This window comes from Salvia splendens, chromosome 6 (genome assembly GCF_004379255.2).
Source record: "Salvia splendens isolate huo1 chromosome 6, SspV2, whole genome shotgun sequence".
Classification (NCBI taxonomy): Eukaryota; Viridiplantae; Streptophyta; class Magnoliopsida; order Lamiales; family Lamiaceae; genus Salvia; species Salvia splendens.
The window spans coordinates 11,877,043-11,986,239 of NC_056037.1; the positions used below are offsets into that span (position 1 = coordinate 11,877,043).

The 109,197-nt window shown below is 39.8% G+C and overlaps 16 protein-coding genes, 3 long non-coding RNA genes, 1 other non-coding gene and 2 pseudogenes across 27 annotated transcripts; 7 read left to right on the forward strand and 15 right to left on the reverse strand.

Annotated features, from left to right (window-relative positions):
* The first annotated feature begins 2,038 nt into the window (after positions 1-2,038).
* Positions 2,039-5,540, forward strand: LOC121808489 (probable WRKY transcription factor 4). Its single transcript, XM_042209017.1, has 4 exons — positions 2,039-2,536; positions 3,427-4,103; positions 4,197-4,355; positions 4,901-5,540. The coding sequence occupies exons 1-4, from the start codon at positions 2,207-2,209 to the stop codon at positions 5,157-5,159; spliced, it is 1,425 nt and encodes a 474-aa protein (XP_042064951.1). The 5' UTR covers positions 2,039-2,206; the 3' UTR covers positions 5,160-5,540.
* Positions 5,541-5,768: 228 nt separating this feature from the next.
* Positions 5,769-8,917, forward strand: LOC121809823 (protein IMPAIRED IN BABA-INDUCED STERILITY 1-like). Its single transcript, XM_042210629.1, has 8 exons — positions 5,769-6,419; positions 6,746-7,348; positions 7,454-7,681; positions 7,767-7,864; positions 7,945-8,017; positions 8,101-8,322; positions 8,403-8,505; positions 8,572-8,917. The coding sequence occupies exons 1-7, from the start codon at positions 6,009-6,011 to the stop codon at positions 8,493-8,495; spliced, it is 1,728 nt and encodes a 575-aa protein (XP_042066563.1). The 5' UTR covers positions 5,769-6,008; the 3' UTR covers positions 8,496-8,505; positions 8,572-8,917.
* LOC121809825 lies at positions 7,847-9,603 on the reverse strand. Its single transcript, XR_006052310.1, has 2 exons — positions 9,457-9,603; positions 7,847-8,311 (listed from the first exon to the last, which is right to left on the reverse strand). It is a non-coding gene; the product is annotated as an uncharacterized LOC121809825 (long non-coding RNA).
* On the reverse strand, positions 9,079-9,159 carry LOC121810134. Its single transcript, XR_006052392.1, has one exon. It is a non-coding gene; the product is annotated as a small nucleolar RNA SNORD24 (small nucleolar RNA).
* A 2,230-nt stretch (positions 9,604-11,833) lies between the features above and the next one.
* On the reverse strand, positions 11,834-15,523 carry LOC121809824. The gene is made up of 11 exons (XM_042210631.1): positions 15,372-15,523; positions 14,694-14,816; positions 14,339-14,621; positions 14,150-14,230; positions 13,686-14,081; positions 13,469-13,607; positions 13,235-13,397; positions 13,022-13,150; positions 12,599-12,793; positions 12,353-12,475; positions 11,834-12,123 (listed from the first exon to the last, which is right to left on the reverse strand). Exons 3-11 carry the CDS (start codon positions 14,595-14,597, stop codon positions 12,004-12,006), a joined length of 1,605 nt encoding a protein of 534 aa, XP_042066565.1. The 5' UTR covers positions 14,598-14,621; positions 14,694-14,816; positions 15,372-15,523; the 3' UTR covers positions 11,834-12,003.
* A 679-nt stretch (positions 15,524-16,202) lies between these two features.
* LOC121809505 (transmembrane protein 230-like) lies at positions 16,203-18,588 on the reverse strand. Its single transcript, XM_042210161.1, has 3 exons — positions 18,077-18,588; positions 16,815-17,107; positions 16,203-16,520 (listed from the first exon to the last, which is right to left on the reverse strand). Exons 2-3 carry the CDS (start codon positions 17,089-17,091, stop codon positions 16,441-16,443), a joined length of 357 nt encoding a protein of 118 aa, XP_042066095.1. The 5' UTR covers positions 17,092-17,107; positions 18,077-18,588; the 3' UTR covers positions 16,203-16,440.
* An 8,828-nt stretch (positions 18,589-27,416) lies between these two features.
* LOC121808437 (SNF1-related protein kinase catalytic subunit alpha KIN10-like) lies at positions 27,417-35,420 on the forward strand. Of its 6 annotated transcripts, none has more exons than XM_042208929.1 (12): positions 27,417-27,572; positions 28,320-28,540; positions 30,139-30,323; positions 30,423-30,605; positions 30,705-30,836; positions 31,384-31,569; positions 31,858-31,947; positions 32,016-32,099; positions 32,271-32,408; positions 32,628-32,870; positions 33,549-33,708; positions 34,242-35,420. In XM_042208929.1, exons 2-11 carry the CDS (start codon positions 28,348-28,350, stop codon positions 33,660-33,662), a joined length of 1,548 nt encoding a protein of 515 aa, XP_042064863.1. In that variant the 5' UTR covers positions 27,417-27,572; positions 28,320-28,347; the 3' UTR covers positions 33,663-33,708; positions 34,242-35,420. The 6 variants fall into 6 exon arrangements, with proteins under 6 accessions (XP_042064863.1, XP_042064862.1, XP_042064864.1 ...); XM_042208928.1 differs by having other exon boundaries at positions 34,262-35,420; XM_042208930.1 differs by having other exon boundaries at positions 34,267-35,420.
* Positions 34,258-35,274, reverse strand: LOC121808794 (ethylene-responsive transcription factor ERN1-like). The gene has a single exon (XM_042209370.1). It carries the CDS (start codon positions 35,272-35,274, stop codon positions 34,258-34,260), a length of 1,017 nt encoding a protein of 338 aa, XP_042065304.1.
* A 4,140-nt stretch (positions 35,421-39,560) lies between the features above and the next one.
* LOC121809363 (phosphate transporter PHO1 homolog 9-like) lies at positions 39,561-43,730 on the forward strand. Of its 2 annotated transcripts, XM_042209944.1 has the most exons (12): positions 39,563-40,629; positions 40,776-40,824; positions 40,902-40,973; positions 41,058-41,187; positions 41,292-41,412; positions 41,494-41,752; positions 41,840-41,944; positions 42,032-42,076; positions 42,663-42,812; positions 42,891-43,184; positions 43,275-43,411; positions 43,481-43,730. In XM_042209944.1, exons 1-12 carry the CDS (start codon positions 39,872-39,874, stop codon positions 43,575-43,577), a joined length of 2,217 nt encoding a protein of 738 aa, XP_042065878.1. In that variant the 5' UTR covers positions 39,563-39,871; the 3' UTR covers positions 43,578-43,730. The 2 variants fall into 2 exon arrangements, with proteins under 2 accessions (XP_042065877.1, XP_042065878.1); XM_042209943.1 differs by having other exon boundaries at positions 39,561-40,629; positions 41,292-41,752.
* Positions 40,635-41,423, reverse strand: LOC121809366. 2 transcript variants are annotated; one of them, XR_006052255.1, is made up of 3 exons: positions 41,282-41,423; positions 41,072-41,180; positions 40,635-40,931 (listed from the first exon to the last, which is right to left on the reverse strand). It is a non-coding gene; the product is annotated as an uncharacterized LOC121809366 (long non-coding RNA). The 2 variants fall into 2 exon arrangements; XR_006052254.1 differs by having other exon boundaries at positions 41,072-41,183; positions 41,282-41,422.
* Positions 41,808-46,632, reverse strand: LOC121809365. The gene is made up of 5 exons (XR_006052253.1): positions 46,219-46,632; positions 43,249-43,437; positions 42,759-43,106; positions 42,037-42,461; positions 41,808-41,946 (listed from the first exon to the last, which is right to left on the reverse strand). It is a non-coding gene; the product is annotated as an uncharacterized LOC121809365 (long non-coding RNA).
* Positions 43,763-46,212, reverse strand: LOC121809364 (annotated as a pseudogene).
* Positions 46,633-53,043: 6,411 nt separating the features above from the next.
* Positions 53,044-54,623, reverse strand: LOC121808795 (NAC domain-containing protein 100-like; the record flags this gene model as incomplete). The annotated part of the gene is made up of 3 exons (XM_042209371.1): positions 53,044-53,434; positions 54,124-54,379; positions 54,470-54,623. Coding segments are annotated over 3 exons (801 nt in total), but the record flags the coding sequence as incomplete, so codon positions are not given.
* A 4,687-nt stretch (positions 54,624-59,310) lies between these two features.
* On the forward strand, positions 59,311-60,180 carry LOC121808796 (uncharacterized mitochondrial protein AtMg00810-like). Its single transcript, XM_042209373.1, has 2 exons — positions 59,311-59,530; positions 59,729-60,180. The coding sequence occupies exons 1-2, from the start codon at positions 59,311-59,313 to the stop codon at positions 60,178-60,180; spliced, it is 672 nt and encodes a 223-aa protein (XP_042065307.1).
* Positions 60,181-61,452: 1,272 nt separating this feature from the next.
* Positions 61,453-63,152, reverse strand: LOC121807293 (legumin B-like). Its single transcript, XM_042207509.1, has 4 exons — positions 62,788-63,152; positions 62,441-62,709; positions 61,941-62,360; positions 61,453-61,879 (listed from the first exon to the last, which is right to left on the reverse strand). Exons 1-4 carry the CDS (start codon positions 63,119-63,121, stop codon positions 61,502-61,504), a joined length of 1,401 nt encoding a protein of 466 aa, XP_042063443.1. The 5' UTR covers positions 63,122-63,152; the 3' UTR covers positions 61,453-61,501.
* Positions 63,153-66,813: 3,661 nt separating this feature from the next.
* On the reverse strand, positions 66,814-68,608 carry LOC121807317 (cocosin 1-like). Its single transcript, XM_042207540.1, has 3 exons — positions 68,008-68,608; positions 67,486-67,923; positions 66,814-67,404 (listed from the first exon to the last, which is right to left on the reverse strand). Exons 1-3 carry the CDS (start codon positions 68,599-68,601, stop codon positions 66,958-66,960), a joined length of 1,479 nt encoding a protein of 492 aa, XP_042063474.1. The 5' UTR covers positions 68,602-68,608; the 3' UTR covers positions 66,814-66,957.
* A 999-nt stretch (positions 68,609-69,607) lies between these two features.
* On the reverse strand, positions 69,608-70,752 carry LOC121808797 (annotated as a pseudogene).
* A 3,196-nt stretch (positions 70,753-73,948) lies between these two features.
* On the reverse strand, positions 73,949-74,838 carry LOC121807503 (glutathione transferase GST 23-like). The gene is made up of 2 exons (XM_042207743.1): positions 74,518-74,838; positions 73,949-74,404 (listed from the first exon to the last, which is right to left on the reverse strand). The coding sequence occupies exons 1-2, from the start codon at positions 74,836-74,838 to the stop codon at positions 74,051-74,053; spliced, it is 675 nt and encodes a 224-aa protein (XP_042063677.1). The 3' UTR covers positions 73,949-74,050.
* A 4,048-nt stretch (positions 74,839-78,886) lies between these two features.
* Positions 78,887-86,766, forward strand: LOC121808798 (probable glutathione S-transferase). Its single transcript, XM_042209374.1, has 3 exons — positions 78,887-79,022; positions 86,080-86,294; positions 86,356-86,766. The coding sequence occupies exons 1-3, from the start codon at positions 78,887-78,889 to the stop codon at positions 86,764-86,766; spliced, it is 762 nt and encodes a 253-aa protein (XP_042065308.1).
* A 4,136-nt stretch (positions 86,767-90,902) lies between these two features.
* On the forward strand, positions 90,903-95,585 carry LOC121808572 (malate dehydrogenase-like). The gene is made up of 7 exons (XM_042209126.1): positions 90,903-91,059; positions 93,706-93,864; positions 93,978-94,153; positions 94,414-94,691; positions 94,783-94,918; positions 95,002-95,113; positions 95,285-95,585. Exons 1-7 carry the CDS (start codon positions 91,017-91,019, stop codon positions 95,377-95,379), a joined length of 999 nt encoding a protein of 332 aa, XP_042065060.1. The 5' UTR covers positions 90,903-91,016; the 3' UTR covers positions 95,380-95,585.
* Positions 95,586-97,104: 1,519 nt separating this feature from the next.
* On the reverse strand, positions 97,105-100,195 carry LOC121807474 (transcription factor MYB14-like). The gene is made up of 3 exons (XM_042207710.1): positions 99,800-100,195; positions 99,595-99,724; positions 97,105-97,923 (listed from the first exon to the last, which is right to left on the reverse strand). Exons 1-3 carry the CDS (start codon positions 99,930-99,932, stop codon positions 97,440-97,442), a joined length of 747 nt encoding a protein of 248 aa, XP_042063644.1. The 5' UTR covers positions 99,933-100,195; the 3' UTR covers positions 97,105-97,439.
* A 1,422-nt stretch (positions 100,196-101,617) lies between these two features.
* Positions 101,618-105,364, reverse strand: LOC121809911 (chromatin modification-related protein eaf6-like). Its single transcript, XM_042210760.1, has 7 exons — positions 105,158-105,364; positions 104,953-105,047; positions 104,479-104,579; positions 103,136-103,205; positions 102,438-102,465; positions 102,206-102,266; positions 101,618-102,026 (listed from the first exon to the last, which is right to left on the reverse strand). Exons 1-7 carry the CDS (start codon positions 105,168-105,170, stop codon positions 101,924-101,926), a joined length of 471 nt encoding a protein of 156 aa, XP_042066694.1. The 5' UTR covers positions 105,171-105,364; the 3' UTR covers positions 101,618-101,923.
* Between the last annotated feature and the right edge of the window lie 3,833 nt (positions 105,365-109,197).

Here is a 109,197-nt window from a genome sequence, read left to right on the forward strand (position 1 = left end):
TCTGCACTACTGCTAAGGCCATCCACAACGTTGTTCCTATACCGTTCCTATACCGTTCCTTAAACCACTATTTGAGGGCCCCACTGTACTTTTTTACTCCATTCCTTAACCAAGGAATGGAACCTGCAACCCTTCGTTCCTTAACCGTTCCTTAACCGTTCCTTAAATTACTATTCATTCAATTTCATTTTTTTTTATTTCCAACCCAATTCAATTTAAATAAACACACTTTAATAAAAAAACAAACACACTTTATTAAAAAACACACAACATTAAAAAAATTCAACTTAAACTTAAAAAAAATAAAAAAAGCACACAATTAAAATCCTAAAAACATAAAAAACACAAAATAAAAAACACACAATTAAACGTGGGAAAATAAAAAAACTACTCCGCCGACGAATCATCCTCCGGAGGCGGTCGAGGTTGAGGGGGAGTCGGAAGGTCAAGTTGTGCTGCCATATACACAATTCCGTTCCACCAGGCCGTGAATTGGGCGTACGAGAAGCGGGAAGTGTCCGCCATTGTGGCGGTCATGTACGCCACCATAAGTGTGTCCGAGCCTCCCCGCGAGCCCGATCCCGAGGCCGACTGGCTTGATTCGCCTCGGCCCTTCCTCGCTCTAGCCGTCTTCGCCGCCTTCGTCCCTTGCGGCCGACGGCGCCCACGGCTGATCCCCCGTATTCGTCGGGCGTTGGATCCCCCGTACCCCCAAACACCTGCGGTGTACCCTCGCTGGCCTCATCGGTGTCACCAGACGAGTAGTGGCCGCTCGCCGTGTGCTTCGTGCGCTTTGAGGTTGAGCCCGAGCTCGAGCGGACACCGCCGGCCCACCTTTCCTCGTCCTTGACGAGCTGCCAAATATCAACATATTTGAACTGTAGACCGGTGTCCAGGTAGAAGACGCGCAAAGCCGCCCTCAGAATGTCGGCGCCCGAAGCTCCGCTTTGGTAGTTCGCCGCTTCGGCCGAGTAGATGCCGCAAAATTTTTTGACCTGTGCGTCGACTCGGCCAAAGTGAGCACGGAGCATTGTATATTTGCGCTTCCGGGCCCCTTTCGGCTTAGTCTGGTGGTAGACATCACGGACCTTTTCCCAGAAGCACTTGGCGGCTTGTTGGTTCCCGACGATGGGATCGTACGAGACGGTGAGCCAGGCGGTGTACACCGCCTTAGTTTCTTCGTTGTTGTACGGATGCCGGCCCAGATCCTCCAGTTCCTCCTCCTCCTCCTCCTCGGGTGCCTCAGACGCAGCCCTAGAGCTTCCACCGCCTCGGCTTCCTCCCTGGGTGGGTTCTACGGGGATATCCTCCCGAATCTGGGACAAACCCTGAGAAAGCCGCGAGCCGGGTGGTCGAGCGTAGGCATCCACATTGAAAGTGGGTGGTTGGTACCCACCCGGCGTCGCCGACCCCTGGGTGCCCGGCGTCGACGACCCGGAACCACCTAGTGTGTTGTACATGGTCTCCCAATCGCCGAACGCGTTGAGATCCCACCCATCGGAGCCGCCACCGCCGTAATTCCCGTCGCCGGACATTTTGTGAAGGAGATTGAAATAGAAAATTGGAGAGGAATTGATGTTGGTTTAGGAAGAGTAGATGTGTAGTTGTGTGTGAAATGTAATAATTAGGTGTATTTATAGAATAAGAAAATAAAAATAAAAATAATTAAAAAAAAGTTAAAAAAACGGTAATATGACCGTTTAAAAAAAAATTTATAAAAATATATTTTTAAAAAAAAATTTAATTATTGTGTCATCGCTGACGTGTCCCACTCGCGGGCCGGCGAGTGGGAAGCACGCACGAAGCGGGGAGCGCCACGTCGCCCGAGCGCGTGGCGGCACAAGTCGTGCCGCGTTCCGTGCCGTCGGCACGCGGAACGGTGCGCCGCAACGCGTTCCGCGGCAAAACCGTTCCGGCGGAACGGCACGCGGAACGCCGGCGGCACGCGTTGCGGGTGCCCTAATGCCCTAAAGTTAGAAAGAATGAAATACGTGGAGACGTAAGTCGATTGATGAGTCATAAATTCTCTTGTAATAAAACTTGCATCATCCCAACTAATTACAGTAATCAAATCAAGTAGCGAAAACTCCACTATCTTTCAGCGCAATAATCCTCGCCTTGTTCTTCATCTTCAATTAAATTTTGTAATCTTATCTTGTTGTAAATTAAATTGTGCCCAGTAGCAAAATTCCATATCAATCAAGCAATGGGTCAAACTGTGGGAGACGCGCCGCCGAGTTCGCGAGCCAAGCCAACGATACAGGTGCCGCCGCGTGGCTCGGCGGGGTTCCTGTACGCGAACGGGTCGGGCCCTGGGTTCAGCCCGGGCCCGATGACTTTGGTGTCTAGCTTCTTCCCGGAGCAGAGCCCTTTCTCCTTCTCTCAGCTCTTGGCCATGGCGTCGCCGCTGGCTGATTCCCACGCCAGGGTTTCTGATTCTGGGAATAATACTGAAGGGAGAAAGAGTATGAGTATCACTCCCGTGTTCATGGTGCCGCCGGGGCTTAGTCCGTCCGGATTGATGTCGCCGCTTCAGGTACGCTCTTAATTTCATCGAATTAGCTCTTGCAATGCATATCTATATGTTACTGGATTTTGTATTTGCGTTATCGAATGAAATTACATGTGGGATTTGAACTAATTTGGTATTCGTCGTCTAGGAATTGAAGCCCTAGAATGAAATGAATTGCAATTTTTATGAAAAAGATCAAGATAAAAGCCTAATACACCTAAAACCCTATAGATCACAAGATGAAAACTTTCTTCTTCTTTTTTACCGAAAATCGAACATGGAAGTCACCGGAAAAGGAAAAAGTAGTACTCGTCTAAGTGCAATATGGGTGAGAAAAGCAACTATTATATCCTGATGATGGGCTTTATTCCACCTTATATCGTGTACTGAATGTGTAAGCTACAAACATTCCTTCACAAAAAATGTACGATAAGTCGATAACCTAAACGCCATACGCTGAAGGAGGTGTGAAGCAACTTTGAGTCTCCACACCCTGCTATTGCTTGCTACTCACCATTTTATTCTAATTCCAGTAATGTAGTGATCAAAATGTTTGTCTGGGAATTTTGACTTCATGTTTCTTGCCTTGCTTGTGCTATTAGTATTCCAATTGCAAATATTGTTTTTAGCCAACTTGACCGTTTGATTGTGCGTGAACATATCCATAGTTTGTTGTCATTTTGGTGGAATTTGTTCTTGTATGGATATTAATGTTAGTGGTTTTAGTCTGTCATATAAAAGCATGTTTGATGTCATTCAAGCTATGTTCGCTTGTAGTAAGTTTGATGGGAGTAGAAGAATAGATTTTAAATCTCTATGATTGTAGCAAGTTTGATGGGAAATATTTTTCTAGCTGAGTAAGTTGGTAGTCAATCTGGTATGCTCTGAGTAATGGCTTATTTGATTTCACACAGAGCCCCTTTGGAATGTCCCACCAGCAAGCCCTAGCGCACGTTACTGCTCAGGCGGCATTGTCTCACTCTATCATGCACATACAAGAAGATTTTCAGCATTCTTCATCCGCAGAAGCCATAGCTAACCATTCTTCCTCTGCAAAGACGGAAGCTCTCATGCAGCCGACAAAACCTTCGCCTCCTGATCCTGAGAACATGAACAAAGAGTCAGCCGAAGCTTCCCAATCTGGTAAAACTGCTGCTACTGATAAACCGGCAAACGATGGTTACAACTGGAGAAAATACGGGCAGAAGAATGTCAAGGCAAGTGAATGCCCTAGAAGCTACTACAAATGTACACATCCGAATTGTCCTGTCAGGAAGAAGGTCGAGCGAACTTTAGATGGCCATATATCTGAGATTACGTATAAAGGGCAGCACAACCATGATCCTCCTAAACCCACTAAAGGGGGAAAAGATAGTTTGGCTTTGGATACATCAACAAATGCCCAGGTGAATTCTGTTCTCGCTTCTCAGAAACAGACCGAAACTGCAAGGTTAAGTGAGTCCCAAAATCCCCCCACAACTTCTCAGCAGTCATTTGATCCTTACACAGTCGCTACTCATAAAGACGGCACAAAAGACACTGCAATAGTGGTAGATGAAGGTGATGTTGATGTACCAACTGCCAAAAGAAGGTCAAAATAATATCTTCCTTCCCCTATTCTTGTTTTCTCCTATTATATCTATCATATATCATCTCAAACAAGCAAACTTACTTGGAATTGCAGAAGCCTGGATAATAGTCAATCTGTACCAGCTTCGTCGCATCAAGCAGCTCCAGACTCGAAGATTGTGTTGCAGACGAGAAGTGAAGTTGATCTTTTGGATGATGGTTACAAATGGAGAAAATATGGGCAGAAAGTGGTCAAGGGAAATCCTCATCCAAGGTAAACTGCTAATAAATTTGTACCTAGTATCTGCTTGCACTCATCTGAATTCTAGTCACCTTGATTATATGAATAAATTAAAGAACTGGGAGACGAACACACACCGAGTATTGACAAATTTTGAATGACAATTTTAATCCATGTTTCACCTTTCACCTTTAATAACATATCACCTGTGTAACCGGACAATTATCTTGGACCATGTTGGCATTGGGTGGTAGGTTTGATTGACAATACATATGATTCGACTTTCAAGTATATTGAAAACATTACAATATCAGACAAGCTCAAAATTGTTCAGTCCATCAAATTATATACCTATAGTTTGGATAATCAATTCCGCATAGAGTACGGAGTAGGATATACGATTCTTTGCAGATATGAGTTTGATGCATTTTCTGAATTTGCCCTTGTTAACTTACATAATATAAGCTTACTTGCTTGATTATAACGATTAAAAGAGGTATGGTTGGAGAAATCCTAGCAATGAAGATCAAAATACCGAATCTTCAAGAAGTAAACCGTAGTTTTGTGTGCATGTGCAGGAGTTACTACAGATGTACATATGCAGGGTGTAATGTACGTAAACATGTAGAGAGGGCTTCAGCAGATCCGAAATCAGTCATTACCACGTACGAGGGCAAGCATAACCATGACATCCCGATAGGGAAGCATGGAGCAGCGAGTCAGCATGTGAAAACACAAAAGGTTACAGCATCAAATGACCTTTCAGAAATTGGCTATGGAAACAAAGACCAAATACCAACAACTTTACAGCTCAAAGAAGAACATATTGCAACGTGATGTGCCCTCACAAAAAAAACACGGCCTTCTGTAGCTTTTGCATCTTCAACCTGTTTACTCAGACGAGGGAAGAAGAGTCGCAATGCAGCACGGCAGAATCTCCCCCTATACTGTAAGATTAAATAAAGATCTATAGTTGTACTTGGCTTTTATTTTTGTACCTGCGATTGATATTAAACAAGAATGTGATAAATGTTAATAATATTGAATTCTGGGGGTGTTGTTATAGGGGAGCATATACTCGGTGTGTATAATGTATTTAGATGCAGTCAACTTAGTGTGTTTAATTATAACATTTGCTTAGATATAGGATTATATTTATTTATGGACCTTTGTTACATCAAAGATTGAGATTGATATTGATCTTCTTTATGATAAAAATGTATTGTCTCGTCTCGTTATAAATTAGTATCAAATAGTATATAGAATAGGAGAGCAAAACAAAATATGCAACAAGCTTAATAATCATTGGAGAAACGAAAATAGTGAATGAATATCGGCCTTTAGCTCTCCGCACGCACCGCGAAACACAGCACACCCGTGATAGAAACAACAAAAATGGGCAGCAAATTGACATTCATCGATTCTCCTCTTCTCCACACTCTCTCTTTCTCTCTCTCTTTCTCTCTCCTTTCCTTTCCTCCGCCACTTCTCAAGAGGAAGAAAACAAACTCCACTGCAACAAGTTCTTCTCTATCAAGGGAACACGAGCGAGATGTTGTGTAAGGGGTGGTGAATGTGAATCTCATTTTGCATCGCACCCCTTCCAACACCTGACCCGTTCGCCCATCTGGGCGGGTCCGAACACATCGCGGTATTGGACCCCGGTGTATGGGCATATAGCGGGTCATGGGTTGCATTAACTCGAAGAATACGCAGACCGAGTCTCCTGAATACCGCCGTCGCCACTCCTCAACGTCGTCGCGGAGGAGGAACATTAATGGTCGGCGGCGACCGTCCGCAGCCTCGTCGCTGCTGCACAGCACGACATCATATGGGCCGCTGGAGGGGATAAAGGAGGAGCCGGAGAAGGAGGAAGGGCTGGTGGAGGATGAGGAAGAGGTGTACATCAAGGAGAAGGATAGCTCGCGGCATTCTTCCGTGAATAGGAAGGCTGCTCTTTTTAGCTTTAAGTTTGGGAGGATGACGGAAGGAGAGCACGTGGCGGCAGGATGGCCGTCATGGCTATCTGCCGCCGCGGGGGAAGTCATTGAAGGCATGCTGCCTTTAAGAGCGGACTCTTTCAAAAGATTAGAAAAGGTATACATACCTACTTATCCTTTTACTTTATCCATCCCTAATTCCCTATTGCTATTAGTATTTTCTATGCATGGCTCATTTGTACTTCCTTTGTCCCTTTGTCCCAAGTTAGTTGGTGCATATCTTTTGAAAACGTGATTTTAAAAATTGTTGTTTAAATATTAAAGTATGAGAGAGAATAAAGTAAGGGATAAAATACATATTTTGCAAATAAATATGAGCCAACTACATTGGAATGGCTCAAAAGTTGAATACGAGTCGATTACTTTGGAAGAGAATTGATTGATTTAATTATTTCGAACTTTTGTTAATGGATTTCCGAATAGATTGGACAAGGTACATATAGTGAGGTGTATCGGGCACGACATATAGAAAGCGGAAAAACCTTTGCAGTGAAGAAGGTGCGGTTCGACAGTTTCCAACCAAAGAGCGTTAAATTCATGGCTCGTGAGATTCGGATTTTGCGGAGACTGGACCATCCTAACGTGATGAAGCTCGAGGGCATCATCACTTCTAAATTGTCTTCTCATATATACCTCGTTTTCGAATATATGGAGCATGATCTTTCTGGCCTCGTGTCCTGTCCCGACATCAAGTTCACCGACTCTCAGATAAAATGCTACATGAAGCAGTTGTTGAGTGGAATGGAGCATTGCCACTCGCGAGGAATATTGCATCGAGACATCAAGTCGTCCAACATCCTAGTAAACAATCAAGGGGTCTTGAAAATAGCTGATTTTGGGCTTGCAAACTTTGCCAAACCTAAGAAGCAGCAGAACTTGACTGGCCGGGTAGTAACATTGTGGTATCGCCCTCCCGAGCTTCTCTTGGGCGACACCAACTATGGCGAGGCCATCGATCTCTGGAGCGTTGGTTGTATTTTTGCTGAAATGTTCATTGGAAGACCTCTCCTTAAGGGTAGAACTGAGGTTTGGACTTCTTTTTCTAATCCTTTTTTGATGTTTTCTTCATTCTAGTTGGAATTTGTTGGCATATGAAACAAAAATAACTACAACAATATCTCACATGTGCAGGTGGAACAATTGCACAAAATCTTCAAACTTTGTGGTACTCCAGCAGAGGACTACTGGAAAAGCTCAAAACTTCCTCTAGCTCAGATGTTTAAACCACAACAATCCTACGAAAGCACACTTCACGAACGGTGTAGAGAGTTTCCAAAAGGCGCCACTAGCCTTATAGAGACGTTTCTTTCGTTTGAACCTCACAAGCGTGGAAGTGCTTCGTCCGCTCTTTCCTCAAAGGTGATAATCACCATCAACCTAATCTTTCATTTTATTGCTAGTAATAATTTAAGTTTTATGAAAATAACATATATGCACATTTCAGTACTTCCGTACGAAGCCATATGCATGTGATCCATCAAACTTGCCCAAGTACCCGCCCAACAAAGAGATAGACGCCAAATATCGCGAAGATGCAAAAAGGTTACTCGTTTTCTTTCATATGAACATCTTCATTTATGGGATCAGAATAGATAGATGACAATAGTTTCATTTTTGTTCAGAAGGAAAGCTGGTGCTACAAGTAGACTTCCAAGAAAAATCCGTAAATCATCCATAGACGGAGGATCAAGCGAGGTTGTTCATCTCTCTCTCATTCTCTCTAGCTCTGGGTGATGTAATGTATGTTGTTGAGCTTGATGGAGGTTGTGTTTTTATAGGAGAGTGGAAATGGATTTATGAGAAGAAGTGGGAGGACATCATCATTTCAACAAGCAGATTACGATACAATGTCACAGGCATCAAGAATGACAGAGGAATCGCAAACATCAACCACCAAGTCTGTGCCCATCCAACATTCCGCTTTCCCTATGCACGACATCTCCAGGCGCCACCACTTATATGCCAATCATCTCGAATCTGAGCCTCAGCCTTTTTCCACGGTAATGAGACAAAAAAAACGTTATAACTCAATATCATAATCCCAAAATGTTTACTAGAGAATGTGTTTGGATTGAAATAGGATAGTAGCAATATAAGGAGGAAGAGCAAGGTGACTTTTTCAGGGCCGATCGTGTATATGTCAGAACAACGCAAAGATCTTGGAAGATCGTAACGTTTCTCTACAGCTACGCCGATTGTTTAAGAATAATGGAATTAAATTGTTTGAAATGAAGAAACTATAATGTGTGCAGATGTGTGATGAAGAGATCCAAAGTCAGGAAATGAACATCTCAAAGCTTTGTGGCTTGGTTTTGATTGACCCTCCAAATATTTAATTCTCTAACTCTAGACTTTTTGGCATAGCACCAAAGCAACCATCTTTAGTGTCCCAAGTTTGAAACTTGGGTCATTTGAAAGAGTAGCAATAGCCAAAGCCGAATACAATCAATTCCCCCAACCCCTTTTTGCCTTGTGGAGAGACCTATTCTGTTCTCTTCTTAATTCCTTTTGTTTTTCTCTTTTCCTCAAGAGTGTATATTGTATAATACTGAGTAATTTAATTTTCATGTTCATGGGTTGGTATTTTACTTTCTATATATTGCACAACATCATGTTCCCTCCATTAGAATATCAGTTTATGAAACATCATCCTATCAATAACAAAACACAGTATCATTTTTAATTCAATACAAGAACACCCCAATTAAAATTAAAAAATGCTAAAGCCAAATGAAAAAGTTGATCAGTGTAGAAAATGCCTCAGAGATCTTGGTGGATAAATAATCATCAGATGGTAATACCATCAAGAGTAGCAAATATGATCTGCATCATTGGCAGACGATTTTAAAGGAATTTAAAACTAACACAAATATAATTAGTGATTGATCGAATAGTAATCACAAATCAAAATCTTATCGACAATCCATCTAATTTTTTCATCAATCAATGTATCAACATGAATCAACGTAGATTGGTTAAATAGCCGATTAGAAATGATTGCATTGCACTTTCAGACTTCAAATAACAATACTCCTTATGCAATTGTGAGATACCGTTTAATCAAACCAATTTTTTGGAAACAGAGAAAAGAAATCATAAATTGAAATAAAGGTGAGAGAGATGTAGGGCAATACCGCCGCTGTTTGCTGCAGAAACAAAAGCAGCAAAGCGACGGAAGAGCCCATTGTTGTGCGCCGATCACACTAACGTGCGCCACGTAAAACCTCTCTCGTGGAATACCACGCCACCCCTTCTCTCCCGGGGGAAGCGCTCGGCCTACGGCGCTGCTTTCGTTTCAATTGCATTTCTCCTTCCCCTTATTTATACTATCACACACCCCAATTTAGGGCTAAGCTCTCACTCAAATTCCTCCTTTACCCCTCTATCAACATTTTTAAATTCTTTTTATGTTTATTTCATCTTTGAAAATTTGTGTTTCAATTTGTTAAATAAGTAATCGATTTACGTTTGTCTTTTGAAAATTGAAATCATTTTTTTGATTGGGTAATCGATTAGTGGACACTATTTACACGTCACACGTGTGGTCTGCTTTGTTCACTATCGGCGGACAATCCCAATAGTCCCACCCTTTTTTGTCCACAACTCCAATTTATTTGTCTGCGCTCACAAAAAAAGTTGTATGTAGCTATAAAGTGGACACTTCCAATAGCCCCAAAATTTCACTTAATCTCATCCTTCCAATTTTTTTCTTATAATTAAAGATTGATATCTAATTATACATTAAAATTAACTTATTTATTAATCACATAAAAATACAAATAATTATCAATGATGGAGTACATCTCCTTCACGTCACCACAAATCAAATCCACATGCATACTCTCCTCTCAACCAAAATCAACAAAAAAAAAACCATGGCCTCCTCCGCCACCACCGTCGCCGGCGGCGAAGATCACCACCTCACAATCCAAAACATCAAGGTCCAGCAGCTCCCGCACCTCCTCCACACCCTCCCTTCCCTCCGCAGCCACCCAAACCCCCTCTGACTCCAACCCCTTCTTCCACCTCTCCTCCGAATTCTATGGGGCGGCTGGCACGCCTATAGGCGCGGCGATCGGTGCCCGGCGCGTCCTTGCATAAAACTCGCCGGAGGGCCTTCCGCCCCAAAAATGGCGTCCGCCTCGGGGCGGACGCTTCCTCCACTATAGCTCAGCGGGGCGGCAGCGGAATGGGGGCGGCCGGCGCGCCACCTCTATAGTGGACACCCTTATGCTTCGGTTTGTGTCACTCAGTAATTATTTTTTAAATTTAATATTGAAACTTTTCATCGTATGTATGGATGTCAGTACATATTGCAATCTATAGGCTGACCGAATATTCTACTAAATTTTAGAGGGTTAAGATTCGGAATTTTTAGTTCAATAAAATTATAACTTGATTAGCTCATAGTGCTAGTAGGCTAACCTGAAACCCGATGAACTGGCCCGGTGGATTAGACCTAAGTGCAATTAATTTTTACTATTAGTCTATTTGACACTTAACTCGATACTTCATTGATGTGTTTTTTAATATAAATAACTAAAAAAACCAACTTCAATTTTATACTAGTATTAAATATACATTATATTTTAATATAATAATAAATAAATAAACAAATATGTAATCATATTTTATTATAAGCATATATCTCAAAATTATTATAATTAAATATTTTACATTCTATAAATATGATTAATTTTTATTATTATATATTGAATTCATCACATGTTATTTATAGGTGGCAACCCTATTAGCATACTGGGCTAACCTTAAACCCGAATACTTAGGGTTATGATTGAATATTTTACAATTCGATAAAAATTGCGATTTGATTAGCTCGTACCCGGTTAATCCACAACCTAAATAGGATTGGCTCGAAATCCGCTGAAGTGACTCGATTGATATCCCTAGTTCTATGTTCATTTGCTTATATATATTTTTTCTTATTACAGTAATGATTTCAGCAATACTTAATTTATACTACGTACTTTTTTTTATTATTGTTTATATTTTGAGTTTATTTTTATACTACTAGCTCGTCATCTTTTTGAGTTGGTGTTTTGTGACATAAAAACAATTTTGTATCCAACTTACTTTTTTTTGTATCAAAGTACTCCGGCATGTTGTGTCCCAATTCAACAATTTAATTTGGAGTGAAATTAAAATGATAAAATTGATTAAACTTGAAATTATCGTGATAGAATTGGTAACTGGAAAAATAACAGAATAGCTACAATTATTAAAAGTTTGATAAAATGAAATAATAAAATGACTAAATATTTGGATAGATCCTTATCCTTGAAAGAAATGAAAAAGGATACTCACATTGCGGTGAAGATTCAAGTTCATGGTGATTTAATGTAATTTAAACCAGACCATGGGCAATAGTTATGTGATAACTAAATACACTTATTATTGTGATTATTTTACTTACATAGTGGAAATCCAGTGCATTAGTCCATACCGGCACGTAGCCATTTCAAAATTAGAGAAGTTAACAAAATTCTACTTATGACATAATTTTGGGAAGTTAGTGAACATTCAAACACTGGAAAGTTATGCATTCAGTCTCTATTGAAACATAATTTTGGGTAATGCAATTAGTACATAATTTAAATCATCAAACTTGGTCATGGGATTTCCAACACTTATACCACATCACAAATCAAACCATTTTTTTTTTATCTTGCATCATCGTCTAGCCTCACGATTGTTGGTATTTGCCCATTGTTGACGAAGCTAATCTTGTTCAACCTCACACAGCCTAGGACCTGCTCCGGAAGCTCTTCTGGCTTCTGAGCCTGTTTGCAACGGCACAATTTCAGAGTCAGTTTGTGTACCTAGCTTTAATACCAATTTTGAATACTTGTATGTACGATTGTTGTTAGCCGATAGACCATCATACACGTCCATGCATGTGTAGCACTTCTCGCGTGCCTAACACCAATGATATTTACCTCGTCTCAACTGAGACTGGTAGTAATTTCGAATACATGAATGTACGTAGAGATTCTCAGAATTCTAACTAACCTGAATTGTCAATCCAAGATCCAATATTCCATTGCCTAACCGCTCACGGAATGCATCAAGTCCCTTCCTTGCTATGAAGCTGAAGTGATGGATGTCAAGATCAACCTCAAAGTAGTTGGGACCCTGTGTAAAAGATCAAGATCAATATGCAGCTAGGAAACGAAAAAAGAGCACTAGAAATAGTCAGAACAATTAAAGAAAGAAGAAAAGAACCAATTCAATCCATAAGCAGAAGAAATCCCTCACCTCATAGAAGCTGTGCTGAGGGCGAGAAAGAACAGGCTTTTCGTTGTACACGTTAAGAAGCTTTCTCTCCGTATTATTTGAGACGAGATCATCAGGATTAACCACCCCAACCATGATTTTCAGTCTTTCTCTGAAAGGAATAGTTGATTCTTTTCTGTAGCCTTTAACAACCTCCTTTTCGTCCTCGATAAATTTCTGCAGCCAAAAAGGATTCAAAATGAAAAAAAAAATGAGAAAGGCACTAATCGAAATTACACTTGGAGATTGCAGTTATTACAGAATCCTAACATGTAAGAAGAAATCACTTTAACTAATTTGAACAGTAGAGCAATAACTAGTGTTGCAATCAATTGTTTTTATTTGATTTGATAGAGAAAATGCATGATAGATTTCTGCAGGAGCTAAAAAAATGTATGATAGTACCTTGATCATTTCTTGGAAATGGGGAGATATGTCGGTCTCAAAAGTCTCCGAGAGCTTAAAATATAGCACGAGGCTCAAGCCCTCCCCGTCCCCTTCGCAAAGAAACATAGAAGGTGCATATGTGGGCAGCTGCAACAACACAAAAAACACATCAAGCCAGTGTTTGAGAGTCACATTACAATGATCTATTCTTGAATAGGACAACACAATCACCTGAATGTTAACAATTAGCAGTGGGGGCACTCCCCCTTCAGATGTTATAGAAGGCAGTTCCAAGTGCTGAGCAATGTGGTTAATCTTTTTATGGCATGCAAAAAGATCCACGCCGATTGGAACGAAAGGAGTGACATCTGGTGCAGGATCCTTCTTCTTGTCTCTGCAAAACTACATCATTCAGACATGTGTAGAATCATATGTCTTAACATTTTTAACAGGGACAATGCGTACTTGAAAAAGCTAGGTCCACGGAGCTTAAATGTGGATGGCAAAATCTCGGACCAACTTCCAGGAGATGGCTTTCCGTCAGTTGTACAAGGAATCAACAAGCCGGCCCTAGGGCGATAAAGATACTTTGTTGCTGATGCACCTGTATCGAGTTATGTTAAAATCAGAGCTGGATGTGATTGTTCAGTTGGGCACATAATAAGCTTAATAGGTTACTTACAAAGTTCATTTGTTTCTTCCTCAATAGACTTTTTTGTGATGGAGAGCCTGATAATAGTTGCTGACTTTCTTTGAGATTGGGTTTCTGCGTTGTGCATCTTGTTGTTGACACTTAAGGTGGGAACCAATGCCGGCAAGACAGACTTCACTATGGTCTCGGACGTCTTATCATCATGCTCACTAGTATCAACTTTGATACCGTTAAAACTCAAGTAGGCCCGGTCTAGTTTTAGTGTCTTCACAGAACCAGAATCTTCACTGTTCACTAAGCCAGAACGCTCTTTTCTTTGGGTATCTATTAGCATTACTCCATTTTTGCTTGAGAACAAGTCTTTAAGATTACTCTTGCTATCTACTTCACAGTGAAGAACTTGCCCATTTGCATATGGGACATAATCTACACAACAATAAAGTAGAATGATGGTGATCCCAATAAACTAATGCTGGTAGTATGTGATTGTATACCTCCATGTACACTACTAAAGTCATCATCAGAGTCGGACTCCAGTAAGCTGACCGTGTCAAACCATTCTTCCTGGTACATTGCTGTCGAAATAAGTATATCTCGTCATTCTTTAACATAGCCATGCTCATAAAGTTTGGCAAGAACATAGGAGACTAGAATTCTGAGTTTAGAGGAGAAGATATGCATACCATTGACATCAATTTGACTGTGGTGAAATTGCAGCTGAGTGAGATGGAAAGTAGAATTAGAGACTGATGATCTTCTGCATTTGGTAGTTGTGTGGACAAACTCACTAACAGCGAAATCTGTGGACACGTGACCTCCCTTCCTGTTTACCTCTGAAGCTGATTTCACGAGTCTCTTTTTGGAGCGACCATAGTACCTCCTTACTCTACTACTTTTTGATGGTTTAATTGCTATATATGGAGATGATACACAAGCACCCATTATAGAAATTCAGTCACTAAATCTCTGCAAAATATAAGGTGCGCCTCACTATCGCATACATTTTCATCAAAAATACTGCTTGCTAGACTCACATACCTTAGCATGACATTTATGAACAACGAAGCACCTTACAGCTGCAACAAGTGCAGTCCTCCCCTTTCAATGGTCAAAGATGAGAAAAAAGATTCATGAAATGCATTCTCCACTTCCCCTGATGAACTAAAAACACATCAAGAGTGCTAAGTGTGAGCCTAATTCAGAAAATTATGGAAATTTAACCAAGATACCAATCATATCCAACACTAATGACCATTTCCAACTAGTAATGGCATACCACTTGAAATAAAAGATAGCAAACATCAACAGATGAAACAATGTAACACACCATTTTTTGTTGATACTTTACCTAAGTGCTCACAAGGAGATAAACATCAAATATTTGCTACTATGATACTATCATTGATCAAATTCATTGTTACTCCTTCAAGCATTATTATAAATGGGATTCAAGCAACAAAACATTAACTAATAAAACTGTCATTTTTAAGTAGATGAAAAGTGGGATACATTGAAACGTACAACAATAAAATACAATAGCTAAAGATAAATCTCAATAATGCCATTTCAAGAAAATGAAATCTCAAAATTCAAAAACCTCATTCATTTATATGATTAGAAGAAGAAATTTACATGGGAAACTCAACCAAAAATACATGAAAGACAAAAAACATACACACACATAGTGTGTGAAAATGAGAGAGGGAAAGGTGGGACCTGTGTAACAAAGGCTTTCCGGGGGAAAGGAGAAGTGGGTCCGGCAATGTGGGGATCCAAACAGAAACTTTCTCCTGTCTATTTTCCACCCTTTTTCTTTCCCTTTCTGTATCTATTGTTGTTGACGATACAGAGAAGAAAAAGGGAAGATGGGAGATAGAAACGTTGTTTGGACAGTATTTGGGGTATTCCCTCCTTTCTCGTTGTTATTACAAGTGTTTAAACCACCTTATTTTCCGTCTTATAACCGCTATGTCATCCTAAAATATTGTTTTTTTTTCCTATCAAATGTGTATCATTCTACCATTAATATTTAATAATGTTGGGGAATTAAAAATACTATTTAATACTTTTAAGTTTTAACTGTGTGCATTGTTTAGCAGGAGCACGATGGAGTTTGGTTTTTCACTTTCTAAAAATCATGCAAAAGTGTTGCGATATGATTTTATTTTTAACATTAAAGGATCGATTTTGATTCTTATTTATGGTGTTTACTCAAAAATGTCACATTATTATGGTAGATAGGAGTATTTGATACTGATCATTTCACTTTTGAGAATATTATCTTTTACAAATTTTTAGGCACAATTACTCATCGATTACTCAATCAACGTACTAATTATTGCCTTGTCAGAGACAGAGATGTATGTGAACGACAGAGATGTCAAAGAACTGTGGAATTTTGCTTGCTGTCTTCTTCCAATATCGTGTGCATTCTTTAACTCATTTGCAATTGCAAGTACTTATTTATGAAAGAAAACTTTAGGTAGCTCGTGAATAGATGTGACATTTTGCATTGTGAATCAGTTTACGAACACATAAATGTCAGTCTTTAGGGAAATATATAGTTAGCAGCTCATGGATTCAACTAAAGAAGCTCTCCGATACAAAACTTGTCTGGACATTTGTAAGCAATTGTGACCAGTGTGTGGCAGCTAAACAGAATTTACACACTACGCGCACTTGGTTCTACATATTATACACATTAGTATGTATGGCCACGAGTTCTTACAGAGGAAGCTAAATGTGTAAAAAAAACAAATATGATGCGTTCAAACAAAGCAAACCCTCAATAGTCGGGAATATTGGCAAAGCGGTATCCTTGGGCACCTCTCCACGAGTAGTAGGCAATCCGAGTTTCATAGAATCCTACAATCATTTCATAATAGTAAGTACAGAAACTGGGCCATTGGGCATGCAATTACAGAAACAAATTGCATCTGAGATATGGATGAATTCGGGTCATAAAGTATTTATTGATTTAAAGCATGTTGCACCAAAACCATACAAATCAAAAAAAGGTTTACTAACGGGTGGAGCATATGAGTTATGGATTACCCCAGAGGAAGACCGACTAGAGCACTATGTAGAACTCCTACTTACTACCATTCTCTAGACCAAACACAGGCAATAATTAATTGTACAAAGAGGCTATCGAGTTACCTGGCAGGAAGGTAAGTAAACCTAGTCCTAAGAGGCCATAAGCTTGGGAGAACTCCCCTCCCATGTGACCAGTGAAGATGAAAACTGCAAGCAAGAGAAGCAAGCACCCAAGTAGGAGCAAAAAGATTGCAAGAATTATTGATTTCCAAGGAACTTTGTCGTAGCTTGTGGGAGCATAATCAAATCTGGGGTCATGTCGATTTTGACCACCACCATTATAATTGCTATCGTCATCATCAGCAAGACGACTATACTGGGCGTTCCGTCTAGATGCCATTCGGGTAGAAATATACCTGGAAAACCTCATACAAAACAATAACACGGATTCAATGCATAACGCAAGAGGATATATTTGAAAAGACCAACAAAGGTTTATAGAGTAAATTGTAAAGCCAAATGACACCTCCAATGCTAGAATAGAGAAGTTTTTCTTTATAACAAACTCATGGCCAGAGGCACCATAAGCTTTAGAAAGGTAGCAACAGTAGGTTATAATTAATCCATTTATTTCAATTCTTCAGAAATTTACATTTTTAAAAACATCCGTCTATTTGCAAAAACTATAAGCTTAAGAAACTGCAATAAACCAACACATTATATGAAAAATTATATGCACTAAATGCTTATGCCTTCATTCTGTCAAATGTGATAGTGCTCTTAAAACAAGAGTGAGATACAGCAATATAAGTAGCCCTTTACTTCTATACTTAGCCGACTGTTCCAAAATAATCCACATAGAAATAAAGCTCATCATAGCAAAATGGCTATTGTGAACAATATCAAAATCTCATATAGATGTGAAGTACAAATCTTAACAGTTCGCTAGTTAAGTGCACATATGAAAATGGTGCTCAGAACCAAACAGTTATTTCAAACTCAAAAAGATATCTGGACTGCACCAGCTGATTTTGAATAAGGAGTCCAGGATGAAGAAATCCCTACATCTGTTGATATCCCTAAGAATGAAAGCTCTCCTTGTGGATCAAACAGAATTCATAAACATCTTTTATCTAAAATTCAATTGAATCAAAACAATCATCAACCCAACCTGAAATTCCCCAAATAGTACCACATAATCAGCAGTAGAGTTTAAAAATCCAAAATCAACAAAATGCTCTTTCCACTAAAGATGCTTACCAGTAATCATATACTAGCACATATCATTATTCCAATTGTTAGATACATAACTCCAAAACAGAAAAATGAGAAAACTTGCAGATCTCATTACAAAGAGTGAACAGAGATGGAAAGAAGAAGTTGACCTGATGAACAATAAAATTAAGGCCTCTTGATGTTGTTGAGAAGAGAACGCCGAGCACAATTCCACGGGGAGCTGACGTCCGAGAAAAGGGGCTGAGGCGGCGGAAGTGGTGGTAGATTGGTGAGTTTCGCCGGCAATTTGAGAGAAGAAGAAAGAATTATATAGAGAGAAGAGTGATTGCTAAAAAAAGTAAGCAATAAGTTTTATAAGATCCCTAAAATCCTCGATGATGATCAGTCCAGCATATTAGCAAAGAAATTAAGAAAAATAAATTATAAGTCTGTTGAGAATCAGTCGTTAAATGTATGAGAATTTAGCAAGGAAAAGTCACAGATGAGAAAAGTAAAACCGCGGCTCAGTTTTGAGTTTTCTGAAACGGGAGATAGTGGAAGAGAGCGGCGATGAGTAAGTCGCCGGAGTTGAGTGAGCGTAGGATTCTGATCATAAATTCATGTAATTCAACAAATCGTACACATATTTTGGATCACGTATAGTCGGTTTGGAATTTGGAAAAATCTGTTTTATACCTACAAAAATTATTGGACCGTTATACCTGACTGTATATATATCGAGAAAAATCTGTTTTATCACTACAAAAATTGTTAAAATATAAAATAGTCTAATTTTGTCATTTTAAAATATCTAATCTCATTTTAAAAATAAAAACTTTTACTCACATTTTATCCATTTTTTCTCTCATCTCTCATATTTTACTCACTTTTTCTCTTCGTCTCTCTTACTTCGGTTCATAAATAAGACTATTTTTTGTGAACTAAGAGAGTAGAAAATAAAGAAAATTCAGTAACTTAGAATAAAAAAATTTCATACATCACCATATATCTAGAGGTCCCCAAACCGAGCCGAACCGGCCCGGAACCGTCACTGGCGGTTCGGAATCGGAACCGTAACCGTCGGCGGCGGTTCAAACCGTGACCGAAACCGCCGGTTCCACGTGGCCGGTTCAAGTTCCATTTTTGAACGAACCGTAACCGGCGGTTCAAAACTGTCGGTTTCGCCGGAACCGCCGGCCGAACCGGCAGTTCGGCGGCTCCCGACAACTTTGCAGGCCTAAAACCGACCTACCCCTAGCCTTTTCAGAAACCGGTCAAAAATCGTTGGTTTTCGTCAGAAAACCGTTGACGAAACCGGTGGTTTCCACCGAAAAACCGGCGGTTTACACAGAAAACCGGCGGTTCCGCCGGATTTTCAAATTTTTGAAATTTGAATTTTTTTTATTTTTTATTTAATCACAATTTTCCCCTATAAATACCCCCATCCTCTTCATTTATACTCACCCCATTCTTGTGTTAATAAGAATTTCTCTTCTCAATCTCAATTTCTCTATTCTCCATCCTCATTCTCTCAAGTTGTTTACGTTATTTGCGCTCATAATTTACTCAAGTTGTTCGCGTTATCATATTCACACAATCACACTACTCTCTATTCTCCACTTTCAATTTTCATAAATATCATGTAGTACAGCCCGAAATTAGAGACCAGGAACCGGATTGGGACAATCAAGTAGTACAAACCGACCAAGACTGCTTCCCCGACAAAGAAGAGTAGGCCGCCAATTCTTCCGATCAAGCCAAATAGGTAAGCAAGGTAAGAGAACACGTGGACTTTGATTCCAAAATGCAATTGAGCATTGATGATACGTATGCATCTCAACTTAAATTTTAGATTTAAGTTGAGCTCAAGTCCTTTTCCTTTATTTTTTTTCTTCCATTTGTTTCGAAAATGTAATTTGTAAATTGTAATCAAGACTTTAAGTCTTTTGTAATTTATAATTTTTAAGTTGTAATTTGTAAATTTTAAGTTGTAATTTGTAATTTTAAAGTTGTAATTTGTAATTTTAAAGTTGTAATTTGTATCAATAAAATTGCATTTGTACATCACATTATTCTAATTTTATTTATGCAAGTATATTTACATTTTTTACTTGAATTAAAATGTTAATAAAAAAAATTCCATGAACCGGCAGAACCAGCCCGGAACCGGATAGGAACCAGCGGTTCCGGCGGTTGAGATGAACCGCCGGTTCACGGTTCAAAAACCGGAACCGCCGAACCTTGGACGGGCCGGTTTTTTTTTTTTTTTTTTTTAAATTAACTTCATATATTTATATCATATATATGAAGGAGGAAATTACAAATCAACTCCTATAACAAGGAGGAAAGACAAATTACGCCACCTAGGGTTCGAACTCGAGACCTCCAGGATGGACGCGGTATCCAGCACCCTTTACCGCTAGGCCAAGGGGCTTGGATGGACGCGGTATCAAGGCACCCTTTACCTTGGACGGGCCGGTTCAGGTTCAAGCTTTTCTTGAACCGGAACCGGCGGTTCCAAACCGTGAACCGCCGGTTCCCGAACCGTGGTGACGTCTACATATATCTTCTCACTTAGCAAATTTATTTAGAAATAAAATGCACCACCATCATCATTTTTATAAATAACAGTAAAATTTGTTTTAAAATTCTTCCGAAAATCAAAACTTACTAAAACAAAATACTATAGATTAGAATTTCCCTGGTCGACGATATCTTGCAATGTCCATAATTTGCAAGGGCCAAAAATATAACATCAATTCCCAGTTCTATAAGTTTCTTTGGAATTATTAATTTAATTCTATGTTATTTAATTTTCTTTATTCTCTATTTTTTCTAAAAGGAAACATTTGTGCAATAAAGAAGAAAGTGTAAATAGTTTATAGTCAACCTAAATAGAAAATATTACTCCGTATATGATATTTTAATTTTTATGTGGAATAAAATAATTACTTAAATTGAACAAAACTATTACGGTATAAATTATAAAGTTAATATCCATATTGAAAAAAATTAAATTTCGGTAATCAATTTGATATAAGAGCATCCACAATGGCTTTCGCCTAGCAATAGCTCAGACATAGCCCAGCCACAAACTCCTCCTGCTACATCATTAGCACTAAAAATCTTTTTGCCACATCATCAGGAGAAGCAAATAGCTCAGCAATAGCCTAGCCACATCACTCAAAATTATATAAGCTGAATAATTGACAATCACACAAAATACGGAATTAAATTGACGACACAGATACGGGAAAATCTAATAATTTTATTTAAATTTAAAAAAAAGTACATTTAAAAAAATTACATAATTAAAAAAAACAAACGTCGTGCAGTCCTCCGCACCCACAACTCTTCAATTAAATCCCCTTGGAGTCGAATATGAGCATTCGTTTGGCGCATGTCGGCATGTGCTTGGAGGAGACCGGCTTCATCGTGCGGGACCCCAGTTCGTACGTTGGGGGCGGCCATGCCGTGGCTTGGACAGACTTCATTATCGTCGTTGGCCCAACTAGTCAGTTGTACACCTTCATCTTCGACAATCATGTTGTGCATGATAATACAGGCGTACATTATATCAACAATGCAGTCGATATGCCACAAACGCGTTGGACCCCTAATTACGAGTTGAAAATGACGTGCAAAGCGCGTATATATAGTGTTTCGAAAATTAAAAAAAAAATGAAAAAATCGCTCGCCGGTCCGGAGCCTACAATGGCGGCGAGCGGACCGGCGAGCGCATCGCCCAACTCTCACGGATCGGCGTGCGCTCGCCGTTTTTTCGCCGAAATGGCGCTCGCCGGTTACAATGGTTCGGCGAGCGAACCGGCGAGCGCCGGAGACCGACTAGCCGGTCCGCTCGCCGCCATTGTGGATGCTCTAAACGCCATGCAAAGTGTATATGGGAAGGATTGACGGTGTAAATGTATATATAACGAAGTAATAAAAGAAAAGGATTCCACGGCCATTTTCAAATGCCACCCATATTTAATTTATCACTTTAGATTGCTCAAAGTCAATCTCACAACTTCCCTATTTAAAATTTATCTTGACTTTCCAAAAAAACAAACATAATCCAAACTTATTAACAAGCACAAGTGGCACTAAATATCAATCTTTTATGTCCTATAAATTTAATTGTTTTTGTAATATGTACCCTGAATTTCAATATGATCATGCCTTGCTATTTAAATAAGATTATATAGTGTGTCACGGTGTCACCTAAAGATTTAGGGTTGAGCGATTATTATTGATATAAAATGTATAGTTTAGGATTTAAATATTTATTTCTTAAAATTCATAACATTTTTTTACTCTACAAAACTCGCTTCTATAATTCTATTCATATCACATACATAATAATACATTACACAAGCTCGTCAGCATGTGGACTTATTGAACCCTCACATATAGAAATTAATATGCTTGTGCTCTACAATTGCAAATTTGCAATGCGCAAAAAGTTGAATAGTTTTGAACCATTTGAACCTTGTGTAATTGTAATGAACCTTTATTTATTTATAGTGAGGGTTCAACTAGTACTCCTACATTACTCCATATTACATTCATTTTACATTGTAAAATTCCTTATCAATTATATATACATGAACCCCACACCACCAACAAACCAACTCCAGTCTTCTCTCTCTCTCTCTCTCTCTCTCTCTCTCTCTCTCTCTCTCTCTCTCTCAATGCCGCAAAACGCAAGAAACACCATTTTCACGACCATTTCCGGCCATCTCAATGCCGGATTCCGCACCCTAGGCCGCAATCTCTCCCGTTCCGCCCGGGTGCAGCTTGTCGACCAGCTCAACAGAATCTTCGGCTCCGCAATTCTCATTCTCCAATCATTCATACAGCTCAAATATCAGGGCATCAACGATCACGCTCAATCCCTCTTCGCAGCCCATCCGACCGCAATGCTCGTCGCCCTCGCCAGCTCCGCCCTCTACTTTCTAGCCTATGGCGCCGCGCTCCGATTCCCCTGCCACCGCTTTGCCTCTCTCGTTCATCACCTGCTCGTCTCCGCTGGCTGCACCGCGGTGGCTTCTCTGGCGTCTGTGACGCTCTTCGATACAGCGACGCCTCTCGTTTACGCTGTTTTTGGATCGCTCGCCGCCGCCGGATTGCTGTATTTCTCATACCTGAAACTGGTTGAAGAAGAAGAAGAAGAAACAGGGCTTTTGCCGTTTCTCCAAAGGAATTTTTCGCCAACACTCCCAATTTGAATTAAAACAAATGGTTTTTTCATCGTTGGAATCCTGTTTCGAGAAAATATGCAATTACTCATTTTACTATTATTATCACATTCATAGTTGAATTTAATAATTATAGTAAAAGAATTACCACTTAGACAATCATTGCTGCGTGATCACTCAGTGCAAAAGCTCAATCCCAAGTATTTCTGCCATTTTAAAGGAGATGATAAGTTCGACTCCGTGATTTATAACTTGTCCCTTCCAATATTTACCAAATGTATTTCATGACTCAATTGAAAAAGCATGTTGAGGGTTGTGGATATGTAAGGTCTTTACTCACTTTAATTTGTTTATAAGGAGAATTAATTTTATTACATGGTTTTGCTTATTTAGTTATGTCTTGTACAAATTAAGTAAATGATTCTAGGGCTTATGCATTGTAATAGGGTCATGGAGCATATTATCATGTCTGCTGATACAATCGGGTCCTTGCAGAAGGAAAATATTGTATTTCACAATTTAGTAATACTAGAAGATTTTCACAAAAGATAGGTCTTGACTAACTATACGTATAAGATTTGCACTAGTCTATTAGTTTCCTTCCGTAGGAAGCTAATAACATTGGTATGGTATAATTAATTCTGATATTTTGGGCAATTGTGATTAATACATGAGTGGCGTTACGACTGTTATCCCGCTAATCCTCTGACGAAAAATTGTTTTAATTGGACCACTCTTAGCCTCCATACTTGTGAAATTTGAATATCATTCCTCCCCACTCTTAGATGAATTACATAATTTCTCATTCAACATTAAAGGCTTATTTCTCTCATTTAAGTTCTATTGGTATGATCTAATTTTCTCAAAGATTATACTTGGAGTTATGGTACTAAAGATCAGAAGATCTACAATCTTCAACGGTTGAGTTACGAAGAACATGAGTTGGAAAAGACAGCAAACAATCACCGATTTTTTTAAAGCATATAAAGCATATGAACACTTGGAATTCATGTTTATATTTAATTAATATGCATGCAATCAATGAATTATATGCAAATTGTTTAATCCAAATTATCACTTGAATAGATCCGTGTACTTAGATTTAATTGTTTTGCAAATCTTTCAACGCAACCATTAATTGGGACTTGAGATCGGTGTCAATTCTTTAGCTCTGAATATTTGGATAAATATTTAAATCATGCATGTGTATATGTGAATTGCACGAAAATATGATTTTATTCGTACTTTATTATGTGTTTTATATGAATTATTGGATGAACGAATGTACCAACTCGAAGAATGCAACGAACTTGCGATTATATGAACGTCGTCAATGCTAGGTGGAATCGGCGACTGACGACCATTAAACCCATGAAACAGACAGTGGTTGTGGGTGCATGCCGACTAATCCACAAGACTTCTAGTGGGCCTGCTAGCGACTAAAGCAACGACGATGAGTGACTAGCGCAACGGCGGACGACAGTGGCAGCCAGGACGACAGAGTTTATGGCAGCACGCAACAGTGTAGACGGCAGCTGGCAGCACGCAACAGTGTAGACGGCAGCAGTCGACAACACGAGTAGCAGCGGAGGATTGCATCACACGACGATGACAACAACGATTGGGTCTAGGGTTTTGAAAGCCCTAGGCTCGTTTAGGGTTTTAAAAGCCCTAAGCCCTATGCGCCAGTAAGGGTTTAGTTGAAACGATGACGACGACCCCTATCTTGTCCAAACGAATCTCCCAAAATTAAAAATTGGGGTTTCCAAACCCTAAATTAGAGTTGGTGTTTATCTACCAAATCTAATCATATTAATTTAATAAAAATATAGATTGGTTATTAAAGAATAATAATAATAATCCAAGAAATAAAATGTTATTGATTTCCATATTTTGAGAAGATCGTAGTCCTAATACTGCCGAAATTCATAATATAAACAAAGTATTTGGACAAAAGTTAGGGGTTAAAATTCAAATAACTATAATAAATTGAAAAAAGTAAGAGCATCCAAAATGGCACCCGTCCCGGCGAACGTCCGATCGGCGTGCCGGACGTCCGCCATTGTGCAAAGGTGACGCGGATACGGACGTCCGCTGCGGACACCGGAGTTCCGCGGCGTTCCCGGGACGTCCGTGGCGACGTCCTTGCGGACGTCCGCCATTGCGTTGACCCCACTGACGTCCGCGCGGACGTTCTGATTATTTTATTATTTTTTTTAAAAAAATTCTATATATACGGCTCGTTGAATTTCATTTCATTCGCCCCACTTGTATTAACGAGTATCTCTCTCTCTCTAAATACTTTTATTTCGAAGATAAATGGAGCACCACGATAGTGATTCCCCCTCCATGAGCGAGTCACAGGGACCGATCTTTACCGTTGGCGGAAGTACCCCAATGTCCGGAATGGCAGGGATGGTGCCCCAACCCCAAATGACGGCGGGGATGATGCCCAGGTACTACAACATGTACCCGCCTTGGTATAAGATGATGCCCCAAATGCCCCAAATGCCAGGGGTGAGTGCTGGAATGACCCTAATGCCGGGGATGATGCACGTAATGCCGGGGATGATGCCGCCCCACATGCCCGGGATGATGATGCCGAGGATGATGCAGAGCTCGCCTGTCGCTGCGGGGAGGAGTATGCAGGGGGTCCCCCAATCACCGGTGGACAATGTCTATCACCCCTATATGGATTTACTGTCGACGGAAAACCCCCCGAGTACTCCTCTCGAGACTCAGTTCACTAGCATCAAGACGTTCTCGATGGAGGAGTTGGGGCTATCTCCGATCCAGGATTCTCCCACAGACGCACCAACGGCGACAAGGAGGAGGGGGAGGACATGGAGAGGGAAGGGCAGGGGACGGGGCACTACCTCGCCTGCGGTGGGGTACGATGGCGAGGCGGTGGCCGCTGAGGTGGGGGAGTGATTTAGCGGGAAAAAGAGGACCGTCTGGAGCACAGAGGAGTGCATCGCACTTGCGAAGGCGTGGATCAGTATAGTGGAGGATCCATATATCGGGGTTAACCAGCATATCGACAGGATGTGGTGGCGTATTAGCCAAAGCTACCTCCAATTCAAACCACCAGGGGAAGCCTCACAACGGAGAGCAATGCCGGAAACAGTGGGAGCGGCTGAAGAGGCAGCTCAGCCGATTCGCCGACATTTACACAAACAACCTCCGCTCGTCAACCAGCGGCATGTCTGCCGAGGATATGAAGCTTCTGTCTCACCATCAGTTCATAGACGTTGCGGCGGGCTTCGGGGAATTCAAATATTGGGAGGTGTATCTTGTGGTGCAGTTTTCGGTCAAGTTTACTGCGGGTGTTGAATCTGGCTGGCCGAAGCGGACGAAGATCAGCGCCTCCGGGGAGTACAGTAGCAGTGCTGGTTCCCACGAACTCCCCCCCGCCGAGGCAGAGTTCCTGACACCTTCATCGTCTGCCTGCCGCCGTCGGCCGGTGGGGCAAAAGTCCGCGGCGCGGATGGCGAGTGGAAGCGCCAGCGGGTCCGCCGAGGCCCAATCGGCAGCTCCTACCCAAAACAATCCCGAGCTCCCCTCACTCGCTCGCGCCGCGCAACATGAAACCATGTTACGTGCAATGGTTGAATGACGGACATCGACCGATCCCCATTACAGGTCGTCGTTGAAGGATATCATCAACAGTATGCAGCACGATTTGGGGTTGTGAGACATGGCAGAGAGTGGTGACGAGGGGACTATCGGCGGGGATGACGAGGGTACTGGCGGCGGGGAATCCGAGGAGTAAGACGACGGTTTTTTTAACTATGTAAATTTTTTTTAATAATTATGTATGTTTTTTTGTACTATGTATGTTTTTTTAAATAAAGTGGTTGCAATTTCTTCGTATTTGTGTCGAAATTTTAATTCCGTAAATTATTTAATTTGGTGAATTTGTAAATTTTTATTATTGTGGGAAGTCCGTAGGGATGTCCGCCACTGTGCAGTGGGATGTCCTTATGACATGCAGTGTAGTGTGAAGTCTTTATGACGTGGCAGGAGGTGTTTTTGGGATGTTCGCAGGTATGTCCGCTGGGACATCCGGACCACTGAGGAGGCTTTAAAACACTGAAAAAGCTTTGCAAAAACATACTCCCTCCGTCCCGGACTACTCGCACATTTCCTTTTCGGCACGGAGATTAAGGAATGAGTGTATAGCAAAGTCAACAATTGCGGTTGTAGGTGATAATTTTTACTAAAAATGGAAAGAGTGCAAATAAGTTGGGACTCCCAGAAAGGAAATAAGTGCAAGTAGTCCGGGACGGAGGGAGTACCCGCTCCGCAGCATCGCCTGGTGCTCATCATCCAGTAAAGAGAGGGCGATTCGCCCTCTTTCCCGTCACTCACACCTAATCACTCTCTCCCAACTCATTAATTTTGTTTCCTCAGTCCTTCTACCACCACCTCACGGTTTTTAGCATTCTTCTGCGTGCTTTGTTTATGTGTAAGTTCACTCTTATTGATTTTGCTTGGACTTTGAGCTGTCAATTTTTCTCTCTCTAATTTCTCAATACTCCTGAACTAAAGACCAGATTTTTGGTATCCCTCTTTTCTTTCTTTCTTTATTTCTCTAAAAAGAAAAATTTGTTGTTAATATGGATTTTCAGATCTGAAGCGTGTTTGTGCGGGTTGCTGTTTTGTGGAGCTGTGCAATTTTTAATTTGGTGAATTGTTTTTTTCAGTGCACAAATTGGAGCTTTAGGGTATTCTGAAATGCTGGCTGCTTTAATTACGATATTCTGTTTTGGAAGAATGACCTCTTTTGTTCCTTCAATTTGTGATTTGGTTGTTTGTTTCCGAGTTCAAATTAGCTGTTGTTGTTTAGTTTGTATTTTCAGTGCTGCTTTCTACATGTGCCATGAATTGTTGAGTAGGAAACCTGCTTAGCAAGATAAGAAAGAAAATAAGCAATTTTACCCCAAATTCGCTTATTTATCAAATTGGAATCGTCTGCTTCTAAATGTTATGAACATAGAATGGTTTAGTGCTTTGATATCATGATTGCTTCTCTCAAGATATTGCATCCTAAATTCATCTGATTTTACCTGAATATTTCACTTTATGATCATTGCTCTTAAAACTGACTTTAAAAAATGAAAATTGGAACTGCTCACTGATCTCAAAGATGTTACATAACAGTCTTGTTTCTGTCTGTGATTAGTTCTTTGATGCGTCATGCTTGTTTATTTAGAAATCAGTGCTTCAATTCCTTCATATAAATGGATGGAAATGGAACATTCCAAGATGGTAGAACTGTTGATTCATTCTTGCGGAACTACAAGCTTGGGAAGACTCTTGGGATTGGCTCATTTGGTAAAGTTAAAATTGCTGAACATGCATTGACTGGCCACAAAGTTGCTGTCAAGATCCTTAACCGCAAGAAAATTAAGAATATGGATATGGAAGAAAAAGGTGAGTCAGTCAGATAAGCATGTGATGCTATTTACTAGTTCTAATTACTTTGTGAAGATCACCGGGCTTTGTTAATCTGATCATTCGTCTATTTTTTACGCTTTTCAAGGCAAAGTAGACCTCAACCATTGATAAATACCTTAAACTGGAAATTTGCTATTTACCTTAGTTTAATACTAGTATTTTATTGGGCACTATCCGTTTCTCTTTGGATTCCTGTAACTTCGGTCATCATCTCCAGCACCAGACATGGCCTATGGGATGATTCACATATGTGTTCTTACGTTTCATCTACCTGGATTTTACTGTTATGGAGAACTGCCCAATTATTTTGATGAGACACCTTTAGTACCCTTTTCACTGTAGTTTTATTTAAATGCCTCTACAAATACTGGGCTACGGTTTTGGCATCAATAGTCAATTATTATTTCATTAAAATTTCAAAAAAATTAACCTTTAAAAATAATGAGGATGCCAACCCCTCTACACTAGCCAGTAGTTGGAGATTTTGTAAATAAAAATCTTGACTAGGGTAAAAAAAAAGCCTTTTTGGGGGACCCAAGGACGCCACCCCCTACTACACCTAATTCTTGTCTCGAGAACTACTGAGATAGGTGACTTTCTGCGACGACCGTCCACTTTGTTCGGAATTAAGTAGAGCTGATAAAACATTTGGTTGGGGCCACTAAGTGTTAGTGAATTATAACTAGTCTAAGAAAATTGTATGTTTTAGTGGTATAATGAAAGTTAGGAAAAGGTCAAAGGTTGGGTCTAATTAATCTTTAGTATCCACTCTTACTCTTATCCACAGTTTGAGACACATGAGAATAGGAGTGATTATTGTGGCAAATGGGCAGCAGGGCTTTGTTTCCCTCATTTTGGGGGGCATGGTTGATTCCCCATCTATTCCTCTAATGCATGCATTTTCTTTCCGCAACTCCCAAAAACCCTAATTCGAAATCATGGCCTCCTGTCACGGTATGATTATTTCTAGGATATCATGTAGTAACATAATCAACCTTGAGATGTTCACAAAGACATTTTTTTTTCTTCTGTTAAACCTAAGTTGGACTTATTTAAGATAAAAAATTTGTTGTTCATCAAAATTGTAAAGGGTGACAATGAATTCACTGCCAATTACTATTAAGTATTAAATACAAAACCACAAAAACAATTAGAATACCCGAATGTTAAAATTTATTTGGTAGTGTAGTGGACATTAAAACTTTATATGGATAAAAAATTGGTATTCGAAAGTGTATTAGGGTAAGATGACTGTTGGATCAAGTGATTGGGGTATCCTTGAGCTATGTCTTTTTATGATGTAGGAAAAAATAACTATTTCTTTTTATTCCCCTCGAGTAACAGTAAAAGAAATCTATTGGAGGTAAATCCGGATATAAAGAATAGTATTAGGGTAAAATTCACCTAGACAAAACCTTTAGGGAAAAAATGTTCCTACGTCGAAATTTAATTGCCACCTAAATCAATATAACTAGCTAGCTTGATTTATTTTCTCGTTTGTTTTGTTAGTTATCCTGGCTTTACATTTATTTGACCATGCTGAATTCATCTAAGAGTGGGTTTTTTTCCTGCAGTTCGAAGAGAAATCAAAATTTTGAGATTGTTTATGCATCCACATATCATTCGTCTCTATGAGGTCGTGGAGACACAATCTGATATTTATGTCGTGATGGAGTATGTTAAGTCTGGTGAATTGTTTGATTATATTGTGGAGAAAGGCCGGTTACATGAGGATGAAGCCCGCAATTTCTTTCAGCAGGTTGAATCCTTTCTTGTTTAGACAAATAGTGATGCTTCCAATTCTAGTCAGTTTATAAATGCATTTTCTAAGTCCTAGTCATTCTGCTGGTGGTTGCAGATAATCTCGGGAGTGGAGTATTGCCATAGGAATATGGTGGTTCACCGGGATCTGAAGCCTGAGAACTTGCTTTTGGATTCTAAATTGAATGTGAAGATTGCTGATTTTGGCTTGAGTAACATCATGCGCGATGGTCATTTCTTGAAGACAAGTTGTGGAAGCCCCAACTATGCTGCTCCAGAGGTGCTTAAAGTTTTACCAGAAATATTAATGGAAAAAAAAGAAGAAAAAAAAGAGTGGGAGAATATGGAAGGCTCTGATATTGCATTGTTTTTACCATAGGTTATATCTGGTAAATTATATGCGGGGCCTGAAGTGGACGTCTGGAGCTGTGGTGTTATTCTCTATGCACTTCTTTGTGGTACCCTTCCCTTCGACGATGAAAACATTCCTAATCTTTTCAAGAAAATTAAGGTATATCGGGCCTACTTTTGGGACCCATTACTGTGTTGGAGCTCAGCAACAGTAGTAGTTGATAAGTTGAATTGGTATCTCTTCATCATTCTTCAGTTATTTGTTGCAGCAGCACTTTAGCTTACAACTGAGGATTCCGAAATGTGAAACTGCACTTGATTGAGTACTTATTAGTTATTACTGAATTTCTTAATTTGCTTCTCTATGCTCATGTCAAGACTAATGAGTTCGATATAAGTATGTCTGACTCGCTTATTTCGTTTTCTAAATGATTTCTCTGTTATTAGCTTTCTTTACCTAATTTGAGCAAGCTGTGAACTTGCCTAGAGTTGAATCAGTATAACCCCACTAGCATTCAAGCTTCTGAGTATTGTAAGTCTGAGGCCCCCAATACCAGACCCATATGCATTCTGAAATTCTCCTTTTAGTGCTCTGTTGTGTTCTCCCACCATAATTTTCTTGCACTTACTGCCTAATTCTGGTGTTAAGTTATATCTAGGTAACTGGACTTATATTCATATAATTTATTTTGTTAATTTATTTGCAGGGCGGAATTTATACGCTCCCCAGCCATTTATCGGTTGATGCTAGAGATTTGATTCCTAGGATGCTTATTGTTGATCCAACTAAGCGAATGACTATTCCCGAGATTCGTGCTCACCCTTGGTTCCAAGCTCATCTGCCTCGCTACTTAGCTGTTCCACCGCCAGATACAACACAGCAAGCTAAAAAGGTCACTATAACTCAAATTGTTCAATTTATATGTTTATAACTTATGCATGATATTTATTGGTACACATGCTAATCTAGGAACCTAACGACAGGGACTGAATATTTCTGAGTTTTTGTTTTATGTCTTTTAGTGATTTTACCAATATTAGCTCTTTTCTGTAAGTTGAAAGTTATAATTTTCATCCCATAAATGTACCAGACATCATGTTTATTATCTGATTCTATTGCTTTGTGGCTGTATGCTATCATATCATAATAGAAATTTGATTTTTATGTCTATTACGTGCAGATTGACGAAGAGATTCTTCAGGAAGTGGTTAATATGGGATTCGATAGGAATGGGCTTCTCGATTCTATTCAAAACAGAGTTCAAAATGAGGTCAGCATATGGCTGTAACCTAGTCATCCTTTATGTTCAAGCTTTCTTATGTCTTGACTGTCTTTCAGGGTACTGTTACGTACTATCTGCTGCTAGACAACAGGTTCCGTGTTTCTGGTGGCTACCTTGGATCTGAATTCCAAGAAACTGTGGTGCGCTCTCTCTTTGCTTTGGCTTACATCTCTTAGCTTTGGCTTACATTCATATCCAGTTTCCAGTTTCATAGGGTTGTAATTTGTGTTTATCTGATCTTCACATTTAGATTTTCTGATGTGTATATTTTTTTTTCATGTTTATGTTCTGAGTAATTCTTATTTGTGTAGGAACACGGATATAATTCAACTAATCCAAGTGAAAGTGTAGCCTCTCCTGTTGGGCAACGATCTCCTGGAGCTATCGATTATCAACAATTTGGGGGAAGGCAATTTCCATCCGAGAGGAAATGGGCACTTGGACTGCAGGTTAGTTGGCATGCTTCTCTTTGTATTTCATTCTTGAAGAGAAATAGGCCCGTGAAACAGAGATTTTCTATAACCTGGGTTAAAATCCTTAAATGTTCTTAGAAGGACAATTTTGACAAATTTAATATTTTTCAATTTTGGGCACAAAAAAAAAGGAATTCAATTTGTCTTTGTAACTTTGTTTGATATGATACTTCTATCATTTTGGCTTATCTGTAGTCTCGAGCCCATCCACGTGAGATAATGACAGAAGTTCTCAAAGCTCTGCAAGAACTTAATGTATACTGGAAAAAGATTGGGCACTACAACATGAAATGCAGATGGGTTCCTGGTGCTTCTGGTCATGGTGAAGGAGCAGTTAATAACTCTATGCATGACAATAACTATTTCGAGGATGAATCTTCTATCGTTGAGCATGATGTCAATATTAAGCCACAGAATGTGGTAAAATTTGAAGTGCAGGTAACCTTTTTTTTTCATGACTTTCGTTATCTGCGTCTTGGCATCATAATATGAGTAACTCTATTTGGATTAATTCCGTTTTGTGTCCCCAACATTTAAGCTATTTCCAAAAAATGTTTTCTTTTTAAAAATACCCCCTTTGTGAAAAGTTCGATTTATTCCCTGCATGACCATGACATAATCTGGCGACTAAATGATAGTTAACTCGGCAGTTTGTTAGGTGAAGTTTTGTTTAATTGGCGTGGATTGTTTTGGGTTTATCATATTTTGTGCCTCCAACTATCCCGTTGTCTTTAAAACCCCTCAACTTTGGTAAATTTTTACTGTCCCATTTGTTGGGGATATTTTGTGGTGGACGTTGAAATGATTAACCCAATAATATCTCCTTAATTAAACTCTAGTCAATCTAAAACCTCAGTGAGCTTACTCATCGTTCCGTTGCATGATTATGTTAAGCGAGACACAAATCAAAGTTTTTGCACAGTTTTGGGTTTTTGAAGAGAAAATGTAAGTTGATGACTTTTTTTGGAAAACCCTGGATAGGCGGATTCAAAACATGATTAGCTAACAACTCGTCCATCGATTAGGATAATGCTATTTGTTTGCTAGTTATCATTTTGAGCTGTTACCGTCCATTTTCATTGGTTCCATGCTAAAAAATCGTCTAATCCTTTTCAGCTTTTCAAGACACGCGAAGACAAATATTTGCTTGATCTGCAAAGAGTTCAGGGTCCGCAGTTCCTCTTCCTTGATCTATGCGCTGCATTCCTAGCTCAGCTACGTGTTCTCTGAAGCTGTGCAGTGAAACTTCTTCTCGTCCGGGGTGGAGAACAACAAGGTAATGTTTGTGTATATAATTGTTACCAGCTAAGTGCTGAATCTCCTCCTTAGAGATGAACGTCATGCCAAGCCAATAAATTTTTGCTCCGACTCACTAGGAGTTGGCTCCTGAAACGACCAGTTCTCATTTCATCTACTGTAACTTTATATTATGCAACCCTAAAGAGATCAAAGCATCTCTTCAACACCTAAAAAAATTCTGGTAGTCAACCTATGACAGGTGTAACTTTGCATATGTAATCATGTAATAGAAGTTCAACTAAAAAGATGATCTTTTGCAGCTTAATGTTTACTCACCACTTATCTAGCTGTAGCGCTTATGTTTATTTTCTCAGCAGATCCCCCAGTTTTATACAATAATAATAAGGGCTGAATGTTTTGTTGTAGTACTTGATGATGTATCATGCTCGTATAAATAATCTGACATTTCATCATATGTTATTGCCTGAAAATCAGCACACTACCTACTTTTTGTTTCATGCTCGTTAAGAATTGCCTTTTGTTTTCTTTACTTTTATTTCTCAATTTCAGCATTCTGAATCTTGTACTAGTGAAGGGTGTCCCAAATCGATGTGTATGCGTCAAATTGGTGTTGATAATAGTTGATGAAACACAAAGGAGGGAGATTGATTGAAGCCCAGTCTCCATCATCAAGATCGGACATGCATTTGCTGTTGCTCACCATATCTTCTGCCTTGGATTTACAAGTATTCCGGAGCCTTGAGGGCTGCTCGGAGTCGTCGAGAGATGGCTTCAATTTGAGGCACTCCGTAATCCCAGTGAAGGCATATAGAGATGCTGAAAACTTCCTCTCGTAGTTCATCCTTTTCATGTCCTCACTCATCTCCTCCGCCTCCACCTCCACCTCCACCTCCGTCCTCTTTGCCATCTCTTCGGCAATCTCGAAAGCTGAATACCCACTCGACCACCCGGTTTCATCCACGAACTCAAAGTCCAAGGTTCCAGTGTTTTCACTGGATTCCTGGATCAAATTCATGGTGCTAGTTTGCACTTTGTGGCTCTCACTTGTTTCTAGAACCGGGCACTCGTCACCACTAATCGCTCTGGAAAACTTTTCCAGGGCGAACTCCTCGTAACTAAAATAAGGAAAATCAGCAGCTGCCATGTCCAGCAGCTGATTTTTCTGATTTTGATCGGTACAGGGAGATGAATAAGGTTCAAAATTGTTATTTGTTGCTAAGGAACTGTTTCTTGCCTGAAGCCTGCTGTGTAGAAGGTTGGTGATCCTTGAAGGGAGAGCCGCAGAAGAAGACGAAGAATTTGGACAAGTGGGCCAAAAATTAGTCCGAGTGTTGGCCCCGCGGAGGAGGCGGGCTGCCTCATCGTAGGCCTTGGCAGCCTCCTCCGCAGTATCGAACGTGCCTAGCCATACTCGTATCTTTTGTATGGTATCCTTGATCTCCGCCACCCACCGCCCTGACGGTCGCTGTCGGACCCCTATGAACCGCTTGCCGGCTCTCTGGACGCCCCTGAGCGCCGCCGTGACATCTCCGCCATCAGTGCTGGCAGTTTCATACTCGATTGCCTTTCTTTTGCTTGCCATTCTCGTTCTTGTTGTGGTTGTTAAATGGTTAGTATTGTTATTTTCTTGGACTAGTTGTTTTTGAGTTTTATATGGATGTAACTGAAAGCCAACGTCAGACAAGCTGAAATAGTCTTCATTTATCTGGTCATACTCTTTAATTTTTATTATCACAAATTTTAGTTTACTTGACATTTGGACAATCTATATCCTATGAATGTATTACTTTTTCTCTTTTAATTGCTAGAACAAGGGTAACTATTGAAGGACTAGTTACCTATTACTCGTGCTTATTTGTAGATACCTTAAAAGGTGGAACAAATGATCTAAGGATTTAAGATTGTTATATATCTGAAGATAGAGATTGAATCCCTGATTATTCAGCTAAGAATGAATGGGTCTCATGACACACGCTCACACTCACTAAGTTCAATATGTGTGTATTTAATTTGATGTAACAGATATATATATGTTGAAAAATAATAATAAATTTTGTTAAACTCATATTGAAACCACTGGTAGTATATAGAAGAACCCAAATTTGCGTGTCTTAATTTTAAATATGAAATCTAGAGATGCTTTTGCATTTACTTCGAATATTTCCTTGTTCACATTTAATCATCTTTTTAAATAGTGAGGAACAAAAAAGGCATTTTTTGTCTTTGGTGATTAAGGTCAAGGAAATAGTATATTCTTTCAAGGACGATGGACTTGGTCACACACTATTATTCTATAAATGTTCATAATAGTCTTTTGAAGTAGTTTATCATACTATAAAATACTCACAAATCAGATTATATCATAATGGTGATATGAAAAATATTAGTGAAAACAACAACATTATTGTCCACGTGGGTGTTAATCTGTGTAAAACTAATTGGAAAAACGTTTTCTCAAACCCGTTTCATGTGTATATAGTCATCTTACATATGAGTTTCATGGATAACTTAAAGTCTTCTGAGAAGAGTTCAACTCGTGAAAAATTAGCTACAGTTTAATTTCGGTCAATTTTAATATTAGGGACAATTATTTATAAAAGTTGCAGAATAAATAAGAATTTGACCAAACTTCATGGTTTTTTAGCCATTTACCCAATAACAAAATAGATCTACCGCTAACAAATGTACTATGGGGGTTGTTCGGTTTGCAAGATTGTATATCATGATGGTATATCAAGTTTCATTTTTGTGTTGTGCATTTAATTTATAATTTTTTTAGCAAATATGTAAGCTACACGACTCTATGTTATAAACTCATAATCTAAGTTATAATCTTATTTTTCTTAAGAACAGTGCTGAAAAGAAATTAAGCTAGAGTCACACATATATCCAATTACTAAAAAGAAAAGGCAAAAATGTCTTCTTCTTTCAATGCTCACCAGTCACCACCTTTTATAATTTGAATCTTTTATCCAATAATAAAACAGGAGGGAAATGAAAATAACAACTCACAAATTATAAACTATGTCGTCAAGGAAAAAGATATATTGGAAAGCAAAAATGATATTGGCTGTCAAAACATACAAGGGCTCAGATAATATAGTAATGTTATCAATTAAAATATAGGAGTATATAATAATTTCGATAGCTGCATGTCAATTTTGGTTTTCAATCATAATCACTCTTTTGAAAAAATACTAGTATATTTTTGGAAATTGCCAGAGTAGTCCAACTAGGCCAAGTCAATTTTCATATATAAATCTTGCCAGTCTTAATTGGTGTTCACTGTTCAGCCATTCAGTGTAAAGATTCATTACCAGCGACTAATCACATATATTTGAAATTTTCTAGAAACACGTATAATCAAATGTAGGGAATTTGCAGAATAAATAAGTAACGGCAAACTGCTAAAACCTGGTCAAAATTCTGAGTTATCGAGCAACTTTAAAAAATATCAATTATATCATCATTACGATATTTTTTCTTAGTTGATCCATAAAAAAAAATTATGCTACATTTATTTATCAACATAGTTCGTACATAGATTAAAGACATAATTGATTAAATGTATTAAATGATATCGTTTAAACAGCTAAATGTTTTGTTCGCATTATATTTTTCTTTTGCCAAAAACATACGTAATTTCCTCCAAATCATATACTATGAGACATGAGAAAAATGACAAAGTTATGATATAATAGGTATTTATAAAAGTTGCAGAATAAATAAGAATTTGACCAAACTTCATGGCTTTTTTAGCCATTTACCCAATAACAAAATAGATCTACCGCTAACAAATGTACTATAAGGTTGTTCAGTTTGCAAGATTGTATATCATGATTGAATATGTATTATGTTTGGTTTATAATATTGAATCTCATAACTTAATTTTTATATGAATTGTCTTATAATATTAATTATAACCACACTCTCAAATTAAAATAATCTCATAATTTAATTTTAAATAAATAATTATATAATGATAAGCTATGGCACATAAATCTATTATTAAAGTCACATTTTTGGACATATCAAATATGACTCGAATTTGGAACATGCGTCAAAAGTCAAAACATATTCATAGAAAGATTACAAGAGTATTAAATTCGTGGCATCTTGATACACTAAATAAAGCTTTGTTATGGAAAATAAATTACTCACGGCTCCTAGAAAACAGTTTCATGGAAAGTAAATAGACTTTAAGGTGTTTTTGCATTTTTTTTCAACTTTTTTTTAAATGCTCCTAATAATTCATGAATGACATTTTATACACATTTCTATATTCCAAACAAATCACATATCAAGTACCCAAATATATTACACCCTTTATACCAAAGACATTGAATTTTAAATGGCATACACATTGGGGATGTTCAATTTGATAGATAAATATGGGAGTAGTAAGTTATGGAGTATGAGATAAGTTGTAATAGGCTTTGTCTAAGACTAAGTTGTTTGGATGTTAAATATTATGTCTAAGATAATTTTAGTAATGTGTTTGGTGATGAGATGAAAAATAAAAATAGTGCAATTCAAACTCATTTCATATAAAAATTATAATTATTTTTAATTAATTAATTGATTGATTGCTTCGAATTAGTGATTAGTAAGTACTAAATAATTAAACCATGTTTATTGATACTTGACTAATTAATTAATCAAACCAAATATTAATACAAGTTTTTTTAATTATTGTAATCAAAATTTATATAATTAAATAAATAATTGATTAGTTATTGTGAATCAGTTTAAAGAGAGAAAATGGAGAGATCGGGGAAGAATGTATATGTAGACGTGAGTATGAATAGTGGCCGAATTTCATATCTATCTTGGCTTTATCCATATTGAGTGAGTGTTTCAAATTTCAAAAGATGAGATGGAGCTCAGAAGTGGTTTATGATCTACTTATCAACTTTGGAAGAGATAATGCTAAAAGTCTAACACTTATAAATCAAATTTATTACTTCAAGATCGATGAGATGATGTTTAAAAGTATGATTCTAACGTCAAATGATGGTAATTGGAGCTCCATATGAACAAGTCCAAATGAAATAATGCTTCTACGACAAAAGTGAGCTTATTGTAGTGATTTAAATGACAAATTTTATCTAAATTTTGATCGTATGAGATAGTTCCAAAAAGTACAACAATTATATATTAAATCGCTACTCGAAATTCTTAAACAACAACGTATAACTTAATAAAAAGATTGATTTATCACGCATCCACTTATAATACGTTTCAATCCAATCATATTTTTATACTCTATCAATAATACCAACAAAACTTAAAATATTTACCTTTTTATTTCTTTTATTTGTGTGTTATCTAAAATAGATTTAATTATATTTAGAATGCCTGATAAAAAAACATAATATATATTTCAAATTCTTAATTATAAAAAAATTACTACTAAACACTTAAAATAACAGAAATATATGATTTTGTATCAAATTAAATGATATCATAACAATACGAGAATCTATTAATAAAACCAAAAAAAGACAAATATTGACATAGTTATTCATTTTTTTTTCAAATAAAATTATTTACAATACACAATACTTAAATTCTATGTAAATGAAACGCTCAAATTTTGTCATTGGCACAAGCGGCATGGGTTTACAACAATCATTGGTTGGTGTAGAGACTGAAGGATAACTTTGTGAAAAAAATACTGAATTACTCTCCCTCCATAAAATTGAGTTTATGATAAAATGATTGGTAATATTATATATTGACCAAACCAAAATTCGTAAAAAATGAGGAATAAAAGGTTATAAGATGATAAGTCTAGTTAAACCTACACTAGTGTAAATGAAGGTGACAAAATTTTTTGTAGACAGAGAGAATAAAAGATTACTACTACATGTATTGAATGTTGTGGGTGAAGACAACGTCAACGTAGAGTAAGCTAGGCATGCACTGTATCCATACTCTGTGTCTCAACTCTTTCACCAAAGTAAAACATAAGTGGTCCATAATCCTTTCTGGAAATAAAGAGTAGACCCCCCAAAAATATCAACTGATAGAAGCATGCACTTAATAATTAGCAGCCACATTTGAAGCCATTATCCCAGTTGAAAAACAACTCGTTTTTGCCATAGTTGAACCATTTAAAGCACCAAAATTGTTGGAAGAATTGTACATGTAAGAGAAGAGTCTTTCCATTTTGAAAAATGAAGTTTGAAAAAGAGTTCTCCTCACAGATGGTGCAAGAATGGCAGGGAGCATACATGGATTACTCCTATCTCAAGAAACACATAAAAGCCCTCCTAAAATCCCACCAGCAGAGCAGCAACCCCGGCTTCACGAGACAGAGGCAGGCCATGTACAGGGCCTTCAGTGGCCTCACCGGCCGGAGCTCACCCAAGGCGAGAGAAGAAGAGGCTGTCATGATCCCACAAAGTGCATACCAGACCTTGCTCATGAAGCTGTCAGCAGAAGGCGCTGAGCAAGAGCTCGAGTTCTTCAAGAAGCTCGACCTTGAATTCGATAAGGTGAGGACGTTCCACGAGGGGAAGGTTCAGGGTATACGGGAGAATGCCGAGGAGCTTAGCAAGCAGATGGATGCTTTGATTGCTTTGAGGATCAGAGTCAAGAGGCCGGATCAAGTGCTAGAAACGGCAGCTGCTAGCGTGGTTTTGAGTCCAGTGGCTAGAAGCCCTGAAGGAGTGCATATGGATGTGATTCAAGAAGTTGAGGACGAGGAGAAAACTAAGGATCTTGAGGGTTTGAGGCCTGCACGTTTGCAAGTTTTGGAACATGTCAAGATCAATGTTGATCCTGATACCCCTGTCTCGACTCTGAAAAACGTCATCATGAGCTCAAAGCTGGAGCTGTCGTTCAGCAAGGACGAGCTGAAGAGGGCGGAGAAGAAGATGCGCAAGGCCTTCATCGAGTTCCACCAGCAGCTTCGCCTTCTCAAGAGCTACAGGTGAGAGCTTCCATTGGCACTTTCTATATTGGGTTAATATCACTTTCTATCCCAACATTTGACAGTTTCCAATTCTATCACGACTTTCAGAAAAGTTTGGGATAGAATGTGATATTGTAACATGACTAACAGAACTGATGTTGCAGTTTCTTGAATATACTTGCCTTCTCCAAGATCATGAAGAAATATGACAAGGTATTTGTTACATTGCACTTCACCTTCAATCAACTAGCTTTCTTGAATTTTCACTAAACTTCTTGAATTATTTGCAGATAACTTCACGGAATGCTTCAAAAACATACCTGCAAATAGTCGACACATCATCTCTTGGAAGCTCCGAGGAGGTTTGCAATGCAGCAACATATACACATTCAGTTTAAGGATTTCAGCAAAGTATTACGCAAAGTTCCCATCTTCTGTTTTGCTAGATTTACAAACTCACCGAAAAACTAGAGGCCTCGTATATCAAGCACTTTGCAAATGGAAATCGGAGAGAAGGAATGAAGGTGTTGAGACCGGGAGTGAAAAGAGAGAGGCACCGGATAACGTTCCTTCTAGGTAATATATTGTTAGCAACAAGCAATTGTTCTTCACAAAACTTTTACTCTTTGCAAGTATAGTATTCATAAAGATTCAGGTGAGAACTACTGACTTGTGTGCAGGTTTATTCAGTGGTTGCTGTATAGCTCTGATTGCTGCCATCATCGTCTCTGTTTATGCTCGCAATCTTCTTCAGCACGAAGGAGGAAGACAGTATATGACGAACATATTCCCACTATACAGGTATGTTTTCTCAAATTTTTTCGCTGTTTCCACACCCAAAACTGAACTGGGTGCTGAACTGATAAACTTTGGTCTTCATAGCTTGTTTGGATACATCGTCCTGCACATGGTCATGTACGGAGCGGATACCTATTTGTGGAGGCGATTAAGGGTGAACTACCCCTTTATATTTGGCTCCAAACCAGAGACGTCGCTTGGCTTCAGAGAAGTCTTGGTCGTTGCCTCTGGACTCTCAGTACTCACCCTGGCTGCTATTCTCGCTCATCTCGACTTGGAGATGGATCCGGAGACAGAGAAATTCCGATTAATAACTGAACTGCTTCCGTTGTTCCTAGTAACTGTGAGTCTAATATAAAGCTCTTCTTTAATAAAAAGGGGCCACAACACTGAAATGCTGATGAAAAACTAATGAATATTTCTATTTCAGGTTGTGCTTGTTATAACACTATGTCCCTTCAACATAATATACCGTTCCAGTCGTTTCTTTCTCATTCGTTCTACATTCCACTGCATCTGTGCCCCTCTCTACAAGGTCTGCACATCATGAAAAACAGGAAAACATACAAATGAAAACTGTCACACCACTTTGCCATCTGAATTCAGGCTGCCCTTTTTGCAGGTTACCTTCATTGATTTTTTCATGGCAGATCAGATGACGAGCCAGGTACCACATTATCTACATCATCTAAATGCAATATGTTAAGCTAAATAAACAACACTAGTGAATAGGATCATGATTTTTACCTAACTGCAGTGACGGACGGTGCTGAACATTTCATGCTAGGAAGCAACTCTTTGCAAAGTATAGCACTGAATTCATTTCATACATGCATGAAATTTTCAATCAACATACTCTATATTTAGGCTTTACTTCAGCCATTCGAACACAAATTAAATAATCATTTTTAAAAAAATTTATTAAAGCTTCTTTATATCAATCTTGGAGTAAATCAATGTTAAAAGCAACGAAGAAATTCTGGATAACTTATCGAAGTTGGAGGGTGGCTAGCAGTTTCTCTGGTCTGGGATGTTTCCGCGCGAGCCAGACCCTAGGAGAAAGCCATGCCAGTTAGATAGCAGAGAGAGACGAGCTGAGCGAAACTTTAATTTCAGATTCTATATTAATATTAGTACTATTTTTTAATAAATTTGAAATGATGAAATATCCCTCCGTTTTCTAAAAGTTTGTTGGGGGAAATGAGCCTCAGCCGCAGCCTAACTGCCACATCCCGATTCATTTTGTACATCAGATTCAGGCTATCAGAAGTCTACAATATTATATATGTTACTACGTGTGGGGTGACTTCAGAAAAAGATCGAACGAATGCACAAACAGCAGTACTTACAAGTTTCTATACATAGCTGTAGCCGTTATTCCATTCTGGCTGCGCCTCCTTCAGGTAACTTAAACTCCATTGATCATATTAATCTTAAATTCAGTCTTCTCAGCTAAAACTTTGCTGCTTGGATGAACTCAGTGCCTCCGTCGTGTCTTTGAGGAGAAAAGCGCTATGCAGGGCCTCAATGGCCTAAAGTATTTCTCAACAGTCGTTGCTCTTGTGATGAGGTCATTGTATGATATCACTGTACAAAATGGCAATGCATCGTCGTTTTGGAGAATCATGGCTGCAGCAACATCTGGCATCACGACCATCTACAACACGTATTGGGATATTGTAGTGGATTGGGGTCTCCTGCAAAAGAAAGCCAAGAACAGATGGCTGAGAGATAAGCTTCTGATATCAAACAAAGCTGTATATGTAGTAGCTATTGTGAGTAGTCTTTCTCTTTCCCTCTAGGAAAACACGTTGCCACAAACATAAGAACTAAACTTACAGAGAGTGTCTGGCATGAAACTGCAGGTAGCCAACATACTTCTGAGGCTTGTATGGATGCAGCTGGTCCTTGATTTCAATCTGCCATTTCTCCACAGAAATGCCATGACCGCTGTTATTGCCTGCTTGGAGATACTTCGTCGTGGCATTTGGAACTTCTTCAGGTATGTTCCTTGCGATCCTTCAATGCCTAGAAATCGTGTTTCTACCATTAATGGACATCAATCATGCAGGTTGGAGCATGAGCACTTCAACAACGTGGAAAATTATAGGGCATTCAAGTCCATACCTATGCCATTCTACTATGAAAAAGACCACCACATCATGTGACAAACATGACTTATGAAATTTCGTCCAGTGTTAGGGAGATGTCGTTTTAATATTTGTGATAAGAGTGTAAAGGAAAGCATTTGCAGCATGTGTAGATAATTTTTCTGGTGTTATTTACCTAAATCCTGAATCAATCATCAGAATCCTCTCAAAGTTATACACAAAAAATACAAGAACATTGGAAGTTCAGGAAGTCATGTGTCCAGAACTCATATCCTACTATAATCCAAACATTTTGACAACTTACATGTGAAAAATGCAATCTAATTTCTGTCATCACTTGGCAGCTTCTTAAGCAAGTTACATTGTTATTATTGTCAACTGCCACGAGAGCAAATATTACACAGCACACTCTAGATGAAAAGAGAGAAACATCACACAGCAAACTCTGGAGGAAAAGAGAGCGCATACAATAAAGAATAAAGGTTTTACATGGGGAATAAACTTCTTCGGTTGCGTCCTCTTCTTTAGGCAGGGTAACAAAAGAATCACGAGACAGAGTTTCCTGCTGTCAATGCACCTGTGACATCTTTATCTTGGTTTCCAATGATATACGAGAGTGCAAGAGGGTTATAGGTGCCTTCTAGGGTATCGTTTAGCTTTAATGGCAGCAAGAGTGGTCGCCTCTTCACCAGGTGGCAATTTTGCTTCCATAGATGCATTTAATAGATCAGCATTCTGCTTTTGTTCAACAAAGGTTGACTCGACAACCTCATCTTCTTGTGGAAAGAGGAGCTCCAGATTTGCTTCACACTTACGAGCTAAACTCGTGATTAGTTAGGCAAAAAAAGAGCTGGTGGACAGAAAGCTGAGTAAAAGGTAGACTCAATAGTTCCCCAGTTGGTATACCATATTTCTTCAAAATCTTGATAAAGCCTAATAAGGAATACACAAGATAAGTAAGACAAATGAAACTGATGTAGACAGCTGACAGTGAGAAAGGCCTTGATAACCACGCTGCAGAGAACGAATCAGCTGTTTTACCTGCCAAGTTAAGAGAGTATTAGTCTTTTGAAAGGACCATCTCTCCATGGATTTAGACATAGTCCTTCCTTATCTCCATCTTCATCGCTAAATTCAGTCTCAGTTCTAAACAGCAAATTCATACTTCCCCATGCCTTCAATCTCTCTAGTGACGCATCTCACTGGTAATGTTTATTGGTATACAACTAACTGCACAAATACTATATGCCCTGTTCTATCATTTTAATTGCAGCTGGCCTCAAAAAAAGAACAATGCCTATAAACCCCACCAATCCAAATGACAAGAATTTAGATTTCGCATCTGAATGCAGTTGTTATTTATTTGCAGTAACCAGCAGGCAGCAGCTGATTTTGGGATACTTCAAGTAGAACAAAATAGCCTATCCTTACATTCCTATTTTTTTTTATTGAAACATAAAACATTCAAATGGGAATAAAAAAACCTCAGGAAAATTATTCACGTCAATGTATGTGCACATATTATATCTCACTATACTTATATGAATCTATATCCTTGAGCCTTCTCTATATGTAGCTAGCTCCTTCCTTTGGTGAGGAGTGGGGGGAGTTGATGATGATGAGTTTTTCCTTAGCAATATATAGCATATGCCAAAACCTCCAATGAGTTCAATATTCATGATAGCAACGTAATAAGCTTTGGTCTTCTCTCATCTCGTTCTATCTGAGTGCAATTTCTGTTTCTTATTCCATAATCTAAGTGACCAAGCATGTGGAAAGACAAAATCCATAACTATTTCCTCTGTCTCTCTATGTATTTCACATGAAAAGTTCAAAACTAACTACAACCACAGAAATTTAACAGCATCGCATTCACGTTGACGATATTCTACTCTTTCCTTTACGCATCGATATTCGGTTCTAGAAAAGCATTAAGTATCTATCAATTAATAACTTCATTGACACAACTGGTGTGTTCCATTTAGAAAATTCCAGTAAGGTAAAATAAATAAATATCAGGAAGAAATGGAATATGCCATGGGAGATTCTTTTGAACCCTCCAAGTAACAAAGATTTAATTCCACTATCATAATACTAGTATATATAGTTCATGTCATTTCCACACCACTTGTCACTCATAGTCACAGAGCTATCTCTATCACAATTTTCCAGTCTCACATTGCCTCAATAAGCACCATTTCTTTTCAGGTTTCATACACCAACAGCAGAGTTACACTTGCATTACTAAACAGCCATGCCTACATTTCGCACCAATTTATATTGCAGTGCAACTTCTTGGTTTCGAAAAGTTCGACGGTTTCTACGTTGAGAATGAGGGGTTCATGATCTCTGATTCTCATGCGAAGTAAGTTCTTGAACCTTATCGCCTCACCCACCCATCATCCCAAAGTTCAATTCAAACACATAATATTCAACAATCCATTAACGGAATGTAACAAAGTTAATCCCTGCTTTCAATAGATGACTATGAATTAACTTATCTCTTTGTTAATTTTATCTTTAGGTTTATTTCTCCTCTCTCCTACTTTTGACTTACTTACTGTCTTCAAACACACCGTTATGAATCTGAACAAGCAAACATTCAATTCCATGTAATTGTAATCTCAATCCATCACGAATAAAATTATGTAACTGAAACTAATCAACAAACTACTAAGACACCAAAAAGGGGAAAAACCTGGAAGCGGATGATGAAGTCTTCCTCCTTATCGACGTAGAAATCGTTGAACTTTTCGAGTTCCTCGTTGAGAATTCCGACGAGCCACTCGTGAAGCTCTAGCAAGGGACGTTATCAGCTGCTGCGGATGCGGGATTGTACTGCAAATACTTGTCCCTCCACTCCAATAGGGTTTATTCCGAATGAATCCAACATTCTTCATAATTAATTCTTGGCAGGTGACCTTCGATATATAATTTCCTGATTCAGTAATTCTCATCTGACTCTGATAATTTCATCTGAGGGATATGCTGGGAACTGCTGTTTGAGAGGAAAAGAATGGAGTATCTGCTTTGGAATAAATTTTTCAGTATGTATAAATGGACGCATTATTTTTATGAGATCGGCCCGATTCGACTCAACGACAAGCAATTATATATGAGAACCCAACAACGACTCGATAGTCGACCTTATTCTCATGTTAGATGTCACCCATTTTTTTTAGTTTGTCTCGTAAAAAGATATCACATCATTAATATAAATATATAATACTATTTTTTCTCATTCATTTAATATACAAAACAACATATCCTATAATATTGGCATCATCCAAGCGTGCCGACTATCATGGATAGGAGCGAGTACAATTGCAGACTTCAAATATTGAAAAGAAATGACATAGAAACCGAAAACAATAAAATCAAGAGTCTTTTGGCAAGAAAACATAGTACTGATAGGTTTTAATATACTGGGTTGAGCCCAACTTAATTAAGTTTAATAAATTTACTTTATTATAGAATCAATATTGATCCACCCGCTTTAGTCCATATTAGAGTTATAACTCAATTAATTAAATAATCTAAATATGCTATCAATTTTAATTAATTTATGCATTTCTAAGAGTGAAACAGCTCATACATTTATTAATATATACACTTTTGTATGCATCTTTAAAATATAGATATTAAATATCGAAATCTAATTTTATTGTTAAATGGACTAGCTGGAGAAGGACCAAAATTTTGATAGAGGCGGTTCCATTATTAAAAAAAGGTAACAAAAAGTAAGGTGGGGACCTACTACTAATTTTTACATGCCCAGCTGTAGAGCATCGCAGCGGTCGGACACGGCGTTCGTCCGTCTGTGCCAGCAGCGGAGCGGAATGCTGCTCGCCGCTGCACTCTTGCCGTTGCTGCTCTTAGCTAAGAGCATGTTGACGTGGCGGCTCATGATTGGATTGTTGTTGGCAAATTCAAATTTTCTTTTAAAAAAATCGGATTTTAATTAAAAAATCCAATTAAAAAAAAAAGAATTTCCACTTCCCAAAAAATTATATCCGTTTTCTCTCCACTTTTAATTTATTTTTTAATTTTTTTCCCCAAAAATACACATTTTCATCTATAAATACCTCCCACTTCCACACACAAAATTTCACACCACACTACACAATTCTCATCTAAATTCTCTCATTTCCATTCTTTTAATTCTCAATCTTTCTTTCACTCTTACAACAAAAAAATGTCCGGCTCCAGCGATCACCCCTCCGGCTCCCACGGTTGGAATCCCGAATGGTTCGGTTCACAACAATTTCCTAGTCCGGAAACAGAATTTTCAGCCCCTGCTCAAACCCAAAGTTCGCAAGCTCCGGGTGGCTACCGGCCTTACTCGGTCGATGACCAAGATGCCCCCGATGGGCAATACGGGTGGGCACCCGAACCACCCGTACCTAGAGCGGGAGGGAGCGGCGGCTCTCAAACTTCTGCTCTTCCTACTCGTGGTGTCCGCACCCCGTACACTCCGGGGCAGATGGAGCTATTATTCAAAGCTTTTTTGTCTATCTCCGAAGATCCGGTGATTGGCACGAACCAATCTGGGGACCATTTTTGGTGGTGCATCTGTCGCCGGTACAATGAAAACTGACCGGCTGGAACAATCGAGCGCAACGAGAGTATGGTGCGCAATGCCATATACAGAGCCAACGAAGAAATCCAAAAGTTCCAGGGGTATTACCTCCAGGAAGAGCGGTCGGCGGGGAGCGGCAGAAGCGAGGTCGACATCATCAGTGCCGCGTTGGCGACCTACCAATCCCAAGTCCCAACACTACAAACCGTTCAAGTACCTCAATGTTTGGCAGGAGGTGCGTGTGCATCCGAAGTATAGGGGAGGCGTATCATCCTCCTCTAGCTCCTCCGAAAAATGGTCGAGGTCGGTATCCCTATCCGATGCCAGCTCCGATGAGGTGTCCACCCAGCTCGCCGGAGCTAACTTGGGTAGCTCTGACGCCGGCCCGAGTAGTTCCCAACGCCGACCGCAAGGAAGGAAGAAGCCGTGACTCCATCCGTCCCCGATCCCGTTCCCGCTCCCTTTATGCCACCTCAACCCCCCACCAACTCGTTGTAGGGGGTTTTAGCCCAACTCAATTTGGCCGATAGGTTAACTTTGACCCCCGAGCAACTTCGATCGCATGTGGCAATGATACGGGGTCTCCAAAGAACATTGGGGGTAGAGTCGGATGAATAGTGTTCCACGGGGGTATTTTTAGCCTTTAATTATGTAATTTTTATTTTTTAGGAGTTTAATTATGTAATTTTTAATTTTTAGAATTTTAATTATGTAATTTTAAATTATTTTGTAATTCGTAATATTATTCCGGGTATTTTTAATGCATTTTAATTTTGTGAAAATGTTTTTATTTAAATTGAATAATAGAATGGTGAGACCTTTGAGCTTGTCTTTGCGGAAGAGCACAGATGTGGGTGTTGTGCTCTTGCCTAAGAGCATGTAGTAAAATAGTAATAAAAGTGGGTCCGGGCCCACATCCGTGCTCGTTGTCAAGAGCATGGATGTGGATGCTATTACCACCCCAGGTTGGGCCGACGGGAGTGGATCCCCTGCTGTTGTGGGAACACAGCAGGGGCTGTTGTGCCTTCAAAACGACGGCGTTTCCATTTAATTACTTCAGCCTTTACCTTCTCAACTTTTACACACCTTAGGCCACCCGCAATGGGGCGCTCGATGGCACGCCCGATGGCGTCCATCATCCTCGGGCGCGGACGATGCCCACATTGTGGGTGGCCGCCATCGTCCGTGCCCTACGTCCGCGGCTGATGCATAGGGCGCGCCCTACGTCGCGGACGATACCATTGTGGGATCGACGGACGATAGGCCATCGTCTGCGCCATCGGGCGCCCCATTGCGGGATCGGCGGACGATGGTCGCGAACGATGGCACGCGTTTTCGATAGCTATTTAAACCTCGTTTCTCATTCACTTGTTCGAACGTCTGATTGCAGACTATTTTGCTGATCAACCACGGTGGGGACAGACTGTTTTCCGCTGTCAGTTTAGAATGCTGTGTTACCTTTTTCTGCATTGTCTAGACGTTGTCATCACGTGATGAATACTTCACGTATCGGGAAGACGGCGTCGGCAGACCCGGTCTTACACCGTTGCAAAAGTGCACGGCTGCTCTCCGTCAGTTGGCCTACGGCACCACGACGGACATTTTCGACGAGTACCTCCACGTCGGGGAGACAACAGGCCGGGAGTGTCTGAAGAGATTTTGTAGGGGAGTTGTGGAGGCCTACGGCGACACATATTTGCGCAAGCCGACTGCCGCTGATTTCCAGAGCCTGATGAAGATGCACGAGCCGGCGCACGGCTTTTCTGGAATGCTAGGGAGCATCGACTATATGCACTGGCAGTTGAAGAATTGTCCGACGGCGTGGAGAGGTCAATTCACAAGTGGATACAAGGGCAGCCACCCGACGATGATCCTCGAAGCCGTCGCTGACCATCGACTCTGGATCTGGCATGCTTACTTCGGCGTAGCCGGGTCGAACAACGACATTAACGTCCTCAACTCATCCACCCTCTTCACCGAGCAATGCAATGGCAACGGCCCGGCCATCGAGTTCACTGCCAACAGCCGCCAATACCACATGGGGTACTACTTAGCCGATGACATATACCCACGGTGGCCTGTTTTTGTGAAGACGATCAGCTGCCTAATTGATGAGAAGAGGGCTTTATTTGCGCAAAAGCAGGAGTCGGCGCGGAAAGATGTCGAGCGGGCATTTGGTGTGCTCCAAGCACGGTGGGCAATTGTGAAGGGGCCGGCTCGTCTCTGGTTCAAGGAAGTCATCGCCGATGTCATGTATGCGTGCATAATCATGCACAACATGATAGTCGAGCATGAGGGTGGGAGCATCACCGACTGGAACGATGATGACGGTGCATCTAGCTCGTCCAACACGGCGACCGAGCCCCCCGCTAGAGGATTACCGTCGTGCTTCAATGAGGTTCTAGCTAGACAAGCCTCAATGCGCAACCAACAAGACCATGTTCAACTCATGAACAACATGATTGAAGAAATGTGGGCCCGTAACCGCCGTCGTTGAGTTTGCGTATTTTTTTAATTCGTATTGTAATGTATTAATTTCTATAAATGAAATGAAGTTGTTTCCCAATTTTTGTTGTTATTTAAATATTTAAATAAAATAAATATTCATAGGGCGCACCTTAGGGCGCGCCTTAGGGCGCCACATTGTAGGTGGGGGTAGGAGGATAAAACTGATGACGTGTGGCGCCTTAGGGCGCCCCATTGCTAATGGCCTTAATCATTTCCATCCATTCAAATTGCTTTCAGCTGTTGCCTGCCGGCTGCTCTCACCAATCCATAAAATATTTTAGTGATCTATGTTGAATAATGATTTAAATTTAATACTCCGTAATGATTAATTAATTGAACAACTCATTAAAATTTTTGGATTAGTTATTTTACTAACTAAAATTTCACATTTTATATTTAGTTGCATGGTCGTTTAAATTTAATTTAACGACTACAATTATAATAAATTAATGTTAGATCAATTTTATATTTAATTGCATGGCCAAAATTCAACGAAAAATTATAATTTAGCACTCCTTCCGTCCCTGAAACGTATGAACCTTTTCCTTTTTAGTCGGTTCCTATAAAATATGAACATTCTATTTTAAAAATTATTTTCTCTCTACTAAGGTGAGACTCATTCTTCATTAACAATACTTTAAAAACTTTTTCTATCTATTTCTCTCTTATTTTACCAATTATGCATTAAAACGCGTGACAAACAAATGTTCATTCTTTTCAGGGACAGAGAGAATAACAATTATACCTGAATTTGAATATTAGATGAGTTTTCAAATTTGATAAATTTATAGTGTAAAACTAGTCTCTTTGTCCTCATTGTGTGCTCCAATTTTTCATTTGGTTCGTCCCTTATTAATTGTTAGTTTCACTTTTACTATTTTTGATAATGGGCCATATATTCCACTACTGCATTTCTCTCTCGATGGAAGATGACCCTTTCCTTGAGCGACACGATACATTATGCAAATTAATTTTGTGTGTTGAGTGGAGAGAATAAAGTAAACGAGAGCAAATAAAATAGAAAAAAATGTATTTCTATTTTTAGGAATAAGTCATTTTGTTGGGATTAAAAAAAGTGAGTTATCTTCAGTGAGACGGATGAAGTATATAAAAGTACAATCCACATACCATTGACACTAACTTTTTTAATCCAGTTTCCTTTACATTTAATAAAATACGTGTCAGAGTCAAAGTGAGATACATATTGAAACGAAGGGAGTTTGAAATAAAAACTCCCTATTGCAATTAATAAGCTCTAATTATAATTTAAATTTTTAAATATTAGATAATCTACTAGGAGTATTACATTTACTTATAACTATACTAGTTAAAATAATTTTAAACTATAGGAGTAGTACAATTTTTATTACTACTAAAAATCACTAATTAGCAGATTATTAAATGATTATAATTACATCGTCACACGATGTGGACAGTAGAATAGTTCTTATACTAAAATCATTGATAACATATAATTATAGATTCTACCGCTTCAAGTGTAGCTTGATTCAAAAGGTAAAGAATACAATAATTAAATGAAAACGCCGTCGTTGGAAGGCACAGCAGCCCCTGCTGTGTTTCCACCCACGAAAAAAAACCGGGCCGACAGTATTTTTGTTCTCATTTAGCCTGTAGTTGCTACTCTAATATCTACGCATTAATAAAATCTAGATGATGAAAATTTATACCTGTACATATAAATGAATGTGTTTTTTTGTAGAGAAATTATTATTTAATTCTTTTAATATATTCATTTTTTAAAGTTGCATGTGCTAAATATTTATTTTGTATGAATTGACTTCAGATACAAAAGAGATTATGTTACCGTTTACGGAATTATGAATTTATTTACGATCCTTGATCTATTGCATTTCGATTTTATGCTTTTGTTAGTTATCCATTAAGCTAATTCAAAATTAAGATTAAAATACAAGTCCATATGGAGTTGGCGGCCTAAAAATTATGAGGGTTCAGAAATTGGTTCACAGAGAGAGCTCCACCTGCGCATCAAAAATATACTACTACTAGTACTAGTAAATCTAAAAAAGTAGATATCTCAAAATTAATCTAGCATCATAATACAAGAAAAAGTCCCCCAAAAGAAGAAATGACTTATTAAGGCAGAATCCAAGGCACAGGATTTGATCATCTTTTTATACATGAAGAAGCAACAATCTTAATCTTAATAAGTACTACTATCTACTAAAGAGGAAAGTTCACATTTCTCTAAACTCCCAAGTCTTTTGCCACTCCTTTTATTCTAAATCTACGTTATCCAAAACTCAGTAGTTCCACAAGAAATCTAATTATATTTGCCGTGTTGAAATGATGGAAATATCTTGATCATCATCGTACGGACCAACTCCAACTTCATACATAGAGATGGCCGTAGCTGTTTCATATTATTTTGTGAAAAATCAGCTGCAGCATTTTGTTTCATGTAGTATGAGCTATTTGTTCCACACCACTTATCGGTTCTTGCTTCAAATCAGAATCTGGGAAATGAAAATTTTCGGTGCATGGAGTGGGTTGAGACGAAAAAGTTGTAGCCGGATAAACGAGATTTGTGTTTGAAGAAGAGGTGTATTCTTCAACAGATATATCTTGATTATCCTGTATTAGATTGGAGAAGCAGGTCACATGAACAGCAGCATTCGTATGTCTCGTATTTTCACCAGATGAAAAATCCACCAATGGAGGTAAATCAAGACTAGATTCAACACAGCTCAACATTTCTGATATGTGGACTTTCTTTTGTCCTAGAGTCTTGTTGAATACTTTGCAAACTACCCATTCATTCTGCAAGACTGAAAAAACAAATTGATTGCTTGAACATAGGAAACAGAGCAAAACAGGGGAAAACAGAGGAAATTTGTGAATCTTAGGCCATCCACAATAGGAATAGCCCAGCCATAGCCTAGCCACAAACTCCTCCTGCCACATCATCAACACTAAAAATCCTTCTGCCACATTATAAATAGCCCACCCATAGCCTAGCCACATCATAAATAGCCCAGCCACATCAATAGCCACATCACTCAAAATTATATAAAACAAATAATTAACAATCACACAGAATACGCAATTTAATTTACGATACATATACGAGAAAATTCAATAATATTATTAAAATTTAAAAGTACATTAATTAAAAAAAATTATATAATTAACAAAAAAAACTACTGCCGTGCAGTCCTCCGCGCCCATAACTCTTCAATTAAATTCTTTTGGAGTCGAATATGAGCCTCCGTTTGGCGCATGTCGGGCAAGTCTCGTATATATAGTGTTTCGGAAACAAAAAAAAAATTAAAAATTCGCGCTAGGCGATCCGGACGCTGCAATAGCGCCTAGCGGATCACCTAGCGCACCGCCTAGCGCCACGGAACCGCCTAGCGCTAGGCGGTTTTTTTTCGCGAAAATTGCTGGGAGGCTGCAATAGACCGCCTAGCGCACCGCCTAGCGCCAGCGCTCGGCTAGGCGGTGCGCTAGGCGCTATTGTAGATGCTCTTAGAAAACATATTGTAGCTCTTTCCTTGCAATCTGTATTCATGCATAACCCAATTACTTTTTACTCCTCTAGGGGCTCTCCCTACATAGAAAACCAAAGTCTTTTTCATCCCGACCAAGATTTTTGCTCGGTAAATCTCCTTATCCCTCCCGGTGGCCGTCCAGTACCCAGTACTCGTAGCTCGATTAAACCTCAACCCAGTCGGGTACTTCCTGTCTTTCAAACAAAAAAAATGCCACTCTTTCTCCCCAGTCTTCGCCTTCCCTGCCAAATCCGAAACATATTTTGAGATTAGAATATGGATTAAACACTCAAAGAATCAAGAAAATCTTATTACATACTAGTATAACTTACATGGCAAATCCCAAGGCTCAACCTTGTTTAAGTCAACCTCGCCCATAGCTTTCGTGGTGAAATTGGGGTCGAGTACCTTCGGAGATAAGTAATGAGACACGAGCTCTTCACCGGTCGGATGGAATCGGAAACCTGGGGGCAATGGCGGATCAAAAAATTAAATATCATGAGGTCGAACGACATTATAAATATTTAAATAATATTTATATAATTATTTTTATAACAATATATTTTAATATCAATAATTTATGTGAGTATGGATATTCTTAAAACATCATACTCCATTTGTCGCACCTTTTGAGTACCGAATTTTAAAAAATGATGTTTAGAAAATTAAGTGAACGAAAAAATAAAATAGAAGATGAGATAAATAACAGAAGCAAAATGATAAAGTAAACGAATAATTATGTTATATTTTGCCAAAGAAAAAATGACTTACATTAGCTGGGACGTCAAAAAAAATACGAGTCGCTTATAGTGGGATGAAATGAGTATACTTTTTCTGTAACATTCAAATTTTTAAAAATTTAAAATAATTTGAATATGAATAATAAGGTTGAAATTTTAAATTATAAAACTAAAATTAGAAGAAAATAAGAAATATTTACTTAACATAAGTAGGTGTTTATTTTAGATAAGTTTATTTAGTGATATAGAAAAAAGTATATGTAATAGTATTAATTAAAATTATTACAAATAAAGAAAGAAAATTTCAAAGGCCATTTTACAATTAGAGTACATAATTCAAGATCTCTAATTTTTAAAATTAGTAAATTATGGGTGCATCTTTATTGATGCAATTTAAGTCTTGGTCCCTAGGTAAATATTGGGAAGAAAAAACAATAATGAGAACTCCCTTCTCACTCCTCACCCATAGCCAAACCCATTTTCTTTTCTCTCTCTTAGGCGAAAAAAATTAAAAGCCTCTTCTCGACATCGGCCGCCTCCGCCATGATGCCGCCGCCAGATTCCGGACTTCGTCCCGCCTCACTTCCTTTCTTTCTCTCTGCTCGGTCTTATCTCACACTGCGTGAGGTTGGGGCGAAGACGTGAACGCCGTAGGGTCAGAGGTCGAAGAAAGGTTCTTTCCGGCGGCACTCGACCCCACCTGGATCCGCCGCTGCCTGGGGCAGTTTTAGTGGTTGATCACACAAATCATAATTATATAATCCTTCCATTCTTGAAACTACAATAACTGTTTAAGATAAATGTAACTTATCTTCTTCCGTAAGTGTTTATGATCGAAAAAGGGATGCTTGTATAAGATGACAACTCTTTCAATAATTGTTTTATAGATGCAAATATAAGCTCGGATTTTAATGAAGCTTTGACTAGACAGTGTTAGAGTGTGGATGGTCTATTGTAAGAAATTTATAAAATGAATGAAAATGTGAAGAAGCATTGTTCCTGTTGGATCCTCGTTGGAGTGAGATGTGGATCAATATCGATCGGTGTCAAAAGCAACCGGTCGATTGCGGTGAGAAAGGCGTGAACCAGTTCAGGGTTTACACCAACACAAAGAGGCTGCTCAGATTTCTCGCGGGGCTCAACGACGAACATGAGGGAGTCCGGCGGGACATCCTCAAAGAGGTATCACCACCTCCGCTGGAAACCGCCTATGGGTGGGTTAAAAAGGAGGCGGCCCGACGAAGGATGGGGCCACCAGAATCCCCAAACCAGATCACCCATAACCACGGAGGAGGAGAAGCGCAGGGAATCGGACATGGACTGGCTGCTCAAGGACAGCGACCAGGTGGTCACTGGAACGGAAACCCAAGGCAACCCGCCACCGCTCACCGCCCGGGGAACAAACCGGTGGACAAATCAAAGCTGTGGTGTTCCCACTGCGGAATGCAAAAGCACACTCGCGAAACGTGCTTCCAATTGCACGGATACCCCGAATGGTGGGAAGAGAGGCAAACGGCGAAAGCCAAAATGGTGGTCGGGATGTCAGCCGGAGAGGAGACGGCGGCTAAATCGACTGGAAATCGCGATTCAGTCGGACGGGGGAAACAGAGGGACGAACCAGAGGCTCCCAGCAGAGGCGGGAGCGGTGGAGGGGTAATTGGAGCCGGCAATTTCGCCGGCAAAGCACGGAGCAGACAGGGGGACGGCGGAGCATCTCTCGGAGGTAACGGGTTAGGGTTTATCGGCCCTAACCCTAATTGCACTAATATTCCTCAATGTTACCCCAAATTATGTAACCCTCCCCCAAACTTTAGTAAATTACACCCAGTACCCCGTTTTTTGCATAGAGACCCCCCGACATTTATTAAATTTCGAAAAGAACCCCACCAATATGATATGTTACAGCATGACCCCCAGATTATAGATTTTTGCGAAAACCCCCCTGATTATTTTGAAACAGTGCATACTAGTCCTATCCCATTAAAAAATCAGTTTGAGCCTTTGGACCATATTTCCGCTGCATTTACAGTAAAACGGGATACATGGGGTGAGGAAAAGGGTTGGATATTCGATTGTGGGGCAACCGACACCATGACACCAAATAAGAGTGATTTTGTTAATTTTAGTGATATCACTAAAACCTACATACAGACTGCTAGTGGTGAATTAATTACAGTGGCTGGGGCGGGAACCATTGAAATATCCCCGACCTTGAGATTATCAAATTGTCTCTATGTTCCTACTCTATCTCAAAGATTGATGTCTATAAGCCAGGTCACTAAAGAATTGAACTGCACGTTACTGATGCATCCCGACTTCTGTATTTTGCAGGATATTCGGACGAGGAAGATACTTGGGCGTGGCACTGAGAGCCAAGGACTCTACTACGTGGATGAGATAGCTCAACAAGGCAGTGCGATGCTGGCTCACGGGTCCACGAAAAGGGAGATTTGGCTTTGGCACCAACGACTGGGACACCCTTCCCCTGGTTATTTTAGTTTACTTTTCCCTAAACTTTCTATTCCAAAAGACTTTTCGTGTGAAACTTGTGTTTTGGCCAAGAGCCACAGACAATCATTTAAACCATCGAATACTCGTATGAATTCTATTTTTTCCCTTATTCATGCTGATGTGTGGGGTCCTGCACCTGTTATTGGGGGAAATGGGTGGCGATATTTTGTGATTTTCGTAGATGATTGCACTAGGATGACGTGGATATATTTTCTAAAACACAAATCTGAGGTAGTCGATAAATTTATCCTGTTTTTTAACCTTATCCAAACACAGTTCCAAACCATCATAAAAACTCTTCGATCTGATAATGGGAGGGAATTTCTGAACCAAAGAATGACAGAATTCCTCACTGAAAAAGGCCTTGTCCACCAAACCACCTGTCCCTATACTCCAGAACAAAACGGTGTAGCAGAAAGAAAAAACCGAACCATTCTCGAGATAACCCGAGCCTTGATGTTTGAATCCAAAGTCCCCACCCACTTCTGGCCTGAAGCAGTTACAACCTCTATCTACCTCATGAATCGACTTCCCACAAAAATCCTACACAAAAAAACCCCCTTGATATTCTCTCCAAACTCACCAAAATACCTCCACACCTTAACCTCCAACCAAAAGTTTTTGGATGCACTGTTTACGTCCACATTCCAAAACATGAGAGAACAAAGCTATCACCTTGTGCTACCAAATGTGTGTTTGTGGGGTACGGGGTAAACCAAAAGGGATATAGGTGTTATGACCCGACTACAAAACGCATAGTCACCACAATGAATTGTAACTTCTTGGAAACAGAGTTTTACTACCAAACCCAACTTAGCAGTCAGGGGGAGAGTGAGTCATACAACACAGTAGACTACCTAAGTTGGTTTGTGCCTGATTCAAATCACTCCAACGAGGATCCAACAGAACCAGTTAGCACTGTCACCGAGCAGGTCTCGACCACTGTAGAGGATTCTCAACCGCGTTCCAATATCTCGCCTCGACGGATATCCGAGGAATCTGAGGTAATTTCTGATCCACCTCAAGAAAATAGTACTACTGATCCTGTTGTGACAGAAACTGTTGAGGAAAACACTACTCTAGACGAGGATACAGGTCGATATATCCTTCCACCGCGAAGCAACCGTGGAATTCCGCCAAAGAGGTTTTCACCCGAAAAGACGGGAAGAAGGAGTCAGTACGCGGTAGCTAACTTTGTGAAAGGGAACTTGGCCACGATGGCCAGGGCATTTGAAGCAGCACTCTATGAGGAAGAGGAGATTCCCTATACAGCCGAGGAAGCATGGAAAGTTAAACACTGGAGAGATGCCATGCTCGTCGAGATGGATGATCTACTAAAGAACAAGACTTGGGAGATTAGCGAACTACCAAAAGGGGCTACTACAGTGGGATGCAGATGGGTGTTTACAATTAAAAAAAGACCTGATGGAGCCATTGACCGATATAAAGCAAAGCTCGTGGCGAAAGAGTATACACAAACCTATGGCATTGACTATGCTGAGACTTTCTCACCAGTTGCGAAGATCAATACCGTGAGGGTGTTGTTCTCGATAGCTGCTAATCGGGACTGGCCTTTACACCAGTTCGACGTGACGAATGCCTTCCTACATGGAGAACTGACTAAGCCAGTTTACATGGTTCCTCCACCAGGATTTACCGGAGACTTCCGAAGTGGGGAAGTTTGCAAACTCAAGAAGACATTGTATGGCCTCAAACAATCTCCGAGAGCATGGTTCGGAAGATTTACTGAAGTAATGAAGAAGTATGAGTACTGTCAAAGCAACTCAGATCACACCTTGTTCCTTAAGAAGAAGAATGGTAAGATTACATGCCTCATTATTTATGTTGATGACATGATTATCACTGGTGACGATGCAGAATGAATAGAGCAACTGAGGAAGAATCTATCCAAGGAGTTCGAAATGAAGGATCTTGGTCATCTAAAGTATTTCTTGGGAATAGAAGTACTTAGATCAAAGCAAGGGATCTTTATCAACCAAAGGAAGTATGTGCTGGATATCTTGGCGGAAACTGGAATGGTTGATTGCAAACCAGTGGACACTCCAATGGTCCAGAATCACGGACTACAAATCCGTGAAGGAGCTAAGTTAGCTGATCGAGGGAGGTATCAAAGGTTAGTTGGTAAACTTATTTATCTATCTCATACCAGGCCAGACCTGGCATATGCAGTTGGAGTAGTTAGCCAGTTCATGCACGCACCACAAGAGGAACATTGGGAAGCAGTGTTGAGAATAGTACGATACTTGAAGAGTACCCCGGGACATTGAGTATTGTTCAAAAAGCATGGGCACTTGGAAATACATGGTTATACTGATGCAGATTGGACAGGAAATCCAAATGACAGAAAGTCGACTGCGGGATATTTCACCTTTGTAGGAGGTAACTTGGTAACATGGAGGAGCAAGAAACAAAAGGTAGTGGCCCTGTCGAGTGCCGAAGCAGAATTTCGAGGGATTAAGAGTGGATTGACAGAGGTCTTATGGCTCAAGAGATTGATGACAGAACTCGAACTCAAATCTACACAACCATGTAGACTATTATGTGATAACAAGGCAGCCATTAGTATCTCGGAAAATCCAGTTCAACATGACCGTACTAAACATGTGGAGGTAGACCGGCACTTTATAAAGGATATCATTGATGCAAAGATAGTAGAGTTGCCCTATGTCAAGTCAGAGGATCAACTGGCAGACATCTTGACCAAAGCAGTTAATTCAAATTCTTTTCGAAGTGTATTGGACAAGTTAAACATTGGTGATCCCATCACTTAACTTGAGGGGTAGTGTTGGAAGGAGAAGATTACAAAGAATCACAAGGCTGATTTTCCTACAATCACAATTAATAGGAGATTAGCAATTGATTCTTACCATGTATATAGAATTAGGGTTAGAGTAGAAGATCTTACCTTAATTGTATTCCTTTGTAAAGCCTATAAGATAGGCGTGTATACTGCCCATATGATTTGAGATAGTGAATAAAATTATTCCCCAAATTCGATTCCTGAACCTATTTTATCATGGTATCAGAGCGGGTCGCCGACTGTGGGTCATATTTAACTGATCCAGCAGTATATCTGGGCTGAAATCGAAAAAAATGACTGACCCAGCAGTATAACTGGGCTGAAAATTTGGGCCAAGTGGTCCCAACCGATCGAAAAAAATTGGACCGATTGTCCAATCGATTAGAAAAAAGTCCAACCCCTCCAAGATTCACCTTGAAGGGTTTGAGGGAGGGTGTTGGCAATTGAAACTAAAAATATAACATATAACTGTCCCACATCGGTGTCAAGAGAAAACTGAAACTAGTATATAAGTCTCATGGGCCCCTCCTCCTATCACCAATTGGTTTTAGGATGGAACCCATGGATTTCTATCAGTTCCCATAGTAGCCATACTATTAGTTTGAACGTAGTAACAATGGTTCCTAATTGTAATTTACAGCTGGACCAAAGTTGAAAATTTCATTGTTATTAATTAGTAGTAGTGGGTAAATCACAAATTTGACTTTCTCCGAGTAATTATCCGAGCCTTGGGATATTTGGCATATAAAAAATTTAGGTTTTCATGTTCTTATTAAATGTCAACTTTGAACGTGGAATTGACTTTTGCTTAATGTTATCTTTTGTCAACGAAGTGGTGGGCTATGCAGTCATTTTCTATAATTAATCAGTAAAGATTATACGCCTCATTTATTTCTTGGTGGCTGTTAGGCACCTTAATTACTAATAACTACTTGTTCACCGTCTTCATTAAATCCTGGTTTAAAGTATCTATATTTAAATACACCAGCTTCGATCAATTATTTTGAGTGATAATATAAGTAATTTAAAATAATTTTTGACCATTTTATCCATTACATACATGATCTTATACTTATTTTATTGTATAAGTCTGTATTTATCCTCAGTTATTTGTTGTTGTAAGTATATGAAATCGACTTAAATGGAGGTGAGTGAGGCAAAGTGATTTATCATTTATTAGAATCAAACATAAAGATCCAGAACACTACTCCTACACATGGACAACATACATGTGCCCCATATCCACAAGGAGAGATGCTTCTTTATTGTCACAAAATTCCACAGGTTCACATTTATGCATCTCTCTGCGACGGGCTGAAGAGAGTGGACTCTTCCCTCCCGAACTTCAAGCTCCTAGCTTCATCTCGGGAGATGCCGAAGGCGTTCATGAGAACTTCATTAGGCATGGCCCGGATGGCGGACAGGCGGCCGGCGAGTTGGGCGTTCATGGCGTTGTCGTTGGTCTTGAAGGTGATCCACTCGAATCCGTTCTGGCTGGCCTTCTTCACCACAACGAAGTTCTGTGGGACTATCAGAAGCTGCCCCTCCTTCACCTCTCCGTCGAAAACCGATCTTCCTTGGGTTCCCACCACTTGAATCCTCGCACTTCCATTGGTCACGTACAGGGCGGAGTGGGCGTTTGTGGTCCATTGTGGCGCCACAATAGCATTCTGTTGTTTAATTAATAAATTAGGAATGTGTTCCAAGATTATGAAGGGTTAATATAATAACCTTGTAGAGGATTCCTCTTTGAGCGCTGAGCTGCAAGTAGTTGAGGATGGGGAGAGACTGGCTGTTGACGTTGCTGATGCGGCCGCCGCGGGGGTTGTAGAGGTCGGCGCTGGTGGGGTGATCGAGGTTCTTCTTGATTTTGTATGAGCAGAAGGTCTCCTCCAACCCATTGTAGGGTCTTCCTCGCCTTTGCGAATGCTCCTCTTCGCTCTCATACTCGGGCAGAACCATCCTCATCTTCTCCGCTCGGACAATGATGCCTCTTTCGTCTTCCTTGCCTTGCAGCCTCCTCATCAGCTCCGGCTCAGTTTTGAATGCGTCCGCCAGAAGCTGCTCGTCGAACCCGTAGAACATGTTTCTGTATTCTTTCCCTTGTTTCTGGCTCTCAGTGGATTGTGGGTTTCCAGCAAGCAAAAATTTCTGTACCAATTACATTTCCGAGTATCAATTTTACTGATTTTTCAAAATTTTCCAATGTGTCTTTAATTTTATATACTTACTCTGAATTTGAAGTCAAGCTGGTTGTTGTCATTGCCAATATCCAACATCGAGACGTACGTCAAGGGTGCGTCTCCGTCGTTGTAAACGAAGGTGGTGATGCCCTCGGGCAAGGCGATGACGTCTCCGCGGCGGAACCTCCTGAGTTTCTGGTGGCGGTCGCCTCTCCGAACATCCTCTCCCTCCCGAGCGGAGTATCTCGAGCTTGATCCAGACTCCGACTCATAAGTCTCAGCACATCCCGGAATCACGGTCCCCAAAATACCGCTGCCTACATTATTAGTAAATAGTAATTCAGAATCGAAAATTGAAAAATGTAGAAAGAAAAATATATGAGTGTGGTACGTACCTTCGACGATGAAGGTGAGTCGAGGGGCGTTGGTGTAGAAGGGCAGGACGAGACCCTTGGGCTGCACCTGGTGGCGCACGAATTCGATGCCGGCGCACTCGAATTCGGCGCTGGAAGTGTCCCAGTACTCGCTGAAGCCGGCCTCGGACTGGAATTTCAAGGTGGGTTCGCGGGCGGAGAGCTGCTGGATTTGGCATTGGGTCTTGGCTCGGAAGCGGTGCTGCTGCTGGCTCTGCATGCTCTGCCAGAACTGCTGCTGCTGTTGAGCAGAGCAGCAGCCATAGAGGAGGAACAGGAAGCTTAGGCAGAGAGAGAGCGAGAGAGCTTTACCCATGGCTGTGCTGTGCTGTGTTGTGTTGTGTTGTGATGAGAGATTGGAAAGAGGTTGTTGGTTGTTGATGTGAAGAGGCGATGGGAATTTATACAAGTAGGGACGAGGTGAGAGTCGACACGTTAAAAAAAATGGTGATACACTTGGCTGATGTAAGTGTGCATGTGTGTTTGTTTGTTATGCATGTTTGGTGACGTTGTCCACTTTTGGGTAATGTGGCACTCATATCATATGCAGAGACGGTGATACAATTTTCTTCTATCTTCCTTCATTTATAATCATTTACGTCCGCCATTTATAGTCTCATATTAACTTCGCAGAGGATTTAAGAAAAATTATTTTACTTTATAAATAAAATTAGGGAAATAGTAAGTTGACAGAATATAGACCTCACTTTTATATATTGATTTTATAATAGAATATGAGTATAATTATTTAATTAAATGGTGGGACTTGCTTACTTATAATTAAAAAATATGATAAATGAGGCTTTAAATTGTGGCTGCCCTAAAATGATTAAAATGAAACATTTTTTCATGAATGGAGTGAAAAACTTTTTTAAACAATGCATTCTTCTTTCAATTTCATGAATGGAGATGAAGGTGAATTTTATGGCCAAACTTTCTCTCAAAATTTGCCGTCGGGTTCTTGGGAAATTGTTATCAGAATTGTTCCTTGTTAAAAATCTTCTTGGCAATAGTATTTGATTAGGTCTTTAGCGGAGCAATTTTTTTATACATGTGATAATTGAACTACTTTAATTAATAAAATATTATTAATTAAGCTAAACTTAATCACAAAGTATATGTAAATCATACTATTTGTAATAAGGATATTTTTGTCATTTTACATCCTATCCAATTTATAAAAACACTATCTTACTTTCAACCCGAAAATACTATCTCATGTTAACTATCTTGGTATTTTCTATCTGTACAATCAAACTAGGCCAAACTGTCGATAATTTAAATAAAATACATAATCAGACAATTGAACTTAATATTACATAAATTGTAATACTCTCGATTTTAAGAAATCTAAAGGAAAATGGTAAAAAATATAGTAGAATGTTGATCTACTTTTATACGTTAGTTTATGAAATAGTATAATACTATAGGTGTAAGAATTTAGTATAGTATAAGTCTACTATCTAATATACAAAAATGTAAGTGAAACTTTAAGTTGTAGACAATCCAAAATAAAAAATTGAGATACTCCCTCCGTCCCGCACTATTCGCACTTTTCATTTTGGGTACGGAGATTAAGGAATGAGTGATAGACAAAGTCAATAATTACGGCTGTAGGTATAAATTGTTACTAAAAATGGAAAGAGTGCAAATAACTTGGGACGCCCAGAAAGGAAATAAGTGCAAGTAGTGCGGGACGGAGGGAGTATTATTTGGTTTGTGAGTTGGAGCCCGTGTAACTTTTCAAGGCTCGAACTGCGCAATTTCACTGTTTTCGAGGGTTATCACCCATATTACAATCGGCCAAATTTCCTCTGGTAAAACACTGTTTGAGCAAGTTTCCAAGCGATGCCCTTCTAATTTGGGTGAGAACACATAATTATGTGTTTCATTCTAAACTCTTTGCTCCCTTTCTATATCCCTCTGCAACTCCTATTTCAAATATGAGGGAGACTCACTCCAGATTTAAGGTCATCGATTTGAGCATTAATTTGGGTCCGCCAATGCACCTCCCCTTTCACTACGTCTTTTTCAACTCGTGTTTCAGATCTGAGGGGTTCTTACTCCAAATTCAAGGTTGTCGATTTGGGCTTCGATTTAGATGGTGGTGCGACCGCCGTGGCCATCGTCACCTCCTTGGCCGCCGATTGGAATCATGCCATCGGTTTTGGGGCTGTGGTGGTAGAACATCAATCTGAGATTAGCTTTTATTTACAAAGCTCCTCTTTTGAATAATGAAATATCGAAGTTCACTGTGTTTAATTGGGGATATTTTCTACTAGTTTATAATTCTAGGAAAAAAAGTATTGATCTTGCTTGTTTGTGGAACTAGCTCCACAATAGTTTATTTGATTTTGTTTTTTAATTTGGCTGACTTTGCTGTTAATGAATGACTAAATTAATAGATTGAAAATTACTATAATTCGCCTAAATTAAGAGATTGAAAATTTACTATAATTCGCCTAGTAATCTACATAAATCAGAATTGATGACTAATCCTAATTAAGAAATTGAAAATTACTCTTAATTTGCCTCATGATTACAAATCAGGATGACTAATATAATTTGAGAAATTGACAACTACATGTGTTTTGCACAATAATTTGCAAATCAAGTACTCCCTCCGTCCCAAGTTACTTGAGTCATATCTTTTGGGCACGGAGATTAAGAAATAGATGATTAGTGTTTTAAGTGGTTGTCTAATTAAGTAGATTAGTTGATTAGATGTTTCAAATATAATATTGATTTAATTTCTATGCCCCGTTTTTGAAATCAGTGATTACAACTCAATTTATATTTGAACCAAAAGTTGAATCAAGTCTAATAAAGTTTCATTACTTGGCGGTGATACCAAAAATAGATTACAAATCCACCTTCCAAATTCTGTATATGGCGGCACAAATCCACCTCCCAAATTCTGTAAATGGCGGCAGAACCAAAAGAAAGAGCAAAACAATTACAGACTTGGCGCCTAATTTAAGCATTTACTGCCTATAAATACATAATCTGAGAGTTTCACCTCTCAGCCATAGAGAGTCGCGAAGATGGATGTGAAAAATATGAGTTCACCTCTGCAATGTAGAGATTTTTAGCATAGATGAGGTGAAATTTAGGGATTCAATATTGGAATAGAGAGACAAACTGGAGAGATGAGTGAAGAGTGAGAAAGGAGGTGAAAAATGAATGTTACGGGTGAGTGGTGGGTGAGTGGTGGGTGGGTGAGATTAATTAGTTAATTACAATAAGGGCTAGATTAATTAGAGCTAATTATTTATTAAAATTTTCTAATTTTTACCTAAAAAGGAAATGACTCAAGTAATTTGGGACAATCCAAAAAGGAATACGACTCAAGTAACGTGGGACGGAGGGAGTAGTTAATTACTAAATTAATTTTTATAATAATTAGTCATATTTTTATTCTTACAAAAAAACATATAAATGTAAAAATAAAGGGTAATTTTGTCTTTTCAACTACTATTAAACACATATCTCGTGTTCCAAACAACATAAAAACCTTACTTTCTATACTATCTTACATTATCATTACTTTGGCCCGAAAACTTTATCTCATCATAACTATATGTAAATTATCATTACTTCGGCCCGAAAACTTTATCTCATCATAACTATATGTAAAATCAAACGGAAACGGTCCTTATAGTAATAGTAGTGATGACAATGATAGTAAGATTCGTGGTGTTTATTGATATTTACTTATTTTTTATTGTAAGATTTGAATTTTGATCTAAGATTTATGGTAAATTATACGGAAATACGACAAAAAAAAAACTGTAGGACTTTGGATCTTAGGCCACCCGTTAAGGGATGGAGTAAAAAAACACAGTGAGGTTTACGAGTAGTAATTTAAAGTGCGAATAGTAATTTAAAGTTAAAAGGACGGTTTAGTAACTAGCCTTATAATCTTATTCTATAGAGAAATAAAGGATTTCGTCGACGTGTGTAGCAGAAAAATCCAAAAAGCAAAAGACAACAAAAAAACAAGAAATCTAATTTAAAAGGACCTCCTCAATTTTATTTATTCAAACAAAACGATACACATTCCATCCTCTCGTAGTATTCGCAGTATTGAGGTGAAGCCCTCATTATTTAAAAAGGCTACGTAATTTTGGTGGAATATCTAATTATGTTCGTTTACATCATAGACTTGATGACATCCAACGCATAGTCAATCGGCCATGGGCGGCTTGGGTATCTCGATGAACGCCTGCTTGAAGTGGAGCTCAAGATCCTCGATTCGTCTCTCTTATACTTCAAATTCTTGGCTTCCTCCCTCGAGATGTCGTACGCGTTCATGAGCACCTCCTCCGGCATCGCTCTGAGCGCCGAGAGGCGCCCGGCCAGCGGGTTTACGATGGCGTTGTCGTTGGTCTTGAAGGAGATCCACTCGAGTCCCTCCTCGTCGCTCGCCTTCTTTATCACCACGAAGTTTTGTGGCACTATGATCATCTGCCCCTCTCTCACCTCGCCGTCGAACACCGACTTCCCGTTGTGCCCCACCACTTGGAACTGGCCGCTCCCTCGCGTGATGTAGATGGCCGAGTGGGCGTTCACATTCCAGTGTGGTGCCACTATAGCGTTCTGAATGAAAATATCATAGTTTAGTAATAGTAACCATTTATGAAATTACTAACATGATTTGAAAGGAAGGTGTTTATTTACCCTGTGAAGGACACCTTTCTCGGCGCTAAGGCGGAGCCAGTTGAGGATGGGGAGTTTCTGGCTGTTGACGGTGCTGATGCGGCCGCCGCGGGGGTTGTATATATCGGCCAGCGATGGCTCATCCAGGTTGAGCCTCAGCTTGGCGCTGCACAAGGTTTCCTCGAATCCGTTGGAGATGCGTCGGCTCTCCCTCTCCTCTTCTTGCCCGGGGAACACAATGTTGAACTTGTCAGCTCGCACGATTTGGCCTCTGAAATCATCCTCGCTCTTCAGTTTCCTGGCTGTCTCTCTGTCCACGTTGAAAATCTCAGCAAGAAGCTCCTCCTCGAATGGGTAGAAAACGTTGTTTCTTTCGTTTTCGCTCTCCCCCCTTGGCCGGCTACGGTAGCTCTGCGAGCTTTGCGCTTCGCCACGTGGCTTTCCGGCTAAGAAGAAGTTCTGCATATTCGAAACCGGAAATTAAGTAATTTAAATGTAGAAGCCAAACAGGAAAATTGGTACTCCACTGTTAACCAAACATACCCTGAATGTGTGATCGAGCTGGTTGATCTCACTGCCGGTGTCGAGCAATGCAACGGTCTCAAGCCTCTCTTCTCCGTTGTTGTAAAACCAGAGAGTAATTCCGGCTGGCAAGGCTAGAACATCACCTTGCCTGAACTGGCGGACCTTCTGGTGACGGTCCACGAAGCTTCTGCTGCTCTGATAGTGCTCGCCTTGCGGCATCTCGGTCTCGAACGTCTCGGCGCACCCCGGAATCACTGCTCCGAGCAGCCCCTTTCCTCGGACGACGTAGAGGAGCTGAGGTGCATTGTTGTAGTGCGGCAGCAAGAGGCCTCTGGGCTCGATGTAGTTCCTGACGGCGGCGACTCCGGCGCACTCGAACTGCTGGTTGTTGCGGTCCCAGAACTCGGTCCGGCCGGCCTCGGAGTCGAACCGGAGGGTGGGCTCCTGGGCGGTGAGCCTCTCGACCCGGCAGTCGGTCCGGGCGCGGAGGCGGTGCTGCTGCGGCTGTCGCGGGCTCTGCCAAAGCGGGTCCTGCTGTTGCTGTGCGGAGGCGTTGAGGAGGAGAGCAGCGAAGAGGAAGGTGATGAGAGTGAGAGAGGAAGTGGAAGCCATTGTTGTAGTGATCGGTGGATGAGATGTGAAGCGGAGAATAGATGAGGGAAATTTATAGGGGTTTGTGGTTGGACACGTAAAAGATGGATGAGTGACATTTGGCTAGTGGAATTGTGCATGGAGTTTTGTTTGGTTATGAGATGAAAATTGCATGCATGAGGAATATGCCCAACGCCTTACACCTAATGCATATTTGGGTGGCTATGTGGCGATTCTGCTGCCAATCTGCATCCATACAATTTTATCCTACTGAATGCTATGCTTAATTTATCTGAAATCCAAATTAAATGTTAGTTTTGTCAATTTACTTTATTCAGAAAACCGTTGTATTCAATAACCATGACAAGACTAAATAAGGACTAGCTAAGTGGTCAAGACCGAAAGTAAAAGGTTTAAAAAGGAGTCAAGCTCACCGCCTGTGTTGCTTTCAGTTAGAGGTTAGCTCACTCGTAGGCAGCTTACCTAGGCCTTTTGATATTGGATACACAACAAATTATTACAGCTAGTTTGGCAATTCAAACAATTTTTTTAAAATTAAATTATTTGAGCTAAATTTCAATTACTTTGAAAAACAATTATAGTCTTATATATACGTGAACAAAATAGAAAATACAGTCAAAATGCGCTAAGTTTGAGTTGACATATACTATATACGACGTGGCCACATGTGGTTTAGTGCAAAACGAACTTAATATATATTCTGGATCCGCTAGTCGGGTGGGGTTAATCGCATTATAATTTTATGTGACTATAAATTTTCAACTATAACCTCTAAATTTAGCAATCTATTCAAATGGGTCTACGGGTTTCGACTACATTTGCAAGAACTACCTCGAATCCATTTAATCCGATAAAATCATCATTCTTCGTAAACTAATTAGATCAATATTCACAAGGTATCTAAATTTCTGCCAGTATAAATCATTCTCGTGCAAGAAAAAAATCACCATAACCACTCATGTACAGATTTTTCATAACCAGTAAGTAGATCACATTATTCAAAGAACTACCTAATTTATTAATTTCACACAAATAACAAGGAATAAATCATCACTAACTACTCCGAATGCAAAATATATAGCTCTAGATCCTCTGCAAATGAACCTCACGTAAGTGAACATCTCATCTTTCGACGGCAAATATCGCCGGATGATCAACAAAATTATTCTGCCACGCCGCTAAATTCGGAAACTTGAGCGCATCCAAAATTGTGAGGGCAGCAACTTCCTCCCAAACAGGCAGCATGTACGCAATGAATCCCATCATAAGATCAAGGTACCCAATCGTATCACCTCCAATGAAACGCCTTCCTCCTAGCTGTTCTTGCATCGTTTCAACATTCCCAATCGCAACTTTCACTGCTCTCTCCTGATTTTCACCCTTCGTGCAGACAGTAAGCCATGTCGATACAAGAACCTGACAAAAATCAAATAACATGATTTATCATCGACAGTTTCAGGTTAACTAGAACATTGGGAGAGCATGATGGAGACATACCTTTTGGTCTGCCAATGTAGCCCAAAAGCGAGCTTGGGCTCTTTGGTAAGCATCATGTGGCAACAACGGGGTGTGGCTCCAAACCTCGTCTATGTACTCGAGGATTATTGAGGATTCCGCAGTGGATTTCTATTATGATCCCCATATCTTAAGTTTACTCAAATATTTAGTTATTTTTTATTCCCCATGTCCTTCCATATATTATTTTCTTGTTTGGTAAGTTAGGGTTTAGTATTAGAAATAGGGAAGAATGTAATTATCTTATCATTGAATAGATCTATGAAACTATAGTTATTTTGGCTCAATTGAGTAGCAAATAAGAAACATCTCCTAAGGTTAGCTGATCTCGCGCTCAACCGCCCCTCCACCGTTCACGTCACCGACCCAAACGCTTGGGCGCTCGACAACAACGGCTCTCGTTTCTTGATTGAGTGTGGAGTTCGGACGTTGAGGAAGGCTTTCCTTAACAATTTCCATCATGAACAAGAATAGGGACTTTCCCGGTGACAGGGTTGAGGTGGGAGAGAAGGGGGCTTCTGTTGAATATATCTTCTTCAATGTATTCAAACTCAACTCCCTTCAATTTCATTCCCCATTTCACCCTATGCTAACCCAGAAACCAACTAGCTGCACGCCCTTATTCCTTTTTTCCATTTTCATTACTTTCTTTGATGTTCTTTGAATAGTATTTATAGTTGCCAGTTTTTGATTGATTTGTCAATCGTGGAAAATTCTATGAAGCGTCGGCGTGGGAAAGATGTTGATTTAATGAGATCATTGAGTATATTAATAATATTATCCACAAAGAAAGGTCGCAAATAGGTCTTGGTTAGTTGAAGTTTTTTGCTATAAAGTATTGTAGCCGTGCATATCACGGCTAGCATATTTTTAAATGTATATATGTTACTCCCTCCCTCCCCAAATTTTGTCACAATTTAACCGGGCACGACTTTTAAGAAATGCAATGGAAAGTGGGTTGAAAATTTAGTAGAATGTGAGTCATACTTTTAAAGTATTAGTTTTATAATAAAACGTGAGTGAGAATACGTTAGTGGGATGTGCGGTCCACTACCAAAAATGTTAAAAAGTGAAATGTGACAAATTTTGTGGGACAGACGAAAATGGAAATATGTGACAAAATTTCAGGGACGGAGGGAGTAATTTTTAATTTGGGAATATTGATTGTGTAGTAAATAAAATGCAAATTATTATTTGCCTTATAGGGATGAGATATTCAGTTTTTAATTTGCTTCCCCTTTGTGGCTCCCAAACTCCTCTCGGGAAATAGTTGTGGAGCTTTCTCCTCTCTTAATGTGTGAAACAAACTTAAACATATCAAAAAATTGATCAGGAAATCTCTAATATAATGTGCTGCCAGTGTAAAGGCTGTGTTTATTGGATAGAGTTGGTGTGTTCATTTATGTATTTTAGAAAATTAGTACTTTTAGTCACATTGGGACAGATCTTCATTAATTCACCATATCACATTTTCTCTTTTATGAATAAACCCATCTTCGCAAACTAGTGTCTTTGAATCGGGCAAATGGATTTTCTTTAGCTCTCTCTCTTATACCATCTCTAATCATACTCCAAAAATGAGTTTTGGTGTAGAAATCTTCTCTAATCATACACCAGACGCAAACCCATTTTTGGTGTTTTTTGTGAAACAACACCAAATATGGTGTTACTACAAAAATTTTGTGAGACAAAAACTTAAAAATGGTGTAAATTTTAAATTTGATGTAAATGGTTGGAGTAAAATTAATTTTTGGTGTGACGTATATTCAAAAATGGATTTGAGTTTAGTATAAATGATTGAAGATGGTCTTATAAAGCATATATAGGCAAAATTTAACCAGAGAAAAAGGACGGGACTGTTTCTCTTCCTCTTATAACACAATTCGTAAAGTTTATGAATTTATCGACTATTTTTAAAATTAATTAGAAAAATGGCGTAAGTTGGTGAGCAAAATTTAACCAGAGAAGAAGGATTGGACTGAAAAATTACACAATTCATTCCAATTTGTGTATTAATTGTCTATTTTTAAAGTTCAACAGAAAAATGGCATAAGTTGGTGACTAGTATCCCTTTAATCAATTAAAAATTCCTTTTTAATTAGCTTTTTTTTTCAATTAGTTTTTTTTTTGTTTTTCAGTCTACCAGCCTCCATGTGAATTTGACATCTCATGTCATCCTAGACTTTGTTCTCTTTTCCATAAAAATACATTTTGAAATGACATATATTTTAATGCACAATTAGTAAAATAAGATAGAAATAGAAAGAAAAAATGAGTAGAGTATTATTAACGGAGAATGTATATGTTTGCGTCGAACGCATGGAGCAGTATTTGTAGTATCTTTATCACTTATTTATGGATATGTGCACTTACTTTAAGAGGTTGTTCGGTTTGTAAGATTATATATGATGATTAAATATGTACTACATCCATCCCATAAAAATAAGGACACTTTCCATTTATCGTCCGTTCCATAAAATTATTCCATTTCCATTTATGGAAAGTTCACCCATACTCATTACTCATATACATCAATTTATTTACTCCCTCCGTTCCATAGTAATATGGTCATTTTGCCATTTTGATACGTTCCATAGTAATAGAGTCATTTCCATTTTTAGTAAAAGTCAACACATTTTTCCACACCTACTTTACTCTCTTTTACTTTTTTCTCTCTTCATCTCTCTACCTTTTTCATTTTCCACTTTATTCTCCATTTACTTAATTCACCTAACACAATTTTTCTAATCTCCGTGTCGAAAAGAAACGCATCCATTACTATGGAACGGGGGGAGTACAACTTAGACCACTAGGACCCACCAATATTAAACAAAAACAATAATGTGGGCTTCACTCTCCAGTAACACTATTTTAACTCATCATCTCCTTATCTCTCTTACTTTTTAATTATGCATTAATTCTCAAATGTCCTTATTTTTTTGGGACGGTGGGAGTATTATGTTTGGATATGTGCACTCACTTTAGCTTGGTATGAGTTTTAAAAAATGTAGAAGAAATCGAGTTAGTGAAACGTGGTTCATTACGTAGTCATTTTTATTTACTCCCTAAAGTTAGGGTTAAGTACAAAGACACATGCGAAAAACATTACTCCATCCGTCCGCGGATAGGAGTCCCGTTTTTCCTTTTTAGTCCGTTCGTGATTAGGAGTCCCGGTTCACTTTTACCATAAATTTTAATAGGGTCTCACCTTCCACTAACTCATTCCACTCATATTTCATTTAAAACTAATATATACAAGTGGGACCTCTATTCCACTAACTTTTTTTCACCCACTTTTCTTAACATTTCTTAAAACTCGTACCACCTAGGAATGAGACTCCTAATGGCGAACGGAGGGAGTATATAAGAATGCTCCTAGTCATAGAGCTCTAGTTTTTACTTTGCTACATCAGGGAGGGAGATTAGTAGAAAAACATGTACTACATTCCAAAACATATCTATAAATAATTAAATATCATATATACTAACAACGTGTTGAATAGTAGACCTCATTCGCAAACTCTTATTGATATGCTGCACTTCTTAACCTATGCAAGTATAAGTAAACAAACATCTTCAAGGATAATAGTATATGTTATCGTCATCCTCGAACCACTCGTGTAAAATTTCGGTTAAGCGACATATACATTATTCATAAATCATACTCCCTCCGTTCCTTGTTAATAGATGCATTTCTTTTTGACACGGAGTTTAAGAATAGTGTGTTAAATGGATGGTGAAAAAAATAAGAGAGATGAAGAGAGAATAAGGTAAAAAGGAGAATTACTTTTTGCTAAAAGTAAAAATAACTCAATAAATTTGGAACTTCCCAAAATATAAAAATAACTTTATTAACATGGAACGGAGTGAGTAGTACATGATTCATAGTACATGCATGTATAATTTATCCAGGCGCGCACAAATAACAAGCTTACTAGATCCTCTGCAAATGAACCTCACGGCGCCCCTGGAAATAAGTGAACATCTCATCTTTGAAGGGCAAATCACCCTTGATCGCCGGGTGATCAACAAAATTACTCTTCCACGCCGCTAAATTAGGAAACTTGGAAGCATCCAAAATTGTGACGGCGGCAACTTCCTCCCAAACAGGCAACATGTACGCGACGAATCCCATCATGAGATCAACGTGCCCAATCGTATCGCCTCCAAAGAAACGCCTTCCTCCTTGCTGTTCTTCCATCCTTTCAAGATGCCCAATCGCATCTTTCACTGCTTTCTCCTGAATTTCTCCCTTTGAGCACACACTAAGCCATGCTGATTCAAAAACCTGACAAAAATCAATTATCATCTACAATTTCACCCTTTTTTTTTCTTGCGGGTTTAAGGCCTCATACTAATCGAGTAGAGGGGTTGTACTTAAATATTAGCACACTCTAATACCTTTTGGTCTGCAAATGTAGCCCAGAAGCGAGCTTGGGCTCTTTGGTAAGCGTCAAGCGGCAACAACGGGGCGTGGCTCCAAACCTCGTCTAAGTACTCGAGGATTATAGAGGATTCCGGCAGTGGATTTCCATCATGGACAAGAACAGGCACTTTTCCGGTGACAGGGTTGATCTGAGAGAGAAGAGGGCTTCTGTTGAACACATCTTCTTCAATGTATTCAAACTCGATGCCCTTCAGTTTCATTCCCCATTTCACCCTATGCACGAATGGGCTAACCCAGAAGCCAACCAGCTGCACGCCCTTATTGCTTTTTTCCATTTTAATTACTCTTTTATTTGTTCTTCTTTAACTATTAGTAGTACTACTCTATTTATAGAAAGATTAACCTTAGTAGTCAATCGTGGATTGATTTGTGATTTATTGTTGACTTTGAGGCATTATTATTTTCACTGCTTGCCAAGTTGTGATTGATTTGTTAAGCATGGAAAATTCCTTGAAGCATCCTGTGTTTGGAAAGATCACGTATTGTAGTAGTACAGTAGTATTTTATATAATCATGAATGACATCATTGTCCATTATTAATATTACAAATATTTTCCTCAAACAGAATTAATTATAGAGTACTAATGCATAACGTTAAAGGTGTAGGAGGGTTCGAATTAATCATGGCATACACTTTAAATTTATATTCATCTGTACATAAAAAAGGTAGAATATGAGTTGGTTGAAGTTTTTTTACGAAATATAGAGCTAATTGGGGTATATTGATTGTGTAGTAGTAAATTGCTTGTAATTATGGGTAAAAGTTGATTTTATCTCATTATTTTGATGAGTTTATTTCAAAATGTCCAACTATTTAGGTAATTACTGCTAATATTAATTATTTCAATTTTAAGAATAAAATGTTCCACAAATAAAAAACTGGCAATAGAAATACTAATATTGGTAGTCCAGATCATGTCTGTTATCCAAATTATATATGAATTATCATTAATGGATCCAAGATCTGAAAATAAAGGTTGCAGAATCATACTCCCTCCTAAATCCTAATATCGAACACATTAGAATCTAATTTTGAAAACTTTGACACAATTACCACCAACCAAGAAAAAATTCAAAAATATTCTCCGGAAATAAATCTTGAAAACTTTGACACAATTACCACCAACCAAGAAAATATCCAAAAATATTCTCCGAAAATAAATCAGATCTTAATAAACTAAATAATCAAATCCTAACAACTTTTAGAAATAAATAAAAAGAAAAGTACAAATTATATTCTAGATTCATGGAAAAAATTAAATGATGTGAAATAAATATTTATATCAATCTAAGCCTAAGCTATTAAAATAGGTCTAAAGGTTGTGGCTGGACTTGCAGATTGACCTAAAATCAGAAATTTTTTGCTTCTTCTTGTAGCTACACAGGAGGTTAAGAGCGTCCACTATAATGAGGGCGCGGCTATAGCCGCATTTGGGGCGGATGCGGGGCGGAAGCGGGGCGCCTTATAGTGGGAAGGGTGTCCGCCGCGGGGGTGGACGCGGCGGGTGGGGGGAGGGGCGGCGGACTAGGAATCGCCGGGCGCGGGGCGAGGATGCGGCGGGGGGGGCTATAGCCGCGCCTATAGCGGCGGACATTAGCCGCGGCGTTTCGGGGCGATTTTTAATTTTTTTTTTTTTACACTTCAATTCACCTATAAATACACCACACTCCATTCATTATTTTCACACCATTCAAACACAACATCTATACAAATTTCTCTCACTACAATTTGGGGTCGGAAATGAACAATTTGTGGAGAGACAACTGGAATGCTCTGATTCAACAGGTGCAACACCAGGCCGCCCAGGAGGTAGCGGCCCGTTTGGCGGAGGAGGCGGAGGATGTGGAGGATCCGATCCCTCGCACCATTACTCATCGGCGGACAATCCCACGAGACCACGTCGGTGCTCACCAACGTTTAATGGATGATTACTTCGTGGATAACCCCCGTTATCCACCCGAGATATTCCGCCGGAGATTCAGGATGTCGCAGCGGCTGTTCAACTATATAGCGACGAATTTGGCGGAGCGTTACCGGTGCTTCACCCTCCGGCGTGATGCGGCTGGCCGGATCGGGCTGTCCACACAACAGAAGTGCACCGCTGCAATCCGACAGCTTGCCTACGCTGGACCAGCGGACATGTTCGATGAATACCTACAGATGGGTGAGACGACTAGCCTCACGGTGCTTAGGCAGTTCTGTAAGGGGATCCGGGAAATTTTTGGTGGGGAGTTTCTACGGAAGCCCAACCCGGATGAGTGTCAACGCCTACTTGATATGCACGGGTCGGTGCACGGCTTCCCAGGAATGTTAGGAAGCATCGATTGCATGCATTGGGAGTGGAGGAACTGCCCCGTGGCATGGAAAGGCCAGTTCACTACTGGATTCAAAAGCAAACATCCAACGATGATACTGGAAGCCGTTGCGGACTACCGTCTGAAGATCTGGCATGCGTATTTCGGCGTGGCAGGTTCGAACAACGACATCAATGTTCTTCAGTCGTCGCCTCTCTTCAACGAGGAGTGCCGGGGGGAGGGGCCAGAAATCAGCTTCGTAGCCAACGGTACGCAGTACAGTAGGGGCTACTATTTGGCAGATGGAATATATCCGCGGTGGCCCGTATTCGTGAAGACTGTCCGCCAACCGGTAGGACCGAAGAAACAATATTTTGCGCGCAAACAAGAGAGTGCTAGGAAGGACGTTGAGCGGGCTTTTGGTGTCCTCCAATCGCGGTGGGCTATTATACGGTGTCCGGCACGAGTTTGGCACGAAGATGATGTCGCGAATATTATGTTAGCATGTATCATATTGCATAATATGATAATAGAAGATGAAGGATTTGCGGCAGAGCGATGGGCGCCGGAAGAGGGTGCAAGTACAAGTCACGGTGTCGCCTCCGCGCCGATCCAGATGGGCGTACCACGGAGCAATGAATATTTGATCCAACACTTCGCTGATATGCGCAGGACCACATCACATAACACACTGCAGGCCGATTTGATTGAAGAAGTGTGGGCACGTAGGGGAGGTAGTGGCGTTGTGTAAACTTGGTAGTGATTTGTACTAGATTCAATGTAGTGTGTGATTTTAATTTTAATTTAGTGTGTAATTCTAATTTTAATTTTAATTTGTATTTTATTTTTATTTTTATTTTTAATTCGTATAGTCGGTTTCTTCTAATCCACTAAGAGCCCGATAAATTTGTTCTTAATTACTTGAAATATTATAAAATAAAAGTTGATTATAAAATTTGGGGGCTATTAGAGGTGTCCACCATAGTGGCGGACACAAAATTTTGGGGCTATGGACAATAAAATTGGGGCTATGGACAAAAACTGGGGCGGGGCTATTGGGCGTGTCCGCCTTATAGTGGACACCCTTAATGGAGCGGAGGGGGCGACCATGGAGAATTCCTGATGGGTGAAAGGGACAATTCATTTTGATAATTATATTTATAATTTATAATGTTAGAAAAAATAATCGAATTACAATCAAAATTAAATTTAGCTATAAGTTATTTTGATAATTAAATTTATAAATTTATTTTTTATAATTAATATATTTTATTTTCATAGTATTTTTTATTTTAATTTTTTCCTTTATAAAAGTTTAAGAGAGATTGAAAGGGGATTTGACATAAAGTAATTGAAAAGGTAATGAAAATATATTTTTCAACGTATACAAACTATAAGAAAATATCATACTCAATACTAGAGAGATATAGGAAATACCATACTCAGTACTTAGGTATCCCATTTTTATGAAAGTATAAAAATACTCTCAATGCCTTGGGGCTTTTTCTTAAGAATATTTTTCTATTAGCATGCAAACCTCAATGGTTAGAAACTACTTGTGTAGATCGCTCATAAATTACTTTTTCCGTCTCACTTTAACAGTCTTAGTTTACCATTTTAGTTCGTCGCACAGTAGGAGTCCCTGTTAGAATATTTCACAAATGGTAATAGACCTACATTCCACTAACCTCATTTTGTTCATATTTTATTATAAAACTAATATATAAAAGTGAGATTACGTTCCATTATTTCATTTTATGAACTTTTCTTTATATTTATTTAAATTCTTATGAACTCAAATTGGACTCCTAAAGGGAAACGGAAGGAGTATTACTTTTCAAATTGCAGGGCTTCATCAAAGTTGAGCGGGTCCATCTATCCTCTTGTTTTCAGTCTTTTCCAATCAAACGCCTCTGCACTGGATGTTTCCCAGATGCTTCTAACAATTGATTATATATACAACACAAGTGGTGAGTGAAGATCTAGATTTATATAGACAAACCCAATCCAGGCTTTATGAAAAAAGAAATGGAAAAGAGTGACTGTGACGGGAGAGTAGAAGTGGTAGGGTACTGGATAAGCGCATTTGTGCATAGAGTGAGGTGGGCACTAAAGCTGAAGGGAGTAGATTACAAATACACCGAAGAAGATATCTTCAATGATGGTTGGGCGAATTTTTGATGGTAGTAAATGCAGGTAATGAATATAGATCACGACACAAGGAATTACGTGGTTCGATTTACTAAAGTAAATCTACGTCCACGGGAAGAAAGGAGGGCAAGATTGTATTGCTTGATCTGGTTTACAGCTTACAAATACAGACTTGCTATATGTTATTTGATGTCTCGAGCCCCCCCTCTATCTGATCTAAGTTCTATTTATACATTGAACTAAGATCGTGGCTTGCATCACCACTAACTAGGTCGTGGCTTGCATCACCACTAACTAGGTAGTGGATGTCGTGGAGGTCATGAGATCTTGCATGGGTCCACTATCTCTTTGTTTGGTCCGCTATCCTGCATGAGTTGACACCACTAAATAGATCGTGTAGTGGAGGTCGTGGAGGTTCTGCATGAGTCCACTATCTCCCAGTTCGGTCGAATACTGAGACCGAACTTCTGAACTATTGCCGAGCAGCTTTTGCCGATCTGAGAGTAGAGCTTGATTGGTCGGCTTTTACCGAGCTGTAGGCTGGGGCCGAACTCTTTGGTAATGCCGAACTGATTGGTTGGCTTTTACCGAGCTGTAGGCTGGGGCCGAACTCTTTGGTAATGCGGCTGGGGCCGAACTCTTTGGTAATGCGGCTGGGGCCGAACTCTTTGGTAATGCCGAACTGATACTCTTCCTTGGGCTTTGGGCTGATGGGCCGTCACTGCTATTGGGCTTGTTTAGTACGTACCCCATCACTACCCCCCCCGAAAAGCGAAGTGAATCACTTCGGCGAAGCGAGTCACGTCGGCATTCTGGATAAAGGTACGGGGGAGGCTGACGTCAGGGGACGTGCCTTGCGCGTGACTGCATTAAATGCGACAGTAAAATCCGGCCGTTGAATCCTGAAAAGGTGGGATTCGAAACGGTGCGATGATTTTGAAATCTTCTCCGAATCTGATAAATACGTCCTTTCTTCATCATTTGAACACTTTTGCTTATTGCTTCTTCTGCATTCTCTCTCTTTTGCGTAAAAATTTCCTTCCGCTTTCAAGAATTTCTTCAGAATTTCTTCAGACTTTCAAAGAGTAAGAACTATGTCTTCTTCTTCTTCTGAGTCAGGTAGCGGTAGGAAAGGGGATAAGGGGTCTTCTAGCCGGAAAGAATCCGGGGAGAAGACCGTAGAGTATTTTCACAGCATCTTGAGTAAGGATACTGTGATATCCTTACACGAAAAATATTTTTTTCCTGGGGGGAAGGTTGCGATTCCCGACGACCTTCATAGGGCTGACTCGCCGCCGGAGGGTTACGCCACCGTTTATGAAGCCGGCTTGGAATGCGGGCTTCGTTTCCCTCTTCCCCCTGCCTTTGTAGAGCTGCTAGATTTTTTTCAACTCCCTTTAGGTCAGGTGACTCCGAACTCTTGGAGGCACTTATCGGCCTTTGCTGCCGAACTGCGTAGGCTAGATAAGGATCTGTCTCTGAGGGCAATCCTTAATTTCTTCCAGTTTAAGAGGAAGGGATCTTGGTTTTACTTGATCCCTTTACAGCCCTTTAGGGCCTTCTGCAAAACCAAGTGGCCAAAGTGGCAACATCGCTTCTTTTTTTATAATAGGACAGCGGCTCCGGGCTTTCCCTGGAGAGGGCCGAAGTCCGTGATTCCTCATCCTCGGTTAGAACTGTTGGACGAGCTCGAGGGCGAGCTCAATAAGATTCCTATGATTAGGAAGCAGTACCTGGAGTCTGAGCTCGTCAAGGGCGACTTCGTGTTCGACTCCTCGTCTTCGGACGAAGAGACTGAGGGTGAGGAATTCTTTTTTATGCATTACTGCCTTGACGACGAAAACTAACCTTGTTTTCTTGCTTTTTGGCAGTGAACTTGCTGAACAAGATTAGCCGCAAATCCTCCGAGCTTAAGGAGTCGGAGAAACAGAAGGCTACCAGCTCGGCGCCTGATGCCGAGAAGAATCCGAAGAGGCAAAAGACCTCTTCTTCGGATCCAAAAAAGCCGGAGTCCACTTCGGCAAAGGGGAAGGGGAAGACCCAGAAGCCCCCAAGAGCGCCAGAGAAAGACGTGGTCTTGGCGCCTCCTTCGGAACATATCTGTGAGCCATTTTTATGGCCCACGGACTTCGCCGAGGTGAATTCTCTTCTTGATTTTCTGGTCTTGCTTTTTTCCTGTATTTTTTGTGGCCCCTCGGTTGACTTTTTCCTTTTTCCATTTTCAGAGGAACGATATGCTCTCCAAGCTCGTCGCCGTTGAACTCTCCAAAGCGTCCAACGATTATGCTGAGATGCAGAGGAAGTTGGCGGCTGCTCGTCACCAGGCCGAACAGGCTAAGGCAGACTTTGAGAAGGCCAGAGCTGCTAGGATCTCGGCCCAGGATGAAGCCCAGTTTGCCAAAAACCAGCTCGTCATCCAGCGAGAGCAGACGAAACGGAGGGATGCTGCCGCCGTGGTTGCCCAAGGGGAGGTTCTCCGTGCTTTCGCGGAGAAACTCTTTCTGAGCAATCAATTTTCGGCCTTTGTCGGTGATCTGCTGAAACTGATGACCGATAATGCCGAGCAGGGGCCCGAAGTCGTTCTGCCGCTGTACGGCCGAGAGATAGCAGCTCGTCTCCAGAGTCTGCCGCTCCTTGAGGAGCTTGCTTCGTCCTCGGTCCTGCTTTCTGCTGACCGAGTTCGTAGTTGCCGAGCTGACCGGGACGAGAATATGGAGGCTATCTTTGCCTCCTTAGGGCCAGTTTCACCCGCTCCAATTTTCCACGGAGAGGGTGAGACCGAGCAGCTTGATCAGCAGACCGGAGACAGGCAGGCCGAGCAAGAGGTGCTGCTGATCGGTGATGGGGGCACCGAGCAGGCTGGGGGGAGCAGGGAGGCCGAGGCTGAAGCTGAGGCAGACAAGGAGAAGGAAGCTGAACCTCACCGAGGAGCCGGAGACGAAGCTGGCGGAGTATGATTTTGTCTCCCTTCTCTTAGTTTAGTTTCTTCCTTCTTGTAAAATGGCCTTGAAGCCCTCCTTGTGTAAAATTTTTTTTCTTATGAATGAAAAAATTCTTCTTTCTGCACTTGTGTCTTCGTATAGCTTTTCGTACTCTCTTTTACTCCTGTTGTGGTTTACTACCTGCTCAGTAAACTGAAATGCCGAACTGACATAGCTGCTTTGTATTCTTAACTCTTAAGGAGCTGGAGGTACTTCACTGGAAGCGGCTGTACTCTTCCGCTTTAGACGAAGCTGAGAAAAAAGCCATGGCTGACCAGATGAAGAATGACGAACTCTTGGCTTGTTTAGTGAAGCTGGAGGCCGACAATAAGGACTTAGAGTCCGAAAAGAAAGATCTGGAGGCCGAGCTGAACACTGCCGTCGCTGAGAGGACTGCGTATGAGGATTTTATCTGCAGGCGCGGGGGAATGACCATCTCTGAAGTTCAGGAACGAGTTGACGAACTGTGGGAGGAATATCATGTACTCCGGAGGAACAATGCGCTGGAGAGCTCGGCTTGCCAACAAGTCGTGAAATCATTGCGGCGCTGGGCTTCTCGGTACGACATCATTCTTTCCCGGCGTCCCTCAATCGAGAGATTCCTTAGGCATTTCCCGCCAACAGATGGTCGCACTCCAGCTCAAACCCCTGATTCACTTGCTCAAAACCCTACTCCAAGTCAGCAACGAACTCAGGAACAGCCGGAAACGTCAAGACGAGAACGGACTCAGGAGCAACCGGAAACGTCAAGACAAGGACGGACTGAAGTTCGTAGAGGAGCTGTGATTATGAGTGAGCAAGATCAACAAATGCTTCGTGAAGAGACTCTTCGCCGCCGAGGTGCCAGAGCTTCCCGGGCTCAGGGAAGAGGCGGTAGGTCGATTAGAGCATCTCGTCGACCTGCTTATTCTTCAGCTGCCCGGAATGACCGAACTCGGCTTCACGAGGATTTTGTGAATAGATGGCTCAACTTTAGCAGCCAGGGACAGTAGAATAGTCCTTTGTAATGGCGTAACGCCTTCTTGTAGGGCAGCAGAATTATATGCCGAACAAGATTTAATAAATGAAATTTTCATTTCGCTTCTATCACTGCGTATTTACAGCTCAGCGAAAAAATTTCATCGTGCTCGTCCTCGGTCTTATGAAGTAAACTTCTTTGACCGGACTCGTCCTCGGTCTTATGAAGTAAGCTTCTTTGACCGGACTCGTCTTTGGTCTTATGAAGTAAATTTCTTTGACCGGACTAAGCTTGTGTCCTAATTTGGCGAGTTTTATCGCTTGGATCGGACTTTCCCTTGTCCTAATTCGGCGAGTTTTATCGCGTGGATCGGACTTTCCCTTGTCCTAATTCGGCGAGTTTTATCGCGTGGATCGGACTTTCCCTTTGTTGCAGTTCGTTTCAGACGAACTGCTTGTTTCTTAAGCTGAATTGTGGTCTTGTATCCTCCTTAGAAGCTTGGACTCACAATCGTTGGCTTATATATGTTCTAAAAAGGGGATCAGCCTTCGAAGAACAAGATACCTCAGTAACATTTGTAAGAGACGACACGCACATAGACAGACAAAACGCACATAGACAAACATGAAAAACAAGTAAAAAACAAAGAAAGCACATACCCCTAGGACCGAACTAGACACAAGACTGACTGACCGGACTGTCTCTTACAAATGGAACTTCTTGAGGTTGGAAATGTACCATGTTCGGGGTGCTTGTTCTCCTGACATGTGAGTCAATTTATAAGACCCTTTGCCGAGGACTTCTGACACCCGATATGGACCTTCCCATGTGGGTTCGAGTTTGCCCAGCTTTTCTGCTCGGCTTACTTCGTTGTTTCTCAAGACGAGATCTCCCACTTGAAATTGCAGCTTTTTCACCCTTTGGTTATAATACCGGGCTACTTGCTCCTTGTACTTGGCTGCTTTTATGCAGGCCAATTCTCTTCTTTCTTCGGCCAGATCTAGTTCGACTCTCAGTCCGTCCTCATTCAGTTCTGCTGAGAAATTAAGAGTTCGGGGACTGGGTATGCCGATCTCAACCGGAATCACGGCTTCAGTGCCGTACACCATCGAGTTCGGCTCCGGTGTGACTTCGGTCATTTCGCCTGCCTCTGACTCCGGCTGCTGTGATTGCTATGCTTGATGGTGCCGATCTGATTGCTCGGCACTTTTAAGCGCAATCTGCAAACACTCTTGCTCTTTTTTGATCACCTCGGATGACCGTTATCCCTCCTTTAGTGGGGAAGGAGTTCGGCGAGGAAGCCTCTGATCGCTATGATCGGGCTTCTTTTTGTCTTCTCTAGATGAGCTGTCTAAAGACCGCTTTCGACGGTCTGCCTCATCGGCACGAGAAAACTGGTCCGCAATGTCCCACATCTCTTGAGCTGTTTGCGGACTGCATTCCACGAGCTTTCTGTAGAGAGCTCCGGGCAGGATTCCATTTTGGAATGCCGAAATGACAAGTAGATCATTGAGATCATCTACTTGTAGGCATTCCTTGTGGAACCTCGTCATAAAGTCGCTGATCTTTTCGTCGCGACCTTGACGTGTAGAAAGCAGCTGAGCCGAAGTGATTCGGGCTTCCGCTTTCTGAAAGAACCTCCTGTGGAAAGCATCCATTAGATCTCGGTAAGATCTAATGCTGCCTTTGGGGAGGCTATCGAACCACCTTCTTGCGTTCCCGATAAGCAGCTCGGGAAACAGCTTGCACATATGGACCTCATTGAGACCCTGGTTCGCCATGTTATACTGATAGCGTCCCAGGAAGTCATGAGGATTCACTAACCCGTCATAAGTCATCGACGGAGTTCGGTAGTTCTGTGGCAAGGGAGTTCGGGTGATATCGTCCGAGAACGGAGTCTTCAATGCTCCGTACATGGCGAACCCGACATCTCTTCGGTATGGAGGAGATGGAGTTCTCCTGTGATTCCGGTACCGAGGAGGAACAGGAACGTGTCGGGGTTGAGGATTCTTCTTCCTGGAAGACACGGCACTACTGCGGTAGTGACTTTCATCTCTGGATGAGGAGGGAGAATCCACCGTTTTCGTCTCCGGCTTTTGGCCCTTTTGCAGGAAAATTAAGAACTCTTCCTGCTTCTCGGCCAAAAACAACTTGACAGCCTCGTTCAAATCGGGCTGCTGGGAAGACTCGGTGCGATGAGTCTTTGAGCGGCTTGTTCCTTCTCCGTGAGAACTGGAAGTAGATTTCTCCCGAGGCTGTTTTCTAGACCTGCGGGCTGGACTAGCTTCCTCATGGTTATCACGGACGGAAGCACAGGTATTACGTGATCTGGTATGCATTTTTTTGGTGGAAGAGGATCAAAAACTCGCTTTTATCACAGATTTGGTTCTCTGTTTCCCACAGACGGCGCCAGTGATGGTTGGGCGAATTTTTGATGGTAGTAAATGCAGGTAATGAATATAGATCACGACACAAGGAATTACGTGGTTCGATTTACTGAAGTAAATCTACGTCCACGGGAAGAAAGGAGGGCAAGATTGTATTGCTTGATCTGGTTTACAGCTTACAAATACAGACTTGCTATATGTTATTTGATGTCTCGAGCCCCCCCTCTATCTGATCTAAGTTTTATTTATACATTGAACTAAGATCGTGGCTTGCATCACCACTAACTAGGTCGTGGCTTGCATCACCACTAACTAGGTAGTGGATGTCGTGGAGGTCATGAGATCTTGCATGGGTCCACTATCTTTTTGTTTGGTCCGCTATCCTGCATGAGATCCTGCATGAGTTGACACCACTAAATAGATCGTGTAGTGGAGGTCGTGGAGGTTCTGCATGAGTCCACTATCTCCCAGTTCGGTCGAATACTGAGACCGAACTTCTGAACTATTGCCGAGCAGCTTTTGCCGATCTGAGAGTAGAGCTTGATTGGTCAGCTTTTACCGAGCTGTAGGCTGGGGCCGAACTCTTTGGTAATGCCGAACTGATTGGTTGGCTTTTACCGAGCTGTAGGCTGGGGCCGAACTCTTTGGTAATGCGGCTGGGGCCGAACTCTTTGGTAATGCCGAACTGATACTCTTCCTTGGGCTTTGGGCTGATGGGCCGTCACTGCTATTGGGCTTGTTTAGTACGTACCCCATCATTCAACAAAACCCCTCTTCTCTCCCACCTCAACCCTCTCCACGGAAAAGTCCCCGTTCTTATCCACAATGGAAACCCCTTGCCTGAATCCGCCGTCATCCTCGAATACATCGACGACGTCTGGTCCCATGACCCCTTGCTGCCACAGGATCCAATTCTAAGAGCCCGAGCTCGATTCTGGGCTAAATTTATTGATCAAAAGGTGCGTGCTACCTACTTCAATGGGAAAGTTCAAATATTGAATTTGATTTGATTTGATGCAGGTTATAAACTCAACAGCGCTTGCTCTGCATTCGGAGGGAGAGGATCAGGAGAGAGCAGTAAAGCTAGCGGTTGAATACTTGGAAAGGATTGAGGAAGAGCTGCAGCTGCAAGGGAAGGTGTTTTTCGGCGGGGAGAAAATTGGATATGTGGATTTGATGATGGGATTTGTTGCCTACATACTACCTGTCTTCCAGGAAGTTGCATCCGTCGACATTCTTGATCCGTCCAGGTTTCCGGCGATCGCCGCCTGGACGGTTAATTTTCTGGAACATCCGGTGATCAAGGCTGAGTATTTGCCTCCCAGAGATGAGATTTTCAGTTTCTACAGCCGCCGTCGACAGGAAGCTCTTCCCCTTTGTGGCTCCCAAACCCCTCTTGGGAAAAAAATATGGAGCTTTCTCCTCAGTTAATGCGTCACACAAATTTAAACAAATCAAAAAATACAGTTGCTTTCTTCATTTATGTATTTTAGAAAATGTGTGCTATCTCATAAACTACTCCAGAAAGTAGCATTATCTCATTCTCGTTTGATAAAACCACTATTATTAGTAAAGATAAACCTTCAGCCTACATCTTCGACACACTTTTCCTCCTTCAAAACGAATTCACCACGCCAAAGTAATTCTGTATCAATACGGCAATACCAATATTGCTTCAAGGAAATATTTATGCATCTCTCTCATTTGCTGCAATACTCTTTTCCCTCGAATCGAAGCCATTCTCAAAACTAGGCATCACCATATAAGCTCACTTTATATACATCATTTCGTTTCCATTCGGTGAATCAACAAAAAAATTGAAACAAAATAGTATTGCTGATACGAGTGTTGTTGCTAAATCTGTCCATAAACTTAGCCCAAAACCGACGACAGCATCTAATGTGCTGCAAAGATTAGTGTAGATGGTGGAACAAGATCGGCCAGAGCGGAAAATGGGGAGAGTTGCAGAAATCGTGTTGTGGCGGATAAATGGAAGATTCCGTTGCTTCCTCTGTTTCAAGGCATTGATGAAAGAGCTGTTGAATTCATAGCCAAATTTCGTAATGATATGAAGCTTGAAAGAGAGCAATCCATCCGGGAATTTGAGGAGATGCTCAACAGAAGTGCTTAATAGCATCCCCAACCATGTTTTTGCCAAAGAACATGGTTGTGGACCCGGCCCCATATTTATTAATTTTTTACTCTCTGCTCTTCTACAAGAGCACAACACTTCATCAATGCTTCCGCAAGCACATGCTCAAAGGTCTCACCATTCTATTATATAATTTAAATAAAAACATTTCCATAATATTAAAATGCATTAAAATATCTAAAATATTATTACTAATTACTAAAAAAATTAAAAACTTCATAATTAAAGTCTAAAAAATAAAAATTACATAATTTAAATCATAAAAATTAAAAATTACATAATTAAATTCATAAAAATTAAAAAAAACCACTACTCGTCATCTTGTAGCTCAGTGTGGGTCTTGGTGTAGCGTATTGTGTGTCTTGTTTGGATCCTATCGCGCACCGTCGTATGCATACCTCGGCGTAGGGGAGACCTTGCGGTTGAGCTTCCGGCTTCATCCTCGTCGTTAAAGTTAGCCGCCATCGGTCCTTCGTCAGCTATAATCATGCTGTGCAAGATAATACACGTGTACATGATGTCGGCAATACTCTTAACGTACCACAGCCGAGACGGACCCTCACAATGTTGAATCGGCCTTGAATGACTCAAAAAGCTCTTTCGACGTCTTTCCGAGCAGCCTCTTGACGCTGCGCATAAAGAACTCGTCTCGGGTCTTGCGGATTGTTGAGCGTCTTCACGAAAGTCGACAACCTTGGATAGATACCATCGGCGAGATAGTAACCCATGTGGTATGGATTTCCGTTGACAGTGAAGTCGATCGTCGGTGCTACACCATTCAAAACATCATTGAAGAATGGTGAAGAATAGAGCACGTTTAAGTCGTTGTTGGATCCGGCCACACCGAAATATGCATGTCAAATCCATAGGCGGTAGTCGGCGACCGCTTCAAGTTCTATCTAGAAATAAGGGTATGCTCGCCAGACTGTGATTCGAGTTTTAAGACTCTATATGATGCTATGAGAATGATTGAGAGAGAGGGGATGGAGTTGGAATACCTTCTGATGTAGCTACTGTCTGGATTCCGATTTCAAGAACTCCAAGTTCCTTAGATCTCGCTGTTCCAGCCCCTTCTCTCATTCTTGCTATGTTGTTGGAAACTGGTTATGGTGTGTAGGAGGAGAATTCGATGCATATGGAGAGGGTTTTATAGACATGGACGTGTACTTGTGAGGGCTGTAATTAGGCTGCTGCATTTCTGTTACATCCTGCATTTCCTTTAACCGTATTTGGCACCTTGTGCTGCCTTGTACCTTGATTCATTCATGGCTCTTGTCTTTGTTGTGGCAGGTGCACAAGAGTGGGCAGAGGTTGCTCTCTGCGAAACTGCAGTGTTGCTGCAGCTGTACCCCTTCTTCTGGGCTCGGAGCAGCTTTAGGTTATGGGTGTGCAGGGGTGCAGATGTGCTGCAGTCTTTTTCCTCTCTTTTCCCGGCTCGTGGCAGCCTTGCAGCGGGTCTGCAGCTCTGGGTGGTACAGACCGAGTTGCAGGTGCTTATTGCATTCGTTTCCTTCTCACTTTAGTAGGGTTCTCGGTCCCCTCTAAATAAGGTGGGGCTGCCCCCTTTCCTTGTTCGTTTCGTTGGCACCCGGCTAAGAGTGTTAACCGTTTCTCCCTTGATTTACTTTGGCTATATTTGCAGGGAACGAGCTGACCATTCTCGGCTATTGTTTTGTTGATTCGGGCCCAATGGGCCGTCATGATGGGGCCGCGGTCCGTGCCTAAGGAGTGGCCCATAGCTCGGACACTCCATACTATTGTAATAGGATAGTATTTCTACTTGAAGTTTCCCCCTTTGTATTTCTTTTCAACTTGTATGAAAATAGTTATACTAGTTGGTGTATTTCATTTCCTTCATCTTCATTGTTAATATTTGTAATACTCGATTTAAATTGGAAAAGCTAACTATCGTGTTTTTTTGTTTACTCAAGAATAACATATATTCTTTCGGCTTCCTCCTTTTGAAATTTTAGTATTTATTTCATAAATCTTGAGAAATTAGATCTCGGCTATTACAAATTCAAACGGCCGACGAGAGCAATCGAGCGCAACGAGAGTATGGTGCGCAACGCCATATACAGAGTCAACGAAGAAATTCAAAAGTTCCAGGGGTATTACCTCCAGGAAGAGCGGTCGGCGGAGAGCGGCCGGAGTGAGGTCGACATCATCAGTTCTGCCTTGTTGACCTATCAATCAATGAACTACAAGCCGTTCAAGTACCTCAACATTTGGCAGGAGACGCGGTCGCATCCGAAGTATAGGGGAGGCGTAACATCCTCCTCTAGTGGCTCCTCCAAACGGTCAAGGTCGGTATCCCTATCCGACGCCGGCTCCGAAGACGTGGCTAGCCAACTTGCCGGAGCTAACTTAGGTAGCCCCGACGCCTGCCCGAGCGGTTCCCAACTCCGACCACAAGGAAGGAAGAAGGCGGCGGCCAACCGCCGTTGCGCCGCGACTCCATCCGACGATGCTCCTGAACCCGCTCCCGTTCCCGTTCCCTATGCGCCACCTCCACCCCCCACCAACTCGTTGTGGGCGATTTTAGCCCAACTCAATATGGCCGATAGGTCAACTATGACCCCCGCGCAACTTCGATCGCGTGAGGCCATGATATTTGGTCTCCAAAAACAATTGGGGGTAGTGCCGCCGGATGAATAGTCTTCCACGGGGGTATTTTTAGCTTTTAATTATGTAATTTTTAATTTTTAGGAGTTTAATTATATAATTTTTAATTTGTAGGAGTTTAAGTATGTAATTTTTAATTTTTAGGATTTTAATTATGTAATTTTTATTTTTTAGGATTTTAATTATGTAATTTTTATTTTATTTGTAATTTGTAATATTATTTCGTTTTTTAATGAATTTTAATATTATGGAAATGTTTTTATTTAAATTGAATAATAGAATGGTGGGACCCTTGTGCTCGTCCTTGCGGAAGAGCAAGATTGTGGGGGTTGTGCTCTTGCCTAAGAGCAGGCAGAAAAAGTGGAGTCGGGCCCACAACCGGGCTCGTTGGCAAGAGCACGGTTGTGGGCTCTTATTTTCTTATCAAAATACTGTAAAATTTAATTATTCTATGTTTGACATTAGTCCACTTAGTGGTGTCGAAACGGGTAGCGGGTAACGGGTAATCCCGAACCCGACCCGTTACCCACCGGGTATCGGGTACCCATTACCCGACGGAATCGGGAAACGGGGCGGGGTCGGGTATAATAATTTTGGGTTTTGCGGGTATCGGGTAATACCCGACTAACTGCGGGACGGGTATCGGGACTAACTTTTCGGCCAAAATCGGGTGCGGGTACCCGCCGGTACCCATTTCGATACCCCTAAGTCCACTGTTCCACGTCATAAGCCACGAGTAACTTGGCAAAGACATCGTGTTGACTTCTTGTGTTGTGTTTGTCTATATTTTCCTCCGATAAATAACCCCACATTCTATCACAGTATCACTCATCATATCAAACTCAACGCTATCTCGAAACACTCAAAAAAAGCTATCGTCGTCGCCATCGATTATTTAAATCTAATGGCCAAGGATCCAGTTCGCGTTCTCGTCACCGGCGCTGCTGGTATGAACTCTATCGATTTTACTTTTCGACTACTTCTCCGATTTGTTTATGCTCATTTAATTTTGTGGATAATTTGATGCGTATACAGCTGGATCGGTGTTTTCATTAGATTTAATCGTCTGATTGTTAGTGCATACTATATTATCTTGATTTGATTCTTTTTAAGCCCATTCTACCGAGATCTATGATTGGCTTATACTTAGCTGAGTTTTTGAGGCATATTAATATCTTCTCTTAGGCCATCCACAACGCTATTCCTATACCGTTGCTTAAACTACTATTTGCGGGCTCCACTGTACTTTTTTACTCCATTCTTTAACTAAGGAACGAAACCTGCAACCCTCCGTTCCTTAACCGTTCCTTAAATTACTATTCATTCAATTTTATTTTTTTTTTATTTCCAACTCAATTCAATTAAAAACACACTTTAATAAAAAACAAACACACTTTATTAAAAAACACACCACATTAAAATAAAGTTACAACTTAAACTTAAAAAAATAAAAAGCACACACTTAAAATCCTAAAAAAATAAAAGTACACAATTTTAATAATTTCATCCGCCAAAGTTTGCCCAAATGTGCTCAATTAGATCCTGTTGGAGTTGGGTGTGGGCGCTAGAGTCGCGTGTCCTTGCACGAATAGATAACCGTTCTTGTATAGACGGATGCGCTCCACTTCGAGGCGGACTACTTGCGGTTGAGCTTTCGGGGGATTCGGGGTCGAATCAATTTCCCGCCTCGGGTCCTTCGTCTTGGACAATCATGTTGTACAAGATTATGCACGTATACATGATGTCGACCATGTTCTCCATGAACCACGTACGAGCCGGAGCTTTGATGATGTTGAAGCGCGCTTGGAGAACCCCGAACGCCCTCTCCACATCCTTGCAAGCAGCCTCCTGCTTCTGCGCAAAAAGAGTCTGCTTTGGGTTCGCAGACTCATTGCACTTCTTCACGAAGGTTGGCCACTTCGGGTAGATGCCATCGGCGAGATAGTATCACACTTTATAAAGCCGGTTGTTGGCGACAAAGTTGATGGCCGGCGCTTTACCATCCAAAACTTCGGTCAAAAGGTCGGACTGGTGGAGCACGTTTACGTCGTTGTTCGACCCGGGGACCCCGAAGTACACGTGCTAGATCCAAAGGCGGTAGTCGGCAATGGTCTCGAGTATAACGGTTGAGTGGGTGCCTTTGTGGCCGCTCGTGTAGGACCCCTTCCACGCCACTGGGCAATTCTTCCATTGCCAGTGCATGCAATCGACGCTGCCGAGCATCCCGGTGAATCCGTGCACTATTTCGTGAAGGTCGAGCAGGAACTGACAATCGGTCGTGCTTGGCCGCCAGAGAAATTCGTCGGTGAAGGCTGCCCGGACGCCTTTGCAGAATTTGAGCAAGCACATTCGCCCATTGCTGTCTCCGATGTGGATGTATTCGTCGAACATGTCGGCCGTTTGTCCAGTCGCAAGCTGGCGGATTGCTGCTGTACATTTCTGCAGCGTCGTGTGGCTGGGACGGCCGACCGCGTCGAACCCTTCCTGGAAGAACTCTTCCCGGGCTGCCAAAGTATTCGCGATGTGGAGAAATAACGGTTTCCCCATGTTGAAACGGCGACGGAAGTACGTATCTCCCCAAACTGGGTTATCGCAGAAGTAGTCGCGTACTAACCTTGCGGCGGCTTCCTCCCGGTTACGATGGATGTACGTACGGGAGCGTCGTTGGGGCGGCGCGGCTTCTTCCGCCTCCGTCGTCGATCTTCTTGAAGTGATTGTTCCAATATTTGACGCATTTGTTCAAAAGGATCCATTAGTTTGATTAAATTTGAGAGAAGAAAAACAGAGTTGATTTGAGATGAAAATTGAGGTGGAAATATAGATGATTGGAGAAGAATAGATGTGTGTTTGTGAGTGAAATGAATATGAAATATGAGTATTTATAGATGTGTGTTCCGCGGCGTCACGCGTGCGCTGAGAGCCCGCCACGTCGCCTCGGCGCGTGGCGGAACGTATCGTGCCGCGTGCCGCGGCAACGACACCCGGCACGGAATGGTGACGACACGGCGGCTGCAACGCGTGCCGCCGCGGAACCGTTCCTCCGGAACGGCATAGGCACCGCAACGGCACAACGTTGCGGGTGCTCTTACCGTGTTCCTAATGAATTATTTGGATGTTCAGGTGGAGTTTCACTTTTCGTTATTAGTTTTGCATAGTCTTTTCTGATTTGTTTGTTTATTTATTTTGTGTGTGCATAAATATAAACATACACATGTAGTTGACTATGCTAGACTGAACCTTGAGGTTTATCTAAACTTGCTATTCCATGAAATATAAGGTGATCCTATTTGCAAACAGTATGGTTATACTTTTTTGCCGGTTATCAACTTTGATAGTTTGAGTACAATAAAATAAATTGGGATCTAGGCAGCATGCCTGTAAATCTATAGTCTTGCAGTCTTGCTTGACTGTTAATATTTCAGCCTTAGCTTAACCACATGTTGATTGGATGCAATTAACAGATGCTATATGTTTCATCATTAGCATTTTGCCAGCATGATAGTTTTGGGGAATTGTATATATACCGGCTGTGCACTAAGTTCAAGATATTGTATGGAATAGTCAAATGTTAATGCTATTTCATTGGCTTTCAGGGCAAATCGGATATGCTCTTGTTCCTATGATTGCTAGGGGAGTTATGTTGGGCGCAGACCAGCCTGTGATCCTCCACATGCTGGATATTCCACCAGCTGCTGAGGCACTTAATGGTGTTAAGATGGAATTGGTGGATGCAGCATTTCCACTTCTTAAAGGTTGACTCTCTTGAGTCTTGATAGATCTTTGTACTTCTAATGTATAACTATATGTAGTATTTAATTTGAGTGTTTAGTTGTGCTTCATCATTTTATCTATACTATGTGATCAGGTGTTGTTGCCACCACTGATGCCATTGAAGCTTGCACTGGTGTGAATATTGCTGTAATGGTTGGTGGATTCCCAAGGAAAGAGGGTATGGAGAGGAAAGATGTTATGTCCAAGAATGTCTCCATCTATAAATCCCAGGCTTCTGCTCTTGAGAAGCATGCTGCTGTTAACTGCAAGGTGATTACTTGTCAGTGTCTTTAATGTTAAAATGACACGTTACATTCCAGGAAAAATCTGCAAAGCAAAAAACAATTATGGCTGTTGGGAATATGCATCCCAGCATCTCTGTTTTCCTCTCAGTTTATGTAGAACTTTTAAAATTTTGAAGGGGCAATAATTCATCTCTGCTGGAAACAGTTTTAGAACATTATTTAGTTGGATTGTAGTTTAAGTTGGACGATTCCAGCTCTAACTTATAATTCTCGTCTCCACTGCAGGTTTTGGTAGTTGCTAACCCAGCAAACACCAATGCGTTGATCCTAAAAGAATTTGCTCCATCTATTCCCGAGGAGAACATTACCTGTTTGACTAGATTGGACCATAACAGGGCTCTTGGGCAGATTTCAGAGAGATTGAATGTTCAAGTGTCTGATGTTAAAAATGTCATTATTTGGGGAAATCACTCCTCAACACAGTACCCTGATGCCACTCATGCTACTGTTAACACACCAGCTGGAGAGAAGCCTGTACGTGAACTCGTTGCAGATGACCAATGGTACTTATTTTACGTAAATTTTTTATTTTGTGGTCCATTGTGTAAGACTATTTAATTGACAATGTACATTGCTTTTTCATCTTTTTCTTAGGTTGAACACAGAATTCATCACCACTGTCCAGCAGCGTGGAGCTGCTATTATCAAGGCGAGAAAGCTCTCTAGTGCACTCTCAGCTGCTAGTTCCGCGTGTGACCATATCCGTGACTGGGTTCTTGGAACTCCAGAGGTATGCATTGGTTTATACTGATTATCATGTTAACCCAACAATATTTGTTGTACTTAGTTCTCATCTCATGTTTGCTCTTCCAGGGCACTTGGGTATCAATGGGTGTGTACTCTGATGGTTCATACAATGTTCCTTCTGGACTCATTTACTCCTTCCCAGTTACTTGCAAGAATGGAGAATGGTCTATCATTCAGGGTGAGAATATGAGTGACGACTTTCATTTCAGTCTAGTCTCTAGTTAATTTGTTGCAAAACTTCAAATACAAGTATTCTTGTTTAATTTTAGTTTTTCAGCAGAATAGATTGACGGAACTGTATCATGATTTAAAAGTTTGTTATGTTAACTCAACTTTACTTGATTTCCAGGCCTTTCCATTGATGAATTCTCGAGGAACAAGTTGGATTTGACTGCTAAAGAGCTGAGTGAGGAGAAAGATCTCGCATATTCTTGTCTGTCTTAGGTTTTCCCCATATTGCTCGATGGCAATGAATAGAAGTCCAGCAGTTTTGAATAATGCCCATTGGCTTATGATCAATGGTGAAACAACTTCACTGCAGTTGTTGAAGTACTTGTGTTTGATAGAGATTTTTCATGTTGATACAGACTTTATTGCCATCGACAGATTTGTGTGTGTAACATTTTGATGGAAATAGTTCATTTGATAAATTTCCAAAGGTTTACAAGCTTCGTTTCAGCCACCACATATGATTCTTTGAGAAAATCGTGATGACATAATCAAACGTGTGATAAACAAGTGGCTTACATTTTCTAATGTGGTATATTTGGTTGGTTGGAGGAGGGGAATAGGGAATCACACCTTGGTCTCTGATGTTTCTTATGGGATATATATAGAGATTTCAAAATAATGAAAATTACATACTTTCAGATAGCAACGTATGTATGTATTCACCATTTTCATTAATCGTTACACAACAATTCTGGTAGTAAGGAGAGAGCATCGCATTTTTCATTGTTCGAGTGGTCGCGTAATCGAACAACATCATTGAATCTGCAGCCTTCAATGAAACCAACGCTGTTCCGCTTGGGGTTATGTTTAATAGCTGGGCTGATTTCACCATCCTTGGATTGTGCAACCTCTCAAAAACACCGGCTCCTTCTTTAATGGTGTTTATCCAATTGAAATTGCACCATTACTTAGAAAAAGTGAGCCACCCATTCAGGTACAAGATATTATCATTACTGCCTCGACAATTAGACATCCAACCCATAATCGCAACGACCCAATTGAAAGAGTGGAGCTCTATCTTTCAACTGAGCTATATCCCCATTAACGAGACAAGGCTCAACCCTAGTCTACATTCTAAAATTGTTTCTGGTACATCTTCTTCATTTTAAAGAAGGATAACTGATACATATATTTTAATGAACTAACTGATTGTCTCTTCGGAGAAATCCGATAAAATTGTAGCAATACAAAGAAAATTAAAGAAAGATGTGACCTGAATTAACTACTGTCAAAATTGTTTCATTGTTGCATTGTTTAATGATAGCAATTCTATTTTTCTATAGTATATATAGGATAGGGACATAGGGTTACACTACAAACTTCTCTCAATATATAAACTAGGAACTAAGATCATGTCCACGGTACTCTAAAATCCAAAATAAAGTACTGATAATTAGCTCGTACTCCTAATCCCATCTTATTTTGAGTAAAATATATCATTTTTGGATTTACATTAAAACAAATCTAAAATATTTTTTTAAATTATGTGTTTAGTGTAAATGGTTGGAGAGGTTATCTTGTTACTAAAATATGATGAATTATTGTAAACATCCATGTAAAAAATGTTATTTTTGCTTTCGTGTGATTCAAAATTAACAACATTTTAAATTTCTGAAATGTTACTAGTTTATATTTTTTAATTAGCTTATATTTGTATCCAATTCATACATCGATTATGACAAATGTAACAATATTGTTAGTATATTAGCGCATTCGTTTCCTTCTACTATATATAATTATTACAATTCACTAAAAAATATTGTTTCTCTGAATAATTTGTGCGCGGTTGCACAAGAGACAAACTCTTTACAAATTTGAAAAATTGGTCAAACTAAGATAATTAAAATTTTCTTAATCGTGATTGATGTGCTTCATTTAGCAAAATTACGTAACCATTAAGATGATAGGGAAACATGTTATTGGACACATTAGTACATGTGATATGAAAAATCAATATATGTTCACAAGCATAATAAAATCACACAAGATACAAACTGGTGAAATAAATAAAATACGAGGCCTGATAACACATACAAAATGGTTAGGAATCGGCACCCTACCTCACTATTCCATTTCATAAAGTAGAATTTTTCTAAGTCAAACCCTAATTGCATTCACTCACACACAACTTATTTTTCAATTTTTTTTCTTCGTTCTGAACTCTACCTCCTCTTCCCATTATCCACCCACACGGTCAAAGATGCCAATATTAAAAAAACACTAAAATTCTTAGCTTCTACCAAAAAAATAAAAATAAAAATAAAAATACAAACTCAAAATTCTGGTAAATCGGGCATGTCACCAGCTCTAGTGAAAAGATTGTACCAAAAGTCCATGCCGCCACCACCATCAACTTTTGAATCTTCAACACTTTTCAATTCTACCAATGGTAAATGGGCATCAACATCATCCTTTGTTTCCCTAGCATCTTCATGAGCCAATTCTTCCGACCAAAAACTTTCATCGATCGTCGGGAAATACTCAGACGAGTAATCGATTTCCTCCTTCACGACTATCTTCTCCATCGACGAATCTGTGACCGACGACGTTTCACTACAACATTGTTGTGGACTAGTAGTAGAAAAATTGTTATTCCCAGATTCATTTTGTATGACAACATTGTTGTCACATTCTGAAATTTGAATAGTCTTGGAATCTTGAGAGGACTGATTTAGCTTTTTCTTCAAATGAGTGTGCCAAACATTTTTTATTTCATTGTCCGTTCGCCCCGGTAATCTTGCTGCAATTGCTGACCATCTAATAACCACAAATTAATTATATCAAATTTTATGACAAAAGTAGGATTTTTGCACGAGTTGGGCAATTATTATTTAGATTTGTAGTAGTAAACTAATGACAATTAGGGTATCCACTACGGAGTGGACGCGGCTAGGCGGCGGGCGGGCTATAGTGGCAAGGTTGTCCGCCCCGGGGGTGGAAGCGGCAGGCGTGGCGATGGGGGGCGGACGGGCGATCGCCGGGTGCGGGGCGAGGACGCGGCGGGGGCATAGCCGCGCCTATAGGCGCGGCGACCATAGTGGCGACATCCGCCGCGGCGCATGCGGCGCCAATGTCAAAAAAAATTTTTTGTTTTTTTCCTCTATAAATACCACTCCTCACCACCTATTTTTCACCATTTTCACAAAATCCCTCCACTCACTATCTACACAATCACTCTCTAAAAATGCACCGAGGAGACGACGAATCACCCGACTCTCAGGAGTCGGGATATGGCAGCAATCCATCAAACCCCTCGGGCTATCCTTCGCATCCATCGGGTTTTGGCGGATATGCAATACAACAAATATTCGGCCATAATTACCTCGTTTTCTAATTATTTACACTGCGATTATTTAAATTACACTTGATTGAAACTAAAAATATTTTAAAATGAAAATTGATTATAAAATTTGGGGGCTATTGGAAGTGTCCACTATAGTGGCGGAAATAGAATTTTGGGACTGTGAACAACAAAATTGGGGCTATGGATAAAAATTGGGGCGGGGCTATTGGGCGTGTCCGCCTTATAGTGGACACCCTTAGCATAATTAATGATAACGGACAAACATTAAATCTTGTGCCTCGGCTTTAACTATTGAGGCACAGAATCCTAAGGAGATACAGAGACAAAACATTAATGATTCTGTAGATCTAGAGACATTTAATTAATGATCTAATTAATCTAGTTAATTATGGGAATCAACTTCAGCAATACTTGATTATTCCTTCGCTAAATTCCAACATGCACGTATGTAGAGAACGGATCCACTAATTTTTTTTCTTAAAACTTCTCCTTAATTTTGTCATGTTGCGAAGAGTTTGATCAATTGTTTGTAATTTATTAATAAATCAAAAAATATATTCATATTCTATGTGCAAGTAGCATTTTGTTTGTAAGTGACATGCGAATGCAACTTGCAAATATAAGTTATATACAGTGGCGTAATGATTAAAAAAATAAATATCTCATATGACCAATGTCTTGGAAAATATTATTAATAACGTTATTGATATATACTAGTCAAAATATGTGGCTTCTTTATTGTAATCTTCCTACGTGCCACTGTCCAACTAAGAAAACACTTGAGAATTTTCACTAAAGATATATGACATGATGACATCCTCTATCACTCTATGTCTAATTGTCTTCCATCTATTGGTCTATTATCATTAACGTAATTATACAGAAAAATCTTTGTTGTACACAATTTAATTTATCAATTACATTAATGTGAATCTATATATTTGAAGTGCGATAATAGATGACATTACATACATGAACAGTGGTTAGTTGATGCATGTGACTCTCTTAAATAAAAATGATGAATTCGTGCAGTTAATATGCTCTGTGATCAGTGCAAAATTTGATAATCAGAGGCATTAAAAAAAATTAAGATTAAAGAAAGTTGATGGAGATGGAGATAATACCTGTTTCCAAGCATTTGATGTAAATTGATGATGGTTTGTTCCTCTTGTTTAGTGAAATTTCCCCTCTTTATGTCTGGCCTCAAATAGTTTATCCATCGCAGCCTGCAACTCTTCCCACATCTCAACAGCCCTGCAAAAAAAGAATGCACAAAAACAAATTAAGAGAATTGATTTTGGAAAGAAATTATAGAATTAGAATATGTACCTGATTGTTTTGGGAGTGCTCTCCAATTTCCATGGCCATGTTTCTGAATATAAGAGACTAAAATCTGATCTTCTTCAGGGCTCCAAGGCCCTTTCTTCAGTCCCATTTTCTCACAGCAAGGACCTCTCACCATTCTTCTAATTAATCACTTCTTTTTCTTCACCTTCTTCTTATCCTTTTTATCTTCTAATTTGTTTTGTGTGAATGTTATTTTAGGGTGTAGAAACATACACAGCCTCTCTCTGTGTTAGAGCAAGGAATATAAAGTATATGAGAGTGTTGGAAATGACAAGGGTGGGTATTGAATTCACAGCATCTTTCTTGTTAACTCTTAAGTATTCAATTAGTCCTTCCTGGATGGCAGTTTCCAGGAAATTGGATCTCTCTCTTAATTAAATTAATCCACACTTCAAACATGTAACAGTGGCTAAGACACTTAGTTTAAGTGATTAATTAGCATTAAGAATTTTCTTGGTGCATTGATGAGTTGAGAAATTAACACAAAGAAAGAAAGGTCCATGCACTACCATATTTTTAATCTACCTCAACCCCACATGTACCCAAAGTCCTCGATTTGTTTTTTTGTCACATCCATTATATTTTCCAATTTAGATTGAATTTTAACTTTGCATATTCCAATTATATATTGTAGCCGACTAATGTCGGATCCAAAGTGCTTGCGACTATCACCCTTTAACACTCGAGTTGAAATGATCATGAAAAATAAATTGAAGTGGTAATTAAGAAAAGTTAGGATACAGTCACTAAGTAAATATCGTGGATTATTCTAGAATTTAATGGTGGTTTACAGATGAGATACACAACATTGTGTATGCGTTTCGTGATGAGTTGGAATTAAAAATCTTGGATCGTGGTGGAATACATGGACAAAGGCCTAATTAACTTAGAAGATGGATTTAAAAATTAATAATTGCTCGATATCTCTTTTTGTTACATATTGGTAAGGTTTGATTCATGAATCAAAATACGACAGCAAACCTATTTTTTGGCAATCGACTCTCTAATATAAATTCCTGATACATTCGAAAAAATGTATAGTTAGGTCTTGGTACTTTGTCTTTCATTTCATTTAAGTTGGAGGGGTTAATCTTAAATTAATATTCGAATTTTGACTTTGTAGCAATTGTGTAAATCTGATCTCCATCCATTCCATAAAAACATATGCACAAATCTCCCTTACTTTTTCCTCTCTCACAGTTTACTCTCTTCACTTTAACTCAATATATATAATTTTCTTAATTTCTGTGCCGAAAAGAAATCCACCACATGAGATGGGACGGAGAGAGTAATATTTTAGAGGAACAGATAGAGGTTAGCAATAAAACTTTCTATAAACAGAAAAAGAATTGTACTGTCATTTGATCATAAACCTTGTGGATCGAAAGTGAAACTCGAAGGCGCTAAGAGACCAGACCCTTTGGCCAAACCATAGACCTTCTAAGATCATTTTTCAAACATGCTTCCATTTTGAATCAAGAAATAGATAAATACACATACACACATTAGTGAGTGAGGGGGTCGAAGACTAAAAAGTGAGTTATTTATACCAAATATTCTTCCTACAAATAGATCCAATTCGATGAGGCAATCAACACGAAAAATCACTGTTCAACTCTTTAACAACTAGTCGGATCTGGTGTATCATAAAGGATTTGTCCTACTGCTTGTCCCACACAGACTCACTGCTAATAATCAAGAACCAGGAAGGAGCATAGAAGTTGGTAGAGATAAAATGTGGTTATCTGAACTTATAATTTGCAATTCACTATAAAGGGTTAATGCAGGTCAATAATATGATGATGAACTAAAATGGAGATTTTACTACCAATAGCATATCATAGCAACTTAGGAGTAGGTACAAAACTCATAATCGTCTAGATGGAATAGTACAAACTACAAACACTGATACTTTGGGAGCAACATATTCTTTTTATATTTTCTGCTTTGTTACTTCTCTGGAACTGTATGGATTGAAGAATATGGGACTCTCCATTTTTGACCTCATGTGACATAAGATATTAGAGCAAAGTGAAATGATTTTGTCACAACTGCACTCGCTAGGTGAAAGAATACAGGTTACAGGATTGAGCAAATTTGAACGAGCTATCTCATATCAAGATCATCATCCTCATCAGGATCCAAGTCGCTCGTGATCTTGACTTTCTTTACTTCCCTCTGACCTGTTCTCCCCTTCTTTGGCTTTCCCCTGAAGATACCACTTTAATTATTCTTCATACTTGAATTAGAAATGACAAGTGTTAAAGTAATAGCAAGAGCAAGACTGACTGGAAACAGCTATCAGTACTAATCATTATTAACAAGAATTTTTTTGAGATGAACTCTTTTCGTAAGTTGGTTCAGTTATATCATCCAAAGTACACTTACGGTCCAGTAGTTGCTACACCTCCAAGTCTTGGTCTACCTTGAACCATGTCTGATTTTCCATCTATGGAAAAATATAGTGAGCATATATAATGTAATTCAAAACAAAAACAGCAGTATAAGGAAGGGGCATTATGCAGACTGATCATCTATCAGCCAAATACCAATGCTGTACAAGATGATTATGTTGTCAGAAATTCAAAATGACCATAACAGAGACTAAGGAAAGACTAACCCTCTTTTCCAACTCTGAGCTCCTCAGCCTGAGCAAAACATATGGAGTATAAGCAAGCAGTGTAGAAAATAAAAACTCATGCGGACTATAAGCAACTGCTATGCTTTTTCCAATATTTACTTGGCAAACACTTGTGTGTATCTAGATGTATAGTGCATCTGTCAACTAGGCTTCATTAATCCCAATTAAGACTTATCAATCCCTGGTTAGGTTTTATTATTCACAATTAGGATCACACTTGTCTTAGGTCCCACTGTTAATACATTTTAAGATGGGTAAATTACAGAATAAACTCCTGAATGACAGAAAATATAATGTAGGCAAAAGCATAAGGAAACACTTCATATAGTTGCTTGGCATGATCATAATCATTCTGTTATTAATTTTGTGAGCTCACTAGTTTTTCCTCGCACACAATCTATGATAAATGCATTTTCTAATGTTAGTTGCTGATAACAATGATGCGCCCAAGTAGATTATAACATAGACATCTGGCGTCCTTCCAGAAGAAAATGCAATGGGAGGCATGCACATACGACATTTGATGATCTATGCTCGAGAGTTTTAAGTAGCTCAAACAAAATGGCCATTGTAAGCCATTCTCATGAAGTAGCATAAACCACAATAACTTGGAGAAGCATTATACAAGAAAGTAATGACAATAATAAGCTTTGTGAACCTTCTGAGATTGCACATACCGCTGGTGAGGTGACTGAGGACAATGAGAATACTCTATCTTCAAGCTGAAACTTTCTGGATCTCTTTAAGCTGGAATAATGAAGAGGCATTTTATGTTTCTAAAATTTCAAACTAACAATATTTTTGGCAGATAACTATAGTAGATTTTTGAAACAAAACAAGAACACACCAGCAATTTATCAAGTCAACTTATTAACATTCATTATGCCAGAGCTAAGTGTGGTTTCAATCATTTCTCTCTGTGCAGAAAGTAAAGGGAAAGTCTAGTATGAGAGCTTAACAAAAACAATTGACTGTTTCTTTATTGAGGATAAAAGAACTTCTACCATTTGGCTATTTTTTCTGTATATAAATGCACAAAGGCCTTCCAGAAAAGAGTAATTCAATCATACTGTGCAATTTCAGTGTCTAATTATTTCAAAACAGTATCGAAAGCTCTGCTGTAAATGTAGATGTTCACAAGAGCATCTCAGATCTTGATAATTTAGTTTAATGTAATTACCGATGAATGTTAATCATGAGAAGAAAATGTACGTATGAAAATTCTTAACCCCATCCACGTATATCTCATACTTGGGAAGTTAGAACCAGGAACCCCCCTTCCTGCTTGTTTCAGTTGTTACCCTTACTCGAACATATGATTTAGTTTCAACTGCTTCTCACCCAGATGGACTATGTGTGTGTAACTGGATGCTAAAACTAGACTAATACTGGATATGAGTAAACTTCTGATTGCTTTACTAGTTACCACCAAGGATGTCTGAAGCACTATATGTTAAAAATTGAACTTAAGTCAGCTGTCTCACCTGATGTCGATTAGTGTTTGACACGTATATCATAAAATAAGTTCAATCAAACCTTTGAACAGCTCCTAAATAAGAAGATATTCTCTAGCCCCTCCTCCTAACAAATCAATTCTCTCAGATGGTAAAATAAGAGAAACCAATCCCTTTCAGAACAAGAGCACGAAACCAATCCCTTTCAGAACAAGGGCACGAAACCAATCCCTTTCAGAGCAAGAGCACTAAACCAATCACAGGATATGGCTGCCAACCTTAGCTAGTTCTAGTTAACCTAACCTATTTACTAGGATTATTGAGGCTGTAAGTAAGTTTCCGGTCAACAAATCAATAGTAACTAAGGGCCAAAAAGCCATTTTATTAGAATTGGTTATGAATTAGACATGACATTATTCTTTGACACAATATGCTGCAAAAAAGCAGGGAATTTAGGTCCAACAAGCTGTTAATAAAGAAATCACATTATAAATAAAGTTCACAGATAATGTGAATCTGCAGAAGATTAGTGCAAAGCTCAATGGACACGATATATAAGTTATTACTTGGATGCACTCTTGGATGAAGAAAGAAACCCATCAAAGCCCTTCAACACATTTCCAAACGTGGTTGTTTCTTGTAAGTAGCTCGTTTCCAGCTCATACACCTATCCGAGATAAAAACTCACTGAGACAATCAATAAAAAGGAGAAATCCCACAATCAAAACGCCGGGTTCACTTAAAGTGACAGGATGGGTTGTTAAAAACAATTAAAGTTAATCCACTGCTTATTTTGATGGATTGAATAACTTTGAGCTTGTTTGACCATCATATTCATATCATTCAAATACTCAATCCTATGTTTTATGAGTCTATCTTATGACTCAAAGTAAACGCCCTTACAAGAATAATTAACAGAAAATATAATACTACTAAGAAATTGTACTCCTATATTTGTAGTAGCATTTTTGAGTAATCTACTGACTTCTACGCAGAATATAAACCGAATCCAAAGTCATAATTAGAAAAGGGAAAATAACCTGCTTTTCAACACTACGGAGCTCGTCTTGCAGCTTTTCTCTCTTGTTCAGCAGAGAAGAAAGCATCGCCTTGGGATTATTGGAGCCTCTGAGCCCTAAATAATATTCCATTGCATCGAATTCAATGGAAAAAAAGTTGCTTTCACAGTTGCTAGGGTTTCAATTGCTGAAAAATGAAAACTCAGAAATCAGTAATCGTTCTTACCTTGCAACTCCATGTTCGCGCCAATTGCTTTCTTTTTCTGCTAACCGAATTTGGTGGTAACGGTATTTTGAATTGAACTGCTATTTTGCTTTAATTGTTTTTGGAGAAATTTATTTGTTGAAGTGCTAAACTGTGAGTAGATAAGGAAGTCTACATGCAGCAGCTACCCATTTGTGCTTCACATTTTATTCATAGCTTTGGATTGGTGATAAATAGTTAATTTCTCTGAACTTGGCGGAAGGAATTTATTAAAATAAATTTCATAAATAACATGTCACGAATCTCACGATGTTTGGGCTAATCTAGACATGCACAAACCGAATCGGACCGCCGGTTAACCGGTGGTTCGAACCGAATGGCGGTTCGGCAGTTCAAGCGGGCCGGTTCAGGTTAAAAAAAAGTGTGAACCGTAACTGGCGGTTCAAAACCGCCGGTTCGCCGGTTTGAACCGGCGGTTCAACGGTTCCAAAGGTAGGATTCCTGCTAGAGCGTAGGTTTTCAGGCTAGGTGGGTAGAAAAACCGTCGGTTTCCGACCGTTCAGCACCTTTTTCAGGTGGCAGCGTATAGGTGGCAGTGTATAGGCCTGAAAACAAGTCAGAAACCGTGGACTGAACCGCCGGTTCAGGAGGTAAACCGGCCGAAATTTGAATTTTTTTTTCTTCCAATTTTACTCCTATAAATACCTCACTTCCCCCGTCATGTTTACTCACTTCATTCTTGTGTCAACAAGGATTTCCTTCTCAATCTCAATTTCTTTATTTTCTATCCTCATTCTCTCTAATTGCTCAAGTTGTTAACTACTATATTTGTTGTTGTGTTTGTAATTTACTATTTATTCAATACTACATATTACATACTACTTTCATTTTGCATTATGTCTTTTCTCGTGGTGGACCGGGACATGGTGATCGGGGCAAAGGAATTGCCCAAGATCAAAGTAGTCGTCCCCAAAGATCAAAGCTACCTAGTCGTCGAGAAGTTATGTAAGAGGTTTCCCGAGTGGCGCCTGAACGCATGCAAGTAAGTTCTAAAAAATAAAATTATTTTTACAATTCATAATTTCATAAGATTGAGTTTTTTTAAAAAAATTTGTGTTCCTAATTAAAACTTCAACTTATATAATATTTATAGATAGAAGAAGATCATAGGATGGCCATGCTACTCGCTGAAATGCATCAAGGTGGGGGGAGAGGCGGTGGTAGTTCCCAACAACAAGATGACGAGTACGACGTGTCTATATCGTCGGACTCGGACAACAATGATGATAGATCTCATTCTCATATTCCGTCTAGCACCGGCGGAAATGAGGACATGCGTCCCCTTTCACCCACTAAAAAACATTGAAATCTGATATTTTTGTTAAACACTACAAGAAGGTCTCGGTGGTAATTCCAAGTCCTAATGATCCGCTCTCTCAAGAAGAGACATCGGCGTTTCATGCATATTGTAACTATTGTGATAAAGTCTACAAATTTGCGAGTGGTGGGGGATATGGCACCCTCCGTCGTCATTTGGTGACAAAGCATCCGGTAGAATGTGGCACTGCCTTTACCCAAACCCAACTAAACTTCCAACCCGGTGGCTCAGGTTCGTCAGGTATGCCTCTTTTTAAATATGATCCTAAAAATTTTGCTAACGTTATGACTAGATGGGCTGCAATGAAGCATTTTCCTTTTAATGTTTATTATGACAAAAAATTTGAGGTTACTATGCAAAGTGGTTTAAACGTAGCTGTCAAAAGAGTAGGTCGAATGACCGTTCAACGATCTACCGTTCGACAATGTTTGGAGAAAAAAGTTGAATTATCACGTTATTTACTCAACTTGGGACACAGAGTGAACATTCACTCTGATGTATGGACTTATTGTTTTAATAGACATTCATACATGGGCATTACAGTTCACTTTGTGGACAATAGTTGGACTTTGAACAAGCGTTTGATTGGTTTTAGAGAACTTGAGACACCACACACTGCACCCGAAATTGCTTCTTTAATTATTCAAGTTTTGAATGAATTTCAATTATGCAATAAGATATTTTCTGTTGGTTTTGATAATGCAACTGCTAACACTGCAAGTATTAATGACTTGATTGCGGCTTGTGCTCCGGTTATTGGTGGTAAGTATTTTCATGAAAGATGCATATGTCATATTTTGAATTTATGTGTACAAGATGCGTTTGAAATATGGCAAAAGCATGTTAGTCCTATTAGAACTGCAGTTAGATTAATCCATCAAAAGCCGCCTATTGGCAAAGCTTGGAAGAAGTATTGCCATCAAAAGAAGGTAAGATATACAAAATTTACCATGGATGTGTCTCATAGATGGAATTCGACATATGATTGTCTGAATTCTACTTTGACGCATAAAGATTCTTTGTGTGATTTTTTAGAACCTATCCCGTTTCTGATTTATATTTGTCGCATAGTTGTTGGGATCATAGCGTGGCTTTACTTAAATTGTTCAAATATTTCAAAAATGCGACTGTTGAATTATCGGGTGTTTATTATTGCACTGCTGTTCGTGTTTTAGATCATTGCATGTATATATCACTTGGTTTTAAAACTGCGATGAAAAATGCTTCATCTTCTCCTGAATTGATGTGTGTTTTATATTATATGATTACAAAATGGCTTAAGTACTTCAGTGAGATTCCAACGGTGTTTTTGATTGTAAAGGTCTTGGATCCAAAATGGAAATTAGCCGGTACCTCCAGGATTTTAGATTTTTATTATAACAATTTGAGTTCTATTGATCTTGTTCCACTTCAAGCATTACAAGTGGATACCAATGATCAATGGGGAGTAAACCTAACCGAAACATTTCAAATAAACCTCCCGGACCGGTCAATTATCCAACAAACCTCCGAGTTTAACTTGCGTGCTCTCTACAACGAATATGAAACCAAGTATAACAGTACCCACCAAGTCAGAAAACCTACCCCTCCTCAACAACATAACTTTGGCTTCGCATTTCAAACCGATTATGATGACCCCGACGCGCAATCCCAATTAGCCGACCTATACAGCTACAGCATCGGCGGAAGGTCGTCCTCATGTATGGTAAGTGAGTTAGATTTATATTTCGATTCACTCTTTTCCTTTGGTGATGAAGGTCCTACTCCTCCCGCCCAAATCGACATCCTCAATTGGTGGGGAACACACGAGAAAGATTTTCTCATATTTGCGTCAATGGCCAAGGAGATTTTTTCGGTTCCGGCTTCCACTGTCGCCGTCGAGTCAGCTTTCAGTGTTGGATCACGTGTGTTGGATGAATCAAGAAGTAAGCTCTCTGCGAAAAATATGAAAGTCGTGATGTTACTTGATGATTGAGCCAAAGCTGACGTCAGAGAACAAGAAAATGATTGGGATGATCGTCAGGAGGAATCACAAGAAGAATTCACCGGGGATGAATCGTAGGCCAACCGTCAACCGCCAGCCAACCCAAATAGGTAAGTAAGGTAAGAGAACTACGTGTGCTTTGATTCTCTAATGCAAATGAGCATTGGAGATACGTAGGCACCTCAACTTAAATGTTAAATTTAAGTTGAGCTCAAGTCATTTTTCCTTTTATTTCTTTTTTTTCCCATTTGTTTCTACTTTAAAATATGCAAATACAATTAAATAATTGTATTTGTATATACTCTAGTCGGTGAAATAAATTTCTCTATAAGGCTAAATCCGGGAAACTTTTGACAATTCTACTATAATTGTTGATTGTTAGACTAAACTCAACATTTAAGGTAGAATTGCTAAATGTGTCATCAATTTAGTTATGTAGAAACATCTCATTCGCCGACTAAGAGTATATATACTTATAAATTTATTGTTCAAAACTTCAAGGCTTTTTTGTAATTAGTTTCGTTGTAGACTAGTAGTCTCGTTGTATTTAAATTTTTTGTTTAAGACTTCAAGTTTTTTGTGATTTGTAATTGTTGTAACTTGTAATCTCAATAAAATTGCAATTTTCATCGTGATTTTTTCAATTTTATTTACGCACATTTCATAGATAAATAAATAAAAAAATGCAAAAAAAAAATA

What these genes read in the sequence shown, in the direction of transcription:
- LOC121808489 (XM_042209017.1), top strand. Translation starts at nt 2,207, where the DNA reads ATGGGTCAAACTGTGGGAGACGCGCCGCCGAGTTCGCGAGCCAAGCCA. An exon ending in GTACCAACTGCCAAAAGAAG is followed by an intron (nt 4,104 to 4,196) that starts GTCAAAATAATA and finishes TTGGAATTGCAG; the next exon opens with AAGCCTGGATAATAGTCAAT. An exon ending in AAGGGAAATCCTCATCCAAG is followed by an intron (nt 4,356 to 4,900) that starts GTAAACTGCTAA and finishes GTGCATGTGCAG; the next exon opens with GAGTTACTACAGATGTACAT.
- LOC121809823 (XM_042210629.1), top strand. Translation starts at nt 6,009, where the DNA reads ATGGGTTGCATTAACTCGAAGAATACGCAGACCGAGTCTCCTGAATAC. An exon ending in CTTTCAAAAGATTAGAAAAG is followed by an intron (nt 6,420 to 6,745) that starts GTATACATACCT and finishes ATTTCCGAATAG; the next exon opens with ATTGGACAAGGTACATATAG. An exon ending in TAGACGGAGGATCAAGCGAG is followed by an intron (nt 8,018 to 8,100) that starts GTTGTTCATCTC and finishes GTGTTTTTATAG; the next exon opens with GAGAGTGGAAATGGATTTAT.
- LOC121809824 (XM_042210631.1), bottom strand. Translation starts at nt 14,597, where the DNA reads ATGGGTGCTTGTGTATCATCTCCATATATAGCAATTAAACCATCAAAA. An exon ending in GGAAGAAACAAATGAACTTT is followed by an intron (nt 13,608 to 13,685) that starts GTAAGTAACCTA and finishes AACTCGATACAG; the next exon opens with GTGCATCAGCAACAAAGTAT. An exon ending in TGCTAATTGTTAACATTCAG is followed by an intron (nt 13,151 to 13,234) that starts GTGATTGTGTTG and finishes GTGTTGTTGCAG; the next exon opens with CTGCCCACATATGCACCTTC.
- LOC121809505 (XM_042210161.1), bottom strand. Translation starts at nt 17,091, where the DNA reads ATGGCATCTAGACGGAACGCCCAGTATAGTCGTCTTGCTGATGATGAC. An exon ending in TTTACTTACCTTCCTGCCAG is followed by an intron (nt 16,521 to 16,814) that starts GTAACTCGATAG and finishes AAATGATTGTAG; the next exon opens with GATTCTATGAAACTCGGATT.
- LOC121808437 (XM_042208929.1), top strand. Translation starts at nt 28,348, where the DNA reads ATGGATGGAAATGGAACATTCCAAGATGGTAGAACTGTTGATTCATTC. An exon ending in CTGAATTCCAAGAAACTGTG is followed by an intron (nt 32,100 to 32,270) that starts GTGCGCTCTCTC and finishes TTATTTGTGTAG; the next exon opens with GAACACGGATATAATTCAAC. An exon ending in TGGTAAAATTTGAAGTGCAG is followed by an intron (nt 32,871 to 33,548) that starts GTAACCTTTTTT and finishes AATCCTTTTCAG; the next exon opens with CTTTTCAAGACACGCGAAGA.
- LOC121808794 (XM_042209370.1), bottom strand. Translation starts at nt 35,274, where the DNA reads ATGGCAAGCAAAAGAAAGGCAATCGAGTATGAAACTGCCAGCACTGAT.
- LOC121809363 (XM_042209943.1), top strand. Translation starts at nt 39,872, where the DNA reads ATGAAGTTTGAAAAAGAGTTCTCCTCACAGATGGTGCAAGAATGGCAG. An exon ending in CCGGATAACGTTCCTTCTAG is followed by an intron (nt 41,188 to 41,291) that starts GTAATATATTGT and finishes ACTTGTGTGCAG; the next exon opens with GTTTATTCAGTGGTTGCTGT. An exon ending in CTGTATATGTAGTAGCTATT is followed by an intron (nt 43,185 to 43,274) that starts GTGAGTAGTCTT and finishes ATGAAACTGCAG; the next exon opens with GTAGCCAACATACTTCTGAG.
- LOC121808796 (XM_042209373.1), top strand. Translation starts at nt 59,311, where the DNA reads ATGAAGGATCTTGGTCATCTAAAGTATTTCTTGGGAATAGAAGTACTT. An exon ending in GAGGTATCAAAGGTTAGTTG is followed by an intron (nt 59,531 to 59,728) that starts GTAAACTTATTT and finishes ATACTGATGCAG; the next exon opens with ATTGGACAGGAAATCCAAAT.
- LOC121807293 (XM_042207509.1), bottom strand. Translation starts at nt 63,121, where the DNA reads ATGGGTAAAGCTCTCTCGCTCTCTCTCTGCCTAAGCTTCCTGTTCCTC. An exon ending in ACTCACCTTCATCGTCGAAG is followed by an intron (nt 62,710 to 62,787) that starts GTACGTACCACA and finishes CTAATAATGTAG; the next exon opens with GCAGCGGTATTTTGGGGACC. An exon ending in AGCTTGACTTCAAATTCAGA is followed by an intron (nt 62,361 to 62,440) that starts GTAAGTATATAA and finishes TAATTGGTACAG; the next exon opens with AAATTTTTGCTTGCTGGAAA.
- LOC121807317 (XM_042207540.1), bottom strand. Translation starts at nt 68,601, where the DNA reads ATGGCTTCCACTTCCTCTCTCACTCTCATCACCTTCCTCTTCGCTGCT. An exon ending in AGCTCGATCACACATTCAGG is followed by an intron (nt 67,924 to 68,007) that starts GTATGTTTGGTT and finishes TCGAATATGCAG; the next exon opens with AACTTCTTCTTAGCCGGAAA. An exon ending in AGAAAGGTGTCCTTCACAGG is followed by an intron (nt 67,405 to 67,485) that starts GTAAATAAACAC and finishes ATTTTCATTCAG; the next exon opens with AACGCTATAGTGGCACCACA.
- LOC121807503 (XM_042207743.1), bottom strand. Translation starts at nt 74,838, where the DNA reads ATGGAAAAAAGCAATAAGGGCGTGCAGCTGGTTGGCTTCTGGGTTAGC. An exon ending in CTACATTTGCAGACCAAAAG is followed by an intron (nt 74,405 to 74,517) that starts GTATTAGAGTGT and finishes GATTTTTGTCAG; the next exon opens with GTTTTTGAATCAGCATGGCT.
- LOC121808798 (XM_042209374.1), top strand. Translation starts at nt 78,887, where the DNA reads ATGGAAAAGAGTGACTGTGACGGGAGAGTAGAAGTGGTAGGGTACTGG. An exon ending in AGAAGATATCTTCAATGATG is followed by an intron (nt 79,023 to 86,079) that starts GTTGGGCGAATT and finishes GGGCTTGTTTAG; the next exon opens with TACGTACCCCATCATTCAAC. An exon ending in CTAAATTTATTGATCAAAAG is followed by an intron (nt 86,295 to 86,355) that starts GTGCGTGCTACC and finishes GATTTGATGCAG; the next exon opens with GTTATAAACTCAACAGCGCT.
- LOC121808572 (XM_042209126.1), top strand. Translation starts at nt 91,017, where the DNA reads ATGGCCAAGGATCCAGTTCGCGTTCTCGTCACCGGCGCTGCTG. An exon ending in TCTCGTCACCGGCGCTGCTG is followed by an intron (nt 91,060 to 93,705) that starts GTATGAACTCTA and finishes ATTGGCTTTCAG; the next exon opens with GGCAAATCGGATATGCTCTT. An exon ending in GGGTTCTTGGAACTCCAGAG is followed by an intron (nt 94,919 to 95,001) that starts GTATGCATTGGT and finishes TTGCTCTTCCAG; the next exon opens with GGCACTTGGGTATCAATGGG.
- LOC121807474 (XM_042207710.1), bottom strand. Translation starts at nt 99,932, where the DNA reads ATGGTGAGAGGTCCTTGCTGTGAGAAAATGGGACTGAAGAAAGGGCCT. An exon ending in AGCACTCCCAAAACAATCAG is followed by an intron (nt 99,725 to 99,799) that starts GTACATATTCTA and finishes CTTTTTTTGCAG; the next exon opens with GGCTGTTGAGATGTGGGAAG. An exon ending in CATCAAATGCTTGGAAACAG is followed by an intron (nt 97,924 to 99,594) that starts GTATTATCTCCA and finishes TGTGGTTATTAG; the next exon opens with ATGGTCAGCAATTGCAGCAA.
- LOC121809911 (XM_042210760.1), bottom strand. An exon ending in TCATCCAAGAGTGCATCCAA is followed by an intron (nt 103,206 to 104,478) that starts GTAATAACTTAT and finishes TCATTATTCCAG; the next exon opens with CTTAAAGAGATCCAGAAAGT. An exon ending in GCTCAGAGTTGGAAAAGAGG is followed by an intron (nt 102,267 to 102,437) that starts GTTAGTCTTTCC and finishes ATTTTTCCATAG; the next exon opens with ATGGAAAATCAGACATGGTT.